This window comes from Eucalyptus grandis, chromosome 6 (genome assembly GCF_016545825.1).
Source record: "Eucalyptus grandis isolate ANBG69807.140 chromosome 6, ASM1654582v1, whole genome shotgun sequence".
Classification (NCBI taxonomy): Eukaryota; Viridiplantae; Streptophyta; class Magnoliopsida; order Myrtales; family Myrtaceae; genus Eucalyptus; species Eucalyptus grandis.
The window spans coordinates 48,874,946-49,018,196 of NC_052617.1; the positions used below are offsets into that span (position 1 = coordinate 48,874,946).

The 143,251-nt window shown below is 39.9% G+C and overlaps 11 protein-coding genes across 14 annotated transcripts; 7 read left to right on the plus strand and 4 right to left on the minus strand.

The window, feature by feature from the left end:
• Window positions 1-12,480: 12,480 nt before the first annotated feature.
• Window positions 12,481-16,842, plus strand: LOC104450460 (beta-1,3-galactosyltransferase 7). 4 transcript variants are annotated; one of them, XM_010065024.3, is made up of 11 exons: window positions 12,481-12,667; window positions 12,843-12,939; window positions 13,091-13,149; window positions 13,240-13,433; window positions 13,534-13,597; window positions 14,677-14,749; window positions 14,835-14,955; window positions 15,051-15,138; window positions 15,223-15,348; window positions 15,960-16,069; window positions 16,213-16,842. In XM_010065024.3, exons 1-11 carry the CDS (start codon window positions 12,570-12,572, stop codon window positions 16,359-16,361), a joined length of 1,179 nt encoding a protein of 392 aa, XP_010063326.2. In that variant the 5' UTR covers window positions 12,481-12,569; the 3' UTR covers window positions 16,362-16,842. The 4 variants fall into 4 exon arrangements, with proteins under 4 accessions (XP_010063326.2, XP_010063328.2, XP_010063327.2 ...); XM_010065026.3 differs by having other exon boundaries at window positions 13,249-13,433; XM_010065025.3 differs by having other exon boundaries at window positions 13,094-13,149.
• Window positions 16,843-17,880: 1,038 nt separating this feature from the next.
• Window positions 17,881-23,495, plus strand: LOC104450461 (vacuolar protein sorting-associated protein 9A). Its single transcript, XM_010065029.3, has 5 exons — window positions 17,881-18,245; window positions 18,867-19,014; window positions 20,139-20,309; window positions 20,552-20,731; window positions 22,292-23,495. Exons 1-5 carry the CDS (start codon window positions 18,154-18,156, stop codon window positions 23,093-23,095), a joined length of 1,395 nt encoding a protein of 464 aa, XP_010063331.1. The 5' UTR covers window positions 17,881-18,153; the 3' UTR covers window positions 23,096-23,495.
• A 6,280-nt stretch (window positions 23,496-29,775) lies between these two features.
• On the plus strand, window positions 29,776-30,907 carry LOC104450462. Its single transcript, XM_010065030.3, has one exon. It carries the CDS (start codon window positions 30,037-30,039, stop codon window positions 30,724-30,726), a length of 690 nt encoding a protein of 229 aa, XP_010063332.1. The 5' UTR covers window positions 29,776-30,036; the 3' UTR covers window positions 30,727-30,907.
• Window positions 30,908-31,657: 750 nt separating this feature from the next.
• On the minus strand, window positions 31,658-45,587 carry LOC104450463. The gene is made up of 19 exons (XM_010065031.3): window positions 43,840-45,587; window positions 41,178-41,263; window positions 40,671-41,036; window positions 40,493-40,576; window positions 39,988-40,362; window positions 38,110-38,170; window positions 36,929-37,073; window positions 36,155-36,261; window positions 35,841-36,089; window positions 35,461-35,708; window positions 35,131-35,361; window positions 34,839-35,051; window positions 34,674-34,727; window positions 34,474-34,539; window positions 34,255-34,395; window positions 34,090-34,143; window positions 33,598-33,657; window positions 32,457-32,843; window positions 31,658-32,365 (listed from the first exon to the last, which is right to left on the minus strand). Exons 1-19 carry the CDS (start codon window positions 45,080-45,082, stop codon window positions 32,201-32,203), a joined length of 4,335 nt encoding a protein of 1,444 aa, XP_010063333.2. The 5' UTR covers window positions 45,083-45,587; the 3' UTR covers window positions 31,658-32,200.
• Window positions 45,588-51,683: 6,096 nt separating this feature from the next.
• On the plus strand, window positions 51,684-52,459 carry LOC104452179 (glucan endo-1,3-beta-glucosidase). The gene is given in 2 exon segments (XM_018875639.2): window positions 51,684-52,104; window positions 52,107-52,459. Coding segments are annotated over 2 exon segments (774 nt in total).
• Window positions 52,460-55,015: 2,556 nt separating this feature from the next.
• Window positions 55,016-61,795, plus strand: LOC104450465 (mitogen-activated protein kinase kinase kinase 1). The gene is made up of 8 exons (XM_010065033.3): window positions 55,016-56,389; window positions 57,168-57,252; window positions 57,373-57,435; window positions 57,522-57,679; window positions 58,549-58,621; window positions 58,744-58,803; window positions 60,634-60,744; window positions 61,088-61,795. Exons 1-8 carry the CDS (start codon window positions 55,359-55,361, stop codon window positions 61,307-61,309), a joined length of 1,803 nt encoding a protein of 600 aa, XP_010063335.2. The 5' UTR covers window positions 55,016-55,358; the 3' UTR covers window positions 61,310-61,795.
• A 219-nt stretch (window positions 61,796-62,014) lies between these two features.
• On the minus strand, window positions 62,015-64,036 carry LOC104450464. The gene is made up of 3 exons (XM_010065032.2): window positions 63,726-64,036; window positions 63,461-63,634; window positions 62,015-63,328 (listed from the first exon to the last, which is right to left on the minus strand). Exons 1-3 carry the CDS (start codon window positions 63,963-63,965, stop codon window positions 63,263-63,265), a joined length of 480 nt encoding a protein of 159 aa, XP_010063334.1. The 5' UTR covers window positions 63,966-64,036; the 3' UTR covers window positions 62,015-63,262.
• Window positions 64,037-78,848: 14,812 nt separating this feature from the next.
• LOC104450466 (nitrate reductase [NADH]) lies at window positions 78,849-84,297 on the plus strand. Its single transcript, XM_010065034.3, is given in 5 exon segments — window positions 78,849-79,036; window positions 79,039-79,978; window positions 80,601-80,741; window positions 81,639-81,871; window positions 82,694-84,297. Coding segments are annotated over 5 exon segments (2,709 nt in total). The 5' UTR covers window positions 78,849-78,973; the 3' UTR covers window positions 84,026-84,297.
• Window positions 84,298-98,616: 14,319 nt separating this feature from the next.
• Window positions 98,617-99,920, plus strand: LOC104450469 (30S ribosomal protein S13, chloroplastic). The gene is made up of 3 exons (XM_010065036.3): window positions 98,617-98,837; window positions 99,294-99,518; window positions 99,607-99,920. The coding sequence occupies exons 1-3, from the start codon at window positions 98,619-98,621 to the stop codon at window positions 99,772-99,774; spliced, it is 612 nt and encodes a 203-aa protein (XP_010063338.2). The 5' UTR covers window positions 98,617-98,618; the 3' UTR covers window positions 99,775-99,920.
• Window positions 99,921-101,656: 1,736 nt separating this feature from the next.
• On the minus strand, window positions 101,657-103,490 carry LOC104452181 (protein terminal ear1 homolog). Its single transcript, XM_018875640.2, has 4 exons — window positions 102,862-103,490; window positions 102,443-102,556; window positions 102,148-102,310; window positions 101,657-101,881 (listed from the first exon to the last, which is right to left on the minus strand). Exons 1-4 carry the CDS (start codon window positions 103,488-103,490, stop codon window positions 101,657-101,659), a joined length of 1,131 nt encoding a protein of 376 aa, XP_018731185.2.
• A 19,942-nt stretch (window positions 103,491-123,432) lies between these two features.
• On the minus strand, window positions 123,433-128,009 carry LOC104450470 (phosphatidylinositol 4-phosphate 5-kinase 1). The gene is made up of 8 exons (XM_010065037.3): window positions 126,445-128,009; window positions 126,176-126,337; window positions 125,790-125,955; window positions 125,585-125,695; window positions 125,297-125,490; window positions 125,063-125,193; window positions 124,871-124,964; window positions 123,433-124,352 (listed from the first exon to the last, which is right to left on the minus strand). Exons 1-8 carry the CDS (start codon window positions 127,602-127,604, stop codon window positions 124,043-124,045), a joined length of 2,328 nt encoding a protein of 775 aa, XP_010063339.1. The 5' UTR covers window positions 127,605-128,009; the 3' UTR covers window positions 123,433-124,042.
• Window positions 128,010-143,251: the final 15,242 nt, after the last annotated feature.

Sequence of the window (143,251 nt, forward strand, 5' to 3'; positions counted from 1 at the left end):
TGCAATTTCAATGATTGCATGCGTAAGTTATTATGACAAACTTAGCTCCTTTTCTTTTTCATATAGCCACTGATAACTTAATCAAATGTTAGTATTATTTATTGGAAAATCAAGTTATAAAATCAATAAAACCGAACCACAACTTAACAATTAACAACTTGGTTCATGGTCGGCAAGTCAACTAAAATATCGACAACTTAATGGGCCTTTAGGAATCGGCAACTTCAGAGCATGCACCTTGATTCAGAAAATCGACAACTTTGAGAACGGCATTTGAAAATCAACCTCTCGAAAATTTGCCAATTTGTGAACATCGATGAAGTGTTTAACAGATCGATTTGGCTTAAAAATCAGTGAACCGCTTAAAGTCAGTGAAGTTGCAAAAACAATATAATAACTAGATTCGGTGAAATGGTCACAAAATCGACAGTTTAGTTAAAGATTGATAACTAGTTAGAAATTGATGACTATCAATTACTAGTCCAAATTTCACGTTTACACTTCCTCACATAGTATACAAGCAAGCCTTTTGTGAGATCAATCAAGCATTTTCTATGCATGACAATATTATAGATCAAACTCATATAAACAAAATAACTGAACATGCTATTTATCAAAGTTTGATCGCAATAACATTCAAACTAAGTTAACATACATCAACCAACCAAGTCAATAGTACTAAGTAGATGAAACTAATTTAGTCTTAGGGTTTCACTTACTTTGTCAACACTCGAAAAATTGAGAAAGAAACCTTAATAACATGAGTATGAGACTTTCGATTTTACTTTAAATATTAGAAAGTGAAAAGTGAGAGAAGAGTTGAAAACTTGAAATATTTCGGAATGAAATTACATAACCAAAGGAAATTTATTTCAAAGGCTACTTAATAGTTACCAAAAGACAAGAACAAATAATCAAAGCTATAAGTAAGGATGACTTGTTGTTAAAATTACTAGGTGGAGAATAAGAGAAATTCGTATAAATTAAAGAATGACAAGTGACTTAATTGTATCATTGCAAAGTTGATATTTTGATAAATTTCTAAGAAACAAGTACGTAGGTAAGCGAGGAAATTAATGTCCGTGCCAAATGCTGATAATACATAACAATATTTTGAATTCATTATGACATTCAACGAAAGTAACCATACACCAAGAGAATTCAACTCAATAAAAATCCAAAACGTCGCTTACTCGATGATAATCTCGGAACATAGTCTATATTAACAATTAATGCTGCAAAAGACTTTTGTCACCACTCTAAGTAATTGACCTAAAGCATATATATATATATATATATTAATTTAACCCTAAATGAATCGCTTTCTAAAAACTACACACACTAACTATATAATTCACACATTCCTCTACTACAACGTTAATAATCAAACTAGAATTCCCACTTGTGATATTTATCGTATTAATTTCCTAAACATTATTAATTAACGTAGAAATTTATAAATGCCATAGTACATACCTGTGAAAATAAATTATTATTAACATGACTTGCTTAGCATGGGACAAACCTCCAGATATTGGAGCATTAAAAGCCTCATTTATTATGATAGAGAATGGAGTAGGCAATTGCTTAGAACTCAAACTAATGTTCATAAAATCAAAATCGGGTCCTCAATTTCGCTCGAGAAGTGGATTCGTTTTGTCACAATCATATAATTCAAATTACATATTATTTCTTTATATTCGATGACAAAGTCTTGTTGACTGAGAGGTCTTATGCGCATATTTCCAACTGGAGGTTACGGGATTTACTACTTCTATTTGCAACTTACTATTCTTAATTTTAATAAGGTACATAAGAACAAGAAACAAAATTATATGATAATGGGTTTTTAGGTTTCAGACTCGAGAAGCAGCTTGGTTCTTCTTGAAACTAGCTTGGAAACGGACTAACCAGGCCGGATCAAGGTGGTCTCCCTTGTATCAATAACAAAATCAACAAGAATCGATATTTGGTACACAACATCTTTATATTGAAATCATTTTTGAAATACAATTATCTTGCCATTTCAATGATTGCGTGTGCTGGTTATGATTATGATAAACTTACCTCTTTTTTATTTCTCATGTAACTAGTGATAAACTTAATAAAAGGTTTCTTACCTTTTACCAAAAAAAAAAAAAAAAAAAAAAACTTAATAAAAGGTTAGTATTATTTATCAGTCAAGTCATAAAATCAATAAAACAGAACCACAACTTAACAATCGACGACTTAGTTCATGATCAGCAAGTTAGCTAAAAAATTGACAACTTCAGAGCATGCGACTTGATTCAAAAATCAACAACTCTGAGAACGACATTTGAAAATCAACCTCTCAAAAATTTGTCAATTTATGAACATCGATGAAGTGATTAAGAGATCGATTTGGCCTAAAAATCACCGAGACACTTAAAGTCAGTGAACTCGTCAAAATCAATAAAATAATTAGACTCAGTGAAAATGTCACAAAATCGACAATTTGATTAAAGATTGGTAACTAGTTGGAAATTGATGACTATCAATAACTAGGAATTTGATTAAAAATTGCTCAAATGATTAGAATTGGTAAAATGAATGAATTAGTTAGCACTTAGCCAATCTTGTGAAATTCTATTCCAAATTTCACGTCTACACTTCCTCACATAATATAAAAGCAAGCATTTTGTGAGGTCGATCAAACACTTTCTATGCATGACAATATTATAGATCCAACTCAAATAAACAAAATAATTCAACATGCTATTTATCAAAGTTTGATCTCAATAACATTCAAACTAAATCAACAAACATCAACCGACCAAGTCAATAGCACTAAGTAGATTAAACTAATTTAGTATTAGGGTTTCACTTACCTTATCAACACTTGAAAAAATGAGAAAGAAACCTTAATAACACGAATATGAGACTTTCGATTTTACTCTAAATATTAGAAAGTGAAAATTGAGAGAAGAGTTGAAAACTTGAGATATTTTGGAATGAAATTACATAACCAAGGGAAATGTATTTTAAATGCTACTTAATTAGTTACCAAAAGATAATAACAAATAATCAAGGCTATAAGTAAGGTAAGTGAGGAAATCAATTGTATCATTACAAAATAGATATTTTGATAAATTTCCAAGACAACAAATTTATCAGTAGGTAAGTGAGGAAATCAATGTCCATTCTAAATACTGGCAATACTTAGCAATATTTCATATTCACTAAGAAGTTCAGCGAAAGTAACCATACACCAGGAGATTTCAACTCAATAAAAATCCAAATCATCGCTCACTCGATGATAATGTCGGAACATAGTCTCCGTTAACAATTAATGTGGCAATACACTTTCGTCACCACTCTAAGTAATGGATCTAAGAGTATATTATATATATATATATGTATATAATTTAACCCTAATGAATCACTTTCTAAAAACTACGGACACTAAGATATAATTCACACATTCCTCTACTACAACGTTAATAATCTTACTAGAATTCTTGTTGACACCTGAAATTTTTTGTCGACATTTTAAACAAATAATTTGCAAAAATAAAAAAAATTGTTTGAAATGAAAAGATAAAAAATAGAAATAAAAAAAGAAATAAAAAAGAGAGAAATAAAGAAAAAGAAAGAAGAATGAATTAAAAAAAAAAAAAGAGAAAAAGAATAAAGAGCCTAAAAATATATAAAAAAATGAATAAAATGAAAAGAAAACAAGAAAAAAAGGTAAAGGAAACAATAAAAGAAATAAAAGGGGGGACATTCACGAGGGATAGTTTTCTCTCTCTCTTCACATTCGGATTTTCTCACACACCGGGAGGCCATTGGACGAGGATCCACTCTCTCTCTATAACCGTTTTCTCTCTCTCTCCCTCTCGGGGGTCGATGGCTCTCTTTTGCACTGCTTTTCCTCGTTCTCCGTCTTTTCTCTCGGGAGCTCTCGTCGAAGGCGAGGGTTTTCTTCCATTGTGGAAAGCAAAAGAGAGGATTCCACTCATTCTCTCTCATTCATGGATCTTCACGAACACACACAGACTCGTTTTCATCTTCATGGAGTCATCGTCGAAGCAGCTTGACATCTGGAATAAAGTAGACGCATGCTTGCACATAATCAAGCTCGATCGGATGAAGATTCATCTCTTCAAACTCTCCATTACTTGATCACGCAGCAAGACCGAAGCTAAGTCTTCTTTCCTATCCTCTAGTTTTGACTTTGATGCGATCGATTAGTTGATTTTCTTAGCGATCTTAGGCTATCGTGATAGTTTATTCTCAGATAGTACTTTGATCTTGATCAATTTCCTTTCAACAGATTTTGTTGATTCGATTTCGTTGATTTTGTTGACGATGAAGCTGAGAAAATGCTCGTAGATTACAACTATGAAGAAGCGGTTGCGATCATCAAGTTTAAAGCCGAGACGTCCGTTGATGAGTCTCATAAATCAAAGATCGGAGATCGACGTCAAACAAACAAAGTCCAGCGGCAATGACACACTGATGTTCACCTCCGAGTGTCGATCTAGAAAAAGTATTAGAGAAGAGCGATCATGATCTGCAAAAGTCATAAATCACAGAGGTTGAAGATTGGTGCTGAACAGCTCTTATACCAGAATCGGACTTGGCGTTATTCACGTTCCGTGGTCCTCGAAGCAAAATCAGAGCTAAGCGCTCAATTTCCTTTTTTTCTGTTTTGATTACAGAACAAAATAAAATTCGACTCTCCGCTGATTTCGATTTTTTGTGTGTGTTAAATAGCAGCTTCATCATTGCTAAATGAAGAGATCTTCGAAGGCATGTTCTTCGCCGATTCAATTGAGGTAAGTGCGTTGAAACTCCTTTTAATAGCATCCGATGAGGCGAGAGCTTCTCGTGTCGAAAAGCATTCTCGACAATGAAGGTTCGGGGCCAGGATGCATTGCGAATCTGATTAGAATCAATACTTGATTGATCTAGAGTTGATTACAGTTGGATCTTTTGGTTCTATGATTTTTGAACTTGGATGACAATTGTTCTGCAACCTCGGATTCCTGACAGACCTCTTTGTGCGTCTGCCCAGAATTGAGTTAGTATATGTGCTTTTTGGTGCTCGATGTCTTCATGAAAGTCGAAAATGATTTGATTAGCTTTCTAACGAGCTATAGCACGTCCTGATCCGATATCATTAGCTATCTGAAATCTTCTTCGAAAGTTAGAAGATGATTCTGGAAAACTGATATATTGTAGTTTACATCTTCTTCGAAAGTTAGAAGATGATTCTGGAAAACTGATATATTGTAGTTTACTGTTATGCATTGTTCGACCTTGACTGTTTTCCGATTTTCTACTGAATTTTTTACTTGAATTCGTAGATCGGTGTCTTATGAAAAGTTGCTTGAAATGTCCTTGGCTACAACACATAATTTTTTGAGAATTTTTGAAGTTGATTTGATTAGGAAAATGCTCATTAAATCGTCCGTAGTGTGGACTGTCTTGTCTGTGACCTGATTGTTGTTTGACTTGAATGAGCTAATAGATGTGCCCAATTGCCTTCGATGTGTTGTAGATATTCATAAAGGGCATTTCAGACTTCGGAAAGACGCATGGCCTACATCATTTGAGCTTTGATTTGATATGTTGCACGCCTTGAACGGACATCATTCGGTCATCGAAAAATACCGACAAAGTCTGTCAATTCTGCAGTAGTTTTTAGGTTGATTTGCTGTTTTGACCTACTGCAATTTTTTGTTTTAACTGGAACGAGCTGGTAGATGATGATATGACTTAATGTCTTCTAGAGATTTGTAATAGACTTCTCAAGTTTTCCATAGACATATTATATGTGCAATTTGACTATCGTTTGCCCTGCCTAATGAATGTTACCATATCAATGTTTGATTCTGGAAATTCAGAGGATAGATTAGACTGATTTTCATTCGTGCTATGATTTCTATGATGATTTCTTGATGAAGTTGTCTGCATGAAACTTGTGCTTCATTGTCTGCTTGACATTTGAAACACGTGTTACAAGTTTCGCATTAATGCATGGCATATCATATTTGAATCTTGTTTGATGTGAATATCATGCACCCATTTGGCTAATTGCAATTGAAATTTGTCAAGCATGACATTCTTAGTTCCAAGTCACTTTGCAATGTTAATGACTTGTGTGACTTCTTTGCATTCTGATTTAGGGCTAAATGTTTACCCAAACCTTTTTCGCATTCAACCTTATATCATGTGCAAGTTTCACATTTTTGTACATTGTCTAGGTGGTCTTACGAACCTTTAAACATGCATTGGATTTTGTCCTGTTTGTGACTTGAATTTGCTAGATTCATGTTCATGTCTGATGCCTATGTCTATTCGTTATAATAATCATTTCTATGCGTTGTCTTAGTCATATAAGTTGAGGCAAGGGATCCTTGTTTCTTAGATTAGGTTTAGATTAGGACCCTGAAGATAGAAAAGGCGTGAAGGTGATGGAGGTCGATGTCCATTCCGACCGTTGTCATGTACTATTTGTTTTCCCGACATATGTCTCGGGTTCCATGCATTGTATAAAACCCAACGAGTTGCAGATTTCCATTCTTTCCCAATTGTTTTCTCTTTTATATTTTTAGAATTGCATGATTAGGTTTAACTGCTTTTCTTAATTGTTTACTTAATGTCTTGCACTTTCAATTTTATTGATTGTTTTCCTTTCTTTTTTTTAGAAATAGAATAGAATGAAAGGAATCCATCACGCATGATAATTTATTATAGAATTGACGATCCTGAAAATATAAAAAGAAATGCATGGACATGTTAAGAAAAATACAATATACTATTTAGGTACCGAAAGGGCGCTAATAGCAATATTAGCGTAACCTAAGTCCCCGAACCTAGATATCTGATTACGTAGGAATCGAGGGAACACTCCCGACCCTCGATTGGGTTTCTAGCCGACCCTCAAAATGAGGCTAGTGGCGACTCCTGTATATTTTTTAGGTTGTTAAATACCTAGATCGTATAAATAAATCCGCTGTCACGTGGGATATGAGCTTGGGAGAGCTCGCGATCTTGAGATCAAGTACCCTTAAACCTGACATTGCCCCTCCTTGGACATTTCGAGGGGCGGCGAGATCGGGTCGCGACAATTCTCACTTATGATGTTTATTGTGTTAATTTCCTAAACATTATCAATTGACGTAGAAATTTTTGAATGTCATAATACGTACTGATGAAAATAAGTTAGTATTAACATGAAATATATGTAAATAGTTTGAAGGAAATTAAAGAGGATTGGAAAATAAATTTCCTTTAACCAACTTAAATTATACTTACTTAGAGTGGGACAAAAGTCCAGATATTGGAGCATTAGAAGCCTCATTTATTATGACAGATAATGGATTAGCAAGCCATAAGTTTCAGTAGGAACTTGCCTAGAACTCAAACTAATGTTCACAAAATGGAGATGTGGTCCTCAATTTTGCTTGAGAAGTGGATTTATTTTGTCACAATCATATAATTCATATTACATATTATTTATTTATATTCAATGATAAAGTCTTGTTGACTAATGATGCATTTGATAACGATTCTGTTTCCGGGAACTTATTCGACCAGAAATGATTTATTTTTTATTCAGTTCCGGGAACTGATTCCAAGTAAAAACGCGTTTGGTAATCTGTTCAAATTTTTTTATTCTGAATAGAATTGCGTTTGATACCGTACTCATTAATTCTGTTCCAAATCAATTTCTTTTAATTTTTAAATAACTTTTTCCTTTTTCTCCTATTCTTCTTCTTCTTCATGTGGCCGGTCGCCGGACCGCGATCGGCTAGATGAGGGCCGGCCCTCATCGGCCGAGCCTCACCGGCAACTAGGCGAGCCTCCCCCAGCTACCGGCAAAGCTCGCCTGGCCACCAGCGAGCTCACTGGACCTTGCCCTGGCCTGGCGAGCCTCCAGCGAGCTCGCCGGACCAGTGGACGGTGGACAACGGCGGCGGGTGGCAGCGGATGGCGGTGGGCGGTGGTGGACGGTTGTCGCGGGATAACGAAAGGGAAGAATGAGACTTTCATTGTTTTGATTCTTTTTGTGATTCTTAGATGGAGAATCACATTTTTTTTTTATTCTCAATTATTGTCCAAAACCCGTTCTCGAGAACAAAATTTTTACCAAATGCGATTCTCGTCCCAAATTGATTATGGGAACAAAAAATCAAAATCAGGCACTGTTTAGATGGTTACCAAACAGTGCCTAAGTGGTCTTATTCGCATATTTCTAACTGGAGGTCATAGGATTTACTACTCCCGTTTGCAACCTACTATTCTTAATTTTAATAAAGTATATAAGAACTGGAAACAAAATTATATGAAGAGAGATTTTAAAGTTTCAGACCCGAGAACTAACTTAATTCTTCTTGAAATCAAACTTCATATTGAACCAACCGGGTTAGCTCAAGGTGGTCTCCCATGTATCAACAACAAAATCAACATCCATTTCTAAGAATCGACATCTAGTACATGATATCATTTCATTGAAATCATTTATGAAATACAATTATCTTGTCATTTCAATAATTGTGTGCGTATGTTGTGGTTATGACAAACTTACCTATTTTTATTTCTCATATAACTAGTGATAACTTAATCAAAGGTTACTATTATTTATCGGAAAGTCAAGTTATAAAATCAATGAAACCGAACCACAACTTAACAATCGACGACTTGGTTCGTGATTAGCAAGTCAACTAAAAAATCGATAACGTAATGGGCATTTAGGAATTGACAACTTCAGAGCATGCAACTTGATTTAGAAATCAACAACTTTGAGAACGACATTTGAAAATCAACCTCTTGAAAATTTGTCAATTTGTGAACATTGATGAAGTGGTTAAGAAATCAATTTGACCTAAAAATTAGTGAGACGCTTAAAATCAGTGAAGTCGTCAAAATCAACATAATAACTAGACTCGGTGAAAATGTCACAAAATCGACAATTTGGTTAAAGATTGATAACTAGTTAAAAATTGATGACTATCAATTACTAGGAATTTGATTAAAAATCGCTTAAATGACTAAAATCAGTAAAAGGAACGAGTTAGTCAGCACTTAGTCATTCTTGTGAAATTCTAGTCAAAATTTCACGTTTAATACAAACATCCTTTTGTAAGGTCGATCAAACACTTTCTACGCATGACAATATTATTTTTTTTTTGGTAAAGTGCATGACAATATTATAGATCCAACTCAAATAAACAAAATAACTCAACATGCTATTTATCAAAGTTTGATTTCAATAACATTCAAACTAAGTCAATGGACATATACCAACCAAGTCAATAGCATTAAGTAGATCAAACAAATTTAGTCTTAGGATTTCACTTACCTTGTCAACACTCGAAAAATTGATAAAGAAACCTTAATAACATGAGTATGAGACTTTCGATTTTACTCTAAATATTAGAAAGTGAAAAGTGAGAGAAAAGTTGAAATATTTCGAAATAGAATTACATAACCAAGGTAAATGTATTTTAAAGAATCACTTGTTGTTAAAATTACTGGGTGGAGAATAAGAGAGATTCGTATAAATTAAAGAATGACAAATGACTTAATTGTATCATTGCAAAGTTGATATTTTGATAAATTTTCAAGACAACAAGTACATAGTAGGTAAGCGAGGAAATCAATGTCCGTTCCCAGTACTGATAATACATAACAATATTTTGAATTCATTAAGACGTTCAACGAAAGTAATCATACACCAAGAGAATTCAACTTAATAAAAATCCAAATAGTCACTTACTCGATGATAATCTCGGAACATAGTCTCCATTAACAATTAATGTAGCAATACACTTTCGCCACCACTCTAAGTAATCGACTTAAGAGCATATACGTATGTATATATATTAATTTAATCATAAATGAATCATTTTCTAAAAATTACAAACACAAATATATAATTCACACATTCCTCTACTACAACGTCAATAATCCAACTAGAATTCCCACTTATGATAATTATTGTATTAATTTCCTAAACATTATAAATTGATGTAGAAATTTCTGAATGTCATAGTATGTACTTGTGAAAATAAGTTAGTATTAGCATGAAATTTATGGAAGTAGTTTGAGGGAAATTAAAGTGGATTGGAAAAGAAATTTTCTTTAACCAACTTAAACTAGACCTACTTAGCGTGGGACAAACGTCCACATATTGGAATATTAAAAGCATAATTTATTATGATGAAGAACGGATGAGCAAGCTGCGGGTGTCAGTTGGCAACTGTCTAGAACTCAACTGATATTCACAAAATTGAGATGTGGTCCTCAATTTCGCTCAAGAAGTAGATTCATTTTGTCACAATCATATAATTCATATTATATATTATTTCTTTATATTCAATAACAAAGTCTTCTCGATTGAATGGTCTTATGCTCATATTTCAAACTAGAGGTTACAAGATTTACTACTCCTGTTTGCATCTTACTATTTTTAATTTTAAAAAGGTAGGTAAGAATTGAAAATAAAATTATATGATGAGGGGTTTTAAGGTTTTAGATCCGAGAACTAGCTTGGTTCTTCTTGAAATCCGCTTCAAATCGAATTTACTAGGCCGGCTCAAGGTGGTTTCCAAATTGATCAGGACACGGTGCATGCCCCTCATAATTAAATTGGAGATCTACTCTCGAATATTGCCTTTTGAGCTCATTTTCAGATTGTTAGGCTCGAATGGAGTCTAACCAAGTTGTTAGGAATTCAATTTGGACATTCTGCAAACCCAAACCCCTTTGGTCAGCTTGTGAACTAACCGTGGGCCAACAAATTTGTAAGTCATCAACTAGAATGATCCCTTTCACACCATGAACGAGGTCGACCTACGTTTTCACTAACACACTAATCCTTCGCAGGGCCGCGCGCTCACCCCAGCCCCATGCACAGGTTTGGCGGAGATTGGATTAATCACACCATCGCTAAATACTGCACGATGCGAATACAAGAACATTGTTGACCTCGTGAGCGAGCTACTGTACGTCCAGCGCCAAAGTCGCTAAGGACGGGTCGATTGATCAATCAGTGACATCACGAGTGTGGATCGATGCCTAAGGCTAAGGCTACTCTAGCTATGCGTGTTCATACAACTGATGAAGCAGAAATCGCGACCCCGAGTTCCCACCGTGAGGTCAATCCCGGGGACTAAAGTGGGGCCACGAGGTGGACCGCTAAGTGAATTGATTTCGGAATTCAATAAGATACCGAACTTTGTTCGAATTGGCCGTCCTATCAGGCGAAAGAATTGTCAAAACAGCATGTTCCATGCACGCATTCTTATAAAGTTAGTTTCCTCGAATCTGCCGAAATCATCTCCTGCGATATATTGAACGTTTTTATCACGCCATCGAGCTGGGCTTTTCTTTTCGTCAACGTTTCATGCGCAAGAAGACGAATATACCCCGACTTGAATTTGAGAAACCGTCGAGGTTTCGATCGGAAATAGGTTTAGAGAATATTCCGAGAGTCCTACTTTTTCCTTTTTCGGCCACGCCAAACTTCTAACTTTGACGAGGAAATTTCGGACTCTTATGAAAGCAGTGCTCTTAATCGGTATGACGTTCGCATGAGTTACGTGGGCTGCGTCGCTTTTCGTGGCGGATGATCAAAATGTGCATGAACACTTAATGATGAAAATCTAAGTATAGATAACTAATTTTTGAGTACGTGTTATTTTAGCGCCCTTTTCTTTTATGTGGCAAGACATTTAGTGAGAATATACAGGTAGACAACTAAATCTCAAGTACGTGTTACTTTCGTGTCTTTTTCTTTCGTGCGACACAAAAATTTAGAACACTTTTGATCGATATTGAAATTCGAAAAAAAATGTATATGTAAACACGAACAATCAAATTGCGGAATGCATGAATCATAAAAACTTTACAAAAAGAAATAATAGCATGATAATAATAGAAATGCGTCCTTATCCGAAATTACGGATGATTATTATCTTATGAGTACTTATCATGATTATCTTCGGGTTTGTTTATTTCAAATCAGTTTAAGTATAAAATACTCTTTTCACTTTCCATCAAAATCTGAAATATTAGATAAATGCGAAAAAATAAGTAGGAACAAAGAGTAAATACGTATGTCACCCGGAATCACCATCTCATATAGAAAAGAGTTTGAAAAGTTTAGAGTTAAAAAGGGAAAAATAAGTGTTTAATGGTTCTTTTCCTCGGCCTTGGCCCTTGACTGGAGGCGTGACTTGTGTCCGTCCAGGTTGACAACGTGAAACGCACGTCGCAGGCGTGGGAGACCCGACACCAAATGGAATCGAAAGGCTCGGTCGTGCTGACCCACAAATATTCCCATTTATTCCCCCACGAAAATGAATAAAAAAAAAAAGGAGGAGGAAAATCATAGAAATAAAATACAAAAAAAGAAATATTCCGATTTTCCAATCCGTTCTGCCTAACTCGGATTGACGGTCCCCGTCCACGCGCTTGCTGCTCTCCATATATATAGGCTCGAAAAAAGGAAAAATGACTCCATCGCCTCTCCCATCTTTCGTTTGAACTAGAGTTCAATTGAATTCCATCCTCTCTCTCCGTCGAACGCGCTCGCCATGAAGAGCCGAGGCGGCGGCGGCAACAGAATCTCCACCAAGTGGATTCCGATCTTCTGCATCTCCTTCTTCCTCCTCGGCATCCTCATCTCCAACAGGTCCGTCTCTACTTTCTCGATCCCCCCCACCCCTCCCCGGGGTCCGTCCGATCGCGATCTCATCGGTGATCTCGGTGGTGGCTTTCTGCGACGTTGTTGTTCGAGGAGCTCGATTCGAGTGCGATCGGGTTTAGGTCGGTGTTAGCGTTTCTTGATTCGGGAATCGTGGTCGCAGGATGTGGTCTCCGCCCGAGTCGAGTGGCCAGTTCGTGTCGCGGGCGCGGCGGGAGCAGGAGCTGAGGATGGTGTCGGAGGATTGCGACTCGAAGAAGGTGAGGGGGATTTTGCTGCTGGAACGATTCGGTGGTGGTGGTGGACTGTGTGTCTGGGCGTGTGGATTTTGAGTTGGAGCTAGTTTAGCTCGAGCTGGCGTTGATGTCGAGATTTTTACTTTTTTTCTTTTTTTCTCTCTTTGCGTGCCAGAAGCCTGAGGATGATAAGAATGTGCTGCAGCAAGTGCACAAAACCCATGAAGCTATCCAGTGAGTGTCATGGCCGAGGCTTTAGTTGTCGAAGGCTCGATTTGAGATTTTGTTTCTTAAGTCGTTTGCTTCTTTTGAATTATTGTGGAGGCTGGATAGATCTCTGGACAAGTCGATCGAGTCACTTCAGATGGAGTTAGCTGCTTCTAGGAGTGCGATGGAATTGGGGAATGGATCAGGCAATCAGAAGGCCAGGAAGAAAATGTTCATGGTCATGGGAATTAATACGGCATTCAGTAGTAGGAAGCGGCGGGATGCTGTCAGGGAGACTTGGATGCCTCAAGGTATTAGAATTCTTGTAGAACTTGCTGTTGGGTTGGCTGATGTTACCTCCTCGTATGTTTTTTGTTATCTAATGATTCGAATGTGGTCGCCATTGATTAGGAGAGAAGCTTCTTCAGTTGGAGCGTGAGAAAGGGATTGTTGTGCGGTTCATGATTGGACATAGGTCAGCTATTCCCCTCTCTATTAGCGTAGTGCTTAGTGTTATACGATGTGGAATGCTGTGAGTAAATACTAGACAATTTTCGCAGGACAGAATACAAGAGCAGAGTTTTGTGCAATGAGTTCCTTCGTTCACAAATGCTTTACTAAAGCCATGAGTGCCAATATAGTAATTCAGGATATCTTGAATCCCCATAATCAACATAACGTAACTTTCAAAACTAAGAGTAACATCCTTTGGTCTTCCATAGTGCTTATTTTGAACTTACCATGACGCAATGTCCTGAACAATGATAAGATTATCTTGTTTTTTATTTTTATTTTTTAGTTTAAATTTTTATTTTTGTAATGATCCATTGCCTCTTCAGTGATGAATGCATATAAGACCTTCACAAAATACTCTCTTGCTTGTGTTCTGCCTACAATTGGCAAAAGCCGTAAATGAAATTTCTTTGATGAGGGACAAGCATTGGTCGATCATTCTCTTTCTAAAGCTCTCTTTTATTAGACGAATGAGCTCGTTTTAGAAATTTTAATTTGTTTATGCATGGGAAATTTGAAGCTACGGAGTTAAAAAGGGGAAAGGTCTCTGGGCAAGGACCTGCGAGAACAGTGTTTGTTATGCATAACTTATTTATTTCTTGCCACTATGCATGGGATTGGAAAAAAATAATATGCTGAAGAATGACATTGGGAATTTGCTCATCAACTTCTTTTAGATATTAAATTAGTAAGTTTTTATTTTTTTTACCTTTTGTTTTCACGACCTTTGATGGAAAAAATCCAGCTAGATTGGGTGAAATAGATAGGTGATGCATATGTCAGGCTTGTGGTTTAAAATGGAAGGTATAGGAGAATCCTTTTGAACCTTTAATTGACATTCGTTAAGTTACACTTTGTACTCATTTTGGAGTAATTTTGGCATTGCAGAAGCTCTGATTCCCGGAAGTTCCGTTGCTGTGTAATTAAATGTAGAGTAGCTTATAATAAGCAGTATTTGCAATCCTGAATGTAGTTCCCATTTAACTGAGCAACGACTTCATTGGATTTCTAAATCTGACTATGATCGCTTTATGGATCCAGTGCAACATCAAATAGCATTTTAGATCGAGCAATTGACTCAGAAGATGCTCAGCACAAAGACTTCCTAAGGCTGGTAAGATAGCCACAGTTTTGCAGCCAGAACTCTGATAACGTGTTTGTAAATTTGGTCTTCTATAATACGATCTTTCTTCCTGTAGGAACATGTAGAAGGATATCATGAATTATCTGCAAAAACAAAAACCTTCTTTTCTACTGCTGTTGCTATGTGGGATGCTGATTTTTATATCAAGGTGGATGATGATGTCCACGTTAATTTGGGTAAAGCTACTCCAATTCGTTTCATTGCTTATCATTTTTCACTTAACTCCTGTCATTATTGTTCAAACTCTATTTAACGCATGCTCACTTCCTAGGCATGCTGGCGACAACCCTTGCCCGCCATCGTTCAAAGCCGAGGGTTTATATTGGCTGCATGAAATCTGGACCTGTGCTGTCTTCAAAGTACTTTTTAGATCTTTTAGCTTGAGAAGTATCAGTGTCATGCCGGCATTTGCTTTCCTATTTACGCTTCTTTCTGTTTTATAGAAATGTCAAGTATCATGAACCGGAGTACTGGAAATTTGGAGAGGAGGGTAATAAGTATTTCCGCCATGCAACAGGACAGATCTATGCCCTCTCAAGGGATCTGGCTACCTACATCTCAATTAACCAGTAAGGAGCGCAATTAAATCTGGGTTTTGACTGATTGCTACTTATGCAATATCCTTTTTAATCTTCAGAAGACACCACTTGTTTTCAGACTTTCTAATAGATTTTCACTCTTTTGTAACTAAAATGATATTGCCATTTTATATATTGATGTAAATGTAAAACTCTTCTATATGCTCAACCTCTTGATCGGCGTGCGGATAGATTGATTAAGAAGTTGTCTATTAATTCCTCTCAACAAAAGAGCCCAAATATAAGAAATCATTCTTTCATGGGACATTATCATTAAATTTCTTAACCACTATTCAGATGATTTATGTAATCAGAAAAATGCGGATTGTGTGTGCAGGAGGACCGTTTCTTCGCATCATTATTTCATTGAAAATTTATGACGGATCTTGATTATGAATTAAATTTCTGTATTGACTTTTCCGCCCTGTTTTCATACCAGAATAGAACATCGCATTTGTTGGAAGCTTTAGTCTTGGTATTGAATTAATCTGATTTTATCTAATTACGATCGAGATTGATCCCTTGAGGTCCTGAGTGCATGTGGTGGATTGGGCATTTCAGAAGATTGTGAAATAAATAGTTGGTTTGGATTGTAATTGCAGGCCCATATTGCACAAGTATGCCAATGAAGATGTGTCGCTTGGAGCATGGTTCATCGGTCTTGAAGTTGAGCACATCGATGATCGCAACATGTGTTGTGGGACTCCACCAGGTAAATTTATGTATCTCACAGAAAGGCACATACTTATGACCTCTAGATGATATCATCACTGCTAATGTAATCATGATGGAATGCCAAAGTTTTAGGGTCCTCATAATTTCTTTTTTGTTAACATAAAGCTTCTGCTGCATCAGATTGTGAATGGAAGGCACAGGCTGGTAATGTGTGCATTGCTTCATTCGACTGGAGTTGTAGTGGTATTTGCAAGTCGGTGGAGAAGATTAAAGATGTCCACAGAAGGTGCGGCGAAGGGGATGCAGCTGTCTGGGATGCTTTAATTTGACGTAAAGTTGTAGTGGTGGATGTTATGTTGGGTAAAAAGTGCGTAAACAATCGTAACACGGCGTGCACTGAAGTAATGGAGGCACTTTTGCAAGTTAATCGAGCACGCAACTCATGGAGAAGAGATTTACTTGCCAGGTTCCACATATTTTGGGTGCACGTGTGGTTCGAAGGAGGCGGTTGCAGCTGCTATCAAGTTGGAAAATGTCGACGCAGTGCTTGTTTGCTGCATGTTCATGGACTAGGAAAATTCGGCTGGGGACACTTTGCAATCCCACTTAGATTTTGGGGTGATATGTAGCTACTTTTAGACGAAATTATTTCTTTATTTTTCACACTTTAGTGGGGCATAAGTTAGGCTTTAGGATTTTATACAATGGGGTCCCATGTTTTTTTGACCCCTTGGCAGAATTTCGGGAACTGATTCTGTTTTGTTCAAAAGGAAGTCAAGTGAATTGCTGTGCATCATGTGTCAGTTTTTTTTCTCTCTCTTTTTTTTTTTTTTCCAGCTGAATTGGAAATATCAAGAATTTCCTTGCATTTTTTTTTTTCGCGGCTGGACTCTGTTTGCATGCACTGGAAGTTTGTCATAATTAATCGTGAAATTTCCTGTGTTGCAGCTGAAGTGAGCTGCCAATCCTGATGGGAACACTTCAATAGCAAAAGATGAGGACCACAAAACATTTTCAACAAATGAAATGTATTTGCAGTTTTTAAGTGAAGGAGCCTGCTTAACCTTCCCCAGAGCCTCCACCGGCGGGGCAAAATGTCCTTCTCTGTATAAAACATAAAAGGAATAAGAAAGAATCTTAATTTTAAAAGAAGCCAAACACATAGTATTTAATTGAGTCAAATCCAATTACCATTCATGATTTTGGTTAGATTTGGTGTCCGATTACTATTGGACTACATTAAATATTGGACTAACCCAATCTAGAATGTTTAATTGAGTCCGATCCAATTACCATTCATGATTTTTGTTAGATTCAATCTCTAATTACTGCACAGATTAAGAATCATAGAATCTAATTGCATAACTCAGAAAAATTGTAAAAGACCAAAAATAAAAAATATCCCAATCTATATATATATATATATATATATATATATATATATTTTTTGGAGATATCCCAATCTATAAATATCGGATTTTGCCCCGACTCTGACTTTGCGTTCTTGGTGAGGAGGGAAGGGAAGGAAAGGAAGGGAGGCGTGAGCGTGAAGTCAGTGATAATATATTTTGTGAGAAGGAGAGAACGGAAATTTTTAAAATTGGAGATATTTTCTCTAGCTTTTCTTTCCTTTGAGGTCTTCCAAAGAGAGCAACTAAAATTATGAAGAACGACAGGTTTCTTTTACGTAAATCACTCCGCAAATTGTTGAAAAAGAAAAAAAAAAAAAAAAGTATAATCGGTCTGCCTTCTGTGTCGCTGTTTCTGTCGTCCCATTATAAGATGCTCCAAAAGCATTAAAAAAAAAAAGAAGAACAAAGAAAAGAGAAAAACTATATTTCAGTTCAGCCATAGTCCTGCCTGCACAGCGCACGCGACACAACCACCACCACCTTCCTTCCTTCCTTCCCAGTTTCCTCTGCATCTCCGTCTCCCCCTCCCTCTCTCTCTCTCTCTCTCTCTCTCTCTCTCTTCTTCGATGGAAGCTGGCGAGTGCAATCGCGTCGCGGCTGCGTAGATAGAGGAGCGGAGAAAGCGATCGCGACTGTCGTCGGGGCGCGCGGAGACGCAGGTCAAGCGGGAGCTCGCGTCGCGCTGGGGGTTCGGCCGGGCGGGCGGGCAATGGAGAACGCCGACGTCATCCTGGGGCTGCACGATTTCCTGGAGCGAATGCGCCAGCCCTCCGCCTCCGACATCGTCAAGTCCATCAAGAGGTGCGCGGTTCTCGTGCGTGCGTCCGTTCTTTTCGATTCGCCTTAGTTTTCCTCGGCCTCTCGATGTCGGGTGGGGGCCCCGATTCCATCGGCTGTTTCCGGGGAGTCAACGGTGGGCGAGGGGGGTAGAGCGTTGATGTTCGGATGCTCTTTGCTTGGTTTTTTAGCAGTTTCTCGTGCTTCTGGAAAACGAAAAACTAGTTTCAATTTGAGGCCGAAAGGGGAGTGCTCTATGCGATTGGTCTACTGGAGGGGTCTCAATGTTGAGAGCGGAGAGTTGTGAATAATTTTTTTTTTTGTTCGAGCTGCTCTGGAGGGTAGACAAGGATCGAATTCGTAGTGATAAAGTTTGGAAATTTGGAAGCAATCGAAAATTTTGTTGAAAAAAAAGTGCTGATGGTAGGGCATGATCAGGACTTTTGCTCAATCAAAGTCCACTGTTCAAGTCACGGACAATGAAGAATTGTGTTGCTTTGATTATGAACTTTCCCCCTTTTCCTAGAGTCGCAAAAATAGAAGACCGTAGATCATATGTGGATAACCTTGTTTTGTATGCTTCTGGTTGACATTAATATGCGAAGGTTTGTTGACCTCTAACATACGTGCGTTTCTTTTTTGCAGTTTCATTGTCTCGTTTACAAACAATGCTCCAGATCCGGAAAGGGATAGTGTCATTGTACAAGAATTTCTCAACAATATGGAAGGAGTATTCAGGAAACATCCATTGTGGGCGGGTTGCTCAGAGGAGGAACTGGAGAGTGCTGGTGAAGTGAGTCACTATCACGACAATTTTTCCCCAGAGGATTGCTTTTTAACTTTGTTTCCTGTATACTTATTTTACATGAAGGCATGGATACGTGAGATCATTAAAGTTGCCTCACAGACAAAGCGCTCCACTTTGCCATCGTTTATAGTGGTCTAGATTGTTTCTACTATAGACATGTTCCAAATCTCAAATAGATTCCTAGGATCATGTCTTTAAGGTGGAAAGGGAAGGCTGTTCAGGGCTGTGCAATTGGCATTAGAGTATCCACGCAAATTCTAGATTGTAGGGGGACAAAGGCTAATTTCGCCATGAATGATGATATTCGACAAATAAAGATATACCTGAAAAGTGGCTTCTTGCTCCAACACCCAAATTCTGATTGTGCTACGAGCAAAGGGAAAGAACCCCGAAGGGGAAATGGGATAAAGCATGTAGAAAATGGCTGCAGTTCAGCAGAATTGATAGGTTAATATCTGGTGAAGGGTAACTGATACTGTAAAAGTCATACATTTGCAGCTGATATGATAATATCCCATGGTTTGATAGAAAGGACCCACATAAGTGATTTATATGGTGTGGACATGATTCTTTGATGAGATAAGTAGAGTCTGTGAAGTTTATGATGCTTCTAGAAATGAGAGAAGTATAATAGGCAAATAGAAGCACCGTACATGTTTGTGGAATTCCGCAACTGTGACATCTGTCCTCCCCATCTTTTTGTCCCGTGGACTTCTAGAAGAGTTCAACACTATTTGCCGAATTAGCTGGGAGCTTACCTTCATAAAAATGGAAAACTTCTCTTGAACAGCCTGTTGCTTTGGGTGGATGCGAATGCATTATCCTTAGAATGGAGTAGATTTTCTCTATTAGGAATTAAATGAACTGGTTATGTTGATTTTACTCTCTTTTTTCCCTTATTTATTTTGGCTGCAAATATGCAGCTTAAGGTTCAAGCCTTTTGCAGCGAGGCTTGGAAGTGGTGGAAATAATATTTCTACTTGGAATTGAAATGTAGTAGCTCATGCTGAGAATTCCCGATCATGATATTATTCTAGTTCATTATTCAATAGGCAGTTGATGAATCCTGACAGGTTTCGTCCTGTTTCTCTGGCTTGTTTTCTATACAGGGATTGGAGAAGTATGTAATGACGAAATTGTTTTCCCGTGTGTTTGCATCACATCCAGATGATGTTAAACTTGATGAGGACCTTTCTGAGAAGATGGCTCTGGTTCAACAGTTCATTCGGCCAGAAAATCTGGACATCACACCGACCTTTCAGAATGAAACATCATGGCTGGTGGGTGTCCACATGCACTTTCTTAAACAGTTTCGTTAAGAAAATTCTGGATTTATTTCCTTAAGTTAAGACTTTAGACGGTCAGCCTTTTGGACTGCATTGACAGTATATGACAATACTGGCTAGTCTTCCTTTGGTACTGATAATGCATTTTGTTAGATTTGGTTTTGAATGGGTTAGCTACTGACATTATCTTCTAAGGACCTTTTAGTCTGACTAATTTTCTACTTTGGTCTTGACAGCTTGCTCAGAAAGAACTACAGAAGATCAACATGTGCAAGGCACCAAGAGACAAGCTAGTGTGCATCCTCAATTGTTGCAAAGTTATCAATAACCTGTTAATTAATGCTTCCATTGCTTCCAATGAGAATCCACCAGGGGCTGATGAGTTTCTCCCTGTTCTAATTTATGTTACCATCAAGGTATGTGTTTTCCCTAATTGAGATACCTGTCCTGTTCTTCGGGAATCATGACATATTGAATGCTTTACAGTCATTGTATCCTGGACTGTTGAGTGCATTCCTCTTCTATCTATATTCATTCATTTGCAGATTTATGGGTAAATATCAAAATTCTGAAAAATATTTATGATGTTAGATTTGAAGTTTGAGATAACTTTTCTGGTTTGCAACGCTGATGCCTTGTTCACTAATTTTAGCAATGTGCATCGCAATATTCAGACAACAATCTATGCCGATGTTTTGTAATATTCTACTCCACACTCTAGATGGTGAAAGGAGAAGTGTTGGCTTTGATCGTCATTCTAGAGTCCTTAACATACTGGGGTTGCTGGTCATTGGTAAACATTTCTGCTGATGAAATGCTAGAGCTTTAAACAAGACTGACAGACAACGTTGGTCAGTTTCTTTAATCTTCTGAATGAAGAGAATCTTAATTACAATGATGGTATGGAACTTTTTCCTTGGATTTTTATAGGTAAGTTGGTAAGGGGATCTTGGGCCTTGGTAAGGCTGGACCATCATAAGCCCACAGTCTTCTGCCTCATTGAGGCACTTAGATGGATAATATGGATAACCTTCAGCCTAGGGACAAGTGGAACTTGATGTTTCCAAATATTAAGATAAATTACTGTCATATCTCTCACTTTGGCCCAAACAAATGGACACCACATTTAAGCGGACACCTCACTCCCCTTGAGTCATTGTCAAGGCATCAAATGCTGAGGTAGCCTGAAGTATTATCTTTTCATCCCATGGCTCAAATTGATGAAGTAGACAAGATTCATCTCGGCTTTGCGGATGTGAATTCCTATGTGGCAAATTAAGCAGGCAACTGGAAAGTGCATTTATTACTTAAAGAGAACATTTTACTGGGCCCAACAGTGAGGATAGCAATGTTGTGTTGATTTGGAAACACAAGGAGCAGTCTTGCAATTCAAGCAAATTATTATTTTTTTTTTTTGCTTTTTTTTTTTTTTTTTGGGGGGGGAGGGGGGTGGGGTGTGTGCAGTACTGTAGTTTAGATTCCGTCAGGTGCATATGTAACCTGCAAGTTGTTCTACATATTTTGTTAATAAGACATTGCTTATTCCAACAATCATTTTTTTTTTATGTGGAATAATCACATATGTTTGTTGACACTATTACATTGTCTTGTTTTTGAACATGTTCCATAGAAGTTCGTTGGCCAGCCATTTTGAGGATTTCTATCTGTTGTTTATAAAAATGCTGGCGTTTTTACATAATTGGTGATAGTCCAAATTCTTTTCTGATTTTCCCAAAAGGAAAATTTGATCTTCCAATGTATACATGGGGCGTGGAACCCTAGTGGTGAATGAAGCCTAGAGATGATGGAGATTTTGGAAAGAAGTTGAATTTCTAATGATCACCATGTTCTGCAAAGTAGTCTTGTGGCTTCAAATTTAATTCTAATCTGTTACAAATATTTTGGGATGCTGCTTTATCTGCTTATAGCTGAAATTATTCTCATGTATAATCTGCCCTCTTATACATCCCATGCAGGCAAGCCCGCCACAACTGCACTCAAATTTGTTGTATATACAAAGATACAGACGACAATCTCGATTAGTTGCTGAAGCAGCTTATTTTTTTACGAACATGCTCTCTGCAGAGTCCTTCATCTCAAACATTGATGCAAAAGCACTTTCAATGGATGAAACTGAGTTCTCGAGCAACATGGAATCTGCTCGAGCTCTTTTATCTGGGCTTTCTGCCGATGTCGATGGTCTCTCTAGTCAAACTGATAGCGCTGGTGATTATATGCCAAGAGCAGGACAGATGGAAATGAAAAATCAAAGTTCTAATAGAACTCCTGCAACACCGCCCAAAACATCTGAAACAAAACTGAAGACCAAGTCAGTACCATATACAAGTAATCAGGCATCGATGGAAAAAATTCCATCCCTCTCTGATTTGGAGAATAAAGGGGCAACTATGCTATTGAAGGAGGATCAGGTGAGCAAAACCTTTCAGGAGTTCCCATATTTATTTGCCCAGGCTGGTGATTTGACAGTAAATGATGTAGAAGACCTGCTTAGTAATTACAAGAGGATAGTTTTCAAGTACATATGTCTTTCCAAAGGGATGAATGTTGCCACCCCACAGATTCCTTCCAAATTACAAACCGGCGGCCCAAACCAAACGGAAACAGTGAAGAAATCTCAAGATATACACTCTGAGCCACAAGAAGATATGGATAGGACAGATGATAGAGTTTCCCTCATCGAAGAGGAGAGTCTTGTTTCAAAGTCACCGCTGGATGAACCATTGGAGCCACAAGGCAACCCTGTTGGCGAGACATCCTGATGATAGGTCAAGTCTCCCTACTTTTTGTTTTGTTTTGTTTTTTTTTTTTTTTTTTTTTAAGGTCCCTTTCATATGTTTCTTAGGGGAAGAACACTCCCTTAAGGAGGTCATATATTTGGGACAATGAACAAAATGATAGGTTTGTTCTTGTCCTATGGTAGAATTTAGCAGTCAATCAGTCCTGTTTAAGGGAATGAGGATGATCTTAGAGAGCATCAACATCACTCCCTCGTCGTTAAATTTAGCCCACGTCTTCCTCTACCACTTGCAAATTTTTTCAGCAGGTTACAGTGATGGATAGGTGATAGTTCGATGTGCATTTTGATTGGTGTGCTAGATTTGGATATTCCACTCTTCATCAGTTTCAATATCAATGTCTGCTTTAATGTTCCGCACTTGAGATTCTTTGTTTCTTGAATTATGCCTTGTATTGACCTCATAAGGATTTTAGTAAATTCTGGCCTGCATAGTCTTAAAAAGATTTTGGTATGTACCACGAAAAGAATGGATACAAATTATATATGTCATGTGTTGAGGGAAAGTAGAGGTAAGAATTGAATCTCTCGGTAAATTCTGGTCATTCTGAGTTATCACTCTAGGAAGTTTTAAGCCAGTGATCCTGAGGAAGATATTTCAAGGGAATTTATGTTTCTCAATCCTCTTTTCAGATTAGGGCAATATATTTTCGAGGATTCTGATAAGAAAAGTGATCATTTGTTGGTTGAAGGCTAGTAAGCGACCTTGAAAAGAATTAGTGTGGTTTCACAGAAAATGAAAGAATTGCAAACTGAAAAATGCGGCTTCATGGATTTGCTTCAACAGCATCACGCAAAGTGGGAAAGTTGCATCAAATTGTCCGCCTTAAATTGTATTTTGCACGCTATCTTTAGTCTTAAGCATGGTTTCTGCATTCTGAATCAAGCCAGAGGATCATGTAGTTATGCACATGAGACTGATATTTCACCAGTTTCTATGCATTTTTTAGTACTCACCTGCTGCAAGACTATCTTGACGCTATCAAACCCTGGCAGCCTCTATGCTCAACTCTCTTCCACAATCTTTTTATTGATTTCTTTTCTTTTTCCTCATTGAATGTCTACCTCCACCACTTATCCACCACTTATCCACCACTTAATGCTTTTGCCTTTCCGTCTGAACTTAAATTGCTTGTGCATTTCCTTTTAACTAATTCCATACTTTCTTGACTAGACCAAAGAGAAACCAGACAGCATGATAACCATGGGATCAAGAGTCTCGTCATCGTCAATGGTCGTAATAGATGCTTTTGATCGTGAACCACCATTTCGATTGTGAACCACCACATCCAGAAAAATTATTCCGCATGGACCTACGTATTTCTGCGAAAACCCATATGCATTGCTCGCAATCACCGAAGTTGACTAATAATTCCTATCAAAAGGAACGCGCAAAAGGCCCGCCGACAGACAAACACCAGAGGGCCTTTGGGTACTCATCTTTTCTCTTTCAAAGAAGCTTCCCCCTTTTTCACTTTGAAAAAGGCGAAGCTCGAGTAGAGATGACACCACCATTACCTTGTCCTTATCTCCTCGTTGTCATGCGATCGCCCAATGTATTCTCTCGCGCAGCTAAGCTTGCATTTCTTGTGTTTTCCAAAATTCATCGAACCACGTAGTGCTCACACGGGTGACATCACCTGCGAACTGCGGATCAAGATTCGAGTTATTCTGTGTGTTGGGACAAGCTGCAGTGCATACCCAAAGTGGTATTATAATTAAAAGGGGGAGCGTCCTCTTGGGGAGTGTTTTTTATGGATCTGGGGGCCTATAATTTGACTTGTCATTGCCTCTATATAACCGGGCATACCAACTGGCCGGTAAAGGCTCTATTTCTCGAGCTTTGCATCAGCCGTGGATGAGAGAGAGAGAGAGAGAGAGAAAGATGGGTCTAGGGTTTCCTCTATTTCTTTATCGTCTGGAGACTTTAATGATTTAAGAAAGAGGGGGTGTTGCGAGTCACAACAGACAAGCATGTCCTGCTGTGCCGAGACAATCTCTGGCCGTGGCAATGTGATGCCACCTTCTCTTGTGCATCGACCTCGACACGACAGCACCTTTTTTTCAAGGTTAACCTAAACCGAAAAGAAACAGGAAAAGGGAGACACTTGGATGAGTAGAGAGATCAATGGTGGCTTCCACAACCTCCGATTTTTCCATTATGGAACGACGATTGTGTCTCCCACGTATAATTGCTTAATCTTGAAGCATGTGTGGCGGCACAATGCACAAAATTAATGACATCTTCTAGTGATTTCAAAATTGCTGTTGTCGCTCTTAACTCACTCTTTGCTTTTCTCTTCATGTGAATGGATACTTTCTTGACTTTTTGTTGACTTCGAACAAGAAGAACATCAATTTGTATAAGGATGAAGCATTTTTGTGACCATCTCAATTTAAATGTAATTATTCTCTAGGACTAATTTGACGTAAGTAAGTATGTTCGAAAAGATAAACACGAATGCCTTTTCGAAGTCTCACATCGATAATCATACATAAATCACAAGTAAGATTTCATGCCTTCAAAGTATGATCATCTAACAATTAATTTTTATAGTCAGCATGTATATATAAAGCTATCGAATTAAAAATTCGAATACCTCACGATCTATTTAATAAGCGCAAAAAGAAAAAGAATCAACCCAACCCAATTATAAAGAGGATTTCTCTAGGGCTATGACGCTTAATAACGGAAGTACTTAAACAAAAAATTGTGTGAGCTTTTTTCCATCTAATTTTGGGTGTGCGATTTTTCTTTTTTTGAAAGGGATTGAGAAAGAAAGAGGGATTACCAAATCCACCTTTCACGTGCCGCCCACGTGCAGACAGGGAGACACGCACTCTGTGTCGGCTGATCTCAAAAAGATGCGTACTTCCCCTTGGCCATGGACAGGATTTCATCCGCACGTGACCTGCATGTGCTTGGTCGGTACCTAATTGGCTGACCTTAGCTTCTGAATTGGACCCAACAAAATTCATAGGTCTTCACCAACTCCTCTCCATTTTGATTGGATGTTTAATCGTGTCGTTCTAGCTCGATAAGATTGGATCAGTCACAATCAAATACCATTGCAGAAGAAGGTGGAACCAACCCTAATCAAGTTCAAATTGCCATCGGGCAACATGAATCACACGATGAACCACAATAATAGTGTCGTAGTTTAAAATAATGAGCGAAAACCAAAAAGAGAAGATAGGAAATTTCAGACTGTGGCTTTACTCTGAGGAATTTACATTTTTGGATTCTTCAATTTGAAATGCCATAGTAGTCAAAATAATGGAACATGTGCTAATGATGATTTAAGGGTAATGAGTGACTTTGTTTAGAATCGTAGGGATTGAAACCAAGCAGCTTAGCTTGTTAAAAAAAAAAAAAACCAAGAACTTAGCACTTTGGAACTGACACATGGTCATATACCGCAATTCATTTACTTTTTATTTATCACATTTGCCATTGGTCCAACCTTAAACAGTCAAGACTATTCAATTACCAGAGAGGGAGGGGAAGGGGGAAAAAACAAGTCTGTTCCTGCAACATTAGGACGAGAATTGTCATGTGGGTTGTTGGCTAACTTCAAATATCTTTTTTTTTTTTATTCTAGCTTAAAATACATAAACCACTATTTGGATCCTATATATTCTCATGGAATACTTTAATATGCGATATATATAAGATTCATCTATAAAATAGAATAAACCCATTTGAAAACTTTTGAAATAGGTGAAATTTTTTTAAATGAGTACATTGAAAATTCTAAAATTTGTCATGAAAGTGTAGTTGAATTCTAAAATTTTCAAAAAGTACAATCCAATTTTAAAACTCATCAAGTTTGTGCAATCAAGCATTTCCATTAAATCCGTTCAATTTAGTTGACAGAAAATACTAATAAGTTTTAGAATTTGATTACATCAACTTAACAAATTTTAAAATTAGATTGCACTTCATGAAAATTTTATTACCAATTGTACCTTTTTTACAAGTTTTGGGAATTATAGTTCTCAAACAATCGTTGTTGCATTTAAAGCCTCCCAATGTTTTTATTAATTGGAAGATACAACTAAAACCATAAGACATTATTTTCTCCACATCGGTTTGGCGTTTGGATGATCTCTAACTTGCATGGATGGATAGAGTTCTAATTAATGCGGTGGAAAATAGAGGCATGACTAGCTAGTTTGGTTCTCAGCCATCAAAACTCTCGTCTTTCTTCAAACCTTTGTTAAAACAATAAATCGGAAGCGGATCAGAAGAGAAGCAGAATGCCAAGTGACTCCAAAAAAGCGTTCTAAAACCTGACACCGATCTTGCTCATCATTGTAGGTCGTGCTTATCATTTGTCGGTCCTCTCAACTTCAACATTAACGGCTAACCGGTAGGAAAAGAGCTGGGTTCGCCAAAACAAATGTTAAGTCAAACGCCCAACCGACCGTTGACCTTCAAGCTTTGGCATAACTCTCTTCTTTGGGTATGAATTGGAGATGGTGAAATCTTGGTCCTCTTATCGAGGGAGAGATTTTAACACACAACCGCTCCTACATCAATTTAAGAAAATCGCTTTTGAAAAGCGCTCAATACACCAGAAAATCGAGTGCAAAACCGTCTCTCCCAAGAGCTTGAATGGAAGAAAATAGCACCGACTATCACTAGGGACGATGCCCGTTATTTAAAAGAAATCGAACCATCTAAACTTTATGCACACTTTCAAGCGACCCACTTTCAGTGCCTCCGAGATTTTAATTAACTTCACAACAATGGTCAACATCCAAATTTGATAATCACATGTCCAACGGTATCATGGTTTATGCCCATACCAATATACTTCTACCAGTTAAGTCCATCCAATTAGTCTCGAGGTCACGAACGGAAGTACAAAGTCCTGTTCTATTCCCCTTCTCTTTTTCACCAATTGATCTCGTGGAGAACATAGGCACATGCTGTGAACTCGAAAGTCTTCTGCACCTAGACAAAAGCTTCAGCCTAACATCGAATGCGTGGTTGGGATCCAACATTGAAGGAGAAGAGTCGTCAATTTCCAGAGTACTTCGAGTAGCGTCGCTTCAGGATGTGACATTAGCTTTTGGCTTGACTCTGTTCGGAGGGTTGCGATTGTAATTGGGAAATCAAAAAGCTGTCCAGTCCCCTGTGCACCGAAGCCTGCCTAAAATGTATATTTTCTCGTAAGTATCAATCGGCTTATGTTGCTAGCCTTAGTTAACGGCGGCTTTATGGATATAATCTTATTTTGCTGGGAAAAAAATAAAAATAAAAAAGGTTTCTAGGGCAATCGACTTTTTATTTTTGGTCAAGAATACGGCAATCAACTTGAGTGCAAGAAAAGGCCATCGATACTGAGACAAAAATAAATAAATAAACAAAGGAAAACGCCGGCAAGGAAGCATTGGGGCATGGGGCTGGGGTGGCCCTTAGGCCCCAAGGTTCAATTTTATTTTTTTTTCTAAAAATAATGCATGAAATTCCAACTTCAATTTGAAACTTTTTTCTGGATTTTTTTCTATTTCTAATAAAATAAAAATGCAAATATTGATGTTGGTGTTTAAATTGTCAAAAAGGTTTAAGATTATATTTAATTAAAGTAAAAAATTTACAATTGAATTGACATTCACACGATAAATTTATAACTATTTTCTAGTAATTTTTTCGGTCCTATGAAATTAAATGGACTCCGAAATTCAAGTATTTGTTATAATAACGCGTGGTGCATAGATGATGGCTCTAGGGTTTTTGTACAACCACCTTAAACGTGGCGCGTTATTCCGTCGGCGACAAGGACTCGTCAAGATTTGGACTTCGGACGAGGCCATTAATTAAATGATTTCAAGAGCAAATGTAGGGATTAGACTAAAAAAGAAAAACAGGGAGAGCGTCAACCTCAAAACCGCCATGATTAAACAGAAGGAGTGGCTGTGTGAACGGGGCGTGAATCCATTTGGAGTTTCCCCCCGACTTCAGCAACATGTGCAGCGTTTTGGACCAAACCCCCTTTTCCTCCCTCCTTTCCTTTTTCTCTTTCTTTCCCCTTTCCTTATAATTACTGTCGTCCACACTTGGCTTTTTTTTTTCTCCTCCTACGCGTGCTACGCAGCTTCAAAAGACTACAACCTTTTTAGTTATCTTCGCTTCGGTTTCACTTCCACGCTTCCATGCCCCCATCGAAAAATGGAATGTTCAAACATACCGAAACCGATGCGTGAAAACTGGTTCGGAGAGTGGCGCGAGGGTGTTTTTATTAGGGTCGGTTCGTTCGGTCTAATACTTTCGCTGTCTTTGGACTGGTTTTTTCGAATTCAACTTTTTATCCCTTTGCATCGTTGTACAAGAATGGGGTCGGGTTGAGCCATATCGAACGAGTTTTGGAAAAGAGAAATTTGAAAAGGGAATAAGTTTTCTCGATGTTATGATATCTGATGACGAGATTTAAGTGTTGCAATACGCTCGATTGATTAAGCAATGATAATTTGATAATTTTTGTCTGCCAAAGCACCAGAAGGTAATTCCGGTAACTAGATGGGGAAACCCACACGAAAGAGTTAGAAATTTGAAAAACGGACGGACGAAAAACAGAGGTTTGAAATGAATATTTGACCAATTAGTTTTAAATGCACCTTTGCAGCTGCAAATGAAGGACCAAGTCCATTAAAGACCTGGTTCTGCACTCGCAGAGGAAGAGATCCGTCAAAAGAATCCTCCTACCCCTCCATTTTTGACACCCTCCAAACTCAAACACTCTCTCTCTCTCTCTCTCTCCTCCTCTTAATCACTCCCCTCCACCAACTATCACACACATCACCCCTCTCCCCTCCCTCTCTCTCTCTCTCTCTCTCTCTCTCTCTCTCTCTCTCTCAATCCATCAATCAAGAAGAGATATCGAAGAGAAGAGAACCAAGATGGACAATGCTTATAGAGACCACCACCACCATCACCACCATCATCATCTCCAACATAGGAACAACCTCCACAACCTCCAGCACAAGAGCTCGTTCTTGCCCATGCTGTGCTCAAGGCCCTCCATTAGAGACGTGAAGCTCCCCAAGTGGAACGACAAGGACAGATCCGCCTCTTTCTCCGACGACCCGATGTCGCCGAAGGTCGGCTGCATGGGCCAAGTCAAGCGGAACAACCGGGTGGTCGGCTTCCCGACGCCGAACAAGCTCATCGCCATCACCGCAAAGGCCAATGTCAATAACAGTCTTAATAAGTACGTAAAGCTCAAGAGACTTTTCTCTAGCAAAGGCCTCCTCGCATCCGCCACGACCTCCCCTGCTGCAGCCGCGCCGGCAACCGCCGCTGGCTGCTGCAGAGGTAGGAGGCAAAAGGAGAGCAATGGGTGTGCAGGAGCCAAGAAGAAATGCGAAAAGACTGAGAATTTCGTCGGGTCGTCGGTTAGCATTTTGGACATGGATCCCCCATTGCCAGTGATCAAGAAAGCGAGCAAACCGGCCGCAGACGGAGGTGGCGGAGACGGCGGCGGCGACAGCAGCCTGTGGAAGAGGAGGTTAGGTGGGGCTGCTTTGAAGGGCCTGGAGCTTCAACAGATTCACCATCCGAGGCATCATATGCAGCCAGTCACTGTTTGATAGGGGGAGAAAATTATAATTCATAGGAAGAGAGAGGGAGAGGAGGGATCCCCTGAGAAATGTAAATGGCTGGTGTCCACTGTCCAGTATGTTTCGCTTGTTTCATTAGAAGTGTATTGAATTGATTTGTCGCTTGTATACACTGAATATATGCGATTTTGATCATAGATCTTGAACATACCATGGATTTGTACTTCTTTGTCTGGGCGCAACCGGAAAGTAACTTGGAAAATCTTGTGTCTGGCATGCTTATAGTCTCATTTGGCAGAAGCATACGAGTGGGGTATTACTGACAAGGTAGGCAATGGGGAGGGAAAGATCATCGGCTGTCTTTCAATGCGAAGTAATGGTTTTTTGTCCCCAGCATGGACACGATGTTTCGGAAGAAAATGGAACCCACAATTGGGAAACTTGACACTCTATATCGATTCGCTCGGCCAATTATTTATATGGAGGATGAACTGCACAAAGTCACCAAATTCCCACACAACCTTGCCAAGCGAAACGAAAGAAAGACTGAAAACCTCAGAACCATAGAAATGTTGTGGACATCTGAGAATTTTTTATGGACATTTGAGAATGCTTACAATGTAATTTGGTGAAAATGAGAGCAGCCACTCATATTAACCCTATATTCTTGATTGATGTGGCCCAATATAAACTCTCCACTTGAGTGCCTCGAGTTCGTTAAGCATGACAAAAAGGTGCTACGCTCAATCGAAACGATTGTTCACTTGATCAAGTTACAGGGGAGGTGCTGATAACGGCTTTCTTTTATTTCTTTCTATATTCAAACTGTTTGGTCTTGCTGAACAAAAGCTCACTGCTTGAACAGAGAAAATTCGTTGCGGTACCAATGTAGTGACTCGTTGATCTTTCGAGCCAACAAATGAAGATGAATGAGCACAATTCCGACCATCAACATCCAAAATCCCACAAAGCCAGGGCACATTGTAAGGTACTGCAAAAGGAGCATTCCAGCAAATTGACTTTGGCACAATTGCTGAATATTGATACTGTGACTATGTACATGCACTAAACTTTACATGCACACTAAAGGATTCTATCTGTGTTATTTTGGGCATTCAAGTACAAGCAACAGTGGATGGTGATAGGCCTCTATAGCTTTTGTTACGCCCACCAGCCACCCATCATACCCCGGCAAGCAATGTGAATCGACAAGAATCATCGAATAAACCCTGACCTCCTGTACACTCGGAACTCTTCTCAATGAATGTACAGCTATGGTGCCAAAATTTCACGGTCAAAACCAAGCAAATCGATGGCTCCCTTCAGGGTGTAAGCACAATGACCCCTGACCAGGCTGGGCATGATCTCATTGTTAATGCCTCAATTTCCTTTTTCCAGGATCACCCAAAGGCAACTTCTTCTGCCGCACAAGCTTCGTTTACCCATGAGACGCGAAGAAGCCTTCCGCAAGCAACTCGCAAACCAGAAGGAGATGGTTCTTTGACTAGCCACCATCTTCCAATGGCTCACTCGAACCATCCTGGCTTATCCACTTGTCCTTTGGGATGCTGTCTGATGGTACATATGCATAACCTTTAGGTAACATCTTATTCTTCAAGTCGGCTTGATCAGAAGTCATTACCAGCTCTTTCTCGAAAGTCTCTGGATGCTGAGTCAGAATGCGTAGAGAGAAGTGAAAAACCAGGTCCTCACTACAGAAACATGCAGTTTAAGTTAGACAAACAAAGGCGAAACTATACCTTCTTATACCTCGACCTCACTTCTCCATCATTCAGAGTATTACGAGATGCAACTGGTGGCCTCTGAGGAATGTGTTTCCCAGAGAATGAAGCCTTTTCCGTTGGCTTCCGGATCACGATATTCTGTGATCCAGAGCTGCCATCGGTCTTTTGGTCAGCGCTGGTGTGAGAAGGAACTTTACTTCGTCGCTTGATAGAAACTGAGCTATCCACAGTCATTTCATCTGATTTCTGAACTGCTTCATTGCCAGATCTGTAGTTCAGTGATGTTGTGGCAGATTCAGAGCTGGCATCAGTAGATAAGAAAGGACCTTGAACCAACGTAGAACGAGCAACCATGTTTCTCTTCAAAGCAAGAATCTCGTGCGTGGAAAGCACAATTTCCCGCTGCAAACATCCGGTCAATGTAAAGGGTCATGACTAAAGGTCCAAAATAATGATAAACAGACAGTCCGGAGAACATGCCAAATCCTAGGAGCTTAACAATGAAGGGTGGACTCCACAGCATTCTATATAAAAATAAAGGTACGCATGCAGCAAAAGACTGATATGGTCCCAGGACACTCATGTTCCAACTTTAGGATATCAAATATTCTAAGTTAACAAGATCTGCAAGTATCAATTCACAAAAACAATAAAAAGAAAGAAACATGTCAGAAGAATTTCCTTCACCAATTATAGGAGTTAATAATTCTCCTGTTGCAAGTAACATGCCCATGCACAAAAGATCCCCCACCATCACAAGAAAGATCAAACAGTGAAACTCTTCAACTGATGTACAACCCCCACCTAATGGGGTCCAACTACCTGAGACTAATATGTAATATAGACTTTTAACACATGCATCACAAAGAGGATAGATGGCACAACTGATTGTCAGAAAGGCACTGACAGCACATATGCATAAGAATTCATCTTATGGAGCCAAGAACCTTCGAGCAACAAGAAAGAATTGTGCAGGCATAGAAAATCAGCTACAGAGCTAATGCAAGAACTTCTATGGAAAGTGCCTAAGTTTCTACGGAGGTGAATTAGCATATCAGCAGCTTACTGAGACCATATTAAAACAAAATTACTGAAGTCATGTCTTTATCATGATGAGCACAACTTAAAACAGACATTATCTTATTGCTTGGCTTACCTTCACTTTTTCACGTTTAATGATTCTCTCACAAAGAAGCCGCAACCTTTCCAATTCAACCTGCAAAAAGCGTTGAGTGAAGTTCAATAATCTGATTGACAACATAAACGGCAAACATACATATAACGTGAATGAATAGCATAGTCACATATCCATCATATGCAAGAGAAAATCAGCCATGACTTGCCATAACAAGCAAGATGTTAGTTGAAGGTAAAAAAATCAAGCACAGTTAAAACCCATAACTTCATAATACATGATAGATTATATGATATTGTTTAACAGTTAATTGGCTGAGAAAAGTGAATGATAACAAGTTTGCAAAAAGAAAGCTTGATAACACATACTAAACTTCATATGCCTTCTTCTGGCTTTTGAAAACTTAACCCAAACGTCCACTTGCTACATTTTTCTGAAATTTAAACGGTGCTCTGATTTGCTAAGTATACAAAATTAGGCCATGCATCAAGATCAACGTAAATATAACTGTACCCGGATTTGCTTGATGCTCTTTAGCTCTTCAATTCCATACTTTTGCGATTCAGCCTGTCCAATATTTTAGAATACAAAAAATATATGAATACATGAGATACACAACTCAATATCTATGATCTCCAGAATTGATTAATAAATGCACATGCAATATACAAGACACACCTTTGCCTTCTGCTCTACACTGTGCTTTCCACAATAAGCCCGGTGCTGCAACTTGCCACCAACTGTTTTTACACTCATGAACAATCCAGTAGTTCGAGCACATGATGGATGAAACGTGCTCTGACAGTGACCATAATTGCACTGCAGGCATAAGAGCCAGACTTAGCTTCATCTACTTATAATGAACACAGAGTTCATAAAATCAAAAGGTAAGTTCACCTTTATGCAGACGCCATATCTATGGTGGAACACATTACACTCGTCAACACCTTTTGGAATTGAATCCTGCCATTTTGTCAAGTACATTGCTTTACGACATTAGAGAAAATAAACAGGGATGAATATGGGATACATGTCTAGAGGGACAAACAAAGAATTACACGACATTAAATAGTTCAGACACCTAGCATGACACATACCATTCCTTCGACTGGATTTCCTTGTCCTCTTGTGAAGGTAGCTTCAAAGACCCACTAGAGCACAAACAAGAGCATAAATAATCAAAACAGAACTCAAATTCCCATCTGTATAAAGATAAATAACAAAGAAATATCCACAGAAGCCACAAAGGAAAATCCATTCACCTCAGCACAGAAGGCATGGACCCATTTACCATCTTTGCATTTCCTAAAAGCACCAGTGTTGCCTCCACATAAAGCACATTCGGCAGCAGAAGTAAATTTCTCCCAGAAATCAACAGCTGGTGCTCCAGAACTCCGTAACTCTTCACATAATTCACAGTACCATGGTCCAGTGGATTCTCTGACACTTCTGTAGCAATCCATGTGCACAGAAACCTGTTACCAGAGAAGCCCGTCAAATCCAAAGCAGCAAACTAAGATTACTTGGAGAAAAGGAAAAACTCAAGGTGGAAACCTTGCAACTTGAACAGACTATAATTGGATTCATCAGTGTCTCAGGCCGACTACAGATATCACATGATTTGGGATGATCTTTGGAAAAATCCGATGCTGACTGAATAGACCCAGAATGCCGTTCCAGTGAATCCTTGCGGACACCCACTTTAGGAACTGTCTCCCTTGCTCGTGGCATAAGTTGAGAACAATAACCGGGCCTTCCACTAGTAGTGTTGAGTTTCCCCAAATTCTGCAGAGACAAGAAATTATAATGAAGATTATAACCAAAATAACTATCATTTTCCCCTCCGTCGACCATTAAAGTAATTTCCAAGACAATGCCAATAACCTCCTGAGTTGCTGATCCATCGAGCAAATCTTTCCTGAGTGAAGAAATCCTAGATGAAGCTGCTGCAGCAGCAGTAGCGGCAGCAAGAACAGCCTGGGCTTCTTTGTGCTTCCGCTCCTTCCTACCCAGCTTCTTTGCCACTCGGAGCTCACCAAGATATTTGTTGACAAGCACAGTATCCCATACTTGACCATGAGCTGAATCAATCTCCTGTGGCAGATCCCTTCTAATCTTATTAATCAAATTATCTGCGTGCGCATTCCAGAAGAAACAGTTAGGCAAGGACATGGTTCCATAATTGATAAAGATATATGAAAGAAAAAAACAAAGTTCATAATCAAACCAAGTAATGAATCAGATAAAGGAGAAGAAAAACAAACCACTAAATCGTTTTCTAGCAATTGCATTGCCAAGCAATCTACGTTGAAAATAGAGTATCTCTCCTTCCACTTCATCATTTGGGGACATCTCTAGCACTCTTGATTGACCAGCATTGACCAAACTTTCTGATTCTTCTCCATCTGCTTTACATTTTACCGTGCTGCAAATGATCTGCCCATTTTGGTGATCGCAGCAAACACTGGCACCACAAGAGGAACCAACACGAGAGGTTTCTCCTCCCTTTAAACCTGCAAAATCAAATATTAGTAAGACCTTAAAAACACATGCTAACAGATAACAGAAAAGACTTTACCATCATTCTCATCCATAACATTCCGTAGAAATCCTCTGCTCTGCAAGTACAGGAAACTCTTTTGGATATACGGATGCATGTAGAAACTTCGAAGTGCTTCTGATTTTCTGTAGTCAAATTCAACTTAGACACTGATTTTATGCAACCATAGTATTAAAAAAAAAATTAAGAAAAACCAGGACAAAAAATATAAAATATTTCAAATGGACATAAAAGGAACTGGAGAGGAAAAACTTAACCTACCCATCTGAAGAAAGATGGCAAAAGAAATAAAAGAAAGAAGATGGCAAAGAGGATCATCTCCAAACCAGGAGGAACTCCTTGAGGGAAGTCAAAACTTGAGGATTTGAGAGGATCTCAATATTCTCAGACAGATGGTATTTTCACACGTTGGAGGAGACAAGAAAGACTCTCAGAGACAAATTTCAGGAAAACCTCTTTTGTAGACACATCATGCCAATTACTTATATGTCCCATAAAACAATTTGCATGGTCATAGTTATGGACACCAGTTTAATTTGTTCTGACACTTCTTCCAGCAACCAGATGAACTTAATATTAAGGTCGACTCTGGAAACGGGAAAAATACCAAAAAGAAATATATGCCAACCCTGATACGCAAAATAACTATTTACACAGATTATACATTTCACTTGAAGCTAATTTCATTGGGGAAGCACTTCATCCTTTAAATTTCACAATTGCCAGGTTAACATAATCCTTACTATAATGAAGAAAATTAAATTCCCCAAAAGACAATTTAGCAGAACTTACACAGGATTAGAATCAGAATTCTCATGATGAGGACAGACAGGATTCCCAGTGTTTGAAATAGATAAAGTACTGAGGTCAAGATCTGCAGCCTCTTCCAATTGACTGCACTGAGAAAAGCTGCTATTTGGAGGTCCCACTGGGATCCCTGCACATATCCGCAGCTAGTGACCAATAAATTGACATCAAGGAGTAAATAGAAAAGAGTAATATCCAGCCACTTTCTGAAAGTAGGTCAACCTCTCAAGAGAGACCTGAAAATGCTGCATACAGTCCTACGATGTGAATAGTGCCCAGCAGAAACCAGGCCACATGCACAATAATTAACTATTTGACAATTAACAGACTATTTGATGCTTTTTTTCTGGCATCTGTCTAAAAACCAGTTCTGACATGTGAAGAAAACGAGCATTTTGAATGTTAGTTTCTGTTATTATTCCTAAACAGTTCTATGAGATGAAGAAGGGCACACAATGACAAGAAAGGAGGAAATAAACAAATGCCATACTAGCTGCAAAATGACATCAATTTTTTGCGCAATTTTTTTATCTAAAAAAAATTATAATTTTCATATAAAAACAAAGCCTAAATGCTGTTAAATTTTTTCAATTTTTTTACATGTAAGAACATGACATTAATTAATAAAAAAATTATTGACCGAATTTAGCCTCCACATCCATCTCTGCTAACAATATACAAAATAGAACACTAATTTGCTTCTCAACTAATTATAGCATTAGAATTCTGTCATGGCATGTGCAATAACTTATGATGCTTATTAAAGGAAATTGAACGCCACATTACTGCCGATACATCACAGTTTTTTTGTTAATGGTTGTACACTCCAACATAACTACATCCTTTCACCCTTTCTCTCAACTCCTATTACTATCCTAAAGCATTATACATTCCAAGGATGAGTAACCAAAAGCGAATCTTCTGACAAGCTGATGACATTTGATCACATAGAACAATCTCCTTCAGTTAATTGTCTACATTATGCACTTTCCCCGCAACAAGCTCAGGGCGAAACTCACAGGAGCTAGGCCCCATCCGATAACCGTTACATGTAAGGCACGTCCTCTAGAGAATTTTAGGTCAAATAGACACATCATCCAAGCATAACAGAGCAATGAGAAGCAGCCTTGGTGTCAAAGGAGAATAAACTGAGACAAGAAACATACCTAACAGCGAAGGGGAATCCTTAGCTGAAGTATTCTGAGAACTATCAATCTCAGTCTCAAGCTGCACAAAGAACAGTTTCAATTATTGTTTGATAACATGACCAGACAAATCCAAAAGCAGAAGCAATACAAAAAACGAATGGCCTTCATTGGCCTTCTTAAACACAAATCTGTGGAATACAAAGGAATAGATCACAACCAGCAGAAACTTCCAATTTCATATTATTTCAGATTCAAATACATGGAAAGACTCCATGCATAGCCTTAATAACCCTACAAGTAATAAATGTAGCAGGGCCTTAGCATCTTGATGCCGATGCCAAAGAAGAAATTAGATGAGTTGAATAAGCGCAAAATGGCATAAAATCTCTAGCAAAGGTGAGAAATCATAGACCATCCAGATTCTTCAATTCCTTATTGGGAAGGTAATTAAAAAAATCGTGAGAAGCTATACACGCCTCTACTATTCTCTGTTCTACAAAGAACATGAAATAAATGCACAGCAGATAATTAAAAAATTTGAGCAAGAAATTGAAATGTAAATTAGCAAGATTCAAAATTGAGCTCAGACCAATATCAGCTTAAACGCCAAGAGACCACTGATTGTCCTAAAGATGAATAAGGGCGCGATCAAAAATCAACCCAGATGTCACGTGTCACAAAAGACCAGGTAATGAGATGAATCCATACAAAGTAGGATAACAAACAACATGAATTCAGGAATTCCAGTTTGAAAAGGCAAAAGATGTTCAAAATTTATGACGGCCTTGAATTTGAGAATTCCGAAATAAATTGTACATATACATATATATGAATGAAGATTCAGCACTCATAGGCATTCTCTATTTCATTTAAATGATCATCTTGACAGATATATGAATCAGCCGCCACGTGTAGCTTCCTACCATGCAGAATGACCCAGTGTATATCGCTAAAAAAATGAGGAGAAATGGAAAGATCTCAAACTTTCCATTACTGGTTAGATGAACTCTCTTCTCAGAATACTTAACCAGCCTAATATAAATCGCGTAGTTAAATAACCAGAAGGTACCATCTTAACTCCCGATATTCTAATGAACACCATAAGAAGCAACAGGATAACATATATGGTTCCCTTTCTTTTTTATATCTAGCAGGAAGACAACACAAAACTTTGAGAAAGAACAGATGAAAGAATCAGCAACTTCTTGGTAAGAAAGTTAAGTTGTTTATAAAGCAGAGATATTTCGGATAGCAACTCAAACGTGCAGGATAAAGAAATCTCACTTTAGACAGCCAAAAGTTACACATCTTTTTAACGTCTTGTCTTCTTTGGATACTCTAAACCCCCTATTGCCCAATAATATAGCTTCAACTGCTTAAAAAGGTCTTCAAAGACCAAATATAACCATGCACATGTTTATCTATTGGCAAAGAGTTTATTTTTTTGGATAGGTAAGAGAAGTTTTGCAGGGCTTTTATTACTTCCTTTGAATGAGATTGCTCAAACATTGCCGTAACAAGTAATATTCAAAAGGACAACAAAGTTACCATCTCCATCTCTCAACGTCATTGCTTTACATTCACATCTACATGTTACTAGCTTTTGGTTTATCTCCTATGAAACCAATCGGTACTTTATTACAGATCTTACTCCCTCCAGCCAGAAAAACACCACAGATTTCATGTCAGAATTTAGAAGCCACAGCAGAAACCCCAATTATGCTAAGCCAGACATAAAGTAAATACAAACTACCAATGCTTAAATAGCCATTCTTCATATACACAAGTAAGAAAATTTTCAGTTACTCTTTAACTTATTATATTCCACTGTCCCAAAGGAGAGAGATTCTAGGCATGCCAAAGGCATTTAAACAATCATCTGAAAACCAACATTACCTTTTCACAGACATCAGGAATAGATAATTCATTTGATCTCTCTACTTCTCCAGCTACAACTTGATCTAGTCCATCCATCACCGTCCCAATGTCATTAAAACTATTTTTGGATGAGCAAATTATATCGTTATCCTTTAATATCCTTATGTTGCTTTTGGTTCTTCTCCGTGGAGGCACTGATTTAACAGCAACAGGATCAGAAATATCAGAATCTGATAGTGCAACTGAATCAGAAACATCAGTTCCTCCAACTTCGGCCTTAGCTGGAAAATTCGATTTTTTTACTTTCAGATCCTTCTGTGAGGTACCCATGCACGCATGATTTTTAAGCCATTTAACAAGCTTCCACTGCAAATCAGGCACGTTTTTATCATCCTGCAAATAAGACATCAGGAATACATTGTAAAGGAAAATATGAGCAGCAGAGCAGAAAAAACAGCTTCCACCTAAGCTATTAAGAAACTAATCTAGCAAACATAAAGTTTTGGATTCATTCGGGAATTACAGCAAGTTTTGAGTAAAATGAATCAGGTGAAATGCCAATCTCTGATGCCACGTCTTTCACATTCACTTTTCCTCGATCAATCAACTGCAAATTGGCAAATACAAGGACAATCTCAATCTTTACCATCATTCATAAGAGGAATAATTATAGTGGAGCACAACATAACAATTCAAGCAACCTTTTTCAAAATAAGCACAAAGTTCAAGGAATCAGATGTGTTGATGTCTTCACAGTTGCTTAAATGTATCTTCTCCAATTGTCCAAGCTCCTCTGAATCAGTACCTTCCAACTTAGTATTAATGTTCGATCTATCATTAGAAAGCGCCACTCCTTGCAAATCAGTACTATCTGATTTATGAGAATTATCACCCCCATTTTTGCAGCCACCTTTCGAACTATTGGTTTCTTTCGTAGTTGTTACCCCAGATACAGGATTCACAGTATGAGGATTGCCATCAGCCCAACCAGGACAAACTTCTGGCTGGCCCAAGACACCACTGGCCCGGACATCTGAATGCTTTGAGCAAAAAGCACGTAATTCCACCTGTAGAATGACACTAGGAAGTAGGCCACATCAGCTAGAAAACCTCTTCACATTAAAGAGCGAAGAAAAGCTGCAAAGCACATCTACAACAGAACCAGTGAGAATAACTAGAAAGCATCATCAGCTACAACAAAAGCTTACATTGTCATCTCCAAAATTTCCCCAGATCTCCATTCTACAGCCAGCTTCCCTGGCACAAATAGGGTGGAAAGAAATTCTGCAGGTTCCTGAGTTAACATCATGTGACACAAAAAGGTCAAATAAGATTACATGTAACATGATAGGAAGGCATGCACTAGAAGAAATAATCAGAATGTTGAACTAACTTTTAAAAAAAAAATAATAACTAAGGCCAATGATATCATGAGTAAATACTTCTAGCAACACAATCTTACAAATCAGTTACATATCCACCAAGTCGGCCAAAACTAACAACCAAATGTTAATAGTAATCTCAAATATGCAGGCTGCACCTAATAATTAAAAGGCCAAATAATCACAGAAAAGAAAATTCATTTCCAACAATATCATCTTAGAAGGAAAGAGCAACCCAACAAAATGACGATAGCTCATTACACAGCATCAAATGGCATAAGCAAGACTGTAGTTCTCTATGCGTATAATTAGAGATAAACATTCTTCAGCACGAATCTTACAGAGAACTGAATCCACAACCAGTCTAAATGAAAGGCCAGATGACCTCATGGTTAACCATGAAACAGGGAGCAAACATGAACATAGTCGAGGATGGTAACAAATACGAACTGATCAAGTGAGAACAAAAAGTTTAACACCAAAGAAACCAGTATGGCTTCTAACTGTTACTTTTTACATGCGTAGACAGAAAACAAAGTGCTGGCAAGCCATTATGTTTGGAAGAATTGTTTAAGAAGAAAATAAGAGATTTGTAATTAACCCAAAAGAAACAGATAGGAACAAAGAGCTGGATAAAATTAATCTTTTCTTTTGCTGGATGTTTGGGGAAAAAACAAAGGGAAGATATGCGAAAAATTTTGTTTTTCCAAACCCACCCTACTGCAGAGGAATTTAGAACCTTCGTGAATATTGTAAACAGGAACCGACAACCCATAATTTCTTCTCTCCTCCCTTCTAGAAAGGCTAAACAAGTTTGTTTGAAATGTCTTTCTTTTTTTAATCTTCCATTTTATCCTCCAATCCCTCCAATATAACATAAAGCAAAGAAAAAGCCCAAGAACCATAAAATTAATCCAGAATCTCTCTCAAGTTACGGCAAATTAATCAAATATTAAAAGTAGATTTCAAATTAAACTAAGATATAATTAACTTAGCACAGAAGTCAAACCTCCAAATTATCTATAAATAAAGCTACATGAAGCCACAAGTCCTTAAATGAAGAAGAAGGGGTGGATGTTTTTGTGCATGCTGTATGCTCTTCTATCTCATAGCCTAACTACATTTAACAGCAGAAAGTTCGGTACCAAGAGGCCTACCAAAGTAACGGTGCATCCTGAATTGCAGCCATGTGCATGGACAGAAGATAACTGAACACTACTCAGATGATCCTTTTTCTCGAGGCCCAAGCATCATATATTCAAATTTCCAGATTGACCAAAATATTTTCCCCCAACTACACAAGGTGGAACAAAGAACTACTGCTACTTCCACGACATAAGGTCCATTTTATCAACTTTCCAACTTAGGGCAGGTTCCTCCTTGCTTTTGACACGAGTTGACAACCAGGGCATTCCTACCCAATTAAACTCGACTAATTACTACATAGTAAGATATTCAAACCCAATAAATCTCAGCAGCTATACAAAATAAAATCCAGAGAAGCTTCCCTGTGTAGTGGATCACTCCAAGGAAACCAACTGCAAGATAACTACCACAGCCTACGGTTTAAAATGTGACTCAAATGCAACTCCAAGATTTTCAAATATAGACAGCTCACATAGATTGGGCATATGATACTGGGCAGCTTTCTTCACTAACAAGCAGCAGTCGCTTCTGGGATTCATTGTGAGTAAAAAGACTGCATGTATAGATAAACCTTGGGACTGTTTATATTTTTTAATTTCACTTGTTTGCTGTCCTATAGGGTCCATTTGTTGTTGCTTCTAGCCTCTCATCACATCAAAGGTTTATCTTAGACATCAGAACTTGTAATCGCTAAGTGGTGGCCCTTCACGCTATCAATGTAAAAGAAGTGGGGAATCTGCCATTTCATGCTTATACGGTGATTTAGCTTCTAGCATGTGGAATGAATACCTACTAGTCACTTTGTCTTGAATTTATCCACAGAGTATCAAAAGGTTGCTATATATCCAGAATTGGTGCAGATAGAGGCATATCAAAATGATGAGAACCTATAAAAAGCGCTACCTACCTCGTTACTTGTCGTGTAAAAGAAAATGACTTCTTATAGGTAGGAAATGCTAGTTCACTTAACTGACAGCTGGGTTTCAATTCATGTTGCAACATTTTTTCGGCATAACCACAGAAAGGCTTAATATCACATTCACAAAACAAAGGGCATGAAGTCAATTCTTCCTGAAGCATGGGGCATTAAATAAGGTCAGTAAGAACTTGAACAACCAACATAAGAGATCAGAAGTACCATAGCATCATTAATTGATCTAAGATACATAAATTCCCAAACTCCAGTTTGAAAAAATGTGGCAATTACCATATGTGCATTCAAAACCAGCTAGGCGAGACAGATTCAACATAAGAAAAGTAAAACATCCACAATACCATTCCCAGGTTCACTGCCGACATAGAGAAGCAGAATGACACTAAATAGCGAAGCAACTAAACATACCATGACTGCATGGAACACAAGCGCCGCATTTTATCTTGCACACATTGCACACTAATTTTCTTCGAGTCTCCTTGATCCCTTCCAAATTCATAATCGGTTCCATCTTTGTCAGATCCTCTACATAAACCTCAGGCATCCACTGAGAGCAAAACAAATGGGCAAACTCAGAGGGTGCATTGTTTCCCTCCTTTCTCTGGACTGGTTTCAAAGCGCCTCCTTGCTTTGGACATAGGATGCAAGCATCCCCCGAATCACATCCACTGTCTTTTTTCAGCTTGCACCCTGAGCAAACCCAAGAGCCATCTACATCCCCTTGCACTCCATAACACTTTGCATGAATTGCAACTTTACACGAGCTGCAGACAATTAATGGATTTGAATCCAACCCCACCTCAGTCTTGCAACAAAAGCTACATACAGCAGAGTTTCCTTCACAAGGATGACCAATGAGAAGCTTATGCAAGCCCGCATCACTACCTAACAGCTTCCGTTTCTTTGAAGGCCGCTCTGATGTTAAATAAATCTTGTTCCTACAACCCAAAAGCCATTCTAAACTACCCGAAGAGTCCGACGCAGGACACGCCCCTTCTTGTCTGGGAGTACCACCAGCTCCCACGCTATCAATTTCCATATCCTGTTCACTCCTCGCCTGCTTCTCCTCTTCTATATCAACCCCACTGCCACTACAATCATCGACGTCCTGACAACTAACAGCATTATCCCAGACATTATCGCCTTCCAAGACCGGAATCAACATGCGCTCCCTGGAAACTATTGAACTAACAGAGCATGCCTCGTACAACGCGTTGATGTCCGGCAAAGTCAAGCCCCTAAAGAAATCCTCGGTCGCCAGCCAAAGGGTACCGCCCCGCGACCGCTCCACATGCCTAGAAGACTTCTTCTCTGTGCCCGAATGCGACTTCTTGTGCTTCTTCCTGCTATCGAAATTCTTCAACAGGCTGGCCAATCCACTCGGCAGGCCGGGGGGCACAGTATCCGCCGCCCCGGCCGAGCCGTCCTCAGCCACGTCGAAAGGGGAGCGCTGGGACAGCGCCTTCCGAGCCTGGGAGAAGAAATCCATGCCCTCCCCGGGCGGAGCGGGCTCCTCGGCCGCCCCGGCCGGAGCCCTCGCCGGAACCCTAGAGACAGGGCAAGGCCTCTCCTCGGCGCCACACCCTCCGTCCGCGCCCCTACCCATCATCTTCCTCTCCTCCCGAAGAAGCTGGCATGGGCCCCCGGTCATCGACGACGCCAGCCGCGGCCCCCCTCCATTCCCGCGCGAAACGAAACCCTAGCAAAACGCCTCCCCCCTCCCGCGGCCCCCACGGTCGGAATTCGGGACGGCAATCGGACCCCGGCGGAGGCGCGAATTGAAACCCTAAACCCCCCGAATGCGAGTACGGAGAGCTCAGTCCTCGCCCGGAAGAAAAACAGAGACAGATAGAGAGAGAGAGAGTGTGTGTGGGGAAGAGAGAGAAAGGGATAAGTCGAGTGCTGGGAAGCTAGGGTTTTCAGTTATTTCTGGTTTGGCTCTTTTGTTTATCGGATCGACGCAGAAGAGAGAGAAAGAGAGGGAGGGAGAGAGGAGAAATGATTTTTGCTTTTCTTTTTTCTTGTGCTGCTCGCGGTTGAATTTCGCTTTCAGAAGAGAGAGACAGAGAGAGAGAGAAGAGAGGAGAGAGAGAGAGATTCGCGTTTTGCGCAGGCAGAAGGGGCGTGTTCGTTGAGACTGCGGAGAGAGAGAGAGAGAGAGATTGATTTTTGTTCCCTCCAATGGAGAATTGGAGAAATCTCGTCTCGTCTCATTTATTAATTTTCCCATCACTCGTCGTTGCCCCCCGATTTCTTTTCCCATTTACGACGCGCCAAGGCGATTCACCATCCAAATATGGAGGCTTTACTGCTTAAGCAATAATTATTGCGTTCCCAACAAATCTATTATCCTGAAATTAATTTACCACGATAAAAACTTTACTTTGCATCAGCAATACGGTAATCACTCAATTTACTACTTTCGAAGGTGAATTAAGTCCTATGGGATATATGCTGCTATAAATTAATAGATATTACAACATTCGAGATGAATTGCTTTGTTCTAAGATAATTTGCGGCTTTCACGCTTGCTATGAGATTGGTAACGAGTTTCAAGGCCGGTTGCTCCTTATGATGTAACTTACTTCGATTACTTCCTATGAGGTAAATCACTTTGTCTCTAGATATGTTTACTACTTTTAAGCAATATGACTCGTTGCAAAAGCAAATTAAATTACTCCCCGCGACATAAATATCTTCGTCTCAAGAGATGTCGCTCTCTTCCATGACGCTATAATTTACTCGATCATGCCACATTTTGGACCACGCCCATAGTTACTATTTTCCTTTCTTCACGTGATAATTCATCTAGACCGCTTATGGCGGGAGAATGCTAATCACCTTAAACATGGTAATTTATCTTAAACCGTCGCAAGAGACGAGACTTACATTTATTAAGGGACCTTGATGGCCGTAAATTGTTTCGTACTTCGTAACTCGCTAATAATAGGTGATTATTTTCTCACGTGTTTGTAATTAATAGATCATCACGATCTATAATTGTCCGTCGTTAATGGTAAATTTCATTTATACTTGATAATGCTATCACATACCAATTATCCAATAATATCGTAATTTTTCCAAAATAGGTCATGAAAATGAAAACTTCCTTTTTCTAATAATCATACCTCCAACGACAGTAACTCATGGGTAGTCGTCGTAAATCTCGAAAAAAAAAACTATAGCTATTACTTTACTCTTTGGAGTGGCACCTAACGAGTCCGTAAATTAGGATGTCATCACTTGCTAATTTACCATTATCAAGATAACTTAACTCAAGTAATCCCAAGTCACATAACCTATAAGAAGTAATTAATCTTAATGGTAGTAAATTGCAAAGTCCATGTGAATGACAATTGACAATCTTCCCTTTTTCCCCATTATCAAATTAATCATCCAAAACGAACTAAAAATGAGCATTTCATAATTACAGGATAAGGATGAGAGCATTTTCGGAAATCGATGATTGTTTAATCCCAAAAACCAACTTTTCTTTACACAGGGGGAGGGACCAAAAATGGTGGCCCATCTAAATTGAAATAGTTTTTTTATATAAAACGAATTGTCAATTCTGGACTCACTTTTCCCACAAATCTCTATTTTCCCATTTTTCCCCGACCTCCCAAAAGTGAATTTTATCTTCACTTTCCTCATTTGGAAGCAGATATATAACAATAATAACAGAAGGGGAAATATTCTCACGTAGAATTACGCTTTCGGCCTTCGAATTCGGGCCATTGGAAGGAAAAGGAAGGGCGATTTGGTAATTACGATGATTGAACAAGTGGAGAGTCTTCTTTCTTTTCTTCTTCTTTTTCTTTATTTCCATTTACCGAAGAAAAGGAATATTCTCCATATCTACTTGCGTCGCAAAAAGGCTCCACAGAAAAAAAAAAAAAAAAATCCTCCGCGTCTCTCTGTCGATCTTTTTTTTTTCCTGCATCCTAAGGGTGAAAGCATAAAATGAATTCCCTCCTTTCCCTTTTCTCCTCCTCTTTTCCCCCCTCCCTCGCATGAAATAAAATACATACGTCGGTCATTCACACATCACACTTGATGCCATCTGAGTAAAACTTTTTGTCATTCAACAATATATCAAAACTTATTTCTACGATGATTGCGGATTTTAATGGTAATTTCAATACTGTGTTGCCGCACAATAACATAAAAATTTCATCGAAAATAATTAGTCAAGCCATTTTCTTAGGGTATTTAAAATAATTAAAACGACGACACCATCGATCAAGGAACTGGATTGCACAAAAAAGAAGAAACAATGCCTCACCCGTTCTAGCTTTGTGAGGTAGTGCTTTCCTTTGCCACCGCCCTTTTCGGAGAGACGAGCACTTTGTGGGCACTAGACCCCACAAAACATAAAATTTTCACCGTCCTTTCAAAAATAATAGAGGCATTATTTAGATATCTTTTTCACTAAAAGCGTGCATTTTTCAGTAAAATGACTGAAATATCCCCGTAACAACGAATTCTACCAAATATTTATTGACGAGACTTTTTTTCCTCTCATCCTTGACTTACGAGCAAACATTTTTCTGTATCGCGCTATTCGATTATGTTAAGCAACAAATCAAAATATAGAAAGACTAATTTGTTAGAAGCATGGCCAAAAAGTCAGAAGATGTTTATTTTTAGATCATACCCATATATCAACAAAAGATAAAGCACAAAAAGAAGAAGAAAAAGAGAATGCGATCTTAAAGCGAGAGAATCAAAATATTAAGAAGTGCTTAAAAGTTTGAGTTTGGAATCAAAGAAAATGTAACTAGAGTTTCAACTCCTAATTTGCAATTCATATTTGCGAAAAGCTCAAATGAAAGCATATAATAAGTGATCTTTAAGGCCTTGTTTGGTAACCAACCAAATGGTAACTATTTGTTTTTTGTAACAAAAAAAACTTCGTTTGATAACATTTTTGTTTATGGGAATAGATTTTGAATAGAATCAAGAAATAGAAAAAAAAAAATCTTTGTTCCTCGGAACAATTAAAGAATTAAACAATTTTTTTCTTTTCATTTTATTTTTCTTCTTCTTCCTCTAGCCAATCACAAATCTTGACAATGGCTGGTGACCAGCTAGACAAAAATTAGCGACCTCACTGACCCCAGTGAGACCAAGCCTTGTTGGCTCGAGCCTCGGCCTCACCTAGCCACAACAAGGCTCCCATAAGGTCACCAGCTCTTGTCTGACCAATCGCCGGTTATAGGAGAAAAAAGGAAAAAAAGAAAGAAAAAAAAAAAAGAGGAAAAATGTAATAAAATTATAAAAAAAAAGTAAAAGATATTATGAGTCATAAAAAAATTCAAGGGCCGTATTAAATGCATCTATTTTGAATATAAAAATTTTGTATGGTCATCAAATCTTTTTGAATTATCAGAAACTCGTCAAGGGAACAATATAAACAAATATTATTTTTTAGCATAAATTATTTCCAAGAACAGTATAGTTACTAAACACACTCTAACTATGGAAATCTAAAAACTAATTCTAGCAAAAATACCCACAAGAAACATCTGTTAAACTGAAATTTGGTTTTCATTTTATGATATAATTTCACTCAAACTATTTGAACAAAAATAGGCAATTAATTGTGTATTCATAAGACGTCAAATGAAAGTTTATAATCTTATATATAGCTTTTATGCTTCAAAACATGAGATTGGGAATTAAAATTAACAAAGTTATCTAGGCAAAGTGATATTATGATATGAATAGAATGATAAATTGTTGGGAGGAATGGGCATATAACGAGAGACAGGGAAATGAAATTCATTTTCTTGATTAACGTGATTAAGAAAAAAAGAAAGAACGAACCCATCGGTGGGTAGCACAGTTGGTTGGGCTTTACTACCTCATCGCCGAGAGAATGAGTTTGAATCTTTACGTTGCTAATACATCTTAAGCGGGAGCCATGTGGTGGGGTCTTGTGGAGGCCCCGATGGTGTCACCGTGTACCGGCAGGTCGTGTGATCCTGTAAGGGGGCTCTAGCTGTTCCTTGGTATCAAAACAATAAAAAGGAAAAAGAAAGAAAGAACAAAGTGAAAAGAGAGGATGGGGTTATTTTGGTCAATTAAGTGGTAAAAAAATGAGCGTCTGAGTCAAAATGATGGCGGAAATAGGTTCAACCAAAAATTGTATTATTAGATATTTGAATAATTACTTCTATATTTATTCAATTATTCAATATTTCTAATTCCACGAGCTTTGCTTTATTTATCTAAAGCAATTCTTTTTGAATTATTCATCCCATAAAGTACATTTTTTGTATTACTTTAATTTCAAATAAAGTATAATGGTAATTTATTTCGTTGTGAAATATATTTAATATATTACTTGTAATTATAATGTATTTATTAGATTGGTTGAATATAATGTGCATCTTTTTAAAAAGATATAAACAGGCCGAACAGATAAAGCAAAAGTTAGCTAATATACCAGATAAAGCAGTAAATATATACATTTCTCGCGGCACGAAATTTCCATGCATTGGTTATTTACTATTAATTCTCAACTTCCACTGTTTTTGGATTTTATGAACAAGAATTGTTCTCACCATTTTGTGATCAAATTCCTGCCTCTTCAAGAGAGAGACTAATCATCATGCACGATATAATTTACTAAAGCTAACCTAACCCGTGGAGGTCGGCCATATTCAAAATGCTTTTGGAACTAACTACTTATGGCACGTTTGGTAACGATTTTGTTCTCGGGAATAGATTATGATCAAAAATGATTTTTTTTTATTCTGTTCCCGGGAACAAATTCTAAGCATTTTAAGCCGTTTGATAACTGTCTAATTTTTTTTTATTATAGAATAGAATTACGTTTGGTACTATGCTCATTTTTAAATAATTTTTATACTTTTTCATTTTTTCATTTTTTTTCTTTTTTCTCGTATTCTTCTTCTTCTTCAACGGCGACCGGCTAGATGAGAGCCGGCGACCTCACCGGAGCGTCACCGCCCCTCAGTGAGGCCGGCCCTCGTCGGTCGTGCCTCGCCGGGGCTAGGCGAGGCCCACGGCACGGCTCGCCCTCCAGAGGCAAGCCTAGCCACTGGCGGCGATGATGGTAGACGAGGCGATCGATGAAGAAGAATAAAAGAGAAGAAGAAGAGAAAATGGAAGAAGAAGAGTTGTTTTGATTCTTAGATTTGTTCCTAGAACAAGAATCAACTTTTTTTTTTAATTATTGATTTTATTTCAAATCTACTTCCGGAAACAAAAAATAGAAATTTGTTATTGGGAACAAAATTTTACCAAACGTGATTCTGTTCCAAACTACTCCCGAGAATAAAGAATCAGAATTTGGCATTGTTTGGATTGTTACCAAACAGGGCCTTAATCGCGGGTTGCTCAAGTCAACAGGTTATTTCAAGAGTATTTATCTTCTGCCTTTAAAAGGTAATAATATTTATCCCGTTAAACATTCCTTTAGCACTAGACTAAAATCTAAAAAATCTGCTGAGCATATTTACATTTGGGCAAAACACACGAACAAAGCACACGAAAATGTACCAACACAGGTGGGTTTGCCTCCAAAAAGTTGAATCACGAGGAGATGATTTTTATTGGCCGTTGTAGAGATTAGAAAACCTCATTATCTATACTATGTATGCAGCAAAATTTCAATTTTTGTGGTCCAAAATTACTACCACAATGCCCTGAAAACAAAATCATGTCTTAGTAGAGTAGTGGAAAGTCAACGGCGACTTTTGCAATCTTGCCTAGATCCGATTTCAATTTCGTATTCGATTGCACGGAATTGGGCCAGCATATTGCACTAAGCTTTTCTCCAACACGCATTAAATAATCTCTCGAAAATGAATCAACCGTCTTGCTCAAGTTTGAATCAACTGGTTAAAATGAAGAGCTCTGCTCAAGGGATAGCAATGCTCATGGTGGTGGCGATTATGAAAATTCAGTGGCTTGTTCTCACAACTCACAAGCAACCGAGTGAGTAAGCCTCTGCATGCCTGAAAAAAAAAGGAAAAAAAAAAGGGAAAGATTTCAGTGATCTTCTCAAATTTATTGTTTTCAAATCATACATCGCTATTTTTTTCGAGATGGCGTGTTCCTTTTGAGTACTCGTCTTTCAAATCTTTCCTGATACCCATAATATTGGTGTCAATTACAAGTTTAATGGAGATAATCTCCTATCTCCTATCTCCAGCTGACGCTGTCAGCCTCTTGGGAACTTATCGGATAAGTTATGTCCGAGACTTCGACTGAGGAAAGATATGCTGGAAGTGTTCAGAGGCAAACCCTTTGTCATCTCACTCGGCACTCAAAATGAGGACATCGGAAACCTTGCTTCGAGTTTAAATACGTCCCTCGCGTGGATCCAGACCGATGTCTGCCCATACATAAGCGACGTGGACATTGGATACATCACGATCGGTAATGAGGTGATCCTGGGAGCGGGCGTGGCTTACGTCGCTCAAGCCATAGACAACGAGGTGGTGGCAATCTCCGCCGCTGGTATCACGAAGACCATTATGAAAGTGTCCAAGGTGATCGCGATGGATGTGCTCGCAAGCTTGTACCCTCCGTCGGCCGACGCATTCTCCGATACTGCCTCACAAGCGTTGAACCAAATCGTGCCGTCGCTGGTGCGTCAAGGGGCGCCCCTCATGCTGAATGTGTACCCGTACTTCACGTACTCTCGGACCCTGAGAAGATCTCCCTCGAGTACACACTGTTCATATCAAGGGACGTCGTCGTGAGGGACGGGAGCCTCGAGTACCACAACCTGTTCAACGTGATGGTCGATTGGGTCTTTGCGGCCCTGGAGAAGATCAATGCGGCCGACCCGAGCATTACCATCTCGGAGACTAGATGGCCGAGTGCCGAGAACCTGCCGCACGAGAGCACGGACAATGCCAAAACCTACAACAGGAATTTCATGGAACGGATCTTGAACAGGACCGGGATGCCGAGGAGGCCGGGAGTGGCAATGAACGCCTCCATTTTTGACCTGTTCAATGAGGACGAGAAGGCAGGCGGGGTGGAATAGAACTTCGGATTCATCTATCCCAACGTGCAGCCTGTCTACCTGTTCTGGCCAGGATCCTAAATGTAACTGACGGCTTGCAATTCTGGGTTAACTGTTTGGTTCTTGTACATGTATAATCGCTAAAGACTAAAATCTTTCAGATGCGCACGATGTTGGTGTCGATTATAGGTTCCATTGAGACGGCCTTTCATCTCTGGCCATCGTTGCCAAACTATTGGAAATTGTGAGAATTTATATAGGACCACTGTCAATAGTTTAAAAGCTTAAACTATTATATTAAGGCATAGTTTAATATTTTATTACTCTAATACTTTTTTTTACGCGTATGGTGGACTTTGGCCTACGCCTAAAGCGTGAAAATATATAATTAGGAAGGTAAATAGGAGACTAAACAATTTGAATTTAGACCTCCTACTCTAATACTATGTGATAATTTGTTTATAGCCATTGTCAACTATTCTAAAAACTAAAATTATTAAATAAATATGTGATTTAATATTCAATTATTCTAACAAATACCGGTCAAAGTAGGTCGAGTTTGAGTTCGAGTCTCTAACCCAAGTTTAGAAATGTCAAAAGTGTTTAGGGGCAAATCACTTATCATCTCCCGCGGTACTCAAAATGAAGACGTACGAAATCCCTCACCGACTTGAAGTGCGGCCCCTTGCATGGATCCTCAACTGGGTCCGTGGTCGTCCTTTGTATATGGATGATGACGACATTTTAGATATCACTGAAGGTAATGAGGTGATTCCATGGTCGGAAGCGCCTTACTTAGCTCAATCCATAGGCAACACACTAGCAGCAATTTTCACTGTTGGTATAATGAAGACCATTAAGGTGTCAATGGTGACCACGATGAATGTGCCCTCGAATGCTCGTATCCCCCATCCGCCGGTCCATTCTCCACCGATGTTGCAAAGCCTTGAACAAGATCATCCCGTAACTCGTGCGTCAAGAGGTGCCTCTGATTTTGAACGTGTATCTTTACTTCACGAACGTTCCAAACCTTGAGAAAATATCGATCGAATATGTGAGGGCTCACTTTTGATCCCACTCACAGTGATATTATTCGCTTTGGGTTGCAGCCGCACTGCCATTGCCCTCATGGTTTTGTTTTTCAAGACTCCATTTGAAGGATAGCAAAGGGGTAGGAATGAACCGAATTCTATATCACTTGAGTACGATGAGGTAATGCACCATTCAATGTGTAGCACTAGTTTGAACTCATGGTATATATAAATATTTTCGGACCATAACTTTTACAAATTCAATGAAAACATAATACCACTCACTTGGATATACCCAAAATAAAATAACAAAGCTCACTCGAATCAACAAACTCATAATCCTAATGACATCAAAACTAAGTAAAATACTATTTCAACTACGGCTTGACGAAATTAAGATAAATGAGTTTTCAGTTTTGATATTACCCTGTAAAGTGCATAATGGGTGTTTGATTTGCTTAGAAGCGATACGTATTACTCGTTGAATTTTGATTGCTCACCCTTTTATTTTCCAATATTTTTAGGTCCATTGGTTAGTGGCCATCAGAGCAATGACGTTATCGTGGGGACTTTTGAGAGTTGGACTCATGGGTGGTTAGATGCTTGGTTAGATGCTACATTTTTCGGGTGGAAGGACGGCCATGTCCCTCCATCCCTCTAGGATTCGAGTTGTGACGGGATATGCACTGTTGCTGTCGGATGATGTTGTTATTAGGGATGATATGTTTGAGCACTATAACTGATTTGGTGCGTCGATCGATTCGGTCTTCACGGTCTTAAAGAAGATTAATGCGGCCGATCTGCACATCGCCATACCAGGAACTTGATGGGCCGCGTCTTGAACTGGATGGGTATGCTGCCAAGGACTGTAGATTCTTTTATGCCCAACTTGCGACTTGCCCACCCATTCTGATTAGGAACTCAAAAGGAATTTGACAGCTCGTAAACCTCTATAAAATTTCGACCCAGAAAAAACCTCTATAAACGACTTGGCTTTTTATTCACGAACAAATGGTGCTATCTAGAAGCAGAGAGATATTCCCGGGATCTTCTTTAGCTCCCGGCAAATGAGAGCTGGCAGCCTGGCGTAAACAAAACCTCTTTCTCTTTCGAAAAAATATATATTTAAAAATTTCACGTGCTCTGACCAAAAACAAAAGAAAAAGTTTCGCGTGCATTTTTAAAAAGTCCAGACGGGTTTTTGTTTTTGTTTTCGTTATTTCGCGTATACTTCCGCGTATGATTTAAAATATTCGAGCCGGCGACGAGTCTGGTTGGGTAAAATCCTCGTGTACGAAAATTGTTAATTGGGATTATGTAGACCAGGAAAGGACCATACGGACGAACAACAAGGACGAGAGCGGGCCCACCGCCGGGGGCATAGTGCACCCCACCGCCAGCCGTAGAGCAACATACGAGGGGACCCCACATCCAAGTCGCCCCCCCGGCCTCGTCAGATCCCTCCACGTGGCACCGCGTCCCGCTTTTCCAATCTCCTTCGGCGGCTTTTTCCCGTGTTTTCTCTCTCTCTCTCTTCCTCCTCCTTTCTTCAGTCTTTCACTCTTTCTCGCCGGTCAGCTCTCTCTCTCTCTCTCTCTCTGCAAAAAAATCTTTTCCTTCCCCAATTTTTTTCTTTCTCGCCAATATTTTCCCGGAAAGAGACCGGCGAGGCCCGACCGAGCACGTCTCTCCACGCCGTCTTCAACCGCGGGAAATCCGAGCGAAGCGCCGACAACGAGGTGGTTGTTGTTGCTGCCGCCGCGGCGGCTTCTTTCCCTCTTTTCCTCCTTCCTTCCCTCCTTCCGTGCCGCGTCGGCGAGTTCTCGAGCGCTCTCTCTCCCTCTTCTTCCCCATCTGCGCTCCAAACCCTAGGCCTATGCGGCGGCCACATGCGTCGATTCTTCTCTAGCATGGAGTCCAGGAAGAACCGAGGCTCGCGGCCGCGGCTCGAGCGCCGCAACGCGGCGAAGCACTACGACTACGACGCGTCCTCCTCGTCGTACTCCCCGGACGACTCCTCGTCCTCGGCCTCGGCCTCGCTCCACACGCGGTCGCTGGACCTGTGCGAGCAGACCAGCTTCAGGGTCGAGGGGGGCGAGGGCGAGATCGATCTGATATGCCGGAGCCTGGGGCTGACCGGGATCGAGGACTTCGCCATCCCGACGGCGGCGTGGGAGGCGAGGAAGATCAGGTCGTCCTCCGATCTCCTGCCCCGGTCGAGGTTGCAGTGGACGGAGAGTCCCAAGGACGGAGGCGAAGAGAAGGCTGCGGCGGAAACCGAGTCGCGGGATGGGGGGTTGACTGAATTGACTTGGATCCATTCGCCTAAGCCGAAGCGGCGCGATGAAGTGGTTGAGGATTCAGGGGACAGCCTTCGCGAGAGACTCGGGGCGGATGCAATCCAGTCGATTCAGGACAAGTCTGTTGAGCTGGGCGGAAAATCCGTTGCGGTAAGAGGAAGTTGTGGGATAAAGGGCGCTAGGCCGCCTATGCTTAAGCCTCCACCCTCAGTTCGGATTCCGATAATTGACGATGGTTGCTCGACGTGGGACTTACTGAGGTATTTTGCCCCTGTTGTCGAAGAAGAAGAAAAAGGTTCTAGCGTTGCTGATGAACGGGTTCATCCCTCCTCTGATGAAGAAGACGGAGATGGAGGAGAGCGGAATCGATTAGCAAATGAAGCGACTAGGGTTGCGGCTGAGGAGGAGCAGGAAAAGGGAGTAAGGTTAGGGGAGACCGCGGTGCTCTCGACATCTTGCTCATTTTCGACCTCAAATGATGAAGACTCTTCAAGTACTACTACAACTACACCGATAATTATTTCACCGAGTGAGAGATTCAGACGAATAATCGAAAATTGGGATAAGGGTCAGCTTCTGGGCCGTGGGTCATTTGGATCAGTCTACGAAGGAATAGCTGAGTAAGTGCGAAATTCTCTCCAGGCCTCACTCTAATCGTTTAGTTTTGCTAGTGTAATTCCTGAACCGTTTGGTAGGTCATTATTTAATGCAGCTCTAAGGTTATGTTCCGAATTTTCTGTATAATTCACGTTAGCTGGTGGAAATTAGGAGTTGCTTGGATATTGAGCGAAGTACACGGCTCAGATGTCTTATTACCTTATTAATTTTTGCCGAAAACCCAGTCTAAGATCATCATGCGGGACATTTGGTTTGCGAAAGCAAAAGGAGTACTATTGACTTTCTTTCTTTCTTTTTTTTTGTTGGTTTCTTGTGGGATGATGAGTTGCTATTAGCAAGCAAAAGGAGTATATGGATCTGAGTTTTGTTAGCTCTGAGTGTGGGAGAGAAATTCACAGAGTTAGATTGATGTGCTGCAGTGATAGTGGAGTTTGGTCCTTTAAGGTTCACGAATTGGCAAATTAATGAAAAAGGATGCATTTGACTGATATCCCAAATGTATGTGACTCTTCTGCTTATGTAGGCAGGACTCCTACACTAAGAAAGCCTGTACTTGTCAATCAATCTTTTTCCTGCTGTCATTGAAAGTCATATACTTTACATGCCATTATTGTTCCTGCTGTTCCTACATCTGCAGCATTATGTAATTTCCATTTACTGAGAGAGTTTATTCCACCGGAAATTACTTGGTTTTCTTGGTACTCTATGGACTCATCGAATTCTAATCCATACATTAGGAAATTATCATTAATGTCCTTCTTCCTTTCTCTTGCTCTGCAGTGATGGCTTCTTTATTGCTATAAAGGAAGTGTCATTGCTGGATCAAGGAGATTTGGGAAGGCAAAGTATCTTGTATTTGGAACAGGTAATTATATTTTCTCCTTTGCCTTATCTAGAACGTCAACGTAATTAGGAGAGGCTGGAAATGTCAAAGCTGTAATTTGTACCAGTATTTGCTTGATCTCATCGAGTGCTTTCATTTCAGGAGCTTGCTCTTCTAAGTCAGTTTGAACATGAGAACATAGTCCGGTATTACGGCACAGCCAGGGTAAGGCTTTCTTTCTTATTATGTTGATGACGTGCTTTGTAGCAAGTAACTCTCCACATTCTTACAATCAACAAATGCATGAACAGGATGAATCCAATCTCTATATTTTTCTCGAGCTCATGACGAAAGGTTCCCTTGCAAATCTCTATCAAACATATCATCTAAAAGATTCTCAAGTCTCTTCGTACACACGACAGATCTTAAGCGGTCTAAAGTATCTTCATGATCGCAATGTGCTCCACAGGTGAGACATGCATACATACCCTAATTCCTGTAGTGTTATTATACAATCTCTGTAGGCACCTTTGATGTTACTATACCCTAATTCCTGTCATGTTATTAGTGCCAGATCTTTGATTTTGGGTGTTCTTAGTGGGCGTTGTTGGTGTGTTATGTCTGCATTACCATTGTGCTACTGCTGCCAATTTTTTGCAGCTGTATCCGTATGATCTCTACATGCTTTGGGCAAACATTGTGTTTCTTTTTCCAAGAAAATCTTTTTTTTTTCTCCTCATGTTTTACTAGAAGAAATTCTTTCTATATTGTTTCTAAGGTGTGTATTCCGTATGTAATTTATATTGGCTATATCTTTAAGTGAGAGGTCTTTGAACACTGATTTTCCTTTTGAGACTTAATCTGGTCTTCATCGGTTTCACTAGATTGTCTTTTACCACATATTGTTATTGCACCGTAGCTGGCTTTATTGTGGTTGCAATATAACTGCCTTTAGTTGGAAAAATATCTAGTGTTGTTGTTGCATTAAAACATACTTCCGTGTAGTTATTCCCTATTGTTTCATGCACTGTTTTGACTTTTCTTTCGGCTTTTGAATTGATCTTTGTTTCTTGCGAATATAATGGAGCAAAATAATTCTCAAAGTAATGACTTTCTTTGCTGACTTAAGCTGCATCATGTGGAACTTTGTTTTGTGCTTTCATAGGTTTATTTGAATCATATTATTTTTTGTTACTTAAGCTCTCTTCACTCTTGTTTTTATAGTTGTTCAAATATTTATGAATCTGATTCAGTTTCAATGGTTCTCAATTGCCATTCTTCATTGTAAAATTGCTTCACCTCTTTCGGCACCTCATCTTTTTCATTGTTGTGCTTAAGGGACATCAAATGTGCAAACATTTTGGTCGATGCAAGTGGAATGGTGAAACTTGCAGATTTTGGATTAGCAAAGGTAATTATCGCTTTTTTTTTTCTTTTTTTCTTTTTTTTAAGGTTGTACGTGATGACACTTGGTTCTATGGATGTTGAATCTGCTAACACTACTGGCTAATCCTTTTTCTTCTCCTGCCTCAGGCAACCAAATTGAATGATGTCAGATCTTGCAAGGGCACTGCATTTTGGATGGCACCGGAGGTTGTCTTTCATCCTTTCTATTTCTGGTTCTTTTCTTTTACTGTAAGTTTGAGTTTTTGAGTTGGCGTCAGACTAGATTATTTTATTCAAATGATGGTTGGTGGCCCATAAGTTAGGGTCGATGTGATCATCATATTCCAGTGGATCAGATGATATATAGGACAAAAAAGATGTAGAGCTGGATGAAAGGTTTGATAGTGAACAAGGGCAGGACATTTCTGGGCAGGACATTTCCTCTTTGGGCATATATTGATATTTCTTTTCTTTGAAAACATTTCCTATTTGGATGAAAGGGTTTGATAGTGTGTAGATTCTAGTCTTTTCCTTTTCAGTTGCTGCTATTGTCTTTGCTTAAGTGACTGTCCTTTACATCGAGCTTAATGGGTTCTTTCAAAGTGCGAAGGAGGAAATGTATCCATGTATATATTTGGTTGGCAGTCATTGCCAATGTGAAGATTGAAGGAGCTATATACATCCTTTATATCTCCTTGTACCCATGGGGGGTGTTTGTACTGAAATTACCACTTCCTGATACGATAAAATAGGATGAACTGAGACTGTATTTGAGACAAAGATGGCTATGAAGAATGTAGAGGAGGTAGGATGGGCAATTGCTCTGATCTAGTATGGAATTTCGGTTGGACTTGGACGGTATTTGGAGCAATCGGATATTATAAAATGTAATTTAATATCTAATTTCCTAGAATACATGGTACAATGTAAGTGCTCAAAGGAAGTACTTGTGTGGTAATTTGGACTCCAAACATTTCCCTCTTGAAAATAAGTCAAAGACACAAAAAATAAGTCATAATCTGATTTACAACTTCATTTTGCAGGCAAATCATGGAGCCCTCATCTCTGTTTTACTTTGCAACAGTTTTCATTATGTCGTTAGTACATCCTGCAATCACTTCTCTGTAATAATCAAAAAGCTATTGAGTGCGGTCATTGAATTTCCTGCACTATGTGGCACATGACTGTGCAAACTCTCCTAAGCCCCACTCCCATGGCTATTAAAAATTTGCTTCTTGGTGGAGTGGCCTCAAATGAGGCCTTTTATGAGCATTTAGGCAACAAGTACTAGGCATGGAATGGAATGTGATAGGATGATATCCTCATGAGTGTTATACTCATTTTCATCTTCAATGCAAACAAATAGTGATTAGTTTGTTTCCAGAAATTTATAGGGTCAAAGTGGAATTTCTAGGAAAGATATGAAATGCCCGTAACACCCAAGAATATGTCAAAAGTGGATGTCCCCTCTAGCTCAAATTGTTGCATCCGAAGAAAGGAATGAAGGTTGAATGGATTTTCATTCTTGCCAATTTTCTGACTACCAAGGGGGGTGCTATGAGCGAATATCTTATTGAAGCGTGACATGTGCTGTGTCATGGTTTTCGAACTGTTAAAAAGACCTCAATATCCTCTGAATTTTAGTCTGTGTCTTCTCTGTGGATGGAGAGTTGTGCGTCTTGCAAAACTTGATTTGGGGGTGGATCATGGGCTGTGTCACAAGTGATGTCGGATGATGTTGATCCCATAGTCTGGTGTTCGTGGCAAATTTTCAAGCTGCATCTAGGTGTGGTTATTGTCGTCGTCGTTCTTCTTCTTCTTCTACTTCTATTATTATTATTGCTACTGTTACTTTCTTTCTTTGATTGTGCTGTATTATCCACTAACAGATACTTTTGAACTTCAATTAGTCAAATGCTTCATATGCATAATTGTTTGTCTCTTTCTTTTTAGACATTTGAGTCATCCAATCAACAAGTTTGCTACATCTGATACACATTATTGAAAGGATTGTAATGCAAACTTTGGCTAATTCAGGTTGTAAAGGCCAAAAACCATGGCTATGGGCTTCCCGCTGATATATGGAGCCTTGGGTGCACTGTCTTAGAGATGCTGACCGGTCAGGTCCCATATTCTCCTTTGGAATGGGTATGTTCCTCTAACATTTCTTGCTAAAATATCTCCTCCGATTGTCTTGTTCCAAGAAAAGAAGAATCTTTCCAACCAGTTGTCTCTGATGAGGCAACTCTTTAACTTGGACAATGAGGGTTTTCCTTCTGATAACAGCTTTTCAATAATGTCGAATCATACAATACCTTCTGTGTTTTCTTTTGCTTTACTATGTACTCTTGTTATATTTTTCAGTTTAGTAAGAAACTGAATCATTTCAAATCGTTTTGTGCGCAAACCTGTTATCCCTTAAACTGCACTTACGTTTATCCCGTAGAAAGCAAAAGATTACGTCTGACTGTTTAACTGTTGACCAAATCAGATGCAAGCATTGTTTCGGATAGGAAGGGGTGAGCCACCACTGCTACCAGATTCTTTATCCAGAGATGCTCGTGATTTTATCTCGCAATGTATACAAGTTAATCCTGACAAGCGTCCCACTGCCGCTCAGCTCTTAGATCATCCATTTGTGAAGAGGCCAGTCCCCACATTATCGGGGTCGGCATCTCCTTATCACGATCTCGGTAGACGAGCAACTGCATAAACCATACCAAATTCATCTTTGCTTATTCGTTGACATCAACTTCTCACTGCCTTCCTGCGGATCTAGCTGTAGACCTGTGACTTATAGAGAGCATGTATTTGGTCTGTATTATTAGGTTTAGGAATTCATGCCTTGCAAATATGTTTAGTTTGATGCCTAGGGTAGGTCAATTTATTTTTGCCTCTTGCTTTTCTCTCAATTTCTTTTTTCACTGGTGAAAGTGAAGATTGCAAGGGACAGACGACCCTATCATTGTTGTCGTCGTCGTCGTGGCGATGGTGAGAAAATGAAACGGGGAGACAAATGTATATAAATATATATCTCTATCATGAAATGCGTGTATTTAAATTGAGTGAAGCCAGGTCTATGATTCGGAGGTTGATGTTGGCAAGGAAAAGAGGCCTCAGTTGGATATCCATGTATTCACTGGTTCAATTATTGGAACAAATATGCCCCAATAGTATAATCTCTAATTTGAAACTGCAAGCTATCCCCTCTCTCTCTCTCTCTCTCTGTCTCTCTCTGTGTTTCTGTGGAGGTGCAAAATAATCATTGTATATCATCAAACTCTGAAATATATATAGTGAACAGCAGTTGATCTTTCGACATCGTATTCCTCCACTCTGTTATTAGAGCTTCTTTTCAGCAGCCCCGTCTACTCCTAGAGTCAGACGGAACGCTGTATTTTCTTCACTCCACTCTGTTATTAGAGCTTCTTTTCAGCAGCCCCGTCTGCTCCTAGAGTCATAGACGGAACGCTGTATTTTCTTCACGGGTGAAATGCTGTAACGATCCCGTAGAATTCCTGGAACCTCTCGTCCAGTCGTCTCGTCGTTGAGCCCGACTCTAGGGCCAAGAAAAGTCTCCGGGGGAAGAAGAAAAACCGTGTCCTGCACGAGGACGACCGGGGGGCCCTGCGGAAAAGAAAAACACAACCCTCGTCCCTTCGCCAAATTGTCGATTCTTAATCTATCCTATCAGCCGTGCTATGCATAGTTGACCGATGACTTGTGAGCGGTGGATGCACATGAAAAGAAAAAGCAGGTTTTGCGGAACATACTGAAAATCCTTCATGTGATGACCGACTGTGAGTGGACAACAAACACTATTTAAAATAATTCTTTCGATTTCGCTACGAGGATACTAGATTTGTGTAAATACTTTATACCATATCCCTGGAAAAATTATTAAAAAAATCATAAATATGTGACAATTCAATTCTAAATTTTTTAATTTAGCTAAGATATATAGGCGTTTCTTTAGAATATATAGCTAGTAGGCTATTACTAATAGGAAATAAAAGATCTAAATCTCTTATAAATGGAAAAAGAAAAGAAAAGCAGCTACCTTGCAATAAAAGTGAAACTATTTGGGAGCTGAACTGAATCAATCACTGTCATATGGAAGGACATGAACCATATGCGAATTAACGACGGTTACTTGAGAGCATTTACGAAATCAGGGCAGACACTACCTTCTGCTAATTGAGATTTGGCAATTAATTGTATCGTTAGTTGGAGAACTCTTTCCTAATATATGTTTATAAGCAATCGCTGTCTTTAATCCAAGATCCCTCAATTCTCTTTTTGTCCTTCAAATATTTCTATCGACCTGGTATGCGTTTGTTGGCAAAAAGCGCGCTGATCAATTGCTGAATTTGAAGATATCGGCGTCTGAGAAGTTCATGGATCTGCCGCTAACGAGGATGAACCAAGAAAAAAAATCGAGGGAATGACTAAATTAATGAGCACAGACGAAAATATACAGAAACCGGAAAGCGCAGACTCGAATGATTATATATGATGCGATGCGCGCCCGTCGTCTCTCACATGTTTATGAATATATTAACGTGTAAATCTCGATCAGATGAAGAGTCCCAGGGCTACAGCAATGGAATTTACTATGCCAATCGATTAAATACCTCTTCCCACAACTACTCATGTGCACCTCTTGTCATGATGATCCTTTTGCGCACTTCCATCCGCATGATAACTTTCCGAGCATGCGTCTGAATTTCCTCTGTTGAGACAAAGATAGAAGGGAAGAAAAGCGCAAGAACGTTATCACCACAAAATAATGCAAGTTGATTGAAGAAGTAAATGAACTCGTCGCAAAGAATGATTATGAAAAGGTTCTGTAAGAATTCCTTACGTAAAAGGGCATTTTACTTCTCTGATTGGCACGCTCAGGAGTCACAGATCTTTCTTCTTCTTCATCGTCGGACCCGAGGTGCTCGTATCTCCGACTCTTGTTCCGTCGCCGAAGAATCCGATCGAGACATATTCGGAGCCTCTTTGGCCCAGCTTGGGCTGACCATCCACTCTTCTGCATTCGAAAGCAATGCACGCACGTTAATTCACCCACCACATGATCAAACCGACGCGAAGATTAGCCCGTACAAATAATATCTGAGTACCCTATGCTCGGTCCGCTGCGCTGCTGGTTGAGAGCCGCCACTGGTTCTCATTCCTCTTGCATAGGCAAGGAGCTGAGCGCGACGATCGTAACCGTCTGTTCCCGGAATTTGAGGGTTTTCGAGGAATGAGCTTGGCTTGATCTTTGTGGTGGGATGATTAGGGTTTCGAGAGGAAGACGATGATGGTGATTCGACATAGATGGAGATGATGACTGGATCGGTGTTCGCCGATCTCTTCATGGATGGATCGTGAAAAGTGGTTGAGGATCGACCGAACAACTTAGCAGATTGATAAAACTAGGGTAGTTATAATACTAGCAAATCTCAAGGGTTTTAGTTTGCAACCTCTCATGGATTAAAAGTTAAGTTGTTGAGGTAACTTTGGCTTTATGCTTCGGACTACGTCAGCTCTCGTCTTAAACTTTCATTAGTTTTACATTGGGTTTGACCTTCAATGTCATTCCCCTTACTACTCGTTATGGACAATATCTGATATTCAAATATTTTGCCCGATCAATCTCCATAAGAATATGAAAATGGCATTCATTTGCATCAAGTAAGACTCCATGAGAGCGAGGCCAACGTGGCCTCCTAGAGATGGAAAATGTGATCAGCACACGAGATGTGTCACACTCAAGTTGAATGCTTGCCCGCTACGTTAATATTTTACAGGGTCAATATAGAGGTCATAATTACTGACACGAGATCTTGATTTGGTTCCTTATTCCTGAATTCTATTCCAGGTATGATCCAATTTGAGATAAATTCTTGAGATCGGTCAGAAGAAAGTAAATTCTCGATAGATATTATTGCCTCTAGTCCAATTGTGAAGTGCCTTTCTATGCATCTATGATAATGTCATTTTTTTAAAGGTTTCCTTCGTGTTCCCTTCGCAGTTACAGGCGTGAACCTAATCATATATATCAATCAAAATCAAATATGTCCAAGATTAATTGAATTGATCTCAGCCCTTTAGATCGTTTGTGGAGTTGGACAATGAATTAGATAGCAATCTTTTTGTCCCCTAGCAATCGGGACTTATTCCCGACGACTAGCCCTCTTAGTCTTATTTTTGCCATGATCCGTAACCACTTCCCTAATAATGATGAACTTTCCACCTAATCCATTATCTATACGTTCCCTGGTCCAAAACACTCTAGTGGAAAGTGAACGGTGGAAAAAATTCAGAAAATCATAAAAAAATCGGAATAATCGTCGTCCATGTCTACACCGGAGGCTCATCGGAGACTGCACTATCCTCAACTGATCGAGCCAAATTTGGCTTTGTTGAGGATTGGGGAAGCTAGATTTGGCACCGCCGCCGACGAGGGAGCCAATCTCGGTCGGCTCAGTCGTCGTCGAACCCTCATTAACGGGACGTATGGCCCTCAAGTACTAGCATTTCATCACCCTCACTTGTGATAATCTTTGAATCTCCGGTCACCGTCGCCAATCACCCGACGACTTTGGACTTGAGTAATGCTAAGATAATTATCGCCAAACTCGTTTACGAAAGTAACATGACAAATTGAAATTAGTCATTTAAGTCCGCGAATCCATTTAGGCACTCAACATGTATCCGTCACATGACTCAATTGATTCGATAGATACCATAGCATACACCCATGATAGTCGTTTAAGATTTGCATACCAATGTTCTTGTTTCTTTATTATTATTATTTTTGTTCTTTTCTTTCCCATAACAGAAAAAGAACATAAATTTATTTAGTAACACCAGTTAATTTTTTTATTCCTCGGAATAGAAAAGTAGCTAGGGAATAAATTTGGAACATGAGTGAGAAGTAGAAAAAAAGTAATTTTGTATTCCTAAGAACAATTTCTAGAAATAAGTTATTTCTTTTTTTTTTTTTTTTTTTTTTTGTTTCTTCTTCTTCCACTTTTAATCAACTAGCGGAGACTCGCCATCATTGTTGGTCGTCAATCGCTGCTGTCGCCACCGCTGATGGTCGGTAGTCGGCCGGGTGTTCGTCGTCGGTTGCGACCATCGGTCGCCGACTACCACCGCTAGTAGCCACCAGTAGTCGCTACCGTCGATTGCTAATCACTACCGCCGCTACCGACTAGAGGAGGAGAAAGAAGAGAAGGAAAAAGGAAAATATAAAAAAAATATAAAAAAATTAAAAGAAATTCTATGACATAAAAGAATTTGTGAGTCGTACCAAATGCATTCTTGTTCTTTTTTTTATTTTATTTTAGGAATATAAATTTTTTATAGTTACTTGAACGTGTTATTTTATTCAAAAATTATTATAAGAAATAGAAATAGAAAAAAACTATTTTTGAAAAGAAATTATTCCCGGAATAGAATTATTATCAAATGCAGTCTTAGTCTCATTAATTGTATTTCTAATTGAAGTATGAGACCTTACATGTTATTGCTCAATTTTCAAAAACATGTATGCATAGTTTCTATTGTGGGCGATCTTAATAAGTGTCCTGAAGACACTCATTGGCAAGACCCGATTGATCTACTATTCTTTGTATTTCGAACATTCTTCCTTAATCCTCTAGACTTGCTTTTGCAATTGAATCTAGCTGTAAGGTTTAATTTCTCTTTACATATTTTGCATGGATACAGCCGGGATGCCGCGATCTAATCAATTCGTAGGAGGAAAAAGATGAAGCTCCAAGGTGAAACCCTTGAAGCTCATCCTTGGGTTTTTGCTAGTTCCTGGATTTATCGTGCATTTCACGATAGAAAGATCAATCAAGCCCAAATTCCAAAAGAAAGAAAGAGAAGAAAGAAGGGAAAGGGAAAGGCCATTCTTCGTTTCTACATTCTTGAGTTCGTATGATTTTTGTTAGAGTGAGTTGGGAAATGATTTTACGGGTTAAAGTTGATGATCCCCAATTACTTGTACATACTGCTTATTCTCAAGAAAATTTCAACTAATGGTCTAAATGCTCTCATTTTCTCAAATAAGAGTTTAAAATGAACTTTATTTCAAATAAGAGTCTAAAGTGATCATATGTCAATGAAATGCTTTTATTTGAAATTTTCCCATTATTCTTTTTGAGGTAGATGAAATTATTCTTTTTGAGGTAGATGAAATGCAAGTGATGAATTGTGAAGAAGGATAACTCTTGAATGATTTAAAATTGAACTAGAGATGTGGGATTCAAACTCAAGACATCGTGTCGTGATGCAAAAATTAGTGCAAGCAAAATGAAAATTCCAAAAGTCTAAACTTTTGGAGGAGCACACCAACATATATATAGTGCATTAATATCCATTTTAATTAGAAAGCTTGCGTTTCTTTTATTCCAATCCTAGTCTCATTTAGGCGTTTGATTAGTGGATTTCTTAATTCTTTTTACCAAAAAAGGTACTAAAATCTTGGGTCGTGTAAATCTGTGGTCACTCGATTTCAGTGACCTCGTACCTGTCTATGTGGGGTTGCTGGTGGTCCACGATGTTGGATATCTAAGGCTAAGTAGTGGGTATGATAATCCCTGCGGGGAAAGACGACAATGGTGCCGAGAATTAGGTGGCACTGAATTAAGGGTCGATGATCGTGTTGGCGCAATGACAACGGACTTAAATAATAATGTCGTTTATGAACTTCTATTTCAACTCCGTGTGAATCATCCACCACCCTTCATTATGATTGATGTCCTCGCATTCTCTAGTGATTGACATTGACATCTTGATCCTCCCTCTTATAAGAACTTAATTTTTTTTTTTTAATTGAAGTCAATTCCTTTTCTTTCCAGGTTTTGTTCTAGATTTTTGTGTGAGTTGTGTTAATGTCATAAAAGTCACTGACTTCTATATGGTGCTTCTACATTGTCTAGTTGATGGTCTATCGAACTCCTTTATAGTGATCTTGGGGGCCCACTCAAATGAAATCAATAGATGGCTTTCCATATTATGTTATTTTCATGGATGATTATATCAGATACATCTAACTCTTCTCATTAAACAAAAATCCGACATTTTCTCCCTATTTCCAAACTTCAAGAATTTGGTGGAAAATTACTTTCAAAATTTCATAATATTATACTTTGATGGTGGTGGAGGATATTAAAAACTAAAAGGATTTTCTTTATCTCATGTGGTTGCACATTTACAAACACTTACATACGCTCCCCACATAATGGGATTGCACGATGTCATTATAGATATGTTATTGAAACAAGTTTTACATTGCTTTATCAAGCATATCTCTTCCATCCTTGTTTTGGTCTTATGCTTTTAAAGCTGCTTCATTTCTAATAAGTCATTTAACTATACCAATCTTAGGACTCAAAAGTCTTTTTGAGGCTCTCTTTGACACCCGTTTAAACTACTCAAAACTTTGAGCTTTTGATTGCCTGTATTATCCTTGATTTAAACTATATGATAAGCACAAACTTGAATCGATTTAAATCTTGTTTTTTTTTTAGTTATGCTCTCTTTTTAAAGTGCTTACAAGTATTATGATCGTCAGCAAAACAAAGTTTTTGTCTTATGTCATATGGTGTTTGAATTATTCCATTTTTCTCATTCCAAACACACTAAAATGCTCCATTGCATCACTTCCCAATTCCTATTTGTACAACCTCAAAGTACTTGTGCACCGTCCCATTTTTAATAAAGAATTTGGCCAATTCTTTCAACAATAGACAGTTAAGGTATAACATGAACAATCAAACAAGTCATACAAATTCCAAATGGCCTTACAACTTTAGTGAGAAATACCAATTTAAATCCCCCAATGGAAATCCATCATCGGCCACTCAAGTCCTATCTATGCCTCCCACAGAGTCAAACACTTCATTTGGCTCCTTTACCGCAATTCCTTCAATGCCACATGTGTTTGACTAATTTGGTGCGCTGTCATGTTAGAGGAGTTAAATGCAATTCTTCAAAATAGTACATTGCAACTTGTACTGCTTGAGCCTCATAATAATATCATTGTCCGCAATTAGATATTTCAAGTCAATCGAATCTCAATGGACTACACTTGCAAATTATTCTTTCTCCATCACTTTATGCATTCTTTGATGCTGATTGGGCAAGCAAACAAGATACATTGGAGTGCTATTACATAGATTTTACGTTATCTCAAAGGGACTATCAATTTTGGATTACACTTGTAAAGTAGTCTTTCTCCATTGTTTCAAGCACTCTTTGACGCTGATTGGGCAGACAATTGAGATACAATGGGGTGCTATTACATATGTTTTACATTATTTTAAAGGGACCATCAATCATGGACTACACTTGCAAATTGCAAGTAGTCTTTCTCCATCGCTTCATGCATTCTCTGATGCTGATTAGCAGGCAATTCGGATGGCCATGAGCCTGCAACTGCTTGTATAGTTTATGTTGGCTAGAATCCTTTATCATGGTGCTCTTGAAAGCAAGTTGCTCATTCATCAACTGAAGCCAAGTATTGTGTTATTGTTGTGACAGTTTTTGAGCTACCATGGATTCAATCTCTCTTATGCATGAACTTGGAGTATCTTCTTTGACTACACCTAGCGTTTATTGTTATAACATTGATGCTACTTATGTGTGTGCTAATCTTGTTTTTCACTATAACATGAAACACATTGTTATTGATTATCACTTTGTTCATTACATGGTTAACAAAGGTTGGATATGAGTGTGTTGTGCTCATGTGTCCACTATCCACTTGCAGATGCACTGACAAAGCGTCTTGCACAACAACATTTTATTAATTTACGATCCAAGATCAGCATTCGCGGCGGAACACCCTTGCGGGAGCATATTGAAGAAAATATCTTTCGATTGTAAAGCAATTCCAAAAATTGCTCTCTCAAATCAAGACCCGTCAAGCAATTCTAATACTCTTAGTAAGTGCAGTAAGATTTTCCATGAAGAAAGGCTGTAGCTCGGGAAAGTTATTCCATTGCATATATTCTAGCTAATGTCATTTTGTAAAGCGTCAGCTATCTTGTACTTTGAATACATGTAAAAAATAACACTACCATATCTCGTCCAATTCTCTAGTGGCATCATCATTAACCTTGAAGAATTATCCTGACATTATACTCATAGTCGTACGTCGTAACTCACATAATCTGAAACTGCAAGAATCAAACAATGGATGCGTTTAGATCTGCAATTTTCTGCAAACTACAACTATGGAGTTCTATTTCAGTTAATCTTCAAGAATGTCATCGAACTTATTTCTTTATTTTTCCGAAAGAAGCAACGAAAGATCTGGATCTGGCCAAAACAACAAAAATGGTACGATTATGCGTGTCTCAAGCTTACAATTCATGTTTTTATAATTGGCACGCTAAAGGGTATTTTATTATGATATTTGCTGCTCAATTTGTTATGTTTTCCTTTTGTTTAAGTAAACATAAGTGCAACTAGTGCTGTGCATTCGATTTAGTTCTACCTGGAAACTGGTCCAAATTGGCCCCTTGGCCCCGGAAACCGGTTCGGTTTTCAGTTCCAAAAATGGTGGTTCCCGGTTCTGAGTTCAGAACCATCCGAAAACTGGCATTGCAAATCCTGTTTCAGGGTGGAACTATACCAATTGGGCCAAACTGGAAACCAATCCATAAAAGCCCTCGTTCTTTTTTAATCTTGCCGCTGGTGCCACTTTCTTCTCTCTCTTTTTCCCTGCCCTCTCCGGCCTTACTCGTTCACAAGTCTCTCTATTGCTCTCGAATTTCCCTCGCTGGCTCGAGCCTCGCGAGTCAAGCAATCTTATTAAATTTCGGGATAGCTCAAGAGCAAACACATTTTCACGGGATTCCGCTTCTGTACTTAATGAATGCGAAAAGGACAATGCACTCTCAACATACGTGAAATATTCGCTCACTTACCTTATTCCTTTTTGTTCTAATATTTGGGACGCTATATGGATTACATTATTACTATTGTTACACAATTTTTCTTTATGCTACTTCAATATTTTTACATACAGGGGTAACGCTTGATGAGTTGCATGCAAACATATACGCAATTCAATCTCTCTTGACATCCGGATGCAAAGATGATAACCCAATGTGAAAAGATAACTAGTGTAAGAACTTTCATTTTCCAAATACTGTTACTATCCACTTATGCGTTTTAGATGATCTCTATGGAACAATAAAGGAAAACTAAGAGATTACTGATGTGTTGCAACTCATGCAGTTGCATAACATGGAGTGAGCTTATACACTATTTTACATACTGTCGCGAATTACAGTCTTTTACTTTTATAAACTGTGAATTTTCGATAATTAGTTGAGCTAAAATTAGGCTCTCTTCTTTCTGCACCTTATACATCCGTTCGCATTATCATGCTCACACACCAAGTGTGGTCTGCTTGACATTGATCATCATATTGAAACTCAATGGTTGTCTCTCATAGGTGTTCAAGTATAATCTCATACCATTTAACTATGTGATTAAAAGTTCTTATATACATGTAATCTCCTTCCACCTAATAATTTAAGATTTTATCTTGGAGTTTCCAACATGGTATCTAAACATAGGTTTAGAATTCAAATCGTGGTACTCCCTTCTCAAAAACTTACAGCCCGTTGTTAGGTAACCACAACTGGCTCCCACCAAATAGGAGCCACTGATTTTACAACCCTTCATACACGGTCAAATTATGCCTTATATATATGTAATGCACATTTTTTAAACTAAAATAACAAATAACAAATTTACTTTTTCTTTTGAAATTCTTTCACTTAATATAAAACTTTCGGAATTAGAACGGAGGTGGCCCCTTCATCCACCAATGACGTAGGTACTAGATCATGGATGATAACCTAAAAAAGGGAACATGAAATTAGATGTAGAACATTTCCGAGATAGGCTAATGCGATATCATGAATCAGTTACTCATGCATTTATTGCATCTTTTCCAACAAGGATTATCCAAATATAATTCTCGATATATATAATTATATGATCTAGATACACGTGAGTCTAGCTCTTTTAACGGGCCACGAGCTAGTATTCCCTCCACATAATATCTTAATCTTTCACGTTTAACTTTTTCACACGATGCATGTATTCGGAAAGACGTAGGTCAATGGTATATCAAGAATTCGAGCTTGGCGGAGGTGAGACACATTCTTTTCCACTAAAATTAACAAATATACATTTTATTTTGAAATTCTTTCCTCTTAATAGAAATTTTTTGGAACTAGAGAGTCGATGGCCCTTTGTTCTGCCAGTGACGTAGATACTATATCACAGATGATGGCAAAAAAAGGAAACACGAAACTAGACAAGGAACATTTCAGCGATAGGCTGCTAAGAGATCGTCAATCACTCATTCACATGCATATTTATTACATCTTTTCCATCATATATCATCCATACATAACTTTTTCGACGTAGATAATTACATGATATATAGATATACACGAGTTTAGCTCTTTCGACGGGCCACGAGCTGGTATTCCCAAAAGCCAAGGGGCCAAAAATATCCCAGCGCCACAGGGCCAAATGAAAATGTGGCCTCTGTGGCATTTCTTTTGTGGAGACAATCGTGTCCAAGTGGGAGAGCCAGACGAATGTAGGCTAGCATCTGCTCCTCTCTTTTTACAATCGTTGTTATCATTATCATATTTATAAACATTATCGCTACTATAATTATATTATTATTTGTTGTTATTATCATAGTTAGAAAGACAACTGGCAATACCTTTTCTTTTATATTGCATCCCCTCCCGATGACCACTTCAGTACAGTCACGTCACCCCCTCAATGTGAGGAGAGGAGAAGTGTGCCAACCGTGTATTGCGAATAATCGAATTAAATTTGCTGGCCCCCACGATGCATGGGCGTGATTCGACTCTTGGCGAAACCCTAGCTCTTTTCTCTGGCTGGGACACTACACTCCACATGAGACTAATTTTGTCACTGGCCTCTCATGGGGAGGAAAATTGATCATGAATTCTATCATTAGTTTGCTGAAACCCTCGTAATATATAGAATAGTCCCATTGAGATAGAGTAATGAAAAGGGCTTTGTTTCTTTACCATTGGTACAAAGTATAGGACCTGAATAGTCCCATTGAGATAGAGTAATGAAAAGGGCTTTGTTTCTTTACCATTGGTACAAAGTATAGGACCTGAGTTTCCCAAGCATGACCCTTTTTTTCCAATTATTTGCTACAGTGTATTAGGCGTCGATTGAGTTTTACTCGACGCTAAAACCGCTTGAGTGAATGGAACATAAAACGAAATGAATTATATAGCGTTTGCGTCAAGGGATGCGATGTATGCAGCATATTAATATGCGACGGATGCATCATATTAATCAATAGATGATTTCTGAGACATTCGATATATTTTTTCCGATAATCTATCCACGCGAAAGATATCTTTCGAGTACATCATCCGTGTCGTGATCATCTGACTAATTCTATCGAAATAAAGAAAATTTGGCTGAATCTATGTAACATACCATCATTATAATCTTTTTATTGCTGACGATGTATCTTGATATGTGATTGATCGAATCCATTAAATTTAACCTACTTCACAATAATTGAGAGAGAGAGAGATGTGTGGTAAAGAAAGATTCAGGGAAGAGAGAGAGAGAGATGTGTGGTAAAGAAAGATTTAGGGAAGGGAGGGGTCAGGCAAGGGTACAAAAAGCGGGGGACGGCTTATGGATGTGCGAGAGGGCTAAGTTAAATAGGCAAATTGGCCTTTAGGTGATGCAATGGGTCACCTCCTTGGTTTGGATGGTACGGACCCGATGCGATTCCCCCCATCTTTCTCTCCCTCCCTTACTGAAACTCCGCCCCAGGTTTTCTTTTTCTCATTGGCCGTTGGAGCCTCCATGCGCCACTTCCCATCGCCTCCTTCCCCCCCACCATTTTTGTCCACTTCATCCCTCCCTTCCTTCCTCCCTCGCTTCCTTCCGTAATATTCTCCAATTTGACTTCCTCCTTTGAATTAGCTTCCGATGCTGGATAAGATTACTTATTCCAATGGGGACCTACTCTAGATCACCTGCACCTTGCCAAACCCTAATCGATGGGCAGTTACTCTCCTGTTCTTCCTTTTTTTAATCCCCAAATGCACATGAACTTGTCCCTACACGATTGCTCTGAAATAGCAACCCCGCTTAGCCCCTCGCGTAGCGAATTCCCATTGGAGTTACCCCAAATGGAGAACCTATTAGGTTATTCATCAGCTTGCCCCAACACGATCGGTTGGCTGTTGCATTCGGGGAAGTTGGCACCCAGACAGGGTAATTCTGGATTCGTGTAATCTTTCAATTGGAAGAATTTAGACACGTAAAGGCATATGTGAAGCCAAACCAGCGAGACAAACGAGAAAAAGAAAAGGTCCACGAGGCATGAGCTTTGAGCAATACAACTATATCATGTGATTCGGCGACTGGGTTATGATAAGATGGCTGTACTTAACAAGAAGCACGGCGTTTTGGTAAACCGACTGGAAATTAATATTATGCATGTCATTCATCAGAAACCCTAGCCATCTCTAGTTTTTTTCTGGGGAAGGGTTGTCTGTGGTTCACACACGGTCTGTTCAAACCATGGAAGAAATGACATCGCCGTGGATCCACGAAGAAAGTCCACCCCATTTTCTGAGCTTGTAGTTTTCGATTAATTTAAACATGGCCATCGAGAGAAGATGGGAACGACGAAGAGAAAGACCACATGCCCTCAAAATTCCGAATCTGGCTTCTTATTATTGATGATTGATACATATCTATGTGTGTTAGATTGTAGGGCGTTTTTCCCATCTAACTTGACCTGGAAAAGTCACATTTAGGACGTGAACAATCATCCTAAGTGAATATCAAAGCCGCAAAGAATTATAATTTTAAAATAGTTGAAATTAATTTCACCTTGCCATATATGTTTGGCTGCTTCTCCAGTTCGACAAGAAAAACTTTATAATGGAAATCAGGCCTTCCATCTCAAGAGCGCGACACATCCATTTCATTTCGCTCCATTCCTATTCGACTTCGGAATAAAATTTCAAAATGCACTCGCTTGCCTCTTTCTATTTTTATATTGTGATTTTGGTATTTTCAACTTCCTTTAATTTTTTTTCGCCTTAATCCTCTGAAAACGTGTAAGAATGAAATGCTATCCCGACTCCTTTGTGACATGAGCAAATGTAACCTAGTCGTTAGTTATTTATGTCATCGTAGACAATATGGTAACATGCACATCACTTTTACACTTTGCAATCCTTAAACATGAAATCTATCCGATCTTTTAAGCTTCACTTATACTAATGGCAGGTTGGGGGAGAAAGAATCGATTGCGTATAGGTCATATTTATAGCGAGGTTCTATGGTTCCACTTAGGTTCCATTGAATATCTAAGTATAGTTACTTTAAAGATATTTATTAGGTGCACCAGCAGTATAATAATAATAATAATAAAAATAATAAAAATAATAAAAATAATAATAATAATAATAATAATAAAGACCTTCACATACATAATTTGGTGAAACAAATGTTTAAGAAGTTATGAACATTAGTACATAAACAATTTAAGACCCTCTGTTGACTTTTTATTTTTTATTTTTGGTTTTTTGGTTCGTTTCTATTGTACTTGAAGCGAGTGCAAATTTTCCCTCACAGGAAGTCAATAATAGTTTTGGTAGATTTAAGGACGTCACGTGGTATATTATATACAAATTATAATGTGTTTTTTGATAGCTTAAACTTTTGAAAAGAACCCGATTTTAAAAATTTAGTATCATTTTTAAAGACCATAATATCGACCCCGACAATCTCTCTTATTTGTCCTGTCTATTACTCTTGTTTAACCATTTGCTTTCCCATATCAGGTTGTTCACTAGATGTATGTAGTTAGATCTATCTTTTATGTTTTCATGTGTTAGCATTAGCCTACATATGAGACGGAGTATTAAGTAATGAAAATTGAGAAGCAAGCAGTATGCATAACATATTTTCGTACATAACTTTTTTATCCGGTTCACCTGGGGAAGCAAGAATCCTCTTGGTGGGATCTGTTACAAATCTCGTTGAGACGGATTCCCTTAAAAAAGATGGCCGAAGTAAGCAAAATGATACCAAGATTCATATAATCACAAGTATGAAACGATGTTGGATGGGTCGAATTCTTATATCACATTTTAAGTTGATTTTCTTTTTTTTTGTTTACGATTTCAATCTTCTATCACATTCTAAACGATTGTATACTCATTACTTTTTCCATTTGATATTATAAAATGTACGCACTCGTCAGAGTTAAACTCTATACCGATATAACACAACATAGACATCTTGTCCCTTATTGTCATGATATCTTCATCATTAGCATCGTTAATTAAATAATCTGTATTAACCTTTCATATAATATGGTTTTATCAATCCAATTACTGTAAATGGAACTTCAAATTGAAAAAAAAAACTTGAAATAAAAAATGGTCTTTAGCATGCTCGTTTCAAGAAAAAATAAGTATGATGATAAATAACAAGTAACATTCGATGTTCAAGTCCCATTTACTTGTGGTGTGATTAAGGTTAATAAGAGACCAGTAAACTTTGTTTTTTCAAAAGAGAGGTTAACATGTTCACCCATAAGTAGATAAAAGATTAGTCGTTGTGTACATGATCAAAAAGCCTTAAAAGATTTGAAAGTCCACAATATATATCCTTCATGTACCGGATATTTTATTTTTTGGTCAGATATGTAATGGATATTTACTTTTCGCATTTAACGTCTTGAATGTTACTGTTCATTCTTTTTCACAACGTGCGCCTAAAAATCAGTATAGAACTCCGTCTAATGTTTTAATCTACGCTTGAATAATGTCACAAGATTATGCTCCCCCCATCGTAAAACCAAAAACCATTTGAAACGTTGAAATCAATGCCTGCTCAGGGATATTGCCCTCCGGTTTGCCCTTCCCAGGGTCCAAGAAAGGCTATTTGACAAATCTAAGCATTCAAACAGCTACCTACTTAAATTATTTTAAGTACATGCGCATACATAGTACATACCCACGTACGTACATACATACAGTGCGTGTCTGCATTGTGTGTGTATATCTCTCATGATGGAATTCCTTGAACCGAGACACCTTATGGTTGTGCGCTTTTACAATCAATCCATCATTGTGCATAATTCAACATATAGAAATGATTAGTAGGGTCGTTCTCTCTAATATAAAGCACACGTAATGGCTATTCCTAAAAAATAATCGGATTTTTTTTTTTGGTCATAAAAATAATCGGATTTTACATGTATAATCTTTCTCTTGCGGAGGTGAAGAGGCGGAGCCACTTCCCCAGCCCCAGGCGGTGTAGAGAAGCGGGGAAAATACAAGGAAAAAAAACAAAAAAAAACAGGTCATTTTCGACCAGAAAATATATCCATTGGTCAGACACAATTTACAATTTACAATAATAAAAATATTATAATTGTTCACAGTATCTTTGCGGGAAATACTAATGACGTAGGATGATTTATACGTGACCGTACGACAAAATTTGGGGACCAGTTCTGCTACGTTGGCCTCTTCATTTTCTTATTTAGAAAAGGTGATGTAGGAATCAATCATACTATTGGTGAGGGTTTTACTCACGAAAGAAGACTTTGAGAAAAAGGACTCGCCTCTTTGCTTTGAGTCAAAATAGCATCATGTATTGATTGAACTTGTGAATCCAATGTCGGCTAATGTAAATATTAGAATTATCCGACGAAGTGATGCACGTTATTCAAAAGTCAAAGGGGTCTTCTTGCTAGTATATCGAGACTTCGTGCAAAGTTTGGATTTATGTGATGAATTATATGTAGGCATATGATAGAAATATGTCGCTTTGTGGCCTGTAAAATCCCATGTAAGAAAAAGTAAGTATCCATGGGTCGTATTTAGGGGTTGTGCAAAAAAATTAAGAATTGCCTGGAACGAATTAGAGTAAAATTGGCGATTCTTAGTCCAATCTACTAGAATCAAAGAATATTGGTCCATTTAACGGTTCCAAGTGTGTGGAACTGTCTACCCAAAACGGATTGGTATGTGTACATATTATTTGTTTTTTCTATGTTTTACTTTTTATGATTGAAACTTTTCCTTTTTGTCTTCTCTTTGTCTTTCGCCTCACTCATCTTATAGCTTCGCCTCCCTCTCTCTCTCATTCTCGCTCTTGGTGGCCTCCAATCTCGGTAATACCTATCTCACCCTCACTCTCAATTGCCTCCAGCCTTGTTGCTCCCTCTGTTCCTCTTGCTCCCGCTTGCCTCCGGCCTCCAATCTCGTCACTTGCTCTCAGGTCACGCACCTCTTCCAAGTAGGGATATGATAGTCCGGTTCCTAAGTAGGTTCACGAAATCAATAAGTGGTTCCTAATTTCAATTTTTTGGAATTGATCCTTAGCGGCGGTTCTCGATTTCAGGATATTTTAGAATGGGAATCATCTACTCTAGAACCAATCACCCCTAATTGTATTAGGATGAGGTAAGATGATTACGATTTTCCAATTTTGGCGGCATGCTCCGCTGGCAAACGGTTTTTGGCTTAAACAACAACGGAGAAAAAGGCAGTCTGCCCTCATGCAAACATGAAAAAAAAAAAAAACAAAGACGAAAAATAGCGATGTTGTCAAATATCGAATATAAATAAGCGGTGGCCATTTCTCTTGGCCTGCCCTTCTTCCTTTATGCGTCTCCATGTGTGTTTGTGGCTCTGGCCAAACACCCCTTCGCTCTTGGGGCCGCATCCACCGCTCAATCAAAAAATAATTCAAAAAGTATCACGTAAAGATGATATATATCTCACGAGATACTAAAGAGGTTTTTCTATTACGTTTTAAATTAAATAGAAGATGAATATATAAATATGGTGTGGACGGAAAAAGGAATCAAGAAAATTATCACATCGAATTGGTACATTACCAAAAATTAGATTCGAATCTACTTGAATACATATATTTATTAGATTCGTGTAATAATTTCGTCCTGGAACGAAATGCCCAATTATTAAACTAAGCTCTTAATAGTAAAAGAACACCTCTTTCTCTCTCTCTCTCGCACGTATATGACGTCACGAGGTAGATCAGCTGGGACCCGGTGGGATCAGTCGCCTTCTCGCACGTTCGCTCCTCCAGCTTGGAGGGTGCTTATATATACTCGAAAGGACACCCCCTTCCTCCTCCGTCAAGGCTCGGACCAAAGAGAGAGAGAGAGTGAATCAACTTCCTTCCCCAGTCTGAGGGGAAAATAAAAAAGGGGGAAGAAAGAAATACTTGCAAGCGAAGGGGAAAAAAAAAAAGAGCTCAAAAAGTCAGTCCAATGGCGGCCTCAGTCGATAACCGCCAGTACCCCCACCTCGAGGCCGCCATCACAGGCGGCGTCGTTCGCCCTTCAAGCCCGGCCCGCCCCACCGCCCCGACTCCCCCGTCAGGGCCCGCGGCTTCCCGCCGACCGAGCCGGCCGGCTCCTCGAGCGAGGACGAGGACGGCGACGCCGAGGCCGAGGCGCAGACCGCCTACGAGGAGCTCATCAAGAAGGGCAACGCCGAGGTCGAGGCGTCGGTCCGCGACCCCCGGGACGAGGGCACGGCGGACCAGTGGGTCGAGCGCAACCCCTCCATGGTCCGCCTCACCGGGAAGCACCCCTTCAACGCCGAGCCGCCGCTGGCCCGGCTCATGCACCACGGCTTCATCACCCCGGTCCCGCTCCACTACGTCCGCAACCACGGCCCCGTCCCCCGGGCCTCCTGGCAGGACTGGACCGTGGAGGTCACCGGCCTCGTCAAGCGGCCCGCCCGGTTCACCATGGACCAGCTGGTGGACGAGTTCGAGAGCCGCGAGTTCCCGGTCACGCTCGTGTGCGCCGGCAACCGCCGCAAGGAGCAGAACATGGTGAAGCAGACCATCGGCTTCAACTGGGGCCCCGCCGGAATATCCACCTCGGTTTGGCGCGGGGTCCCGCTCCGCGACGTGCTGCGGCGGTGCGGGATCATGGGCCGCCGGGGCGGGGCCCTCAATGTGTGCTTCGAGGGGGCGGAGGACCTCCCCGGCGGCGGCGGGTCCAAGTACGGGACGAGCGTCCGGAAGGAGGTCGCCATGGACCCGTCCCGAGACATCATACTGGCGTACATGCAGAACGGGGAGCTCCTGTCGCCGGACCACGGGTTCCCGGTGCGGATGATCATCCCGGGGTTCATCGGCGGCCGGATGGTCAAGTGGCTGAAGCGGATCGTGGTGACGACGCTGGAGTCGGAGAGCTACTACCACTACAAGGACAACAGGGTCCTCCCTTCCCATGTGGACGCCGAGCTCGCTAATGCCGAAGGTACGGCGTTCCCCTCCGCCTGATTCATTTCCACTCACAGTACGGTGTCAAGATCCGCCACGATGCTTCAGATCTTAGCTCGTGCATCTAAAATGATTCCTAATTCCTCGATTTTTACGAGGAATACATTATTTCATGGACGAGAGAGACTGGAAATTTCTTTTTATTTTTCATATTGATCCTTTACCGATTGAAGAAAAAAAAATAAAAATCCGTTTCTATTAAGCAATGGGTGAAAAGACGGGGAGGGAACGATGCGTGCGGTCGATCCATTGGTGGAATGATTATTCGCTTCGTAGAAATTGCAGATTGGGTATTAATCAAGTCAATCTCCGCGAAGTCTATTCGCTCAGCTGGAAATGGACAGACCACAAAAGGGTCTTCCTTTCCATGGGGGTGGGGTTTGGTGGGGCTATGATTAATTGGTTTCGATGGGGACGTTGGTTTGGGATCTACCTTTGCCTTTTGTCAGTTAGTCTCTTTCGGATATTGAGGTTAAAAATCGTGGGTAACTTCTGAAGGTCTTCTTGTTTATTTCGTTATTGTTATGAATTGTTTCGGTCACGAGCTTGTTGGGACGAACTGAGGATGTGGTGGGTTTTGTTTTTTGGCTTTTGGACAGCATGGTGGTACAAGCCGGAGTACATAATAAACGAGCTGAACATTAACTCGGTGATAACCACGCCGTGCCATGAGGAGATACTGCCCATCAACTCGTGGACGACTCAGAGGCCCTACACGTTGAGGGGCTATGCATACTCCGGTGAGCCTTTTTCGAATTATCGTTCACTGGGATTTAAACGGAGACGGTTTGTTTGCACCTCTTTTTTGCGAAACAAAAACTCGGATCATCTTATCTATTTCCCACGCGCGAGTACAAAAGAATTGATCCTTGATGCATGCAAAGGTAGATGCTGTCCGGAGAAGCTTGTAGCGGGGTCCATGTGAATTCAATGCATATATTCGTTATATCGTGTATGTATGGGAGATCGAGTGAGATTTACGAAAATTAATAGATGTGGTAAATTGATTCGGTGAGAATAAGATGCCTGTAAGATCTTTCATTGTCTAGATATAGTAATTTTTTGCCCGTTTGAGTAGAAAGCTACACCTCTTAAATATGGATGTAGAAGGGTTTATAAATCGTACAAATAAAGATTTTCTAGTTTATTGATCACGTGGATTCCATATATATGATTCACATGTCAATGTTAGTAAATGATACTAAGCACAAGCTTTTCATTGTAAGGAATAGGTACTTCACAGAGCGATTACTCGTGGGATTTTTTCTAATTTAAAAAAAAAAAAGGCGGTTAGAAGTTAACTGTGGCATAAATAAAATTATCTGTTAATCAAAATTACTAAGGAATTATGATAATTAATCACTTTTTATGAAGTGGTTGATTAGGCATATTAGACATTCGGGAAACATGAGCACGGGAGCGGACTGGACTTTACTTCGGGCAATGTGTCTTTTTCTGTACGGTGAGCGTGACAGATTTGTGACACATTCGATGGTTCGAATTCACATATGAATAAAGATTTTTATTCATTCTTCATGCTGAGGGCAGCATGCCAAAGAAATATGGTACACACGAGGAGGAAAATATCTGGTGCTCACATCGGACTCCCTTTGTCGGATGACTCTGTGCGTGTGCAGGAGGAGGGAAGAAGGTGACGCGTGTGGAGGTGACAATGGACGGCGGCGAGACGTGGCTGGTGTGCGCGCTGGACCATCCGGAGAAGCCGAGCCGGTACGGCCGCTACTGGTGCTGGTGCTTCTGGTCGCTGGAGGTGGAGGTGCTGGACCTGGTTGGGGCCAGGGAGATCGCCGTCCGCGCCTGGGACGAGTCCCTCAACACCCAGCCCGAGAAGCTCATCTGGAACCTCATGGTATGTTCATCTTTTGAGGATTTTAAATTGATTCGTGATTTTTTTTTTTCCTCGTTAGGTCCGCGTCTTTTTCCCTATATCGTACGACGTGTGGTTGGTACGATAGAAGACCCATTTAAAAATGTTGTTTTTTTTTTTTTGAACAGCATTTAAAAATGTAGTTTAGTCACCGGAAAGTTGCTTTGTATGATGATTTTGGTGGAACTCTAAATGGGTTTTTTAAATCGTTTGGTCGTGTTTGAGAACCTAAAATGATTTTCCAAATCGGTGTTTATTATATGGAAAAAAAATGTATTTCATGTGAGGACGATGTGTAGATTAAGGAATTATAATAGATATGCACTATTAAGGAATTATAATAGATATGCACTATCATTTTATGTTTGCTATTAATATTAGCATGAAAGTAATTAATTATCATAAAACAAGAATTACCGTCGAGGACCGAATTATTAGGGCATGCTAGTAACGACCGCATGTAGTTTTCATGGGATGTAAGTGTATTAGAGACTGGGAAAAGGACCGGGCTTGCACGTAGTTGTCAAAACGAGATTGATACGGTATGGCAAGGATGACTTGTGCCCCTACGTCACTATATATAATTTGGTATAATCTGTGTTACGTTTGTCTGGGTTGGAAAGATTATACTCTCTGCAGGAAGGTAATAAGATAGATGGATTTCCCTTTTTCTCTTCAAATGTCTCGCTTTCCATGGTAATTCGAACAGGAATATATATAATATTCAGATCGGGACAAGTGGGTTGGTCCGCATTGACTTGGTCAACGGACGAAAAATTCTCATGGAATCTTTGACGGAAACAGGGTATGATGAATAATTGCTGGTTCCGAGCAAAGACCAACGTGTGCCGACCGCACAAGGGCGAGATCGGGATCGTGTTCGAGCACCCAACCCAGCCGGGAAACCAATCCGGCGGTTGGATGGCCCGGGAGAAGCACCTCGAGCGGTCGGCAGAGGGCAACCAGAGCCTGAAGAAGAGCGTCTCCTCGCCTTTCATGAACACCGCCACGAATATGATCTCCGCGTCCGAGGTCAAGAAGCACAACTCGGCCGACTCGGCATGGATCATCGTCCACGGTCACGTCTACGATTGCACGAGGTTCCTGAAGGAGCATCCAGGCGGCACCGACAGCATCCTCATCAATGCCGGCACCGACTGCACCGAGGAGTTCGATGCCATCCACTCCGACAAGGCCAAGAAGCTCCTCGAGGAATACCGCATTGGCGAGCTGATAACCACCGGCTACACGTCCGACTCCACCGTGTCCTCGCCGAATGACTCAACGCACGGGTCCTCCAACTTGACTCACCTGGCCCCAATCAAGGAAATTGTGCCCTCTCGCCCCGTTGCCCTTGTCCCTCGCGAGAAAATCCCGTGCAAACTAGTCGAGAAGACGGCCATCTCGCACGACGTCCGCATATTCCGGTTCGCTCTCCCGTCCGAGGACCAGGTGCTCGGGTTGCCTGTGGGGAAGCACGTATTCCTGTGCGCCACCATCGAGGACAAGCTCTGCATGAGGGCGTATACGCCGACGAGTGGAGTTGACGTGGTCGGTTACTTCGAGCTCGTGGTGAAAATATACTTCAAGAACGTGCACCCGAAATTCCCTAATGGTGGGCTAATGTCGCAATATTTGGAGTCGCTCCCCTTAGGCTCGTTCCTCGACGTGAAGGGTCCGCTAGGGCACATAGAATACACCGGACGGGGCCACTTCTTGGTGCATGGCAAGCCGAAGTTTGCCAAGAAGCTGGCCATGTTGGCCGGCGGGACGGGCATAACTCCGATTTACCAAGTGATCCAAGCGATCCTGAAGGACCCCGAGGATGAGACCGAGATGTATGTGGTCTATGCGAACCGGACTGAGGAAGATATTCTTCTAAGGGAAGATCTCGACGGGTGGTCGAAGAAGCACGACCGGTTGAAGGTTTGGTATGTGGTCAAGGAGCCAATTCGAGAAGGTTGGCAATATAGCACCGGGTACATCAACGAGGGCGTCTTGAGAGAGCACATCCCCGAAGGATCCGAGGACACGCTGGCGCTGGCCTGCGGCCCGCCGCCGATGATTCAGTCCGCAGTGCAGCCCAACTTGGAGAAAATGAATTACGACGTCAAGAATTCATTGCTACTGTTTTAGAAGAGGCAAAGGTGTACACACACATACATATAGGGAGAGAGATAAGCGAGAGAATGTAAATATGCTAGCGTTACATATCGTTACCACGTGCTATTCGTTGGTTCATCTCTTGTATGTGTCCTATGTATTATTGCGAGAATAAAAAGGGGGATAGTATCCATAGAGGCAGGGGTCTTTCGGCTTTCTTCTTTGTTAGGGATAGCACAATTTGTCTATCCTGTAGGATCAATTCAAGACTATTCTTTCAATATGAAGGAAAATTGGCTACCTAAGTGATGGTTCTTTTACTTGCGACCTTTTGAACGACCTTTTTCTTTCGTTTATTATATACGGTTAGTTACATGCAAAAAAGAAGAAGAAAACGACAGAATCTGCAGGTCGAATTGGATTGTTCACATTTTCCTCTGGATAGCGGTAATTTTAAGTATGCTTTATTCTAATTTGGGTATTTGGGCACTAAAGTTTGACAAATGTGAACTTTTTAATCATCGTTGACCAATCTCCAGCCGACGTAGGTAAATAACCGATTCTAGCGTAACTCAATTTCACAGCATTTTTATTTTTGTTTCTTTTGTTATTTCTTGCTAATTGGACTTTCGTTTTCCCTAACAGGCCCTCTATAACAAAATCCTAATCCTATGTCCTAAGTAATCGCCTCTTGTAGTTCCATGAATATCGAAACTCCTTTAAAGGGGTTAGTAACCTGCCAATTCCACATAGTCATTTATTATTGAAGTAATTTAAATTTATGGACCTTACGGTTTATGTAGTATATCTAATCAAAACACAACATGGGTGCTTAATATTTCTAGTGTCAAAACTCTTGATGGGCCACATCTCTGAATTAACCAGATCGAGCTAAACGACAGACGTCAAACACAACCGGTAATTTCGAGTGTTAAAGTAGTTTTCATAAACTAAACGGTCGGCGCAATTTGAGAGCGACAGACCAAGGGACCCCACAACATGAAGGATAAATCCTTGCTCTCAATAGATTACCACTCTGGATTAACCACATTGAGTGAAACCACAAACGTCAGCTACAACTGGCGATCCATAGTGTTAGAATAGTCCGCGTGAAAGGAACGGTCAGCACGATTTGAGAGAGATGGATCGAGAGGCGCCTCGTGACACAGAGGATGGAGGCCCCCACACATCCAAAGCTGGGGGTGTGCATCGGTGATTGGTGGATATGCACGTGCGAGGGAGGACCATCGCCACGTCCGAAGAGGACGACGGCTCTTGCAGGGAGCCAAAGGCGCCAAAAACCGCGACTAACGGGCACGGTTTGGCCCCTTGCGGCCCCTCTCCTTTGCTGCTTGGTGCATGGCAAGGGCCGTTTCATCTTCTTGTTTCTCTCGCCGCGCGCACTGACCCTAATAATTCAATCCCCTCCTTTTCCCCCCCTTGCCTCTTTTTTTTCTTTTTTCTCTCTTTTTTTCTATTTGATAGTACTACGTACGTGCCACTAAGTCGTTCCTTCCCCTTGCCCACGGAATCGACGTAGCCAAATCCCTCACGCCTCCCAAGAACGAAAACCCTAAATACAAAGGAATATATGTGCTTTCAATTTGGCCCAATGGGGGTTTTGAATATTGTGACCTTTATTTCGACTATCGTCCGATCACATCGATCTTCGCAGGGTCACAGCACATGCCCCGGTGACCCTGGCAGTAGTCGTCGACGAGGGAAAACGAAAGGGTGAGAAGTCAAGGAGAGGAACGCGTCCCGGATCGAGCGAGGCTTATCAAAAGAAAGTAGGATTTTCTTTACGGCGGTTCCTTTCTTTCCTTATACAGGGAACCAATGGGGTATGAACGTAAACAATGGCTTAAAATGGGCACCATCATCATCATGACTATTCGGTGGATATACTTTTCTAAAATAAGATCGGTTTTTCTTCTGACCCCTCTTCTCACGCCCGAGGCATGAGAAGGGGCGTATCGGTGAAGAGAAATATTGCATTATCTCTTGTCCATCTAAACCGTTGATAATATGTGTCTCACAATGAGATACGAATTAAATTGATGGATTATGTTAAAGTCTATAAACCTCATTATAACTCCTCACATCCATTTTAACTCGAATTGCGAGCTAAAAAGAGAGTTCATGGCCCGCCATAGTATTACTCCGGAGTTTGTGAGCATTAAGAGTGAGTCTCGTAGAGAACTTTTCGGGTGGTGCGATTTGAGAGCTAAAGATTGAAATAAAGAATATTCAGAAGTTCGGGGACAAGCCTGGGGTCTGCTCAAGATGGTCCATTTGATAATCTTCATGGATGGATTTGACACGTTCATGACGTTCAGATCCAGTGCACCAAGAAGCCAGGGGAAATTATAAAAAGATTCTTGAACTAAAGAATATTCAAAGGATAAGACAGAAGGCCAATAATAAATAAACAAGGTAATAACACGTCCCGAGATCTCTTCTAACACAGCACCTCAGCCTTGACCTGGGAATACTTAGGGTGCGCATGAGAACATTTCTTGGGGGGAACAATTTCTTTTCGTAAATAGTTCTTTTCTATTTCTATTCCTAACAATTTCGAAAGAAAAAACCCGTTTGATAACGTACAAAATTTCTATTTCGGAACAAAAAAAATAACAAAACACGTTTGATAACTCGCACAAATTTCTATTTCCGGAATAGAAAAAGAACAAAAACACGTTTGGTAATCGCACAAAATTTCTATTCCAAATTTTATTTAAAAAAAAAAAAATTAAAAATAAGAAAAATGCATAAATTAGGTATTACATAAAAATTGGCAAGATCAAAATATTATTAGATTAATAATACATTTGATTAAGTGTAAGCATTGTAGTTGAATATGCTTGTAACATAAGTGGTATTGTAATGGAAAGTGAGCTATTATTTTATATCTATGTGTGAGGATCTTTACATATGTTTTATAGCGTATTGAATTTATGTAGCGCTTTGTTGGAATCGGTATTCACAAAACGATGTTTTGAACTATAATTCTCAATAATATTTTTTCTTTTTGCGAATTTTAGCAAATATTGCGAAAAAGCACACGTAATATTGTCGGCCAAATTAATTTATGCTCATTTCCTTGGGACTAAGTTTTTACTCTTTAAAAAAAAAAAAATTGTAATACTAGTGCATTCGTGGTTAGGGATTTTAGTCTCTTCTAATCTTGACATAGATGTCGGGTTGGAGTTGGAAATTTTCAACTGTTGGAATGGTGCATGCATGACGTGGCTTTATTGTCATTATGCATTTAGTTCATAGTATACTCCTAAAACACTTAGTAAAGACATTGGTCTCTTGCATTTTGAACCGTCGATGCATTCCATTTTGATGTTAATTTTTACCTTGCTTCTTCCGAATTACCTTGCTGTCGTTATAAGGTTTTGGCTAATTTTGATAAAGAGATGTGTTTTTCTTCTCCTCTTTTGCTTTTTTTCTTTCTTGACTAGCATACAAACTTCGGATGGTGGTTTGTACGTCTTGAAGTGTCAACTATACAATAGCTTACCATTTGCTTCTCTTCTATTTGTCCATATTTATGAACATTCAATGGCATTTATGCTCATGGAGATATAATTGGATGACCTTAATACTATTAATAGAAATGTATTCATAATAGTTTACAAACACATCGCAAAAGTTTTCACCAAAAAACAAAAAACACGTCACAAAAGTCAGAAATAAAAGTCATGGAATTTCTTGCATATTGTGATCCCTTGCCATCATATTTGCAATATCTTTCCTGATCATGTTCATCTCAGCCGCCTCATCACGTGATGCATCATCTACAACCTCGTCTTCCGTAGATCCAAGTGGATAATCCGGATCTCCATAAAGGGCAAAGTTCCTGTCCATCTTGTCTTGGTCGCGAATATAATTATGAAGAGCACAACATGCAATTACAATATATACTTGCTTTCGAATTGAAAATGGAGGCATGTGTGTCAAAATGGAGAAGCGATTTTTTAATACTCCAAATGACCTCTCGATAACATTTCTCAATGAAGAATGCTTATGATTGAACAATTCTTTTGCTGTTCTGGGCCTTCTCGTTCTACCCCTATACTCATTCAAATGATACCGTTCACCTTTAAATGGAGTTAAAAATCCTGGAAGTGATGCATAACCAGAATCTACAACATAGTATTTTCCTACAATAAATATATACATAAATTTGTTATGATATGCAATAGTTATACAATCATAAAAAAAAATCACTTAATATAGAGAAAACAAATACCTGGTGGTGGTCGAGGAAATTGCAATCGAGGAGTCTCAAGTGCTGCGAGAGAACCCGACAATCATTGGCAGATCCTTCCCACCCAGCATATACGAAAGTAAATTTCATATCAAATGAACAAGCACACATCACATTTTGAGTGGTAGTCCCTTTCCTGCCTCTAAATGGGATTTGTTTTGATATAGGGACGGATGCATCAACGTGGGTGCCATCAATAGCACCAATGCAGCCCTGTGATTTTGTGAATTTATAGCGTTAGACAATATTATCAACTATATATATTTTAATAATGTAAAATTGATATTAAAATCATACCTTAAAGTAACGTGCATGGTTAGGATCGATAAGAATCTCCTCCGGAACAATATCAAAAGAAGGCGGCCTGATAGTCTCTTTTGATAATTTGAGAAACGCTTTTAATACCAGAGTGAAGAACTTACTGATTGTTTGTCCCGAACGTTGAAATCTCTCACATAAATCTCTATTTGTGTTTTTGTGACCAACCATATATAAAAAAATCCCAACTTGTTCATCAACCTTTACATATCGAGTATCTTCCAGCCAGCCTCTTGCCTTCATTAGATCACATAGGTTAAGAAAAACATGTCTCTCTAACCTGAATGCTTCATATATCCTATCGGAATGTCCATAAACAATTTCCCTTACCCATTCGGCTCCTGATAATTTACTATCCCTAATAGGCTCTTTCGTATGCAAAGACATGTCCAAATTAGCAAGAGTTAACCATGCTGTTATTATGTCAATATCAAAGTCATCCAAATACCATTCGTATTCAACTGCTGTGACCTCTTCATTAGACACACTATTTGATTCATCTTCCATAGTACCTATGCCATTACACAAATATAAGAAAATCAATATAGATATATGTAAAAATAAAAATAAAAAATAATGGAAACCAATAACGTAAGTAATAGAGTGAAAAGTCAAACCAAATATAAAAATTCAGCACAATCCATCATATCCAAACCACAACATAGATGCAAAAGTCGCAACAAAATAACAACCAAAAACATAAAAAACAATCTGATAAAACTCCAAGCAATCCACGACACATTTCCTAACATCCACTAAAGACGTTGGAGAAGTGTATATCTCAATTCAGTTGGGGTTTTGATAAAAGCCTCCCTCCACGTGGCATTATCGCAGGCTCGCTCAACTGCTTTGCTATAGAGATCTGGGTCCAACATCGGCATGGCAAGTAGGGTATCAATCACCACAGATATGGAGAATGGGTCTGTAGGTGGTGATGTCACTTGTGAGTTGACAGAACCACTCACAGATTGATTAACCCTACTTTTGATCATCTCTTGCAAGGCTTTGCAGGTGCTAGCAACAGTAAATGATTGACTCTTCTTTCTCCTCTTAATATTTGGGGTTTTATCCATCCTATGTTTGTCATGAACTGGAGTAGGAGTTTTGTCAGACATAACATCTTCCTCATTAACATGCTGTGCACCAAAGTCCTCTGGTCCATTGTCTGCATCATCACCACCAATATTAAGTTCATCCGACATCACCATATCTTCGACATTTCCTGATGAATAGTTCCCAGTAGCATATGTATCGCCAAATATAATACACAAGTCAGAATATTGAGGCAACCCATCCTTCTTGAATTTCACCCACTCAATATTATCCTGCAATTTTCACAATGATGACATATATCAGCAATACAATTAAACATATTTGATGTACATATATAGTGCTATGAAAATGGTCAAAGGTTAAATCATACCTTGATATGAGATTCCCATATGCTCGGATCATCAACAACAACTTTTTTGTTCACATTGTCCCAGCCAAATCCGGATTGTAAAAGAAGCTTCTTGAAACTAGCATACTGCTTTTTCAATTTGTTCACCTTATTCTTCAACTGTACTGCAGTATATTGAAGTTCTGCTCGTTTGTTGAATTCTATCCGTATGTTATTCCACCCTACTTTGTTGAAAGTAGAAGAGGTGCGATTTCCTTTTTTGACCTCTTCTACCAACAAACTGACGAACAAGTTCGTTAAAGGCTCAGTCCACTTTGCGATGAATGCCTCTTTTTGGGATGCCATATAACCTTCACTAGTTGAACATCATATGAGTTCAAGACAATTAAAAAGAAAGTGCAACATGCTGCTGTCTTCTTTTCTCATCACCATCTTTTAGACTAAAGAAAGCCACAAGCATCAAAATGTCTTTATAGCTCTAAACATTGGATAGCTATTCAGTGCATAAACATTGGGTAGCTATTCAGTGCAATGTTTAAATTCTCAAATGTTTCATTCCATTATTGTATATTTTTTCAAGACAATTTGCTCCTCAAAACAAAGAACCAGCAAGATTAGTAAACACAAATCAAGCTGAAACTACTGCAGAATTGACAGATTTCAAATGTGTTTTTCAGCAAGCAAACGACATCCATTATGGGCGTACGACATATCAAATCAAAGCTCTAGAAGTGTATTTTTTATGTCTAGAAGGGCTCGAGGTCAAAAAATTCATCTAGCACTTCGTTTCAGCCAAAACAGTAAGTCCATCACAAAGATACGAAATTGCGGAGTAATACAAATCAAACTCAGAGTTTGATCAGAAAATTGCCACAAAAAGTTTGATGAAGTACATACCCAAAGCTTCACACAAGCATCAATGACAACTAGAATCAGGCATATAAAAATAATAAACTGAACATGTTGTTCTAGTAATCAATACTTCAGCAACATTGACAAATTACAGCAGAGTTTCAGGTATGCAATTGATAGGAGAAAATAGAGAAAGAGCGAGCGTCATATCGAAAGAGAGAGAGACAGATTGCATAGGCCTTATTCAATCTAAATCAACCATAAAATTCAGTAAATATATGTGCATAAGCCGCAACATGCTTAGCTACATCCAAGAAATGAAGCTTTCCTTCATTTTACATGCATATCCCGAACCATTAGGTCCAGGTATCCACTCTACCTCCATTGATCAAGGGCGACACAAGCACGGGGGAAGCAACGTGAGAGAAGCGAGCACAAACAGAGGCAACGCGACGAGGCGACACATTCAACTTCGAAAAGTTGAGAATCACCACTAGAACAAGTACAATGAGAAAGAATCAAAGTAACAAACCTGATTTAGGGCAAGACGACCACGAGGCAATGCAACCGAGGCGATGCGAGCCGGAGAAACTTGACCAGAGGCGACGGGATTGCAGGCAGTAGGATTGGAGAGAGGCGATCGGAGGCGATGGCACTGCAGGTGGCAGATTCACCCCTTCACCTTTGTTTTGATGAAAAGTGAAGTATAAGACTTCGTAAGTAACCAAGATGTCAGCACTCATGCAGTAACAAATCCTTAGCACCCAACAGGAACCTAAAAAAAAGGGACAACAAATAGAGAAAATCATTGGTCATTTTACTTTGAATTCAAGAGAAGTAAGAGGATCGGATCTTGACAAGTTTTATTTAAGGCACCAAACCTGAGAAGCAACAAATAAACACTGAACAATGCCAAAGTAGCCCCTCAACCTACGCAGGCACGCATCAGCGAACTTCATAGCAGCATGTGCCTGCATATTTCATTTTCACATTATGTGACCATGTCAAATGAGTCCACATATAAAAGAGCCATCAACTTTCCAGTTCATGAAAGAGATCGGATCACAACTCAAAAGGCCGAAGAAGGACTCGCCATTGAGAGAGTTGCCAAGCCAGCTCCAGCTTTTAGACTAAAGTCATAAAACACAGAGTACACGATTCAGTCGGCTTCATGACAACTGACATTTAGCATTCTACAGAAAGTGCAATTTCTAATAGGCTCGTTGTTGAACATATAAGAAGTTCTTATTAGGAAGAATACAACACAAACCTGAGATAAAAAAAGGTAACATTGTCACCGCCGCGTGACCCCGAACAACTGGAACATCAACTTCTCTAGGATCTAGACCTAGTACTTCTGCCTTCATGGAACATAATAGATTAAAAATCTGATGAGATATATCAGCGAACACCTACAATATATTGGGGGGAACGAAAGAAGGGGGAAGGAAAGAAGTTGTTGGCTTTCATGACCTTGTCTCGAAACTGCTCCTCCGACTTCCGGACCGACCCAGGCGCGGCGACCACCACCGCGCCGCGGAAGCTCCTCCTCGAACGGCCCGGCGAGCCGAAACCACCGCACGGAGCGACAGACCGCTTGCCACTCCTCCTCCGACTTCCGGACCGACCCAGGCGCGGCGACCACCACCGCGCCGCGGAAGCTCCTCCTCGAACGGCCCGGCGAGCCGAAACCACCGCACGGACCGACAGGACCGCTTGCCACTCCTCCTCCGACTTCCGGACCGACCCAGGCGAGGCGACCACCACCGCGCCGCGGAAGCTCCTCCTCGAACGGCCCGGCGAGCCGAAACCACCGCACGGACCGACCGCGTGCGGCACGAGGCGACGGCGGAGGCAGCCTTATCGGGCAAAACGCGAAGTGGGTCTTCAGGGGAGCGGAGCGAGGAGAGAGAAGGGTCTGGTTGTGGCGCTGGGGAGGATGGACCGACGGTGACGAGACCGGAGACAGGCGAGGCGGAGGCGACGAGCAGGACCAGCGACAACAGGACCGACGGTGGCGAGACCGGCGGCAACGAGACCGGAGAGAGGCGAGGCGGAGGCGACGAGCAGGACCAGCGACGACAGGACCGGCGGCGACGAGACCGGAGAGAAGCGACTGGAGATGAGATCGGAGAGAGGTGAGCGGACGAAGGGAGAGGTGAAAAGGGAAGATCGCGAAAGTGAAATTAGGGTTGCCCAATTTGTTTCTTAGTTTTGTTCCTGGGAATTCTTGGCCGGGAACGAGAAGTAACTTTTTTTTACTTCTCGTTTCTATTCCAAAACCATTCCCGGGCTAACATTTTGTTCCCGGGAACAAAAAATTAACTTGCCGTTGTCATGCAAGTTTCTATTCTTTTTTTGTTCCGGGGAAGAGAAGAATAGAAATTCTTGGGCTGGGGAAGTTTGTCATGCAGACCCTTACTAATCTGTCTTCTCTCTACCGGTCACGTCGCGGTTAGAGTCCATTTCACTCCTCTATTAAAAAAGAATGGGGAGATGGCTAAGTGATCAATCAAATATTTTAGTTGGTCAAGGCGTAATGCGCAATAAATTATTCCGAAGAGCTTGGAAATGAGTTCCAAGGAGACCGGGCGGAGATTGGAGGCAAAAGAGAGCGTTGAGGTGGGTCACTCCGCCATTACCTTTGAAGGCTTATCCTAATATTTAAAAGTAATAATGATTCCAGGGACTAACAAAAAAGTTGATGGTCAATGCCGACATGTCCACTTGCCAAAGTCGATATCAGAATAAATTTTAGTGCTTTTGGCGTATGATGTAAGCTAAGGTTATTAATGCCAATTGCCACAATTTAAAATTTTTGAATGCACTCTCATAATTATGTGAATGCATGTATAAAACTTGTATAAAGCTTGCAATCAAGAGATGCGGGATATATATTGGATCCTAATATATTTCATGTACTTATTTCTAACTCGTTTCGCTCTTAAGTTATCGACATATACTTAAAAGAAAAGATAGTCTAATTAGTCACTTGTTATGTAAAATCATGATGTGGACCATGGCCAGTCTCACCTAGCAGCCCCTTCAGTCTGCCCATGGTTTTTGTTAACTTAAATAGAACATGACGGTAGCAAAAATGCCTTTGACGAGAAGTTTGAGTTGGAGGAAAGTGAGAAATGAATTAAAATATATGTGTGTGTGTGTGTGTGTGTGTGTGTGTGTGTGTGTGTGTTTATACTTAGGAATTTGTATTATCCGAGGGAGATAAACTGCCAACTTAGTCTGGTGGAGGACATGTCAGCCCATTTCAGTTGAATTTTGGCTTGCTTTTTACTTGCTTCATGAAGTTAATGAAATACTTTACGGATCATAATTCTCGTCATTTGAAAATAATTAGTATTCAGAAGCATTGTGAAAATGAATGGCACCAAAGAAAATAGAGAGAAGGAACAGAAGCACTGTTCATAGTCAATGCTCGATTCTATTTTCAAAATTTTCTCTAATTCTGTAAATTAAAATATTCAGCATGCAACATGGCCACTTGTTCAAATTGCTGAAGTATGAGCTTATTGATGCGACCGCGGTTGATGTTTACCATCTCGAACATTTTCAAATCGCAAGTACAATTGTGGATGGATTGGACACGTTCATGACATTGAGATGTACCGCACCTAGAAGCCAGGGGAAATTACCAATTTTTTTTTTTTTAATTTGACCAATTTAATTTTAAAACTTTTGACGTTTTGCTAATTTAATTACTTTGTATAATTTGGCTGGAAATCGCTAACTAGACACTAGGCGACTTACGTGGCACAATAAATACTAACATGGATAGTTTTTTGCAATGTTTAATTTTTTTGAATTGTTTATGTATATTATATTTCTTTTCTCTTTTTGAATCATCTTTTCTTAGCTACACGCTAGGACTTGGTGATGGCTAGTGACCAACAAAGAAAGAATTAAAAAATATAAAAAATAAAAAGAATAAAATTTACAAAAAAAAAACTTGTCTACAGTTAGGATGGTCAATACCTAAATTAACAAGTTTGAGTCAAAATTAGCCATGAGAACTAAATTAGCAAATCATTAAAAGGCCTAGTTTAGGACTAAATTTGGCCAAAAATTGCTAATGTAGACGCTAAGCAGCTTGGCATAATTAGTGCCGATGTTGACAATTTTTTGCAATTTTTAATGTTTTTTTTTCAAATTGTTTATGTATATCTTTTATTTATTTTCTCTTTTTTAATCATTCTTTCTCCACTACCACCAAGCCTTGGTAATGGTTGGCGATCGACAAAGGAAGAAGAAAAAAGAGAAATGTTTTTTGAAAATTGCATAAACTGTCTACAGTTAGAATGGTCGACATCCATATCAACAATTTTGAGCCAAAATTAGCCATGAGAACTAAATTGACAAATCTTTGACAAAAAAAAAAAAAAACTAAATTGACAAATCGTCAAAACATTTTAGATTAAATTAACCAAATTAAAAGGTTCATGACTAAATAACATAAGTATAATAAATTTAGGAATTTGTTTGTAATTGTCCCCACAAACACTGCAGTTCTCATGAGATGACCCACCCAATTTATTGGGCACTTCTTTTCTTTTTTTTTCCCTTCACTTTACCAATCGACCACATTGTTTCGCAAAGAGTCATCACTTTGAAATATAGATTTTGCAAAATGATCACTCATCACTTATCTAAATGGACAATTGAAAAGTACTTTAATCTTCAATAGAATGCGTACGCATAAAATATTGTTGGTAATTAAAAAAAAAATTGTTGATCAAGTATATTAAGCAATTATTTTTTTCAAAAAGAATTTCTCTAAATTATTCATCTTTCGTTAAATAAACAGATGTCCAGTTTTCATTGCGATCAAAGTGTCCATTAATTGATTCGCTGCATGTTGCTTCGTTCATCTTAATCATGATGACAAAGTTTCCTGCCGGCTAGATATGTTCTTTTGCACGTCAAACAAATCAAACGGACTAAGAAGAAAGGGCCTTTTCCTAATCAATTTGTATTATCTGAGGGAGATAAAATGCCAGCTTGGTCTAGTGGAGGACAATGCGAAAAGAATATATATTAATCTCCTCTCACATTAAAAAAAAAAAAAAAACAGATAAATAAACATGCCGGCCCATTCCAGTTGAATTTTGGCTAGCTTTTTACTTGCTTCATGAAGTTAATGAATTATTTTACAGATTGTAATTCTCGTCATTTAAAAATAATCAATATTCAAAAGCATTGTGAAAATGAATGGCCCCAAAGAAAATAGAGAGAAGGAACAAAAGCACTGCAGTCAATGCTCGATTCTACTTCGACCAAAAAAAAAAAAAAAAAAAAAAATGCTCGATTCTACTTTAAAAAATTTTCCAATTTTGTAAATTAAATTATTCAGCATGCAACATGGCTACTTGTTCAAATTGCTGACGTATGAGCTTATTGATGGCACCGTCATTTGATGTTTACCATCTCAAACATTTTAAAACCGCAAGTTCAATTGTGGATGGATTTGACACGTTCATGACGATGCACTGCACGTGCAGGTCAGGGGAAATTATAAAGAAAAAAATCTTTAAAACTTTTTGATTTGACCAATTTAATTTTAAATATTTTGAAATTTTGGTAATTTAGTTTTTTCAGATAATTTGATCAAAAATCATTAACGTAAATACTAGACGACTTACGTGACATAGTTAATATTGACGTAAACAAATTTTTTCGAATTGTTTATATGCTTTTTATTTCATTTTTCTTTTTTTTTAATCATTCTTTCTCTGCTACCCGCTAGGCCTTGCCGCCTTGGTGACGGCTGGCGACCAGCGGAGGAAGAAGGAAAAAGAGAAAAATTAAAAGAAAAAAATTAAAAAATTGCAAAAATTATCTACAATTAGGATAGTTGGTATCTTAGGCTAAAATTAGCTATGAGAACTAAATTGATAAATCATCAAAAGGTTCATGATTACATTTAGCCAGAAATTACTAACGTAGACGTTAACGACTTACATGACACAATTGATATTAACATTGACATTTTTTTGCAATTTTTAATTTTTTTAATTGTTTATATATATTTATTTATTTATTTTCACTTTTTTTAATCATTCTTTCTCCGCTACATGGCTGGCAAAGATAAAAGATAAAAGAAAAGATTTTAAAAATTGCAGAAATTGTCTATGGTTAGAATGGCCGGCATCCACATAGGCAATTTTAAGCCAAAATTAGTCATGAGAATTAAATTGACAAATCATCAAAAAGATTATGACTACATTTAGCCGGAAATCGCTAACGTAGATATTAATGACTTATGTGATATAGTACTAGCATGGATAATTTTTTGTAATTTTTAATTTTTTCGAATTGTTTATATCTTTTATTTCTTTTCACTTTTATTAATCATTCTTTCTCCGCTATGCTAGGCCTTGGTGATGGTTGGCAACCGGCGGAGAAAGAAGAAAAATGATATAAAAAGAAAAGAAAAAAAATTGTAGAAATTGTCTACGATTAGGATGGCCATCATTCACATTGGGGATTTTGAGCCAAAATTAGCCATGAGAACTAATTTTGCAAATTGTCAAAAGATTTTGAATTAAATTAGTCGAATTGAAAATTTTATCATTGAATGGCATAAATGCAATAAATTTAGGAATTCTTCAACAATTGTCCCCATGATTACTGCAATTCTCATGAGATGACCCACCCAATTGACTAGGCATTTCTTCTTTTGTATTTTTCTTGCCCCTTCACCTTACCCGTTGGCCGCGTTGTTTTGCAAAGAATCATCAATTTGAAATATGGTTTTCACGAAAAGATCACTTTATCATTTATTTAAATGAAAAATCGAAAAGTACTTTAATCTTCAATTGAATGCATATGCATAAAATATTTTTGATAAGTGAAATATTTTTCACTGATCAATTATATTAAGTAATGATTTTTAAAAAGAATTCCTTTAAATTTTTCATCTTTCGCGAATTAAACAGATGTTTTGTTTCCAATGGGAAGAAAGTGTGCATCAATTGATTCGCTGCACGTAGCTTTGTTCGTCTTAATCATGACGACAAAGCTCCTTGCCAGCTGGATATGTTCTTTTACCCGTCAGAAAAAGACTAAGAAGAAAAGGGCCTTTTCCTAATTTCCACACCGCATCGTCCCCAAGACTAGAAGGCGGGCAAGTTTGACTATAGCACACATGAAGATTAAAAGCTTTACAATATCTAGCTTTTTTTTTTTTTTTGTCAGAATAATTAACTAGGTCTTCATAAGACATGCGTGGGTTTTCCCATTTAAGCACGCTTCAAGAGCCGCCTAAATAGTGACGGTACTTTTGGATGGGCATTTCTATGATAGCTTGATTCGATGCACGATAAAATAATCGTCGTGCCCTGTCTATTCATTATCCTGATGCAAAAGATGTGATGCCAGCCGGGGAGGATTGCAAGGCGAGTAGATCCTCACCATCGGATCAAGAACTTCTACCATCAAAACGCGGATTTGCTCGCGTAAGATCAGAAGGCACGGGCTGAGACCCGTTCTCAAGTCCCAAAAGCGTCGGAGAGCAAGGTGACTAGTGAGACTTAACTTGAAAAAGGTGGGGAAAAAGAGATATCTTTTTGGGCCCAAAGCTGATTCGAACCCAAGTTTTCAAGAAACCCCATGATCCGCAATCTCTCCAGGGTCCAGGTCCAGTAAATTCATGGGCCGAGAGGGCCTCGTTCTCTTCCGGACGTCACTGGGCCTGGGGTCGGGGCCTTCTTCCTTTTCCCTTTTCCTTTTTCTTTAAATCCGAAAGAGATAAAAAGCTAATGGTGGCCTCTCATCCGGACCTCGGAAAAGCTCACTTGCCCCGACGACGCCGCCGCCGCCGACGACGAAGGAGAAGGAAGAAGAAGAAGACGACGATGGCACAGGCACTAGCGACGCCCGTGGCGCCATCACTCTCTCTCATCTGCAACCGCGGCGGAGGAGGTGGCTCCGCCTCACCCTTCTCCGCCCTCTCTTTCCCCGTCGCCGCCCCTCCCAAGGTAATTCCCATTCTCTCGCGGGCTTCGGCTTCCGGAATTCTTCGCGGCGCGGTTTGATGTTCGGTGAAATTTCCTGGAGAATCGACTGGAATTCGAACGTTCCGGCCTTCTATGGGATTCGATTCCTAGCGATTATCTTTGAATTGAGCTGACTAGAGGATTTCACGAAGCTCTCTGAGTGATTTGCGAAGCGTGGAAGAGCTGATGCATTGGCGGAGATGCTGACTTGGTTTAGTTCAAAATCCTTTATTTCGTCAGCGCTGGTTTCTCGCAGCTCAGGCGAGTTTAGGATCGCATAATTGGTTGCAATGCGAGCTTAGCGCGCTGTCGTTACCTAGAATCTCGTCCGCATTGCGCTTCGATTGTATGAACTGGATGGCTTTACAGGTTTTTGTTTTGTTAAGATGTATGCTTGAGTCGAGGATTCGTCACACTGGTTTCGTGTGTCGTCTGTAGCTCCAAGGCCTGAGCATCCGATGCGCTCGTGTCGGAGGTGTGGAAATCCCGAACAACAAGCGAGTGGAGTACTCTCTCCAGTACATCCATGGAGTAGGCCGGACCCGAGCTCGCCAAATACTCTGCGACCTCGCCATGGAGAACAAGATCACCAAGGATTTATCGGAGGAAGAGCTCACTACGCTCCGTGATGAAGTTTCCAAGTACATGATCGAAGGCGATTTGGTAGTCCGCCCTCCCTTTCGCGTTATTCTCTTTGATCTCCTGATGTCGTCCTTCTTAGCATCCCTCCTTTCGTGTTTTGGTTATGCAGAGGCGGTTCAATGCGCTCAACATAAGGAGATTGAAGGAAATCCAGTGCTACAGAGGCACGAGGCACATCCAGGGGCTGCCTTGCAGAGGACAGCGCACCAAGAACAATTGCCGGACACTGAAGGGCAAGCGCGTCACTATTGCAGGGAAGAAGAAAACGCCTCGTTAGGCAAATTTAACTGGTTCGTTTATCTGTGATGATCGCCGAAATGAAAACTCGACTTAGAACTCCATTCATTGTTGTGCAGGAGAAGTAAACGTGTCTTTTTATGCTAATGAAATTTACTTCAGCAGTGCCTGAGTTTAGTTGGTTTCTATGCTTTGAGAAGCATCTCCTTTTCTGCATAATCATTAACTTCCTTTGCCTATGTCTGAAACACGATTCTTCAGTATAACGAGTTGTAGTCGAGAGAATTAGAGGTGTTGCACCATCGTGCTCAATTTTTCAAAATCACAGACTGCATGATCAGGAGAAGCTGATATCTGGTTGAGACAAATGTAGTTTGTGTTTGCTACACACGAGTTGGCAGATGCCTTGTCGTGTCGGTGAGTCGCATGATACCTTGGTCCGGTCATGTTCTGCATATGTACTGCATTATCTGTGCTCTGAATATTCTTTTGGTTAGTCATTACTGTCTTTTCTGCAGTCTCAGTTGCACTTGTTCATGTAGCTGCTTTCTGTGGCCCCTGTTAATCGTCTACCTCGTTGAGCTCGTAATACCTCAAGCCATCCTTTTGGAGTCAATTGTCAGTAGTGTATCGACATTGCAATCGTTCGTCAATTGCTCGAGCATTTACTCTGTCCAGATCCCCGGTCTTTCTCTCGTTGTTGGGTCATATCTTCATCGGGATTCAATTTAGTTCCCTAATTACTTTCTTCATGACAACTCATTAGGTTCCTGGAGGATGTCTTTTGCTGGTCTTCGCAAGTCACATTGGTCGTCACGGCCTTGCCACGGTGAAGATTGGCAGGGATTTCCTTCACCAATCCATCATTTAGTCACTAAAACTAGCATACGATCCCTAACTCAAAGCCTGCGAGTCCCGAATGAGAGGCATTGCTAGTGATCATGGATCGAATCCATTAAGATTAACACAGGCCATGTGGTTAATGTCTGCTCCCATTCCTGACAACCTCGGTTTTCTACTTCTAGTATTCTTCGCATCAAATCACTCTTATCCTATAATAGTTTGTTAAAATTTGATGATCGATGACAAAACTAACCAAATAAATCGTATAAGCTCCACTATCCAAACTCCCAATAGAAAGAGCAATCACGCTGATAAGGCCTCTACACCACAGAGTCGATTGAAACATGATTAATGCAAATGAAGACCAATCCACAGCATCGAACTTTATTGACAGAAAGCTCACGGTGGACAAAACTATGGCCACAAGTTAAGCAGTGGCTAAATCTACGGACGAAGCTTTGGCAGCACGTTATCAAGTCTCAGTTAGAAGACCTGAAGCAGCAAAGCCTTGGACTCTGAGAGGATATGCACATGAAACTGAGCAGCACAACTATTAACAGGGCATTCTTACTAGATCAACTAGACCCGGGTTCACATGAATTGATCATTCTCCACCGCCAATCGTGAAGACTCCACATATGAATCACAGGCAATTATCGGTGGAGATAGAGCTGATTTAATGGAACGGGCGAGACGGTTTTACTCGTTCAACACACGAGAGAGCATTGATCAAAGCAAAAACATACACCAGTAGAACAGTGATAATGCCTGAATAAAAAACAGGCGATATACAGACTGTCTAAATAAGAGACAACAACAAATACAAATGAAAGTTCCTAAAGTCCCGTGTGTTTCCAATTCACCCTGGACTTCATCATCTCATCTTTCCTCCAGGGAGAGAATGAAAACACAGGAAGGAGAACGCTAAACCTATCAACTTGGTTCACAGAGAACCGAAGAAAACTAAACATGACCTCAACGCCATTTACAACTGCCAAATGATGCTACAGAAACACAACACTTCTCGGACAGAGGGGGAGGGGAGGGAGACTCCTAGTTAGACATGTACGATGCTGCCATTATCGGGCCTCATCACACCCACCAAATTGTTCCCCAGCTATGACCATGGTTGCTTCGGCTCTGGTTTCTCGAGCTGATGGTGCACCTGGACATTTGCCAATTTCGATGAGCAGGCCGCCATTCTTCTGGCGGCCATTGCCTGGCGTTTCGGTGGCAACCACTGGCTGATACTCCCTACACGGGAAGGCCCTATTCTTGAAGGTGCACTCCAACGCTACCTTGCCCTATAAAAAATACGACATTTTCAAAAATAGATCACTACAGGACCATATAAGATTTTACTAGTTGAAGACGAAAATCAACAAAAACAAAATCTAGTTAAACAGGTTCTTCGAATGCACAACTATCACAATATGCATAACAAATACTAACATCGTTTAAAATAGAACCCAAAGCAGAAAAGGTAATAACGACAGATAACTCATGACATTCCGTTCAAGCTTGAGCAACACAAACAATGAAAGCAGATGCGGGTCCTTCAAAGCTTCACCTGAATCTTGGCAGGGCTGATTTCGCACACTTTCTTGCTCCTGAAGTTCAAATTTTTGATTGGGAGACACTCCCACCTGAAGTTGTGGTAAGCCTGGTACAACCTCGACGCCCCGATCGGGTTCGTGAAGTTCACAAACGCATAACCCTTGTTGGCCTTGGTTCTGATCATCAAAGTAAAAATCTATCAAAGGAGGGTCAAATGATGAATCAAACAGTGAAAAATAACCAACAATCTGTATCGCAAAGTACTAAAAACAACCAGCCAAATTAGTGGCCGAGATCGAGCTCGTTACTTGAAGTCTACTGGGACGTAGACGAAGTCGTACTCGTATTGGTCCTCCTTTGAATCCGCCATGGCATTTGCTTCATCGCAATGCTTGTCCAGAATGTACAACAAATCTTTCCTCCTAAATCAAACATAAAACGATAACAAAAGCATGATCAAAACAAGCAAAACCAGAAATAAACGACGGAATTTGGTGGTTTATTGTTTTACACGAGGAGGCATATAGGTCCACTGCATGTAGAGCAATAAATGCTCAAATAAATTGTTCAGCGTGGAACATCGAAAGTTAGACCAACAGTAACGACCTTTCATTCCCCACTTTTACGTTTCAAGATAAATAGCCACAAGAGAAAGGAAATTCCAGAATTGAGAAAAATCACAAGGTACTAAAGTTTGTTCAGAGAGCAAGAACACAAGCGAACGCACTTGAACTGATTAGGGATGTTCCGAATCATGACCGTCGTACTTCCGTTGAGTACAACTTCCGGATCCTCGCGAGCAACATCGTCATCGGTCGCGTTCTCCGCAACAACCAAAGCCTTACCAAGCACAGCTTCACCGTAATCATGTTTGTTCTCGTCGCAGCTATCGTGTTGCTTCTGAACCCATTTTCTCCCCCCGCCGGAGGAGCTGATCAGATTTCCATGTCTCTGTCTTTCTCTCATCGATCGAGGAGGCATGAAGCTCCTCACACCGCTTCTCTTCCTCTCCTTGCAGAAGGGCGTTCTTGGAACCTCCATTTTTCCGAGCAGCTTCTTCCCAAGATCGCCACCGAAGACCGGGTGGGGCCTTTTCGGGGTCACATGCTCACCGTATCTGATGGGTCGAGGGCGCAAGGTCGTGTGGAGTTGAGGGTTCAGATAATAGTGAACAGGCGAAGGAGACACCCAGCCCGAGAACACCAAGTGCGGAGGCTGGAACTGATGAAGTCGGAGCTTCTGAAAAGCGAAGTGAGGTGGCGCGTAAGGCTCGGCCAGCGGATTCAAACGGGGCTTATCTCCTCCTTCCCACGTTTTGGACAGAAGAGAAGAAGCCTCGCTGGGTTTCTGGCACATGCTGTGAACGCACGGTACAATCTTCTCTCCTGGTTCTCTTCCGAACAGCTCTGCTCCACTACAAAGGGGCTAGGGTTCAAGAGTTTATATCATCCTTCTTTTCCCCACCCTTTTTCTCGACGGGAAAAACCCAAAAGAGAAACAGGGCCGCGACAGAAGTTTCAACTTTCTGATGGAGCAGAGCTGGGGGGATGATGATGATGGCGATGGATATTGGAGAGAGAAAGAGAGAGGTGCGTGAAATGAAAAGTCTAGTTTTGCAGGGGGTTTGGTTTTCACGTAACGGGATAAGAGATCTGAGCAATGATGAAAGTAGGAATATGGAGAGATTTACATGCATCGGTATCACTCCATTCCATTTAATGCGCGTCATCGGAAGATGACAAACCTCCGCTCGCGTCGGCGGCTTCCTCCCGATCCATCTGAAGAGAGAGAGGGAGAGCCGCGTGTAACATCAGACAGACATGGGAGTCTGCTCTTCTGTGGGATTTTCGCGGTTTGTTTCGAAATGGGTAAATAAAGCGCGACGCGAACTGAGGGCATTGGGATTTGTTAAAATACGGTTTTTTCTCGTTTTCTATTTTCAAAGTTGAGATGGAGGAAACCTTTCCAAATCCCCACTAAGTTGGATTTTTTTTATAAAGATGAAGAAAGAAAAAAAAATAAACATAAAGAAATGGATAATTAAAGAATGTAAAACATCGCCAATAGGCACGTGTCATCGCTAGTTAAAAAGAGATTGTTTGATATCATTGAAAGATTTATTAATTTACAGAGATGAAAAAATGATTGAAATATCTATTTTGAAACTAATGAAGAAATTATTATGCATTTAAATGGCTCTTCGTTCTTTCTTATCAATCAAATTATTTTGGAATGAAAATCTATAGTCATTATTTTAAGAGTCGAGTTGAATCGCGTCGCAAATTATTTATCTCTTTGAATATTATTCACTTAAATTTATTTCTTTTAATAATTCCTTTGCTTTTCTTTTTCTTTTTTTATTCGGTTGCTACTTAAACAATAACCCCACCGTTTTCCTTTATATATTGGTCGTCATTTGACATTATCTAAGAGTTGTGATCATAAGCACATCATAAAACATGAGCATAATAATACCATCATGCTAGCTACATTAAAGTGAAAATTAGATCTTACATACTTAAGAAGTATAAAGTAGTAGATAGTTGCGAGTTCTTATATTGCATCGAGTGGTCAATGTCATAGGATTGGATTAAAACTTGTGAAATTTCTTATTAATTATAAGAAACTAACTATAAAAAGAAAAATAAATAAATAAACTGGATTTAATTGTGCAGCAACCACTGTGGTGGTTTTGATTACCTAAGAATAGCCACCATTGCGATGATTGGATCATCGTTAGAATAGGAAGTCATAAGGATAGTGAGGAGAAAGAGAGAAAGGGAATATTTGGTGACCATCGCAAGATAATAAGATCAATTATAGATTTGAAAAGCATGCAAATGAAAAGGGAATGAGTGAGATAGAATAATCTCATGTTATAACCAAGGCGATGGTTGTTGTCATGGTGGTCACGTGCAACCTCGAAGGTGGCCGATGACGAGCGACCGATCCAATCGAATTCGGCTTGGTACACCCCGGGCAACCTACTCATGTGGGGAGTCACGTGCAACCTCGAAGGTGGCCCTCCCTTGTCGGGAGTGACGGGCGACCGAATCCTAATTAAACCCCTTATTAATGAGGTCAACTGGGCATCCTGAGATGTCCGATTCAGAGTGGAGCAATTTAAGAACTTGTTAAAATCCAGCTTAGTATCACATATAACATGCGTGATAATTTTCTGAAGTCCATACGTCGATGCGGAGCAATAGGGTCGCATTGCAAGAGGCTATATTATCATTATTTCCACGTGGAGTGGACAGTCGATGGAACAGAATCCAGCAAACATGATGTTTCTCTCCCTATCATCTCAAGAGCATGGCCTACTTGTTAAGTTGTGGATGGATTGGACAAGTCATTAATGAAGGAGGCCGCACCCGCACTGGCGATTCGGGATTTGGGTAGGGGGAAGGACGATTTCATTCGTACACCAACCCCAACCAAGCGGGCGAATTGAACATTGCCATGCGCCTTTTCATCAGTCTCAGATCAACTTTCCCTTCAACCCCGACTAAGAAACTCTCGATTATCTAGGGTTGTCTAACGGGATTGTCCGAATTAAGAATTGCCCGAACCGGCGGCCGATTTTAGGCAATTCGAAAATGATCCAACTTTTGATTCCCATTCTTAAAATCGATGGTCAATCTAGTTTTCAATTTCAGGATGGAGTTCGGACCGATCGGATCAATCGGATCAATCGGATCGGACCAATTAATTATATATATGTATATATATATATAATATATTTTCCTCGCCCCGCCCGCGCAAGAATAGAACAAGCCCCACCCCTTTTTTCCTTTTCTTCTTTCTTCCTTCCTTCTTTTTCTCCCTCCGTTCCTGCCCATGAATTAAAATTCATCATATGTACCCCAAAAAACGAAGACCTGGTCTTCTTTCTAACTGCGGGGTGATGAAACTGGGTGAATGTGAAATGGGTTCTTGCACCAAATGCAATAAAAAACCAGAGTGTGGAGATGGACCCGAAGATGAGTGGAAAGAGGGAGGAGGGGTTGGAAGGGTCAAGGATAAATTAAACACATTGAGTAATGGAAAGGAACAAGACCGAAAAGAAAAGAGCGAGAGGGGCACCACAATTGGTTGAAGAAGACCACCTTGCTCTGGGGAGGGACGTCACTGCTTTTGCTCTTTCTCTGCGTGTCTTTGAGTTGGGTAGCCTTTTTTCTTTTGCTTGAACCTAGATACAAGGAGGGTCTTTTCAGCTCATGGTCCCGAGGAAGGAAGATGGGAAGGAAGGGGGAATAGAAGAAGTAGATTCAGACGTGGAATTGCTGGGGCACTCCGGCTGAAAAGCCGACCTCTGTGACTCCTGATCATCTCTCACTTTAGGTGCCCACCGTGAATTATTGCTGCTCACGTGTGAATTATGGGTTTCATTGGACGGTAGGTCAGTCCGATTCTCGATTTTAGGATTGATCTGTATGGTTCCTTGGACCGGACTAAGAATCGATTAATCCTACAATTATTTGCTACTCGATAGGAGTTGATTGATTTTTCTCAGCATAGAAAGATTTTTGGAAAATATCAATCAAATCACATAAGTTCAATTATGGTTGTGATTAGAGATGAGCGGTTCCAAATGCCATATAAATTCCACTTAGAACTTGAAATCTATCCGTTTGAATAAATTCCTCATATTTTGGAACTTGGAACTTACCTTATATACCCTAAATAGTGAAACTTACATTATCATAAGTTTCAGGGTTGGTTATAGGGTTTATCCAAGTTTTTACCTATTCATTAATTATGATTTATATTTAGGTAAAAGAAAAATATGAACATTGATAGAGTAAAAATCTTAGTTATAAAATAGAAACTTTGACAATACTTCTGATTATACACTCATTATCGAATGACATGAAATATTTGAGGATTACATGGAGATATGAACCAAAAAAGATATTAAAATTTGTTCAAGGTTCTAGGTTACAAATTCTAAGTTCCAAGTTTCTCCAACTAAAAACCTGGAATCTACCTATTTGGAACCTGGAATATACCCTATATGTCTTAGAACCTAGAGCCTACAAGATTTTATCGGTCCTCGAGTTCCAAATTCAACCATGGAACCATGCTCATCCCTAGTTGTGATACGTCAAAAAAAAAAAAAAAAAATTATGGCTATGATGATTTCTAGTTGTGCATCAGTAAATATGGAAGTTTCTTTGATTCGAGGGTGATCCCCATGTTTGTTTTTGTTCGATGGTGGAAACACAAAATCTGGCTAAGTAGAAAATTCTTATTCGCACGTTAACTTCTTGTTCACGGTTAAAGACCGAGTGATGTTATTTGGATTATGATTGCATTGGTTTGATCAAGGCCTGGCTGGTGAAATTTTCCAAATCAACTTATCAAGAACATATTTTATTTCCCGCTCGCTAACCTCAAAATAATCCATTAAGTTACGAATCCTTCGTCCATTGTCCAAGTGTCTGGAAATCGCCACGTTCTCCTTCATTTTATATGCGAATGCTTTTCATATCCGCGTTACAACAATCATAAAACTTCTTTGATTGAGACGAAGCGAAATATAGCCTATTTAGAAAATGCCTCATTCTAATCTCGTGAATATTTGTCTCACAACTACTATTAGCGAAGGGGTATGCTATTCAAGATTTGTGAGGTTCACGTTGAAAATTTGTTTATGCAAAAAATAATTTCAAGATGGGGAAAAGAATTAGGTCGGTACCAATGGGAAAGTTATTTTTACACTTACGTATCATCCGCACGTTGCATAAATGGCACTAAAGTTCCTTTTCGCCATGACTTTGTAGTTCCGCACACTGTGAAGCACTATTCTTCAATGAAGAGCAAATAGTGATCTAGACTCAATCCACTGTAGACAAAGTTAGTCTCAACCGTTAATGACACGAACCTTACTTGAATCCCAGGCCGGAGATGATCCATCCACGTCCGAATTTTAAGAGTTTCACATAATCATATTGGTTGACCTTGAGTAAATTAGGGTTTGACCTTTCAGCTGAATCTTTTTTAACTTCTGCAGTTTCTGCTTGCATTGTTCTGGTTAGACTCCAGCGCGAAGAAGAGGGCTATACCATCCTTCATGTTTTCTATTTTCGAGTAAGAAGCCTTCGTTCCTTGTCCTGTTTTTGTTTTTCTTCTTTATGAACTTCACCTTTATACACATGCATATGCTCATGAATAGTTGCGCTAAAACACACGCATGAACAAAAGCTAAAACCATGTAAGGAGACTAATGCTGGACACGGGGTTTAGTGGGGTTTGACCATTCCTTTCTGGGCATAGCTCAGCCCCTTATACCATTGGATTTATGTATATGCAGATGAATAATCACGAGCGGACGTAACATTCTCGATATGTGTGTCAAAAGACTCGAGTAGTAAGGAAAGATACACAAATGTAGCTCAGATTCATTTATGTAATCGTCAGTTATTGTTCTCCAGATCAATCTCTGCGTCTCTGTCCCACGAGAGGACAAAAGCCAAAATGAACTCTTGACGGCTGAATATGTACCCCATCTGCAAATTCCCTCTCTTCTAATGATGGTTCTCTGCGGCACGTTTGGACATGTATAGTAGACTGCTCTATTTCTTGGTCAAAGACTCTGAGTCCATGGAGATATTTCCTGTTCGTTTGTCCAGAAGATGCACAACAATACAATCCCTCTCTCTCTCTCTCTCTCTGAAACGTGCATCTGCTTGTGCCTGCGAGGGAAAGATTATGCAGCAAATCTCTGTTTTTTCATACTTCTCTATCTCTCTCTCACCCCGAAGTTGACCTTCTTCTTGTGCAGATGTCTTTGCCTGTTTTGGCTAACTCCAACCCAGAGAAAGAGGCAAAGCCAACTTGCGTGTTTGCTCTTCGCATGTAAAGGTCTCGTTTCTCGTGTCATGTATCGTTTGCATCCTTTTCTATTCTATTTGTTCGCTTCGCGGACGAGGTATGGACATGCCACGCATGTTTGTCTTTTTCTACGTTCCGAAACATATTAATAATACACAACGACACAATGTACTTAGGAAATTTTGTGAGAATAATTATAATCGTTATAAAAAGTTAAACTATTAGATAAATATGTGATAATATGACATCTAATTTCTATTAACAATGACCTAAGCAACCTATTGAACCAAATAATCAACCCCAACATCGACGTTCACGTGCATGTTCTATTGTAATCATGGTTGATTAATGGGTTAATGAAAGTGGGCAAAATGAAATATGTTTTTTTTTTTCAGTTCATGTATCTTCTGAATTTTTTAGTTCATGTATTTCTTAAGTTGGTGTATCTCTTAAATTTATGTATTTATTTATTCACGTATCTCTTAAAATCACATATCAATTTAGTTACGTGCCTTTTCAGTACATGACTTCTCAAAATTCTATAAATTGATTCGAACTCTTCTTCATTCTAAGAAAAAAAAAAAATAAGAAGAAGAAAAACCTCTTATCTCTTTGATTCAGTTTTCTCTAAGTGCATCCGATTTCGAGAAATATTTGATAGTCTTGTTTACATAATGCTAATTCAAACGGGATTGAGGCGTTGTATCTTGAGAGACAGTTCATAAAGCTATTTAGCACTATCGATATGAACTAATCACTTTAAGAAGATTCGGTTAATTGTATCAAACTTCCTCTTTAATTTCTTTACGAGTTTATAACATCTTGCTAATTTATATTTGGTTTCTAATCAATCATCTTTACTTGCAAACACACACACACGCCCACACACACACACATAGGCTTGGTCGTTATTATTAATTTATTATCGCTTTCTTAGTGTTATTGTCTCTATTATATTTTTCTAATTACAGCGAGTTGTTCCTCCATTACGTTATTTTCCAATTTATCCATTTGCTAATGCCGCACTATGGAGGCTTCTCTTAATAGATTGTTTGTCACTCCCTCATTAGAGGATCTTTGTTCCAATCTTTGAGAATTTGGATGTTCTAGCTCCTCTATTTATTCTAGTATATCCATTGCTTAGATAATTTTGATTCATGTTATTGTAACTTAGCTTGCTATAATCACATGACATCAAATTATCATTTGGTTGGGTCAAAACCATTCCCTTCAACATGTGCGTACTATAATTCTCTCATGTAAGTCAACTGCACAAAAAACATTGTCACATCCACGTTGTCCTTACCTAACACTTGATTTGCAAGCAAGACGATTGTGTAAACTTGGCTTTGATGTTCACTTCTCTTTTCATGGTTGTTAGGTGCAAAATCCACGAACAATTGAAACCGGTTTGTAGAGTGGGATGCCAATTTGAGTTCATTATTCCCAACTCCTTACTAGGTGTCCAATGAAACTTGGCATTTTCAGTTAGGTCATCCTTCTTTTAGATTAAAATCTCTAATTTCAAGTAGCCCTTTAGGTTGTGCTAATGAAAAGCAGGTTGATTGCTTCCCTTACCAATTAGGAAAGCATCATGCCTTTTCATGTCCAAACACTTCTCAACAAATTGGCCTCGCATAACTTAAACTTAAATTATTGGATGAATGAGTGGTTTATTATTTAAATATTCTAAATCTCCTCATGTGCAGATTGGGCTTTGACACTTTGAAGATTTGAACTCATTGACTTTTCGCTCTTATTAAGAAATCCTATTAATTAGGAAGGACTATTGATTAGGAAATGCTCAAAGGTTATTGCTCAAATGCCAAATTCAATTTCGTGAGATTGATGTTAATTGCACCAAAAACTTAAGTTGTTAAGTAAAGGCGTGATTCATTACTTAACTATTCTAGCAGCAATGACAAATTAATGAGCAAGGGTTTCTACTTTCCAAATACATAAGAAATGTTTGGGTTGGACTAGAATACTCTCTCATAACCAGGATAACCCCCGAAAAGACAAATTCATGATAACCCGATTGAATTAATTTACATGTCTCACTTTTGAGTAAAAAGTGAAGAGTCATCTCTATTTGGATTTTCTTTTTCTTTTTTCTTTTTTTTTGCAAAAGGCACACATTAGCTTCGAGATCATATGTAAGTGCACCGTGCATTGATGATGCAATACAAATCAACGATTCATCTATTAAATTACATAGGAGCAAAATGTACCATGAGAGATCTCTAAACTTGAGTTGGGCGTGGCCGAAGCAACGGTTTCAGAGTGTCTAAAGCAAAAGCCCAATCGTTGCATTTTGGATTCGTCCAAATGGGCTGTTCCAACATTTGCTTCTACACGCATTTTATTCTTTCTCTAATCCGAAAATCAAGACATATGGTTGTATGGTGTATTGTGTGAACTCTTTCAAGGCCGAAAACTGATATGGGTGTAAAAATAGATTTACGTGCTAAGTAAATTTATATGTGTCAACTCTATCATTATCTAGGGCCAGCTTTATTCTTCTTGGGCCTAGCCCACCCAGCTAGGCCAGATCGTTTTCGTGACGAAGAACCCGTTCACTAAAATGCTTTGTCAAAGACTAAAAAATTCCGTATTTCTCATGAAGTTTATTCTCTTTAATCTCTTATTCGATTTGCTTGTCGTATTGTGTACTGTTTGGCATATATATGTTAGATTTTCGAAAAATGTAGAAGTACACCATAGACAGAATCTACAAAAGACACAGAAATAAGTTAGTGGCATACAAAAAATGGATTCGAACTTTCTTGATCGAGGTTAACCGACCGTTATCATCAACTCGACTTAAATAGTAGAGGCAGACTAACGACGTCGCCTTTTTTGGATGTGCTAAAATATCTAAAGACATGTATGGCTCCGGTAAATATCGAAGAATATCAGTCTGCGTTTCCTCCAATATGAAAGGCCAAAGAGCGGAATCGTGGACGACCCACTCAGCATTATAAAACGCCGGATGTCCTCGTATCTTTTCGCAACTGCAGACAATATGATTAGCATTGTCTTGCACTACCCAAAGACGCGAACTACTCACAGGGTCTTAACCACGTCAGTTCGTTAATTATAAAGGTCATAAACTAATTAGCGACATAATTACCCGAGAAACAAATTAGGACAGGAGTCGTATAGGAGAAGGGAAGGGTTTGGCAATTGTCTGCCGGGGCGGGAACCGCATGTTGGACATGATAGGGACCTTCCTTAATTGAAGAGTTTGGAGGATGCGCACGGCCCTTTTTTGGGTGGACGGCGTTGTTGGGGTCGTGAATTTTCTCATCGACGGGCCAACTTTATATCCCCCAGTTGAAAAGAGGGAGTGGGGAATTCGCCCTTTTTTTCTTATGTTTTCCATATGTACGGCTGTTAAGGCCTAAGAAAAGTGTGTCTTGATTAGGTCGAAAAAATCAGGCGCCATGGTCTTAAATTATTGTCTTGGATGTAGGTGAAAACCGTCGTTTATCTTTCTCGTCTAGGATCTTTGGATGGGCGCATGACGACACGTTTAAATTCAAGTCATGGCGGTCAACTTGATAGACACATGACGAGTTACCAAAAAGTTGATATCCAGGTGAGATTTTCGAGATAGGAAACACACCTCACATGTTCAAACACTCACGAGGCATGTTCTTGCGATTATAGGCCATCAAATGTGGCATGACTTTTGAAAAAGCGATTTACCTAATTATTTCTAAGTTTATTGTACGAATAATTATTCAGTTTTGAACATTTCAAAATTTTGCCAATTCAATTATGAATCCTTATATGAAATTTTAATATAATTTTTCATTTAATTTTTATTGAAAATTATTGACATAGCGATTGAGTTGTTACTAGCCATTCTACGTGATATATCAAATAGATTTATAATTGAATTAAAATTCGTACCGACGGATTTAAGATTTATCTGACAAATTTTGCTTGGTGAGACTAGAGGACAAAATCCTCAATTACTATGGCTGTACTCATCTTAACTCATACGTTTGGATGCATATATCGCCACGTCATCATGGAAAGTTGAAACACGCAACTGAATAGGTACCGGATCTTATTTTATTTCGTTTAACTAGATGCCTCAATTGTACATGAAACGTGACTTTTAGTATGCGATTTCAATATTTTTACTCATATGACATTATTATTATTATTATTTTAATAGATATGTATGTGTAACATGATATAAAACATTTATAATCAACTTCTTGATCTGATTAAATTTAATAGAAAGCCATGCCAATGTGTATATTTGACGAAAAGCTCCATCTTAAACAGATAAACGATGGGCCATGAAGCGAGCTTGAACCATGATGGATGGTCTAGATATGGAATTGCTTGCACTCGATGGTGCGTAGAGAATCGAACACATAGAATGCGCCTAACTATCAGACACTCAAATCGGATTCTTAACGGATAAGTCAATCCCATAGAACATGCATTGGCTCGATTTAAAAATCAAAGCCAGACACTTTTTACTTATTAAAACCAAACCAAACCAGACACCTTTTACTTATTGAAACCAAACCAAACTACATGATTTCCATCATTTGCTAGGTTTGTCAAATGCGATACCGACTTTAGTTCATCCCTACGTTGCGATTGGCGAATGTCAGCGCCTTTTGCCATTCTAGCCTGCCAAACATAAGATTTAAAACCCTAGGGGGGTGTTAGCACCCATTATGAACATCGATCTAGCCCTAATTAGTGGTGACTTTTCATTCACCTTTAGGTACGAATTGTAAAAGTCAATGGGGGTGGCTCGTTTTTGTCACGAGGTACCTTTCCCATTAATTGGAAGGAACAGGGGGCGGTCGCGATCCACGACATTACTGTTCATAATTGCTTCCGTTCATATCTAGTGACCGATATTTCGTCTACGTGTTTGCCCTGATGACCTTTATCCCAACATTTAAGTTCCGTCGCTTTCTCCACGGGCGACCAGCTAATTGGCAGCAAATTCTGGCTGAACCGTGGAAAGATGCTCTCTTCCTATCATAATGTCAGACAAAGAATTTAGAGATTTCTTACTTGCGGAATGTCGTTTTCACAATGAACGTGAACATTCGTAGAAAACGAATCTCACATGAAAGTTCTTACGTGCTTTTAGGTGGCGAGATCGCTCTAAAAGTCCTCAATGTTTGAATCTGTGAAATCAAATTCTAAACATTCATTATGGGTGCAATTCAGTCCTTCCAATAAGCACATGGCCAAACTTGGTAATGTGGCACAATAAGATCCAGCACGGGATTTCCTTTTAATTATTTTACGGATACGTGGCTCGATGTGGCGTTGATGTGGCGCCACGGTAGGAAAAACCAAAAATTAAACATTAACGAAAAAAGCTTTTTTCTTAAAACTAAAATAAAAGGTCAAGAGTTAAAAAATGAAATGAAAAACGAACTAACCGAAGAGGGAGAGAATGAGACCTGCTTGTTCATCCACATCACCGGTGAGGGTCAGCAACCCTTGCTCCATGCAAGCTAGGGCATGTAAGCCCTCGCCTAGCGTAGATGTGAGCAAGGTTTCGCACCCCTGTATTGCAGTGGCTCCACCACCAAGCACCACTGCACGAGGAGGGCTCAGAAGCTCTGGCCGATGACATGGGGTTGGCCTCAGAGCACCCCTTCCCTTACATTGCTCTGTCGAATAAAAATCTTAAAACTATTGCACGATAGTCAATTTAGTGTTTAAAATTTTCAATTTTGTTAATTTAGCTTTAAACTTTTTGATAATTTTTTAATATAATTTCTTTAACCAATTTTGGCTAGAAATCGCCGATCCGATAATCCACATCAGTGCTAACCAGTTGTGCCACGTAGAATGGTCGGTGTCCGTATTAGATATTTTAGGCAAATTGGTTGAAAGAACCACATTGGTAAATGGTTAAAAGGTTTATGATTAAATTGGCAAAATTAAAAGTTTAATATTGAATTAATCGTTGTATAATATGTTTATGACTTTTTTGGACAATTTATTCCACTCTCTCTAACTTGATTTTCTTTGATTTTTCCTTGTTAAATTTTTTTCGATTATTTTCTCTGGGCTTTTCTTTTTGTACTCATTATTATTTAAGAAAAAAAAAATCCCTTTTGATGAGGCACCACATAATGTTCCAACATGCCACGTCAAGAAATTTATCCGAGTGGTTGCCGGAATGACTTAATTGTACAAGACTCAAACATGCAGGACTCAGATTATACATTCTCAAATGTTAAAAATTTGATTGAATATTGGACCAAGTACGTAGGACTTTTGATGCATTTTCTCCTTCTAAAATCTAGTTAGCTCCGGGTATAACCAAGCAATGCCTTTTTCAGTACGTAAATACAGATGTGGTGTATTCTTGGTTACGGAGAGAGAACACAAAAGAACAATCTTTTAGCTATAACTCTCTCTGAGTGACAGTCTCTTATAAAGGAAGTCCTCCTCCAATCAGCTACTCTACCCCAGTATATAAGATGAGAACAATAATATATGCCTCTTTAAAAAAGTAGCTGGGGACAGTATAATTATATGGTTTCAGCTACTATCTTCTTTTTTTCTTCCTTTTTATTGCCTTATTCTCCATCATACAGGTCGGCAATTATTTCTGGACGAAAGTAGTTCATAATGAAGGAGCGAAGTTGTCCCCTACAAACGAGCCCCTCATGTTGGAAATGATCCGTAGCTTTTTCCAGACACTTTGGCCGCCCCACATTTAATACATCCACATCATACATCCAATTACCTAATTCACTTAATGAACAGTGAATCGGCGTTCATCCACCGACTTAAATCTATAGAGAAATGACCGAAATCTCGAATGTTTATGTTTATATGTACCGCAATTTGTCTAGGAATAGTTTCAACCTGACCATGTCATGACCTAAACATAAAAAGTGACGATTCTCAAGAGTTGATTAGGTCTTTATGTACTGCTTGATTTGATATATGTCCCTTTTAAGTTATAAAGCATATGAGAAGGAGATCCACTTAGGACCATGTTATTGATTTTATTAATGTTCATGGACCTACCTCTACTTAAGTGTGGTGGTTATGGTGGACTGCCCCGCCAAGGCGCACAATTGGTGATCTTTGTTTTGGTGCCCATGCAGATCCTCCATTTGCACATGTGTAGTCTCAGTCCGAGGCTCTATCTTGGCCCAGTCAAAATTGATATAAAATCAAGCTCTATCATCTCGTGTCGACAGATTCGTAATGCTTTGTTCCATCTGAAGATCACAACTTTATTGGGAAGATTCTATCTTGCTCGAGATTAATTTAGAGAATCTGTTAACAGGTGGACATACAATATGCAATCAAGGGTTTCCGGCATACTCCGTTTCCGAAGGCATTTAGTTCCAAGTAAGAGATGGAATCAATAACTTAATCTTTTGCCGACAAAATATTACCTGGCGCGGTGTCAAAGCCCTTATGAGAGGTTCCTATCATCGCAATCACTCTCGTTGATTTCTCCATCACTTTTTTGCATTACTATTAAGTTTCTGTTCCCTCTCTGTTTTGCCAGTGTGATAGAATTGACATTATGAGTATCTCATTCGTATGACCTGGCCTGCATGGAAGAGCATTCGGGAATATATATTCCGTATTTATCACTCTTGACTCGTTCTTGAGATAATTAAACTTATGAAATACATATATCCCTTTGACTTGGATCCGATGTAATACAGAATTTTAAAAAGCCCGAGTCCTTGTTTATCGTACATGATTACCTAAACTGGGGAGGCGTATCGTGAAAGGGTTCGAGAAAGCAACACCTTGTTGCCGCCCCAACTACAATCTCAAGAAACACATGTAAACGATGCCGATATTACCAAACCTACGAGCTAGGCGGCATGGCAACATTTGTTTATGTTTATCTCCCGGAAGACTAGGGTTGTGGAAACTTGCATCTACTTCTTGGCATGCTAATGAAACCCTTCTAGGGCAAACTACTTGACAAAATAATTCACTAGCATCCTCTCGCTCATGCGGGATGTTCGGCTTTTGAGTGACAACATCATAAGATTACGCATAATGGCCACCATCGGGCTTCTAAAACACAAAAGGGAAAGAAAGAAAATAATGGTTGGCGGATGAAAGTTAGGTGGACGGTTCATCGATCCATGCACATCGCACGTACATTATTTCCAGCAGAGGCATGCATGGCGTAAATCTCAGTTGCATGAGAATGTGTGTGGAGGAAACCCTAAAATCATTGCGCCCCGTTCGCCCTTTGCTTTATTCAGTGGATCACGAGATGGACACCTGACCGATTGATTGTGCCCCTGCAAATGAGCGTGGAGGCACAGAAAAAAAAGGGACAAAAAAATGGAAACATTTGACACTTCGTTAATAAAGAGAATCAAGTTGCTCGACTTTGACTCGATATAAGCCTAAAGTTTTTAGAGGAAATGTTTATGCCCACTCAACCTTCAACTCAAATAAAAGTTTGGCATTCGCATTTATTAGACTTTTTTTGGAAGGCGGAAAGTTTATTTTCAATGAATGGGTAAATTCAGAAAAAAGAGTTTTAACACTCAAGTATATTATTACGAAAAGTTGTAGAATTATTGATGTAATTGTCGGAAAAAAAAAAATCTATATCAAACGGCTGAGACAAGCTATGGTAAGAGTGCCTGGTATTTTTATCCACTCGTGGAATGCCGGAAACGTCCAAAGGCGTTGTTCCAAAACGGGTCAACGCATCATCTTTCTATTCGATGCTGCTGTACATTTCCATCTTTGTTTTTCTCTTTTCCTCAGTGCAGCAACGGTCGATGGAACTTCTGCTCGATAATGCGTCAGACAAGCAGGTTCCCAAAGCCTGTCCATCCTGGGGAGTATTAAATCCGACAATGAAACTCATGCGAAATTATGCTAATGCCTGACTGGCTCAGTGGAACCAGCATGTCGATGACTAGCAGCCTTCTCAGCTTCTGCATTGAGACTACTTTCTCGGCATCTTATTGCAACTTTGGTTCAGAGACGAAGAGGAATACAAGCTCTTTGTTTGCAGCTATATTCATTGGGATATGACTTAAAAGCCACGAAAATTCATTTGCTTTACTTGAAGCAACGGCTAAAAAAATTAACTTTAATTGGAACAGAAGGATTTTCATATATATTGTGTGCCACCAAAATCTAGATCATGCTATGTTCAATCTAAAATTTCCTCCCTTCAAATTGTATTCTAGTTGAATTACTACTTTCGATTTGGGGAATGGAACAGGCACAAGATCCATAATCTGTCAACACTTCTCAATACCATACGAGTCCTTAAAAAGTATGCATGGATGACTTAGATATCAGTCTTAGTCGAATCAGCGTGATCTTGAGGGCTGAATTAGGCTCCAATATCTTGATCAATTGTCCACAAATGTCTTACCAACGGATGTGCATCATTGCTCATTAGGTAATCAACTAGAAAAGAAATTCAGAGACCGACACTATAGAATTTTATTTAACTGTTTCTTATCGTCAATTCCAAATGCTCCTGAGTACCAAAACATCAACTCAATCAACAGTTTCTTCGCTCCAGGAGATCGATCTTATTGAAAGTGAAATCTACGGTACCAAGTTCACAGTGAATTTCCATCGTTTCTAGAGGAGCGTCGCACGGAAAATAGGAGTTCAGGGCTTAAATTCTCCACCAACACAAGTGGGTTTGTCCATTTGCTGGATTTAGAAAGGCTTTTCTCATCACGTGTAATAGCTGTTTCCGTTGACCCTTCAGGCTCCATTTCACAGGGTTGCGTTGCAGTCATAATAAGACATTCTAACGAAACACGAGAAGGAACATTTATGTTCATCTCTTCTTTTTCTATTTTCGCATAATGAACGTGGGTCTATCAATGAGTGTTCGGAGTGCATTTCATGTGAAATTCTTCGTCTTTTGAGATATGAATTACTTAACACGATACAAGCAAGTAAACAAATATTTTTATTTCAACGCACTCATTGCGACCCTAACTAATCATACCTAACAAACAAATATTCTCATTTCAATGAACTCATTGTATATGACATGAAAACGCACTAATTGAGTTTGATGGGAAGAAAATAAAAGTATTTTCAGTTTGGCAAAACTTCTTTAAAAGTGTTTAATAAATAACAAAAACGTCTAACGAAATAAATTTATTTTCATTAATTGCTTGATAAATAACTTCTGGGGCCAATCGCATATGATAGGAGTGCAATAAAGATTTTCCTTTTTGGTTGGGGGGAGTTGGCGCTCCGGAACTGAAAATGATGGGAATTGCGAGAGACAGGAATGAGAGAGCGAGAGAGAGAGATGCAAGCTGCAAATTCCCAAAGGGGGTAGCGACGCGCTGCTAGCGAGGAATGAGCAGGCCTAGACATTTATGGTGACGGCTAATCTTGTCTACGGAGGCGAAGACAACCAGTACAGCTCCCTCATTTAATAACCTTCAATTTTGTCACCGCGTTTCAATCTCCGGTCCCCAAAAGCCCCTCCAAATCAAATCAAATCAAAAGTAAAACCCCCCAGACAGACACGGAAGCCATCATCCAGTTGCTGTTTCTCAGCCAAAATTTCGAGTTCAAGCCAGATTTCAATTTTGTCCGCGTGTGTTTCGGACGTTTGAGATGCGCTGGTCGCATCAATTGGCCTCGACAGGCTTCCATCTAGAAAAACCAAAATGACAGATGATTCTGGTTAAATAGATGTAGACACATCGATGTAGCATTGTTAGACGACTTTACGCGGTCGATGAGCCCGGAGTCGTTGTTTACCGTCTATTCTATGGGAAATTGATGTATTATTTTGTAGCTTTTTTGACTCGGTTAGTCAAAAATATACCGAGGAAATAAAAACTCCAGGATATACAAAGCGGTTTATGCAAAAAGTGCAAAGTTAAAGAGGGGTTTATGCAAAAATATGAAATTGGCCTCATTTTTCCTCCCTTCTAGAAACTACTGTCTATTACAAAGTTGGCAAAGGGGTCCCGCTATAGTCGACAAATGAATAAATATTCAAGATGGATCACCATCTTAATTAGAGTCACTTGGGACTATGATGACTTTGCCTCAATGTAAAGCTCGGCTGATTGAATTGACATTGAGCAAAATCAGCGGACTACACGTTTTACACTCGAGAGAGGGAGAGAGAGAAGTGATATTAAGTTACTTTTTTGAATTTATGATCATTGAAATCTTTTGGGAAAAAAAATGATAGTTTTTGTTGTGTTTGTAGCAAAATAGGAGGGGGGAAAAAGGAGGTTAGGGAATTGACCCTCTTAATCCTTCAGTCCAATTGATGTCGCAGAACGATGTTGTCAAGATGGTGAGGGGTCTCTCGTCATTTTTTAAAATCATATGCAAATCTGGGAATTTCACCCTTCTTCCTTTCATCATAGTTGGGAATTATCATTCTGGATTGGGGGCCACCAGAATGGATTCTCTAATCAATTTTCGCAAACTTTTAATCTTGGCTCATCTTGGATACTTCCAGTTCCAATGGTGGTTTCCACCATACTCCTCATCTCTTGGATTCTCTAGTCTTCAAATAAGGTTTCTTAATTTAGAAGGTTTTAGAGGAAAAAAAAATCTCATTCACTCACCTTATAAGTGCTAATAAAGACACTTCAAATTCGAGTACTTACATACACAACATGAAATGTTGTCTTTGCGGGAAAACTAATTCCAAAGAAAAAATAAAAAAGAATTAGCCACATCGACTTTATCCTTGAAATTTTGGTTGAAACAATTTCTAAATAGAAGAGTCGGTCTATTTACCAAAAAAGCGAGACTTCTACGGCGAATTGGCAATTTAACACGAAATTCGAGGTGATCAAAAGATAAAAATAAGGAATAAAAGATATCGTTAATAAGTGACTCTGCAATACTTTTTAAATGTATTTTATTGAGAGCAATTCAATTCTCAATATGCTAATTGTATATATAGAAGAGTCATCAATGCATTGGACCAAGATATACTTGTTCTAACTCTAAACAAGTCAATGTCATGACTGGCCAAAAGCTATTCCCCCCATTTTTCATCAATGAAATGTACCTAACAATTGTTCTAGGATTTATATGGATGTCAAGGTTTCCAAATTCGGGGCAACCGAATATTATATTTGGTTTTCTTTTCGGATTCCAGAACTCCAAATTTTTTTTTAATGAATTACCACATTAGTTTAGTGGTAAGAAGGCCTCCACTTTCTAGGGAGAAGAGTACAATCTCGTTACATAATCTTTGCCCTAGGAAAGAGTTTCCCCATCGATTCGCGCAGTTTCTTTATTTCTTGGAAAGAAAATAGAATAATATATAAGGACAAACCAAAACGGTATAGAGTTCAGCAATGAGGCAGGCAAGGGGATCTTAAAAGATCTTCCCCTAGCTTCGTCTTTCGAGGCCCCCTCCTCCGGTCAAATACTTCAAAATCTTTACCCTTCTTATACAAATCCCAAGTTTTATAAATCGACCCTTATTTTCATGTGGCTGACAAGTCTGCCACAGCATCACCCTATTGCCATCACCACGTGGAGTCCACCCACCATAAAATATGCCCCAAAAAAATAAAAAGCGCCCGTATAGTATAAATATAAATATTCAAATCTTTTGGTACAAACTAAAGTAACATATGGCCAAAAACACCATAAAAAAACTCGAAAAGAAGAGAGTACGAGTTGCTCCAAATACACACGATATCGAATCGATTGCGTCAGCGATCGATCCTAGAATTGGAGTTCTCTATTTTGAAGGAGTAGTCAATTGTGGTCCTTTGGCAGCAGCAGGATGGGGACATCTATTTAGATGTGCGAAAAGATACTGTTGGGTCCATTTCATTTAGACCTTCTAAAAAAGAAGGTTGTGGCTGATTTCACTGGAGAAATCGTTAATCAAGGTCGTACCACTGTTTTCCACTTAATTAGGTATGAACTAGAAATTGTGCCTGCCCCGGTTGTTGTTTAATTGTGTTCTATCGCTTTTGACCCAAATTTGATGACTTTTCGACCTAACAACTCAAGGTTGGGGGGCTAACCTCACATTGAAACAGAGGATTGAGATATCTATGGTTTTGCTAGTTTCCTAAGGTTATGTCTTGAAAGAATTGAGGAGGAGATTAGGGAAAGGATCGACCGTCTTGCCAAGAGGAGACAATAATTTGGGCTAAAATCAATGAGTGTAACCTTTCTTCATTTTTTTATTTATTGTAAATTCCTTTGGGTTTGAAATTTAATAAGATGACAATATTGTCAATAAGTGTCTCAACAGTACTTATTAAATTATTAACTTAAAAAAAAATTCTTTTCTTATATATCGACTCATCGTCTTATCATACATTATTTGACGATTGACAACATAGATATCTGGTTATTTTGTTTTTAAAAAGTCAAGAGATTACGTGGCTATTCCCAAATTATTGTCCAAAGAAGAGCGAAAGGACAAAGTTAGAATAGAAGATGCAGTACTTAGGAATTTGTTCTTCGAATGCCCTTTTTTTCCTTTTTTTTGAGTTTTCCTTCCGATCGCATTTTTTGTCCCTCCAATTTAACTTTTTTCGCCCAAGAAATTGCCTCCAATTTAAAAAATAAAATAATAATAAGTTGGTTTTCTTTTCTTTTTTTTTATTTTTGACACGGTAGGTGGACCCAAAAAGAGAGAACATGGGGTCAAAAAGAGAGCAGGAGTGTACTGTGTGGAGCTGGGGGCGGGGACTACTTCTGCATCAGACTTTGACCTCTGCAGTGGCATCCTCACACCCCAAAAAACAAAAACAGGAACGCAAAAGAGAAAAGCAAACAAGAGAAAAAGAAAGCAAAGAAAGGAAAGCGCCCCCCCCTCGCACGAAACCCTATGCACCACGTTCTGCTATCATCCCTCCCTCTCCTCCCAATATGACAACGCTACCCTCCCCTCCCCTCCCCTCCCCTCAAATCAATGTAAAGCAAGATGGCGCTTCATAACTCGGAATACAATCCGATAATTACCCAGAAACGACACGGCATTGTGGGCTCGTGATGATGACAGGCTTTGAGTTTGATTGGCAACTCAAGGATTGCATTTGAACTTTGAAGGGGGCCAAAAAGCAGTGAAGAAAAACATAATGCAATTGTACACAGTAAAAGATGGAGGGGCAGAGAGGGAGAGAGGGAGAGGAGAGAGAGAGAGAGAGAGAGAGGGAGGGAGGGTAAAGAAAGTGAAGGGAGGAGGGGAGCAGAAGCGCATCTTTGTTAGCTTTCTCTGCTTTTCATGCCCTTAACCTCTTCTTCTCTCCTCTGCAAAAGGAAAAGCCAATGACCCCATTCCCATGCTCCTTCCTTCCTTTCTTTCTTTCTTCATAAATATACAAAACACACATCAACAACAGAGACACAGACACAGAGAGAGAGAGAGAGAGAGAGAGAGAGGTGCGGTGGGGGTGGACCACCCCGGTTTGGTGATTGGAGTGTGAGTGTGGTTCAAAAGTAATTCTGGCTGGGAAAATATCTCACCATAATAATAACAATTCATTTTTTTTTTTTTTTTTTAATTTCCTCATCATAAATCTCTATGACCTGTACAATTCCTTATTCCACGGTCTCCTCCCATTTTTCTTTTTTCTTTTTTTGAATCCCTCACTCCTCTGGGGAAAACATTTTCTCTTACCTATACCATCCCCCCCCACCCTTTTCAAAATCTTCACATGTCCTTGGTTGCCCTTGCCCACAAAATTTCTAGAAGAAACACATTAAAAAAAAAAATCAAAAATAGCGAGGGAAAATAAATAATAGAAGGGAAAAAAGAAAAACGAAATTACCCCTCCCATCCCCAACCAATGTACAAGTATTTGCCCTTCCCCCTTTTCCCTTCACAATGACTGATTTAATCAAAATTCAGCCGAACATCCACGGACCCAGCGTGTGATGAGGTGCTTACCCACGGCATCAAATTCTGCACCGGCGGTGACGCCTCCAATTTACAGACTCTCGCACTCCGAACCTCCGAAGGATCCACCATGAATCTTAATTGCCGCTCCAGGGTTCATGTGGTGACGATCCTTGGTTCATCCGCAAGTCTATTCCTTTCTCCATTCACTTCCCTTTCCCTCCAGCAGCTACCTTTCCTCTATGAAGATTCTTCCTATAAAATCCCGGAATCTCTTGGAATAGAGTTTTGGATCCACCGCCGAGATAGAGGTGGGATCAGCTTGGAAGGATTTATATGCATGCTCTATCTTCTTGGTGATGTCGTAATCCTGTAGGATGTCGATGATGCCGAAGTATAGAACAACCTCATATGTCTCGCTGTTCCGTGAAGGCGTCAAATGGCTCACGCCCCCTTGAGTGTACTGGTCAAAATCACTCCTCCGAGCCATCCTCTCTGCTCTCGCAGGCATATTTGCTCCTAACCGTATCAAGGGTTTCCTGATGAAAAGTAATTCAGTTTTTATCTCAGTACGAATGATTTATAAATTTGTTCCCAAAAAAAAAAAAAAAAAAAAAGCAACCACATGTACAATTGATGTCCTGCTACATGTTTTCTGATTCGAATGAAAAGAAGCGAATTCATTGGAATAAAATCGACATGGAAATCAATGTGCAAGGGCATAGAAACTCTTCATCAGTATTCTATAGGACAACATAAGATCCATCATTAAAAATTCCCAAACCCAATCTTGAAGCCAACAGTAGTCCACAAGCATTGTCCCAAGAGATGAAGACAGAACAGGAAACAGACGTGACCCACATACAGCTATTGCTTAGACTACCAAGGCCATTGATTGCCCTAGACAGTCGTGCTAGATTTAATTACTCTTAAATATTGCTTGGCCAATCTCAATAAATTGGATTTAAATGACAAAAATCAATCATGAATCTTGTCAAATAAAGGGGCATTCCCAGGGTGAACTTGAGACAAAAGAACAACGAGTCTTAAATCATACCTGCCAGCTAAAACTCGGTCCATGTCTTGTAGCTCTGCCTCAAGGAAACGGCAGCCCCGCATGAACTTTTCATTCTGATAAGAATCTTTTCTGCCTGCAAAGGCAAATGCATTCCTTATGAAATGTTCTTTGTTATAAACATAATGGATCTAACTAGAGATAGTTACTGAGAAAAGAATTATGAATAATTACCAGTTCGCAACACGAACGGAGACAACCCCATTTTGTCACACGTGCTGGTATCCCGAAAATGAAGACCAACCAATAGACTATAATCCATTATTCCCTCTGCTTCCAAGAACTCACAGTCTTGCTCGATTTGCCTGATCAAAATTTCAGAGGACATAAGTACTATACAGGAGAAGGAAAAGGTTTTAGGTTCGCTCACTAATAGAAAGGCCAGGGCGTATTATGACCAAGACTTACGTCTTGAGCTCTTGAAACCAACTCCGTTGCAGGCGAAATACAAAATTGAGATCGAGATCCTTCAGGGTTGTTGTTTCATCAATCTCCTCCTCGGGTTTATCTGTCATGCGGCCATGGGAGGATCCTTTCAGATCAAACCGCCGATGTATTCGGTATTCTGAGCAAAACAAGTTCGCCATGACAATGAACCGGGTCTGGATTTCAATAGAATCAGAAGTAAGTACTTAATGGCCGGAGTTTACAAAGGCCTGGCAATAAAGGTTGAAATATCTTCAATAGAGCATATACCTTCTGGCCACCGATAGGTTTGACACAGTGCACACCGAAGAACTTTGTCACCAGGGAATTTTCGTACTTGCGGACATGATGGAAATAGCTACGGAGCATCCTTATAAGCACCTGAACGTAGATTTCCAAAACTCAGTTCCAATCTACTAGAAGCTCCACCTTCCGGGCGTATTTGCTCAGTCACAGAAGTAGTGCGAAAGCTTACCTTAACTTCGGACTTCTTCACAGTTTTTATCATAAATCTGTCATCCTGGGTAAGGTAGAAGAAGCTGCCACTCTTCCCCGGCGAAGAGAGCTCTCTCAATGCGTCGTTGCCGCAAATCGCTACCATGTAATCGGCAGGATCCACTTGAAACAGCTCCCTCAAGTGCCTGAAATGTCAAGCCATTTATTTAGCAGATGAAAATAGCGGATAGGGAAAAGGAGATTTGGGAAAAACTAGTGATGACCCTAGTCATCGACCGAATGTTGTCATAATTACCTAGACTTCAAGAAAGATATGAAGTATTCATTAAGGATAAATCAAACACTGAATAAACTGCACACCAAGCAAAGCATAAAACCCCAAATCACGCTCCCGTGCAAATTTACCTGAACACCATTGGGCAATAATCCTTCCAGCGGAATTCCACCGATTGATGGGGCGGCGTAACCTTTGATCCTTCCGGCGGAAACCTCGTCCAGAACTTCTCCTTCGGATCGAAGTCGCTCGGCCTCAAATCCCGCAGGTCGCTCTGCTTCCCGACAGAGTAACTAAAAAAGAAATAATTGGACAAAAAATCAAAACCCCATGATCCAGAAGAAGGTCGTGAAACAAAATTAATCGAGATCCATCAGTCAGATTCGAGCGGCCGAATTACCTGATACCCAATTGCAAATTGAGCATCAAGTCGTAGTTCTTGTGCCCTTTCGAGATCGTCTGGCCTGGCTTCTTGGCATCGTCACTGAAACAACAAGGTCCCCTCCTAAAATCCGTAAACCCGTCGTGGCCGAACCCCATCCCGTTACGGTAGAAGATGGACGCCGGCACATTGTCGATGATGTCGCAAGTGATGTCCCCAGCCTCGCCGTCGGACTCCCAAATACATATCCTGGGGAAGTTCCTCTCCGTCAAGCTCCCCCTCGCGCCGTCCACGGAGGACCGCTTCCGCATCGTGGCGAGCATCAAATGCTCGGCGACATAGGCCGCGTCGTTGCTCTTCCCGTTGCCCGGGTAGAACGCCCCCTCCAATTGCTGCTGAATCTTCAAGTCCTTGTTCCAAGAGATGGAATAGCGACCGCCGTCTGGCCAGATGAACACGCCATTCCCCTTCGGGACCCCGTTCTCCCAGTGCCCTTCGTACCGGTTGCCGTTGGCCCACGTCAGCACGCCGCGGCCGGAGATCACGCCGTTGCGCCACTCGCCCTCGTACTCGTTCCCGTTCCTCCACACGTACCGGCCCTGCCCGTCCTGCAGGTTCCGCTTCCAGGTGCCCTCGTAGAAGTCGCCGTTGGCGTACCGCTTCTGGCCGTAGCCGTGCTTCCGATCGGCGTTCCAGGAGCCGCGGTATGTGTCGCCGTCGGCGCCGACGAAGGTCCCGAGGCCCTCCATCCGGCCGGACTTGAACTCGCCCTCGAAGGTGGCGCCGGAGGGCCAAGAGAACTTGCCCTTCCCGGAGGCCTTGCCCCGCCTCCACTCGCCCTCGTACATGCAACCGTCGGCCCACAGGTACTTGCCAGATCCGTGCGGCGCATTCCCCGAGAAGCTCCCGATGTATAGATCTCCGTTGGGGAGAGGCTTCTCGACGGCCCTCCCGGCGGCGGTGGCCACCGCCGGGGCGACCCGTCGGGTCCCGGCCTGCGATCGGCTCCGGCTGACGACGATCGGGGGCGCCACGACGAGCTCCAGGGGGGGCTTCCGGCCGTCCTTGTCGGAGACCACCGTGACCCTAATCCCGCCCTCCTCCTCCTCCTCCTCGGACGACGACTTCTTCTTCTTCGTCAGCGAACTCCGCTCATCCAGCAACAACGCCTCATGCATTTTCTTTTTCCGCCAGTCCCGCTCCCTCGTCGGCGCTCTACATCAAATCAGAACACCTCCTCATCCGGGGGAACTCTCGCGCTTCCTCTCCGCTGCTGCTGCTCCTCCTCCTCCCGGCCGTCGGAATCACCCGCATTAGCGGCGGCGAGCCCACCGCCGGAGCGAACATACAGCGGCGGCCGGGTTCCTCGGTACAGAAGTAGTCCCGCCTTCCGGAGAGACTCCCGTCGCTCGGTCCAGAGATTCGGCGAACTCTCGCCGCGCGGGGAGAGAAATCGGCGGGGTGGTTGGGGGATACTGCGAGCGACAGAAGGTGCGGAGAGCGAAGAAAGAAACGAAGAGGATAGAAAGAGAACGAGAGAGAGAGAGAGAGAGAGAGAGAGCCAACGAATACAAAAAGTGGACAAGAGATAGAGAGAGAAGAGGTGTGTTTTGTGTGGGTACGTTTTAATTTTATTTTTTTTGGGTGCAAAATGGAGGAAAAAAAATTGCGAAAAAGGGAGAAAAAGGGGGATGGGTGAGAAGCGAGCCAGGACGAGATAATTGAATTTGAGACCCGGCTTGGCTTTTGTTGCATCGGGAACGGAGCAATAACGGAGGGGGGGTCAGCTTTCTTTTAATTACGGGGTGGTGCTTAACTTGGCGGGACGAAAGGACGGATGTGCCCTCGGTGGATCGTGGGAATTCCCGTCCTACAGGATTCCTTCGATCTGCTGCCGGCAGGCTGCATCGGCATCGTGCGCATCATCGAGATGTGACGGCGTCTCCGAGGCCGGCCCCCCCTCTCGCTCTCCTCCTCCTCCTCCTCCTCCTCCTCCTGCGTTGCTGCTAGTACCACGGCGGCGTGCCATAAAGCGACACGGTAACGCCAGCTACCATTCGCCCTCGCTTTTCCGCGTTAATTGCGAGTCTGCCACTCCGTCCCTCCGTCCCGTCCGTCGGTTCTGTTCCGACTGACCGTGGCGGACGGTGGCGGGTCCGGGTCGGATCCCTTTTCTTTCGTTCTCTTTTGTTTTTTTTTTCTTTTCTTTTCTTTTTTTGTGACCGTTTGCTTTTTGGGATCGGCAGATGGGTGTTCACTGTTCATCGCTGTGGCCCTTTTACCAATCGAACCCGGCGAAGTCCCGACAGGCCGGGAGATGAATCGGTGCAGATTCCCAAAATTTTCTTTCTTCTTCTTTTTTCTTTTTTTTTAAGGGGAAAAAAATTGTTTATGTGTGTGACTGTGTGTGTATTGTCAGATCCGAGATGAGAATTTTGGTGGTCCGTATCAAGGAGGTGCACTGAGGCAGCCTCATTGAGCCGTCCAAATCAAGGGGAAAACCGGTCTCTCTACCTGCAGGATCTCGGACAAAGTTTGGAGTAATGGGGGAGTGCAAAGTCGATTTACAGGCTTGGTTCGTCCAATCATGTGGCCACCTGTAATTGGGTTAGCTCAACAAGTCCTTCTTATATCTCGATTTAATGCATACACATCGTGTCATGAATTGATATTTGACCTTTTCACATTTTTCCCCGACTATTTTGTCGGATACAAGAAGCCCGTTGATTTAAAAAGCTGTTCCTAGAAAATTATTTTCCAACTTTTCAAAATTTTTTTATCATACAAGGTTAAATGATATACAGAAAAACATTTTCCATGCACCAAAAATAATAAAATAAAAAGCGACTCCCCATCCTGACAAGAAGTTAATCGTAAATAAGAATTGACCATTTTCCTTCAAAATGGTATCCATAAAAAATATTTTCATTTATCATGAAATTTTCAACGAAATAAACTCAGTCTAAAATCGAGTGATTTATGAATTAATATTCCACACGGATTACAAAGCCGGAAAACCTCATTTTCAATACATTTCAGAGCGAATAGACTTTCGACATTTTGTTTGCGCTTTATAAGAAATTAGAGATTTTTATTTTCTTTAATTCGAACATCAACTGATGGAATGGTTTGTTGAGGTAGGAGAACATGAAGCGACCCCCCGAGCGGTCTCGTACGCGAGATCTGCCGAATCAAATATGAGCTTCGGCAAAATGGGTATTTTCCTACAACTGGAGTTGGGTGCGCGAATCGTGGGCGTTTTAGCAGTGGACCTTAGAAAAAAAGAAAGACTCGGCAAACACACTCAAACCGCGTGGAAAAGCATATCCAATTTTCTCAATAATATCAACAACAACAACATCGACATCAGCATAAATGATAGTATATAGCGATCGCAATAATAGCAATAATCTACCTAATAATAATGCTGATTTTAGGATTGGTTAATTGAACTAATTTACATTTTTTTTTTTATATCCAGGATCCATCGAAACCCCCTTTCGCTGAGTCTCGCCACAAGCCGTTATTTATACGTCAATACATAGAGAGAGCTAACCCAGGACCCCAACACCAATGCCCCCACTTATGATACTTTAGCAATAAGATGGTTCAAATCATTGACATCAGCGATGAGAAATAACGCACACCAACTGCGCTACTCGTGGTTGGGTTACATTTTTTTTATAATTCTAAGTTTACAAAGCATCAAATTTGTGAAATATTGAGAAAAAAACAAAAAAGAGAACGGACGAGGGCCGCAAGGAGCCACATTTTGCATGTCAAAAAAAAAAAAAAAAAAGAGGAGAAATTATATGGGAAAAGTTAGATATGGTGAGAAAAAATAAGTATTCCAAGATTCGTTCTATTTATGGAAATGAATTGAAATTTTCTTTTTGGATCAATGAGGATCTAAATGCGAGTTTGGAAAGTAGCATTGATTTAAGGAATCGTGATCTTGAAGTGCCACGGGGCTTGATGTAATCTCAAACGAGAATTCCGTCCCTATGTAAAGCATTTTATCGTGAATTTAGTCCGAATTCGAAATTATCTTTCTTTGTTCGTTTTCATTTGCGTCGCGACGTACTCTGAATACTCTACATGCATATCATATGCTGCATCCTGTCGTAGGGACGGGTCGCGTCGAGCGTCGCCGGCCCACGTGCCATGCATGTGCGGTTGGCGCGATGGGAGAAGCCTGTGTGGCTCCTGATGAATCGTGAAGCTATTATATCTTGTTTTTGGCCGCATGGTGGCCCCATTTCATTTCATCTTGCCCCTTTAGTGGAACCTCCAACTTTGGGAGGAGTGGATAAATGCTTTCGCGAGATACTAATTTCGAATCGTGGCCATCCACAGTCGACCGCACAACAAGAGATGTCGCAGTTGCTTCACTTTTTAGGGCAATTCCTCTCTGGAGATTCTGTAGGTTATGGTTGCGAAGATAGAGTTACATTGCCCGAATTACTGAGTTCGGATTATAGTATTCCCATCTATTTTAATGCGTGAGATTTATTTCTATCTATTCAGGGCAATACACGATAATAGAAAGTTATCCTTGCGTCGGACGTGTTTAATCGGGAATCGATGTGATGATGTCGGGTTTCATATGGGTAGAGAGACATTTAAATCCGTCCTCGAGATGCTCCGAAACACTCATTGCTTGAGCCATTGATTGATTTACGTTTCATTCTTAATGGACTTGTCAGCAAATTGATGTGCCCAGCAATTAGTGTAAATGGCTTCCTATTCCTTTCCTATACTTCGGAGTATGATGACCATATCTTACAGAAAGTGGGAAAAAAATCATTTCGAAGTATCGTGGCATGCGTCCCTTTGAACTGAAGAAGCCTTCAAGAGATAGAATTTGGATGAACATAGAACCGTAAAACAAGTAATGAAACTAGTGGGTCTGATCAGGTGGAAAATGATTTGACCCAAAGCAACCTAATTTACCCATTTTTGATGCATTTGCAAATGCAAATGCAGTGACTCATATCCAATTCAATCCATGCGACATATTAAATTCATAAACGACCCGAATCATATTATTAAAATACTTCATTACTTAACTCAATCTAGAGAAATTCATACCCAAACTGAGGTAAGAGCGTGAATTTATACACAACCCAAATCATATTATTAAAATACTTTCTTATTTAACTCAATCTAGAGAAATGCATACCAACCAAAACTGAGGTGAGAGCCAGAAGTGAGAAAGCACGAGAGATAGACTGAGTTTAAGTAAATTGTGAACCTAATTAACACCCTAATTATTTTGAGATTTACTATTTCAAACACGTTCATAACTTATTTACTGAATATAACTAATCAATTTTTGATTAATTTTGCTGGGTTTATGATACATTTTAACATGCCCAACGAAACGGGTGGATTTGAGTGAATAATCGGTTAGAGGATCCAAAGATGTATATACAACACCCCCTTCGGGACAAATCCATCGCTCACCTAACAACAAAGACAAATGCAATCCTGTAGTTTAATGGTCCGCGGGGTTAGTTAAATGATGAGATCCGCAAAGCAAAAGTTAATTCCTTCATATTTGGACCGCGTAGGTTTGACTTCCAACGTACGAGAAGTAATACCCCGAGACGCGCTGATTAACACCATCGAATTAAACATGATTAGCGTGGAATTTAACTAAGTAATCTTGACATGTTCCGACAATGATTCTGGCCTAATCCTCCAGCACGCGACGGTGGAATATCTGTATAACCGCGGTCGGAGCTTCTCCGAATTTGCAAGGGGAAAGAATCATGAGGCCCCCCCTGCTCGGAAGCATCGCCGTCGGGTCCGATCCCCACCAATTGTTTTTCTTTCCAAAACCCATGTTTGTTTAACGAGGGGAGGTTGACATTTGGTAAAAGTCCATCGCCGGCGCGCAACTTATACATTATCTACGATCCGAGATCTAATCACTTCTTACATCGGGCATCACGAATTTTCACGCTCGCCAGTAACGGTCGATCCGCGTGTACAAGATGAGCAAATGCGATGTTACGGGTTCATTCCGAACTGTCCCTAAAACAACACAAGCCATACGTTGAATTCCACGTTTCCATGGGTCGATGAGATCAAGGAGAGAACGATGGCGTGGTGCTAACTGGACCGGCCAATAGATTTCTAGCGAAATCAAGAGGGGGACGGGTACGTGTTTGTTGGGGTTAAAAAACTAGAAGTTGACCGGGCTAGGTTGTTTGGGCGGTGCCGATTACTATTTCCCCCAAAATAATTTAATCCTTTGAACCGGTTCTTGGATGAAGAAGGAGAGTACACGAGCGATTTCAAGTCTCGCATAAAATCGAATGGAGTTTCATGGATTTGAATAGAAGTCAATGGAAAAAAGAATTGAATAAGTAGCATTGATCTCTAATTGGCAACACCTAAAAATTGTCCTCTCAAGTTTCTATTTACGCTTCTTATGCTTCGGCCTGCTGATATCAAGATTTATGGATTATCAAGTTTACGTGGTATAACTGATCAATTATATCAAATGTTGCGTCACAATTTTAGGAATTTTCACCTAACAATTAATTGTTCATAAGTCTTTCACCCGTAACCGTTGTGTGGTGCATCGAAGGCTTGGCAATGAGACTATGGGCGCGTTTGGTAACGATTCCATTCCAGGGAGTAGATTCGATCGGGCGATTCTTTTTATTTTGTTCCTGAACCGATTCTAAGCATTTTAAGTTATTTGGTAACTGTTCAAATTTTTTTATTCTGGAATAGAATTGCGTTTGATACCATGTTCATTAATTTTGTTCCAAATCAATTTTTTAAATTTTTAAATAAATTTTTTACTTTTTTACTTTTTTTCTTTTCTTTTTCATTTTTTCCTTTTTTTTTTTCCTTTTTTTCTTTTTTTTTTTTTTTTCTTTTCTTTTTTCCTTATTCTCATCTTCTTCTTCTTTCTTGTGGTCGGTCGCCTAGCCCCGCCGAGCCCCGCCGGTGGCCAGCCGGCCTCGCCGGGAGCCGGGCGAGGCTTGCCAAGCCACCGGCGGGCCGGGCAAGCCTCGCCCGGCCACCGGTGGGGGCCGGGCGGGCAAGCCTCGGCCGGGTGTCGCGAGGCTTGCCTAGCCCCTACCCGGCCCCGGCGAGGCTCGGCCTCGCCGGTGGGCGGGCTTGCCTCCACGAACGGTGGGCGGTGGCGGCGGTGGACGGTGGCGACGGACAGCAGATGGTAGCGAGCGGTGGTGAACGGCGGTCGCGAGATGGTCGAAGGGAAAAAGGAGGGTTCTTGATTTTGATTTTCAAATTCGTTCCCGAAACAAGAATCAACTTTTTTTTTGTTCTTGATTCTATTCCCAATCTGTTCCTGGGAACAAAAATTTTACCAAACACGATTCTAAGCCCAAACTCATTCTGAGAACAAAGAATCAGAATTTGGCATTGTTTGGATGGTTACCAAACATGGCCTATGTTGCAAGTTTGCAATTAAGAAAAGAGGATTTTCTTATATTTTATCTATTGTTTGGTGAATCGTAATAATAAAATTGGATATTTTCATATCATGCCGTAACTATTAATGTAAATGACCATAAAAATGCACAAATGAAGATGGTAATAATCTCTCATAATTCACTGCAAAAGAAATCATAAATGCATAAATGAAAATAACCTCCATTAATCAATCCGTAATTATTGTATGATCTAAATCTTAAACAACAAATGAACTCATCGCAATATTCTAGAGCAACGGGCTCAACCGTGACAAGAAATGGAAATGGGCTACGGCAACATCAACAAGGTAAGTCAACCATTGACTGCCAAATCTAATAAAGGAGAGAGAAAATATAATCATTTACCTTAACAACTTCACCAAGTATTCACCAAGTATAGTGTTTTGATTTTCTCGACGACTCTGTGAAATTTCAATATGAAACACATAGTTATGGATGAGAAGGAGTATCGACTCTGTTACAACTTTAACAAACTTTTGACCGGAATTAGAGAGTTACATAAGAGAAAGAACTTTGATTACTCTCACCATTTTGTAGAGCTTTGATGTGAAATCATAGAATTATGAAAGAGTCATGGAACTTAATATGAACCAAGAGATACGAAGGAGAAGGAGATGAAGAGGGTAGGCTTTTCTTTGGAAATGTCATCGCCCCTCATCCCTTGAGAACTAGAATGATTATTTTCAAGTTTGAATTAATTCATTTTAATATAAGATCTTTTACTTCAATTTTAGTTACTTATTTTTATTATTATTTTCCATCTTTTATTATTTTTTATCTCTTTTTTATTTCCTTCCATCATTCCTTATTAAAAAAATTTATCAAATAATAAATTATACTAGTATAGCTAATAATATATATACCAAATATATGTACATACTATATAAATAAAAATATGAAATAAATAAAAACAAAAGATGTTGTTATGTTTTATTATTTTATATTAGAATTCAATTTTTTTATATTTAATGATTATGATAATTTTATTAAATTAAAGTTTCTTATTTAAGAAATAAATTTTTATGAATAGATATAAGAAAGCATATTCATATTTATTTTACCTCTCCCATATGATATTTTATTTGGGCCATATCTCTCTTACATCCAATTTTATGTGATCTCAAGCAGGAACCAACCACTAGATAGGAAAATTTTTATGCTATCTTAACTTTTATCCCAACCACCAAATATATCGTTAGGTGTAAATCAAGTCAGTCAGCTCCCCGCATGTCGGTAAGATCCATAATTATTGGGAAAAGCAAAATGGCCAAATGTCATTTTCTATGAACATGACAACTAACTATATCAAAATGTCGTAATTCATGGGATTGGCCATTTGATCAAGTTGTTTTCATTGCTTCTTTGGTTACACTGTATCACTCGCTTAAGATTGCAATTCGGTAATAATGCTGTCCAAACGCGTCGCTTTCATTCAAAGTACTACAAAATTATGTAGCCATATACGGAAGAATCGCGTCATCAACCGGATGCCTCCATCCCCGGCGAGCACCGACGCAAAATCATCGGTAAATGAAGGCATTAATCCCGGCGCTCGTTTTCAGAGGAGAGAAAACTATGAAAGAACCGAATCTTCATGAACTCCTCACTTGGCGGCCAACTATCAGGACATCGACCCCGAGCCCTCCATTCGCATGACAACAACTATTGATGGGGTCTTTTCCTTAACAAGTGTCCCGAAAGACGCTCGTTAATGAAGTCCGTATCGACATATTAGTCAATTTAGCTCAACGTCAGCATGACGAAAGCATTGGTCTTGAATTGGGCATGCTCCGGGTAGGCCAGAGCAAGAGGCGAGGCACCCATTAATTAATCAAAGGGCACACAGCCACGTCCTCCGAGACAGAGTCTTGTTCATTCCGATCGTGACTCGCCATACATGCCTCATTGACTCAACTTTCAAAGCTGCCTCCTCCCCCGGGGGACACAGCGGTCCATCTCGGCCACCTACCGATATTAAAGACTACAAAAATTTGTGAGTCTTGTAAAGTTGAGCGTTTACTTACTAGAAATCGGAAGAATATTTAACTTCTATAAGACGTTTGCTCGATCGATCCGTTTGGATCGATTCATGAAACCACACGATCCATTGTTGAAGCATATCGTGCAATCATTTTGTATACTTGCCAATTCGCTTATGAGTTATTTTTATGATGATCGACCAGCTCACCATTTGAGTGTGAATATGGTTTCATTGAGTCGACTAGCCATTTGAGTTAAATTCAACTTTAGCAACTGCGTAGTCTTGGGGCCAAAATAGACAATCAAGGGCATTTACCTTTCCATAAAGCAGGAAATATGCGGCGATATCATTTTTCACTTCTATGTCAAATTGAAGACTCTAGATCTAGTTCAAACGGTCAACCATGAGATATTATCTCCATTAGGAGTCATCAGTTTCAAGCTGGGTCAATTCCCATCCTTGAACTTGGATCAGGTAAGACTCGTTCTCAGTTTGAGGAATCGAAATTAGCCCATTCAGTCCTGGAATTGGATTGACTAGTTCAGTTCGATTTTAGAATTGATCCAGTAACTGATGATTTCTCTTTCTTCTTTTTTGTTTCTTCTATTTCTTACAAGTGGGAGTTTCCTAAAATTAAAAGAAAAAAAAAATTCCAATTAGAGTTTGCTTCAAAATTATAAAAATTAAGAAATCTTGACTTGTCCAGTCATTTTGGCTTCTTATGTGGAACTAAGAATTGGACCAATTGTTCGAGAAACCACCCAAAATCAGATAGTTCGGTTCCCAGGTTAGACCGAAATCGATACACAACCCGAATCACCACTAGCGGATTGATGTGTTACCATTAGTATCTTATTTGACTCTCGATTCATAGAATCGAGTCCATAAGAAATCACAAATTGACTAATACCCAAAAGCCACAACTAAAGCATAAAAAAATGTCATGGTCATACCAAATGGAGTCACGCCACCACCTAATTTAGCGTCGTTTGTGGGTTTGTGCCGCCTCTAAAGCATTGGTGGGATTCGACTTGAAAGTTCCTCTCTAGATGTTGCTATTGGCAAATATGTGTTTTTAAACGCCAAATCTAATGGATATATTTGTTATTAGTTGAATTTTGGAGAATAATATTTGTTGTATACATATAACATGAACGAAGTTCAACCGGAGAAATTGCGATTATGTTTATGGAGTAGTTCAATCATCTCTTCTCAACATTTACATGATAACAGTTAGATAATCTTTTCCTTTTTGGCGATTGGACGGTATATGTCAACTTTCGTAGCCTACATAAAGTCAATCTTTATGCTATGATTAAAAGCAAGTCATCTATATCAAGAGGGGGGGGGGGGGAATTGTGGGAGTTATTTTCTCGTGATCTCTCCCCAAATGACATGGTTAATGAACTGATTGAACCTATGACCTACACTTTCTACAACACGACATTTCAATCGTTTACACTCGACCGACTCCTTATAACTTTTTAGTTGTCGGATAAATTATCATTATCCAAATGGATAACTCTCGTCTCTAATAAGATTCCATCTTTTGAAATGCCCATCAAGCCATGACTCTCTAGATAAAATCGAAACTGGCCTTTTGATTTGGTAATTAGAAAGCTCAACTTGCTTATTGTGTCTAACTTGCCTTTTGATTTCTATTACGATTTGCTAACAATGGCGACGAGGGGATATCGACGAATAATCCAAACAGGATAAAACAAGAAGCATATGCTACGAAATTAAAAACACATCTCACAATCAACTTACTTTGACTATACCATACCCCACATTAATCTATATTATTTGACTAGCTCAGAAATAAGCCTATTGATAATAAATTTTCTAATGCTTTGATCATCGATGCGGGATTCCAATCATCGCACGCCAATGACCTAGGCATGATCGATGATCGAGAAACGACTTATAAGCTTCTTATTGGTTTAAGCAGATCAAATCAGACTCTACATTAGTTTTCGCGAATCGGATGGCTTCCACATTTACAATTGGTGAAAAGTATGACCTGGGCGCGACATGATTTTAAACTTTGTAAGGAACTACATTTTTGTAAGATTATCATATATTTCGGAGTCCACGAGAATCCCTTTTTTTTTTTTTTTTTTGCCCCCTTCTCTCTCTTTTGGAGGGTGACCGTTGATGTTTAAGTTGCCATTAGCTTTCGCAATTAGGTTTTCGTTTGCTCTTGCTTGTTCTGTTGCAAGACATTTTGATATTTCTCGAAGACAAGAAAATCGATCATCGGTCGAGCCAAACTGTCCCTTTTGCGGATGTGCCGACAGCCGAGGGCCGGGAAGCGGGAAGGTAAAAGGGGGAAGGGGGGGGCGGCCTTGCGTTGGCACAGCCGCACAGGTGGGGCCCGCCTCAACCTCCTCGGTTAAGCTGTCCGTGGGCCCCGCTCGAAGGGGGCATCGCGCGCCGGAGGAGGCGCCACGTGTCTGGACGACGTGCCAACCACTCATTGTCCAACCACGTCGGAGTCAATGGGCGCGGGGAAGGCGGGGCTGAGGGGTTTCCCTAAGAACATGCCGTGTCGCTGTCCGAAAGCCCCGAACCACAACCACTGGCGCGTACGTGTCTACCTGGAGCCAATCCTGGCCCTCCACGTGGACAGAACGTGAAAATGTCTCGTCTTGTTTAAGCACTCGATCGTGTATTTCTTTTTGTAGGGGGAAAGAGAAAATAATATCATGTCATGTCAACATAATACAAAGGAGATAACATTGAACCTCGTAATCTAATGACAACAGATGACAAAATGATTAATGACTTTCATGAGCTATGACATGATTTTTATATATGTAAATATGTACGTATCAATCAAATCATTAGCATTATCTGGACATGTTATCTGCAGTACATAGCACTTGAACACGCGGCTGGCATGCTTCGGGTATTAAAATAGGAAGAAAAAGAAAAGAAAAAAAATTGGATTCGCGTTGTAAAATCTGAATAAATGTGCGAGGGACGAACGAGGCCTTATAAAATGCTTCTAATTCATGAAAATAAAAAAGACAAAATTAATCTTATTTCTCGAGGTTTGATTTTTACAGAATTTCTTTTGGTCAAGAAGGGAATTCGTGCATGGCAACAAGCAATTGTCACGCGTGCTTTTTTATTCCATCGATCGAAACAATGACGAAGCTGTATACTTATCGAGTCGCCAATCTTTCAAGTTGAATATTTTTTTACAATTCTAACTTGTTTCTTATTGAAGGGACATAAAAGAAGTTTAGGGGTTACTTATCATGATTTACGCCTCTCAATTTTATATGTCACCTAGGCTTTTGACATCAATATATAAAGTTTTGTAAGTATTCGGACCCCTCTCTCCCTCTCTCTCTCCAGCCCTAGCCTCTGGCTTGCTAGAGGGAGAACAAAAGAGAAAAAGAAAAAGATTAAAAGATTAAAATTTGAAAAAAAAAATAAAAAATCGACAAATCAAATAGCCATCGGCTAACGTCCATGTTAACGTCGACTAGCCAAAATTGATCGATTGATTGAATTGACACAAATACAAAAATTTTAAAGTTGAATTGATAAAAAAATTATAAATAAATTGAAAAAATTATAATAGATTTAAGATTATTTCGGCAAATTTTCCCACCATGATTTGCGTTTGCAATTTTATATGTGGCCAAGACTTTTGACATCAATATGTCTGATTCTATAAGAGTTGAACCTCTCTCTCGTGCGTTCTAGCGTTCCTTTGTCGAGACCAGTCCGATGGATGTTCTTCTCCTTCAAAAAGTGAACATTCACTCCCTATGGTTTCTTAATCTTTGTTCAAGCTAGACAAAGGCAAATCAAACGGAATCACCGGGCATTCCAGGCCATTTGCAACCCCATTTATGAGAAGCGACACTGGCGAAATTTACCGGCAACATCACACTCCTGCGGTCGCTGGATTGTCGAAAATGGATGGGATTGTTCGTGTGTTGATTGCAATTTTGCTTTGGCGGGATTCTAAGGTTGGAGCTCTAAAACATCTCATCATCCAATCTAATCGGAGAAGCAAATCTAACACATAATCCAAGGTACATATGTCTGATTAGATCACGACCAACATCAAAGTTGCTAGCAAATGTGCTATACGTGGCATCCCTCTCATGGTTTCAAAATGACTATCAATAAAGATTTCTTATAAAAAAAAATATGATTTTGAATATGTTAGTATGCCATGCAAATCCTTTATTTTTCATTTCCACCTAATGGCTCTTCTGATTTTGGAAAAAAAAAAAAATCTTCATTAATATGCCGCTTCTCCTAACAATTATGTACAACCTAGAATAATAAATAGCTAGTAGTTAGGATTCATTAAAAAATAAATGGATAATTATCTACTCATGGGGAACCCTTTTTGTACTAGATACTAATATCATTGTATCTAATATCATTTGAAAGTATAATTAGATCGGGTAATCATTCAAATTAAGAAATTATCAATAGATGTTCGTTGTTGTTGTTTTTTTTTTTTTGCCTTTATAGTTACTTCATCCTTCCACTTTAATAATCTATTTTATTGAGATTAGTAGTGGAATAAGGGCACGTATGCCTTCGAGTCTATCATTCGTGGGAAAAAAATTCAAGTAACCAACCTGTGCATTCGTTTATCTTTACAACCCGTTACTCGATTAGTCTGGATACTCGAATCGATTTCGCAAGTCATGGCTACCCAATCAATAGCAATGAAGGCGGGTCGTCTTTAAAAACAAGCGTACATAAACGGGGACCATCTAGGCGAAGCGGCTTGAGATGAAGCGGCATCCGGAGCGAGATTATACTGGAACTGCAACTCACATCCATCTTAATACCGGAGCAACGCATGAAGAAAGCTAATTCAGGGGCGCGACATCGAAACCCCAAGTCCTTAATTTGTTTAATGACAGAACGGAGGAGTTTCGGGGTCGTGTCTCGTGCTGCATGGAGCATCATCATTCTTACAGAGCAAGGATGGAGAGAGAGCGAGAGAGAGAGAGAGAGAGAGAGAGCATGAAAATGTCTGTTCGGCCATGGTCGTTGTCCCGTACACAAGACAACTAAACGCACACGTCCCTTTCCTAAAGGCGTGCGAGCCCCGGGAGCAAGTAGCGCCCATAATGCTGTCGCCATGGAAAGCCAAATGAGGAGGAGGGAGGGAGGTGGAGGACCATCTGACAGCGCGCAGAGACAGAGGAGGAAGAGAGAGATGTGGCGGTGGTACGACACAAGAAGACGTTACGTGCTCCTCCGGGACGGGGACGCGAATGCATGAGGGCGGGGTCGCTGTCGGCGCGCCCCGGATGAGCCCGACGGGTGCTGCCGGAGAGGGTGAAACGTTCTCTGCCATGTCCTTTCAGGGTTTTCTCCTGTACCCATCTCGCGCCTGAAGACGCCTTGCTCTTTCGCATTCGCCATCTCGAAATGGGGAAGAGGAAGCGTGCGTGGATCGTGTCGTGCGTGTTCTTGCTAGACCGGCAAAGGGCGGATCGTTTTCACAGGATTGGGGGGATGGCTGTTGGCGGAAGAGACAAAAGTTGGGCGCCGGGCATTGCAAACTGAGTCGTACGTACGGTGCATTTTGGTACTTGGGCAAATTCCAAGCACGCATGTGGCGGGAAACTCCTTCGTAGGAATATGCTCGAGCGGTAACGTGTCCCACTTGTGCATCGCTCGAATTCATCCGCCTCTTACTCTACGTGATGATAAGGTTTAGGGTACTACAAAACCTTCTCGTGTTGCACTGCTGGCCGTGGTGCTGCCTTCATCCAGTCGCCGTATACATGAATTAAAGGTTTAGGGTACTACAAAACCTTTTCGTGTTGCACCGCTAGCCTATGAAGCACCGACGCTCTCTAAGAGCCTTCGTATTCGTATTGTGTCACACACTCTCCGACATTCGATCAAATACATATCGGAAAATCTAACTCTTGATCAACTTTCTCAATACTCTCCAGTCGGAATTCTTACATACAAGTTCTCGATACGTGATTCCAATATCGAGATCAATTTTAAAATTTAATAAATGAGATGTCAAAATATATATATATATATGAAAAAATAAAACACAATAATAAAAATAATAAATGGAGAAAAAAAAATCTAGTATTCTCTTCTCTTCTCTTTTGACTCCCACTTCCCATGATACACAATTCACTCATTAAGTTTTTTTTTTCCTCCTCTTCTAACATATTTAACACACGAGTCCAGAATATGAATCGCTTGTTTTTTCTCTAAATTTTATGAATTATTGAAATAAATTTGAAGTTGTCAAATTAAAATAATAAATTATATTAATAAATAGCTTATAGGCTTATTTATTTATTTATCAATTTGATTCAAATTAATTTGATTGAAATAATCATAAATATATATATTTAATATACAACATGTCCTAACATGTGTCGGAATTATTTGTTTTTTGAAAAACGACATGCTGGAGTGTCGTGTCGTGTCGCATGTTGCGTATTAGTATCGATGTTACTTAGCTGCTGGTCATGGTGTTGCCTTCATCCAGTTGCCGTGTACATGCATTTGATTCAGCATTTTCAAGGAACTTTTGACCTCCAATTCTCTTAGAGAAATATTGGATCGTTTGACAATTATTTTAAATAAACTTTCAACCAAATGCTTATCTTAGAAAAGTTGAAAGCCCAATACTAATAGGGATTAGCATTAGACTTTTAGTATTTAGCCAAATACCTAAGCTATTTTTTTCATTCCAAAATTATCTTCAAAAATTCTTCAAATTCTCGATTTTGTCCCTAGTTAATTTTTTTATTTATTAAAACGATGAGAAAATCCTTCGCCAAACTAGGGAAGGGTTATGGCCATCAGCGAGCCAAATTTGATGCCCATTGGTTGGGGTTAATTCACCTCAGGCAACCTTCAACGAGGGTCACACAACCTAGTTAAGGCTACCACGGCGAGGGTCCTTCAACCCTGGTAGCCGTTGTGCGACCCTTGCGAGACCCAAATGAGAGCTGCATGAGGCCACAAGACCCAAGTAGCGGTCGCTTGGGTTGCATGCCACCTAGATTGGTTGGCCGAGGTTGTGCAACCTCCAATGGCCCTCGGCTGGGTCGCGCAACCTCACTAGATCTGGCTCGCTGGCTGCCATAGTCCTTCACTAGTCTAATGAAGGGTTTAGTTTATATATCCAAAATCCATTACAAAAGTTTTTTTTTTACCAAACATATATTCAATTCAAAGTCCATTTACAAATAAATTTTACCAAACACGCTTTGCATTTTCTTAAATAACTTTGACTTTCGGCATTTGCATTACACCAAAAGCTGATTTACAAAACTAAACCAAATGCATCCAGGGAAACCGTTGTCTTACCTTCTGCTAGCTATACCACAGCATC

Excerpts from the sequence above, each read along its gene's own strand:
- LOC104450460 (XM_010065024.3), top strand. The coding sequence starts at position 12,570 with ATGAAGAGCCGAGGCGGCGGCGGCAACAGAATCTCCACCAAGTGGATT. Across the intron at positions 12,940-13,090 it reads AGGATTGCGACTCGAAGAAG|AAGCCTGAGGATGATAAGAA; the intron begins GTGAGGGGGATT and ends TTTGCGTGCCAG. Across the intron at positions 13,150-13,239 it reads AAAACCCATGAAGCTATCCA|GCTGGATAGATCTCTGGACA; the intron begins GTGAGTGTCATG and ends ATTATTGTGGAG.
- LOC104450461 (XM_010065029.3), top strand. The coding sequence starts at position 18,154 with ATGGAGAACGCCGACGTCATCCTGGGGCTGCACGATTTCCTGGAGCGA. Across the intron at positions 18,246-18,866 it reads ATCGTCAAGTCCATCAAGAG|TTTCATTGTCTCGTTTACAA; the intron begins GTGCGCGGTTCT and ends TCTTTTTTGCAG. Across the intron at positions 19,015-20,138 it reads AACTGGAGAGTGCTGGTGAA|GGATTGGAGAAGTATGTAAT; the intron begins GTGAGTCACTAT and ends TTTTCTATACAG.
- LOC104450462 (XM_010065030.3), top strand. The coding sequence starts at position 30,037 with ATGGACAATGCTTATAGAGACCACCACCACCATCACCACCATCATCAT.
- LOC104450463 (XM_010065031.3), bottom strand. The coding sequence starts at position 45,082 with ATGACCGGGGGCCCATGCCAGCTTCTTCGGGAGGAGAGGAAGATGATG. Across the intron at positions 41,264-43,839 it reads TTGTGTTCCATGCAGTCATG|GAACCTGCAGAATTTCTTTC; the intron begins GTATGTTTAGTT and ends ATGTTAACTCAG. Across the intron at positions 35,052-35,130 it reads TAGTCTGTTCAAGTTGCAAG|GTTTCTGTGCACATGGATTG; the intron begins GTTTCCACCTTG and ends CTCTGGTAACAG.
- LOC104450465 (XM_010065033.3), top strand. The coding sequence starts at position 55,359 with ATGCGTCGATTCTTCTCTAGCATGGAGTCCAGGAAGAACCGAGGCTCG. Across the intron at positions 57,436-57,521 it reads GGTATTACGGCACAGCCAGG|GATGAATCCAATCTCTATAT; the intron begins GTAAGGCTTTCT and ends ATGCATGAACAG. Across the intron at positions 58,622-58,743 it reads CAGATTTTGGATTAGCAAAG|GCAACCAAATTGAATGATGT; the intron begins GTAATTATCGCT and ends CTCCTGCCTCAG.
- LOC104450464 (XM_010065032.2), bottom strand. The coding sequence starts at position 63,965 with ATGAAGAGATCGGCGAACACCGATCCAGTCATCATCTCCATCTATGTC. Across the intron at positions 63,635-63,725 it reads CGCAGCGGACCGAGCATAGG|AAGAGTGGATGGTCAGCCCA; the intron begins GTACTCAGATAT and ends TTTCGAATGCAG. Across the intron at positions 63,329-63,460 it reads GAAGTAAAATGCCCTTTTAC|AGGAAATTCAGACGCATGCT; the intron begins GTAAGGAATTCT and ends TTGTCTCAACAG.
- LOC104450469 (XM_010065036.3), top strand. The coding sequence starts at position 98,619 with ATGGTGGCCTCTCATCCGGACCTCGGAAAAGCTCACTTGCCCCGACGA. Across the intron at positions 98,838-99,293 it reads CCGTCGCCGCCCCTCCCAAG|CTCCAAGGCCTGAGCATCCG; the intron begins GTAATTCCCATT and ends TGTCGTCTGTAG. Across the intron at positions 99,519-99,606 it reads ACATGATCGAAGGCGATTTG|AGGCGGTTCAATGCGCTCAA; the intron begins GTAGTCCGCCCT and ends TTGGTTATGCAG.
- LOC104452181 (XM_018875640.2), bottom strand. The coding sequence starts at position 103,490 with ATGTGCCAGAAACCCAGCGAGGCTTCTTCTCTTCTGTCCAAAACGTGG. Across the intron at positions 102,311-102,442 it reads TACGTCCCAGTAGACTTCAA|AACCAAGGCCAACAAGGGTT; the intron begins GTAACGAGCTCG and ends TTTGATGATCAG. Across the intron at positions 101,882-102,147 it reads TCAGCCCTGCCAAGATTCAG|GGCAAGGTAGCGTTGGAGTG; the intron begins GTGAAGCTTTGA and ends TATTTTTTATAG.
- LOC104450470 (XM_010065037.3), bottom strand. The coding sequence starts at position 127,604 with ATGCATGAGGCGTTGTTGCTGGATGAGCGGAGTTCGCTGACGAAGAAG. Across the intron at positions 124,965-125,062 it reads TCCGTTCGTGTTGCGAACTG|GCAGAAAAGATTCTTATCAG; the intron begins GTAATTATTCAT and ends TTGCCTTTGCAG. Across the intron at positions 124,353-124,870 it reads GACCGAGTTTTAGCTGGCAG|GAAACCCTTGATACGGTTAG; the intron begins GTATGATTTAAG and ends ACTTTTCATCAG.